Raw genomic sequence first — 142,811 nt, 5'->3', positions numbered from 1 at the left:
AGCCAGACCTGGGTCTGAATTCCGATTCTCCCATTTTTCTTAGCTGGGAAACTTGGGCAAATCATACGAGCCTTAGCTTCCTCACTTACAAATTGGGGATAGGATCCTTGCTTCGTAGGTTCCTGAGCATTTATTGAGTTCACAGGCAGCACAGGGGGTGGCACGCAATCAGTGCCCAGTAGTGGCAGATTGGAGGCAGGTTCAGTGGACATTTAGGACAAATGTTAAATCAGTATTTGGCTGAGGCTGAAGACAAATATCATTACCATAAAAGGAAATTCTCAGGGACAAGAATAAATCAGAAATTTTATTAAGGCTTTAATTATTGTTGTAAATTTAGTATTAAAAATTTTAGTAGTCAGATGTCTCAGAACTAATAATTTCTCAGCATGCTCGGCAGCTGAATTGCTCCTGTGGTCACTATGCAGCGCATTTGGGATATTAAAGAGCAGCAGCTCACTTTTATCAATTTGGATACCTTACTTTCCTCTAACACTTTCTTCTTTTCCTTATTTTCTTTATTATGCCTGGAGGGAATAGGACAATCATGGAAGTTGTGTATTTTTTCTCCTCCTGAAATTCCGAGGTGGTGAATTCAACATCCTGCTGCGAATGCCACCTCACAAGATAAGAAAAGTCTGATAGGATCCTTTTCTGCAAGACTCATGGGCTAAAGAGCTTTAAATAACATTAAGTAGCAAAGGTTAATTTGTTTGAGGTTATGAATGCTAGTTCACTAAACAGTTCTACAAAGTCCAGAATTAGGATATAACTATTATTTTGCCTTATTTTCTCTTTTAAATTTTTATAAATGTTTCATGGCCCCAAACGGCTATCATGTTTTTCCTAAAGCTTTTGAACTCAGTTATTCAATGTGGGTCCTGGGACTGACAGCATCAGCCTTGGAGCTTGTTAGAAAGGCAAATTCTTGGGTCCACCTAGAGACCTACTGAATCAAAATGTCTGGGGACTGTGGCCCCATAATTTGCATTTTAATCAGCTCTCTAATGTGATTCCAAAGTTCATTATAGCTTGAGATGTACCGATCAGGCCAGCACATTCTCCTGACATTCATGCGGTGGTCAATCTATTTTTCTACATAACCATTTTTAATTTTTAAACTCTTTATGTACATAGAATTGCCAGATTTCACATCCATCCTTAATTAGCAGAGCATTTTCTTGTAATTTTTTAATTAAACTTTTTTTAAAACATAGCAACATACAAAAATGAACATTCTTACCATATGATCATTCCATTCTTGGTATATAATCAGTAACTCACAATATTGTCACATAGTTGTATATCCATCACCATGATCATTTCTTAGAATATTTGCATCAATTCAGAAAAAGAAATAAAAAGAAAAAAAACTCATACATACCATACCCCTTATCCCTCCCTCTCCCTGATTGCTAGTATTTCCATCTACCCAATATATTTTAGCCTTTGTTTCCCCTATTTTTTTCTATACCCCTTATCACTCCCTTTCATTGATCACTAGCATTTCAATCTACTAAATTTATTTTAACATTTGTTTCCCTTATTATTTATTTATTTTTAATCCCTATGTTTTACTCATCTGTCCATACCGTAGATAAAAGGAGCATCAGACACAAGGTTTTCATAATCACACAGTCACATTGAGAAAGCTATATCATCATACAATTATCTTCAAGGAACATGGCTACTGGAAACATCTCTACCTTTTCAGGCACTTCCCTCTGGCCTCTCCATTCTACCTTAACTAAAATGATGGTATCTATATAATGGGTAAGAATAGCCTCCAGGATAATCTCTCAACTCTGAAATCTCTCAGCCATTGACACTTTATTTTGTCTCATTTTACTCTTCCCCTTTTTGTTTGAGAAGGTTTTCTCAATCCCTTGATGCTGAGTCCCAGCTTATTCTAGGATTTCTGTCCCAAATTGCCAGGGAGGTTTACACCCCTGGGAGTCATGTCCCACATAGAGAGGGGGAGGGCAGTGAGTTTGCTTTTCATGTTGGCCGAGAGAGAGGCCACATCTGAGCAACAAAAGAGGTCCTCTGGGGGTGACTCTTAGGCCTAATTTCATGTAGGCTTAGCTTATCCTTTGAGGGGCTAAGTTTCATATGAACAAACCCCAAGATTGGGGGCTTAACCTATTGCTTTGATTGTCCCCACTGCTTGTGAGAATATCAGGAATTCTCCACATGGGGAAGTTGAATTTTCCCCCTTTCTCGCCATTCCCCCAAGGGGACTTTGCAAATACTTTTTTATTCACTGTTCAAATCACTCTGGGACTTATCAGGGACATCACTCTGGACAAACCTACAAAACCTCATGCTCTACTCAAGGTTCCATGTACTTATGGTGTTCAGTTCAAGTCTCCACATAAGTTATATTAGGAGATGCACTAGTCAAATTATAAATTGTGTACCAAATAAACATTTGTTGCTTTAATCTTACACATAAATTAAAGTTTTAAAATATGAATTACCATCTATTTTCAACACCCATTAGCAGAGCATTTTAATCCCAAAACAATAATTTCAACATTTAAAGCCCACAAGGAGATTTTCAGTCCAAGTTACACACGGATTGCTTACCTACATCAAAATGGAATAGTCACACATACTGAAAGATCAGAATGACATGTCTTATTCTTATTACTGATGTTAGGCTGGTAGGATATGATGGCAAAATATGTGGTCACAGGACCACTGCTTATGTGATGCCAGAGATGACTGAAATGGACTTCTCACTATTCAATCTCCTAAAGGCCAGGGATGAAGCTGAAATGGAATAGCAGATTTTGGTGACGTGATGAATTTGGTTTAGTCTTCTTAGTTCCTCTTCTCCCCCTCAAAAGGCAGGAGTTCAGGGTTTTGCAACATTAAGTGGCACTTACATCCATTATGCTGCTCAAGCCAGAAACCTCTAATTCAACACCAAATCCTACCAGTTCCACATCTTAACTTTTTTTCAATGGTGTCCACTCTTTCCATCTCCATAGCCATCTCCCTGGTCTGAGCCATCGTTATTTCTTACTGCTTCCACTCTTACTGCCTGATGTTTTCTTTGCACAGCAGCCAAAGCAATTGCACATAAATAAACGAGATTCCATTATTCCTTTCCTTAAAGCTCTCCATTGGCTTCCTATCATTTGGAGTTTGAAATTCAAGCTCCTTACCCTGACTCTGACTGTCTTGCCAACCTCATGTAAGACTGTTTTCCCTAGGATAGCAATCCTCCTGCCAAACAGGACTCACTTTAGTGATACTCCTAGCTCTTTCCTGCTTCTGGAATTTTGTACATGCTCTTCCCCCTACCTGGACTGCTCCCCACCTGCTACTCTTCTCTTTGTTGAATTCTTTTCATCCTTCAACTCTTTGTTCAATGGCACTTAGTTAGAGATGTCTTTTCTGATTATCCAATTTAATGGACACTAGTTCCCCCACTTGTCCCTTTATGGGACTTAACACAGTGTGTATTTATATATTGGTGGGCTTATGTGCTGTAAGGAGAGAAGGAACCACTTCTTTTTTGTGCCTCACTCACTGAACCTCCAGTCCCCGGAACATAGCAGGATCCCAATAAATGCTTGTTGAATGTTGAACGAGCCCTTGTCCTGAGACTTAGGCATGTTTTGAAATTGATACAACATCCAAAAAGTCTTCTTTGGCTTTTGGAGCAACATCTGAGTCTGCTTTTGGCTCACATGTCACCTTCAAGAGGTTTTCCTGACCTCCTTTCTACTTGCCCCAGTACTCTGTTATGTTACCCTATTTATTCAAAGTCCTTACCCACAATCTGAAATTATCTTGTTTATTTATTTGTTTATCTATTTGTTGTCTTTCTCCCTTGACTGGACCGTAAGCTCCCGAAGAACAAAGATTTGGCTCAATTTTGCACTCCAAGCACCTAAAAGGCAGCAAGCACACAATAAATATCCATTTGTTAAGTTTCTGCATTGTCTAACCCTCCTGGGTTTTTCGTACATACACATAGGCCTAGGATGGACTGTTTTTTAAAATAATAAAACCAAACAAACTCTTCCATTTAAGCAAAAGAAGGATTCCAAATTGTAGATACAACACACTATCAATGTAACAAATGCATAGGAAAAAAAAAAACTGGAAGGAAATATGCCACACTGTTAACAGTGTTTGTTTTTTTCGCTCTGGTTCATGGGTTCAGGGTGGGAGGCAGATTGGGGAGCCTTAGGACGGTCCCACAGGAGGAACCCAGGCTGGGCACATTCCTGCTCTAACCCTACTGCCCAGACCTGCTGCATCTCCCCGTGAGACCTCTGCAGAGTCAGCCTAGCCATTTAGCCTTTTCCAATTGAGCATCATACCTGCAAGGGGACTTGCAGTACAGCCGGGCCAAGGGGTTATTTAACCCATCACTTGAATCACAATACATCGCCGAACTTCCCTTGATTTGGCTAATTCAAGAGATTAAGGCCCAGATGTGATGGGGGCAGGGCTGCCATAAGTGTCACAAACCCCTCATTTTGTACCAGCTGATGGGAGACCATAATTGCCCAGATGGTGGGAGAGCATGATTAGTCCTTCTTTTATGCCAAGCCACACAGGAGAGGGGAATTAATCACGGAGCCAGGGTGGGAGGGGCTCTTCTGTCTCATGGATCTCTTTCAAGCTGGCAAGAAGGTTCCCTGATGAATATGCAGTAGAGTAAGTCTTCCTGCTTAGCTTCAGACTGGGCACAGTATGGTTTCAGATTCTGGCAATCTCTTTGCTCAATATAGCTGTCCTTCCGAGTCCTCTCTCCCCTGACTGCATATTTCATTTCTCCCCTTTTCCTGTATATTTCACCTCCCAATCACTTCTTTCAATATGGCTTTATGCTCTTGACAACACTCCTGCCAAGGTCAAGAGTGGCCTCCTATTCACCAAGACTACTGGCCACTAAGATTCGTCCTCTCCTACTTGACCTTACTATAATGCTGGACGCTGTTCTCCACTTCTTCCTTCTGGAAACACTCTTCTCTTGTCTTCTGGCACTCCCTACTCCTGCTTTTCTAATCTTTTCTTCTCCATTTGCATCTTACTCGCCCACATGCTGAAAATGTTAAGTTCCCAGTTCTCTGTCCTCAGCTTTTTGCTATCTCTTTACTCCCTCAGGGAGTGGCAAATACTGTTGGTTGCCCATCCAACAATTATTCTCTTCTTGTTTGGGGAAGATGACCTCTCCCCTGTGCTGGGGGGGGGGGGGACATGAGTTTTCTAAGCAATGATGGAAATCATTTATTCCTGTGGTTTGTTTAAGGGTGGGCATGTGACAGAGTCCTGGTTAGTGGGGAATGAGTAGAAGTTTGGGAGGTGGATTTCAGGAAATTTAAATATGTGAGGAGAAGCTGCCCTTCACGCCTTTAGACAAGATTATTTGAGGATATTGAGTTTGAAGCTGCAGCATTAAGTTTAAGAGCTTGGGGAGAAGATAAACAGAATCAATCATGGTGATGCTGACCTGGAGTTTTGATGTGGTGAAGTCAATGAATGAATGAATCCTGGACTGGCCCTGCCATTTTCATTTTTAAGTTGACACTTCGGGGGCTATTAACCCCCCGTGTCTTCTATTACTTAGTCTCTTTTGATGCTTCTCAAGTTTATATGTTTAATTCAGACCTCTTGCCCACAGCATCAAAGACATCTTCATCTGAAAATCCTTCAAACTTTATATCTAAAACAAAACTCCGTCTGCATCTTCTTATTCTCAGACAAAGTCCATTTGCCTTCTGTCATCCTGCCACGCTTTGTTCATACCTCTACTAGTGAGCTTGCCCCATGGGCTGTTTGTTTGACTTTTCTGTCTTTCCCTCCAGATTTTTTTTTTCCCTCCAGTATTTAAACTCAGAGGGTTGGAACCTTATCCATCTTTAAATCCTTAGTATCAAATAGGAGCTCATTAAGTATCATTGACCAAATGAATACATGAATGTACATGAATGTTAAGGTTATCCAGAAGTGTTTAACTGTAACACAATACCTAAAAAAGAGTAGGTTAAACTGTAAAGAGATTTGATTATCTCACAAAACAAGAATTCTGGAGGTAGGTGGGTCCAGGATTAGTTGAGCAGCTCAGAAAGACCAGAGCACTGAGACAAATCTCTGTGATTCTCTTGGCCTTTTCCTCATGTCTGCAAGGTAGCTGCCACCGCTCCAATATTGCATGCTCACACAGAGACCTTCCAAGCAGGATACAAGGGGCGGGGTCTTGGTGGCAGCAAATGGGCTTCCATTTTACACACTCCTCTTTTTGGGGGTGGGGGTGGGGGTGGGGGGGCAGGGTGAGGGGAGGAACATTCTTCCGGAAAGGCTTTTCAGCTTTGTTAGCTAGGCCTGCTATTATGAGCCCCCTTGGACCAATCTCTGGCAAAAGGAATGGCAATTACCAAGATTGGCTTAAACCAATCCTGAGTTATCCCTGATACTGAACCACAGCAGGGTTTTGAATCAAGGCAAGGGAGGGATTATCTAGTGGTTACATAATCAATGCTACCTGACACTTATGTATTCTGTCCCGGGTCCAAGTTCTCCCAGAACCCTTACTGCTCTCTCTGGCCCTTCCCAGATATGTGTAGCTCTGCGATAAACTTTGACCTCTGCCCCATACCCCTGTTCAGGAACAACCCCTAAATGTGCCATATTTAGAGGTCATAAACTAAACCAAGTCTGTGTGGTCCCCAAACTTTGAGAACTTATTGCTAATTTGCCCTCTAGCAAGGCTGCTGTGCACAGCGTGAATGTTGTGTGCTGTGCCTGGGAGCCAGTCAAGGGGAGCAAAATAGGGCTGAAATCCAGCTTCTACTCTGCCTGCCAAGCCATGCACCGTGGCATGGGGTTGTGTCTACTTCGAGGAAGGAACAACTTGTTCTAATTCGTACAAAGACACCCTAAGGGCTGGGGCCACCCTTCCATTAGAAAGGCTGTACCAATTTATACACCCACCAGCAGCAGTATCTGAGAATATCCCCTCTCTATCCTCTTCATCACCACTTATATAATCTCTCATCTGGCCCCCTGGCTCCAGCTTTTCTCCCCGCACTTACTATATACTCCCAGATTTATCTTCCCCCCAAATGTTAAATTAGTCACTTCCTGGGTCAAAATCTTCTACGACTCTCTACTAGGTATAAGTTAGACCCTTACTTGGCATTCTGGGCCTCTCAAGATCTGGCCACCCCCTTCTCCCCAGCCTTATTTCTTATTATGAATCTGTCCTCTAAGCCAAATGTTTGCTTATGCTGTTCTCCACCCTCAAATTCTTTTCTCCTTTTCTGCTCCTTCTTGAAATCATGGCTCAGATCCCATCTCCTGAAGAAATATATTCCTTGGCTGCTCTAGCCTATCCTCCAATCACCTCTGAATTCCTTCAGTTCAGTGGTTCTCAGCCTTGGCTGTCTGTGGGGATCACCCAGGGAACTTTAGAAAATACCAGTGATTGGGTCCACCCACTAGATATTCCAATTTAATTGGTCTGGGTGCCAGATCAGGCAATGGGATTTTTAAAAGCTCTCCATTTGGTTCTGATGTGTAGTCAAGTGCAAAAACTACTAATTTAACTTATTTGAATTTAGTGCCTGATCTGTTAGCTCTCTCTGTAAATGATGAGGTTTTGTGTTCAATGATTTTGCGTTTCTTGCAGTACCATATGCGGGGCTTTCAAACAGGAGAATCATTTGGCAGAGCTTAAAAAATACAGATTCCTGGGCCCCACTCTTTATGGTTCTGACATCTGTACATATTTTTAAAACTCTCCAGGTGATTCTGCTATGAGGGACACTGTGCTATGCTTTTCTTCTTTCTACAGTTTCTATACGTCCATGCACAGAGTAGATACTTAATAATGTCTCATTTTTTATACATTGACTAAGGAGAGATAGAACAACAGAAGTGTTTAAAAGAGATTGGACAACTGTAATGTGCTATGAGCATATGAGATTATTATTACTATTTTAATTTTCTAAGCTTGTCCTTGCAATTTTAGAGGACCTGGATAGCAGCAGCTGGGTCTAGGGCACCTGGGTACATCCTGAGGGTAGAGTTGCAGGGAGTGTGCTTGCGAACAGTTTGTTGCATGGGTACAGGAAAGGGTTCCCTTTACAATACTGAAATGCTGGGTGGCACTTCGGTTTTCACCCTTGGCATAGTCCTAGACTGCGGCAACACTTAGAATTCTTGGTTGGGAGAACAGGCTGGGGCCTTGAATACTTTTGCTAAGTTTATCGTTTTAGTTTTGAAGCAAAATCAGTCAAAATGCTGCTTTCTTGCCCCTAAGAGGCACAAAAGCTGATGGGCCCCTGCCAAAAATAAAAGGGCTCTTCTTTCTCTTTAGAGCAGGTATTTTGAAAAACAAGGGCAAGGTTGGGGCAAGGGTGGGAGCAGGGTGGGCTGAGATGGGGAGGGAGAAGGGGGTGGAAAACAGCAGGAGGCCTTTGCTGAAGCCACACCCATGTATAATACTGTTTCCAATTTCTGTTTTGTTTTCTCTTTCCCCTTGCCAGTTACAGAAGCAATAGATGGTCAGTGCAGACAATAGAGAAAAACCATCAGAAACAGGTGTTTCTCAAATGTTAAAATAAATTGAGTAGATTGAGATACTAGTGAACAATGAAAGGGAGTAGTAAGGGGTATAGAAAAAAATAGGAGGAGCAAATGTTAAAATATATTGGGTAGATGGAAATACTAGTGGTCAATGAGAGGGAGGGGTAAGGGGTATTGTATGCACGAGTTTTTACTTTTTTCTTTTTATTTCTTTTTCTAGAGTGATGCAAATGTTCTAAAAAATGATCATGGCGATGAATATACTACTATGTGATGATATTGTGAGCCATTCACCATACACGGAATGTCTGTGTTAAGACTGTTCGTGTCTATGTTGTTTTGGTTTGATAATAAAAAATAACTTAAAAAAAAAAGAAACAGGTGTTTCTGCTATATACACCTAACCACCCATAAATTCCACCATCCAGAGAGAACTATGTTGTTTGAATTTCTTTCAGTCTTATTTTCCATGCATAACAAAAATGGTATCATGCAGTGGCTTGGTTTTTTTTTCCCCCATATGTCATAAACATTTGCCTTTGTCAGTTAATTTCTTCAATAGTAGGGGTCAGCAGCTTTTTCTATAAAGGACCAAATAGTATTTTAGGTTTGGTGGCATTTAGGGTCTGTAGCAACTACTCACCTGCCATTGTAGCATGAAAAGAGCCACAGACAAGACATAAACAAATTAGCATGACCATGTCCCAGTACCCTTGTAGGTCTACTCTCCATTATTTACTCTGATCATTTAGGTCACTTCCATTTTCTAAATATTACAATATCACTGCAAGTAATATCCTTGTCTGTGCATCTTTGGTCCCCCCTTTTACACACACATGGATAAATCCCTAGAAGTGGAATTGCTGGTTCCTGGGATTTATGCAATTTTTAAGGCTTATGAAACAAATTGCCCAACTGTCCTCCAGGAAGTGTAGTAGAAGAGAGGGCTGCTCACTTCTTGCATCCTTACCAACACTAGGTACTATATAATTCCTTTTAATCTTTCTCAATCCAATAGCCTATTTAAAAAAAAAGATCTCTTACTGTAATTTTAATCCCATGATTGCTTTAATGAATGGTTTTTGACATGTCAATACCAGTGTTTTCAGGTCATGACATAGAGATACATTGTGATTTTATTGAGTACTTTGTCCCCGGGGCTGTCCGCTTTTGATGTGCTGTGAACCTGGGATAAGGACTGTTAGAAAAATAAACGACTTGGTTCAGTGCAAAGCCTGACCTCTCAAGCTCAGTCACCCAAGTAATCAGATCTGGGCTGACCCGGTTTGCTGCTCACAGGTAAGTACGCGGAGAAGAATCAGGTCGGAAGTTCAATGCCCTCTCTCCCACCTCCAACAAAGGGAGAAATATTTTGGAAGATAATAACACTTTGTGATTTTGCCCTAGCAAACAAACCTGACTCCCCCTTTCCCAAACCCTGGGGTGGCGGTACACTCCCCCATGGTGTGCCTCCTGTCACACAGGAAGTGGTGGCTTTGTATGGGTTCCCGGGCTTGGCTGGCTCTTTGTGGGCTTAATTTGGGAAGGGGGCAAAAAAAGGCGGCTTAAGTTGCTGCCATCAATTCTGGGGATGAATGGCTAAGTGATGATGCTGATGAATAATTTGCATCTAAGAGGCGGTTTGGGAGTTTTGTGAATAGCCCATGATTGCAGATAAACGCCACCTGCCATGGCTGTCCACCGCAGCCCCCCTTCTACTTGGGAGGAAGAGTCTTCTTCTGAGCAGAGAAGCCCTTCTTTTTTTCTTCATTCTCCAAAGCTTTTATGCTGATGAAGCAGAGCTGAATGAGAAAACTGGATTTACAGGAAGTCCGGCTAGTTCCTCTGGAAAGAAGGAAGAGCCGTTTTCAATTGTCTTGTCTCCAAGTTGATTAAATTGGAAAAGTGGTTGCTTGCAGAAATCCTTTCTTAGTTCCCTCAGGGTCCCTTTTGTGTGGTCCTTGAACACATGCTTATTGGAACACAGATTCCATGTCCCTACCCCAGACCTATGGTAGGGCGGGAATCTGCATTTTTGACAAGCATCGCTAGGTGATTTTATAAACCCTAAGGCAGACGGGTCCTAAACCTAGTTGAACCTCATAATTACCTGGAGGGAACCTCATAATTACTTGGAGGATGTTAAAATCTGTAGATCCTCAGGCCCTAGCTCCTAGAGATTTTGATTCTGTAGGCTAGGATCTGGGTGCGGGAAGGCTTCTCCCAAGGGATTTTGGGAAGAAGCCAGGTCTGGGAACAAATCACTACCCTAAGGAAATACCAGAGGTGAAATACTCAAGAGACTCTCTGTTTGCTCTGCAGAACCAGGATCCCCTCTGGGGGGTTGTGCTCCTCTTTGGGCCTGGCCAGTTCTTGGAGCAAAACTCAGGTCCACTTTGAACCAGCCCTTCATTTGCTCCTGGTTAGGAACTGCATCCTGGAAGCTGATTTCAGTGCTGAGCATGTCTCAGCTGGGGGAGGCCACGAGGTGGAGTGGAAAAAGCCCTACACTAAGCAGGTTGAAAATTTAGATGTGGCCAACTCTGCAGACTTGGGCTACTTTATCTAACCCCTTGAAGTATCAGGGTTTCAATGTGTGAAATGAAGATACTTCCTGTTCTAAACAGGACAAGGAAAATTGCATGAAATCACAGAAATGCAAATTCAAGCCAACTTGAAATACCGTTTCATATATATGGAAGGATTATTTTTTACAATGAGAGCACTCAGTGCTGGTGAAGTTGTGGTGAAATTGGTACACTCACAGGCTTCCAGGAAACATTTTCAATTGGTACATACCTCTTAGATGGTGATATGCTACTGAATGCTTGGAGCCAGAAAAAGGTCCACACCCACTGACTAATAATTCCATTTCTGGGAATTATCTGAATAATTAAAACAGAAGCAGAGTTATATGCATTAATGGATGTATTGCAGCATTACTTATACAGCAAAAAACACAAAAACAAGACAACTGGAAATAAGCTAAACATTTAGCACTTGGGAGATTGTTTAATAAATTAGAGTAGATCCATGCAGTGGAGCTGTATGCCAACACCAAAATGAGCACTCATTATGAAGACCATGTAGAAACATGGAAAACATTTATAAGTGTTAAGTGAAAATGGGAGAACCCAGATGGTATGCTCCTTGACTGTAGCTTTGCATGCTGTGAATGCAAGTGTAGACAAGGAAAGAAAGGCAATATGCAAGAGTAATCCTACCTGCAGGGGATAGGATTATAGGTACTTATCTCTTTAACAAACATTTCTTTAATTTTACTGTTGCATCCTTTCATAATAAAATTCACTATTCCCTGCCTTTTCTATGGTACCAGTTTGATAGATAGCAGGACCAAATGAGAAACTGAAAACTGTATATTTCGTGAAAGATTGTTGGAGGTGAATTTACTATGCACGACTCCTATTTTCATCCCCATTATCTCAGATTGATAAGACTAGTCAACCCTCTTCATTTAAGGCCCAGGCAAGTCCTGGAAGGGAACACACAAGTGGGAACTCTGAGCCTTCGGGCTCTAGGGAAAATACACACCCATAGCTTGTGAGGTGAGTTTGTAGTTCCCTGAGTCAACTGTTCTGGGAGGAGGAAAAGAAGGCACGTGGGATATTATCCCTCAAAGGGCTCAGAAATAGAGCCTCCTTTTGGGTCTTTTTATTCCAGTTGTTCTCAGTTGAGGCTGGTTCTCTCCCAGGGGCATTTTGATTGTCACAATGACTGGGGGGTTACTACTGGCATTTAGTAGATGGGGGTTGGGATAGGTTCTGCACAACAAATTATCCGGTTCAAAATGCCCTTTGTGTCCCAGTTGAGAAACACTGATCTAGTCCATACTCCATAGTCAAGACTGCCATGTATGGCTGTGCAGGTTGCCCACTGCATAGCTCAGCTCTTGGGGCCACCATTCACAGGTGGTTAAGCATGTGGACTCTGAAATTAGGCTGCTGGAGTTCAAATGCCAACTGGAAGACCTTGGACATGTTGCTTACCTTCTGTGTATCTCAATGTCCTTATTTGTGCACTGGGAATAATAGTAACATACCTCATATTAGTAACATAGGAATAACCTCATATGCTTATACTTAGGATTGAATGAGTTAATACATGTAGAGCTCAGAACTGTGCCTGGTACATAGTAAGTGTTCATTTAGCTTTAGATGTTTATCCTTTTCAGAGATCTGACCCTCCCATCTACTGGAGTGGGTCTGCAGTTTCTCCTCCATGATCCTTACCATAATGCCCAGATGCCTGCTTTCTCTGGGGCTTGACTTTTCCTGGGCCGACCTGTAGTCTTAGCAGAAACTCCTCTTTTTGCTTATGCTTGCTTGAATCTGCTTTTGGAACTTGCAACCAGAAGTCTTGACTAAGACAAGGAGAAGAGACTACCTGTGTGAAACAACAGTGGCTAATACAAAAGGGCTTTCTGTTAAGTGTGAGATTTCTTGGCATAGAAAGATCATAAATGCCGCAGACAGTACCTAATTCTAATTTAATGAAATTTCAATTCAAACAACAAGTTATTAAGTGAATGGAATGCTGCTAGCTAGACTGTCTGTTCTCTGTTCTAAGAAAACAGACAGTCAAATAATCAGGGCCAGTCCTGGCATGTGCTGGGAAGGCAAGGGAAGGAGACCCTCTCCTTCAAAATCCTTTCCGGCTAGCCCTGAAATTCTCTATCACTAGTGACTCATGCCTTTGTTTATCAAGTGATCCTCTTTGAAAGTATGAATGTCCCTGAAAAGTGAAATGCAGAAAGTTTGCTAGACCTTACTGGGATCTGCAAAAGAACATTTTGGTCCAGATGATGTGGCTTCCTCCTTCTCCTTCACTTCTCCAACCCCAGCTGCAATTGCTGGCAATGCAAGAGCTGGGGGAGGATGGAAGGGACAGAAGAATGCAGAGTGGATCTTCCTTCAGAATTGCTGATGGTCTCATCAGCCATGTGTTTCAGAGAGCAGTGGCCCTTAAGAACTGGAGAGAAGGCTCTGATTTGCTTCCGTCTGGAATGGAATGAGTGTAGTTTTTCTCTTTGCCACAGACAAATCTGATCTGGCTGCTCTGGGGTGAAAGTGAGGGGTAGGGGTGAAGTTTAGTTCCTAGGAATGATTGTTCATTGATGGTTTTGCTAAGCCAGTGGTTCCTAAATTTTGCTGCACATGAGAATCACTTAGAAAACTAAAAATCCTAGTACCTAGATTGGACCCCAGACCATTAGAATATCTGGGACTGGTTTCCAGGCATCAGAATGTTTTAAGACCTGCAGGTGGTTCCAATGTGCAGCCAACTTTGGGAACCATTATCCTAAAGCATTTAGTGTGTCAGGCACCTTACAAAAGGGGCAGACCTGGTTCCTGCCATCCAGACACCATACATTTAAAAAAAATTCTCGTACAATAAAGTTGATTTTTTCTTTTGGAATACAGTTATTATGAATGTATTATATTATGAATGTATTATCTTGAGATATAGCTCACATACCACAAAATTCACCCTTTTATACTGTATGATTCAGTGGTTTTTAGTATATTTACAGGATTGTGCAACCATCACCACCAATTCCAGAACATTTTCATGACCCTGAAAAGAAACCCTGTACCCATTAGCAGTTATTCCCCACTGTTCCCTATCCCTTCCCATCTGGCAGACACTAATCTATTTTCTGTTTCTATGGACATATCTATTCTGGACATTTCATATAAATAGGATCATATAATATACGGTCTTTTATGTCTGGCTTCTTTCACTAAGCATAATGTTTTCAAGGTTCATCCCTGTAGTAGCATGTATCAGTACTTCATTCTTTTTTATGACAATAATATTCCATTTTATGGATGTACGACATTTTGTTCCATTCATTAGTTGATAGACATTTGGGTTGTTTCCACTTCTTTGCTATTGTGAATAACATTGCTATGAATATACATGTACACGTTTTTATAAGGACACATGTTTTCATTTCTCTCGGATGTTGTTACAGTTTGCTAAAGCTGCCAGAATGCAATTCACTAGAAAATTGGTTGACTTTTACAATGGGGATTTATTAGCTTACAAATTACAGTTCGAAGGCCATGATAAGGTCCAAATTAAGGCATCAACCAGATGATACTTTCTGTGAAGAAAGACCACCAGCACCTGGGACCCCTGTGTCACGTGGGAAGGCACATGGCTGGCATCTGCTGACCCTCTTCTTGGTTTCATTGCTTTCAACTTCTGGCTTCAGCGGCTTCCTCTCTCAGGTCCTGAGGGGGCTTTTTCCTCTAAAAGCTTCTCTGAATTTCATATCTCTTAAAAGACTCCAATAAAAGGATCAAGCGCCACCTTGAATGGGAGGGGTTACATCTCAATTAAAATAACCTAACCAAAAGTTCCCACCTGCAACAGGTCTGCACCCACAGGAATGGCTTAAAAAGAACGTGGTCTTTTCTGGGGTACATAACAGCTTCAAACTGTGGAATTATTGGGTAATTTGGTAACTCAATTTTAACTTTTTGAGGAACTGCCAAAATGTTTTCCAGAGTGGTTATATCATTTTGCTTTCTTATTGACAATGTAGAAGAATTCCAGTTGTTTCACATAATTGCCAGAACTTGGTATTGTCACTATTTTTAAATTTAGTAATTCTAATATTTGCATTTCCCTAATGACTACAATGTTGAACATCTTTTCATGGACTAATTTGTCATCCTCATGTCCTCTTTGGTGAAGTATTTGTTCATGTTTTTTGTTCATTAAAATTTTTTTTTTAATTGTTCGGTTTTGAGAGTTCTTCATCTATTCTGGGTACAAATCCTTTGTTGGGTTTGTAATTTGCAAATATTTTCTTCCTGTCTGTAGCCTAGACACAGTACTTTTGGTATGTGTGTGATGAGAAAGGAATGAATTAATACTTAGTTGAGCACCTAGTATGTGCTGGACATTGCGGCAGGTTGTTTGGGATATAGGGATATGAATTAGACAGAGTCCCTGTACTCAAGAGAGCTTGTCTGGGGGTGGGCTGGAGGTGAAGCTTGAGCATTACTCTCCGTATGACAAGCAGAAATGTCTAAGACACTGAGGGCATGCAGTGAGGCAGAAGAGAGAAGAGGTGGAACTGAGTGGTTAAAAATGAGGGCCCTAGAGTCAGGCTGTTGTGTACCACCTGCACCATCTATCACCTGTGTGACCTTGAGCGGGTTACCAATTTCTCTGCACTTCAATTTCTTTGTTTGCAAAATTGGGGCAATACCTCCCACCTCAAAGGTTTGGGGGGATTAAATGAAACGATGCAGGTGGCACATGGTAAACATTCCATGAATGTCAGCTATTATTTCTTTCTGTAGCAACATTGTTCTGTGGCAATCAGGGAAAGCTACGTGGAGGAGGTGGCCTTCGAGCTGGCACTTGAGGATCGGAAGGACTTTCAGAAGTTGAAATGGGGTGGTGAAGAGGTGGAAGCAGCTCGTTGGAACTATATATTTTACCCCAAACCTTGCATTTCTGCTCTCTTCCTCATCACTTCTCCTTCCCTCTTGATCCTGCATTCTCTTCTCACTCAAAGTCTCTTTCTTTCCTTCTTCTGCCTCCCCCTTTTCCTTCTTACCCATTAGAAGCCTCCTTGGGCCTCTCTGGTGCCCTTGGCCTAAGGTCACTGACTCCTTGGTTATTAGCCACTGTTCTGAGTCTGCAGGGCCACTTTTGGCGACTCACTGGGGCCTTTGGACCTTGCTCCAAAAGAAAGCAGGACACTATCGTGGATTCTTTCCCTAAAGCCTGATGCAACCATTCAGTGAGACATTGACTTAGCTCTGGGTCACATCCAGTCCTGCTCAAATTATTGAGCAGTTTTCTATGTGATGTCAGGCCCTGGGACAGAAGCTCGACCAGCTCGAACTTGTTTGGTTAATAATTTACTGATAGGGGAATGGGAGTTAAATGAGTCAGGAGGCACATTTTGTATGAACTTTGGGGTCCCTCTGATAGCAATTTGTGTAATTTGTCCAGGCAAATACTAAAGCTGTCTATGCTTTAGTATTCTAATGTCCTGTCTGCCCTACTGACCCTTTGGATTATTTTATTAACACAGTTGACTTTGATTTATGTTCATTTTATTGCTTTGTTTTTTTCCTCTGAGCTCACAACCAGAGCGGTGGAAGTTGGTTCTGTGAGGGATTAAGTAGCTCTGCAGCTATTCTTTTGAAATTCTTAATAATTTATGAATAAGGGGACACTCATTTTGTACCAGAACCTGAAAACTGATAGCTACGCCCCCGGTCCTAGCTATTGAGCTCAGGTGAACTTTTGAGGTCATTCTGTCCTTTCCTCTGTGTCTGGGACCCTCCTGCCATCTTGACTGTTGAAGACCCTCAGGGAGCTGATTGACAGCCCTCTGGGGCAGTCCTGTCCAAAAGTCTCACAGTCCTACCAGCCAAGATATCTTAAAATGCACACACAAACAATTTACTTTAAAGTAAGTAATGTATGGCCATGTTCAAAAATTCAAAAGTACAGAAGGGTGTATATCAGGGTGTTTGTTATCCCCCCGTTCTCTTGTTCTGCTTCTGCAGAAGCATCTGGTGTTACCCACCTCCGGGCAACTCCCAGAGAAAGCCATGTTTCAATGAACATGTATATGATAGCTCCATACTTATTTTTCTTTACAAGATGGAGGCATAACTTGTACCTCCATTTTGAACCTCCCTCTTTCCACCTAACTATACATCTTGGATATAATTCCAAATCATCATATAGATTTACATCATTATTTATTTACTTTTTTTGGAAACAATTTTTCGTGGTTTGAATGCACCATAATTTACTTAACAAAGCCCCCACTGATGGATGTGCAGGTTGTTTCCAAACTTTTGACCCTAAAAGCCGTGCTCCTAGAATCGAGTTGCCAGGTTTAGTAACTTAAAATACAGGTGCTGGATTTCAGAAAAAGAATTCTAAGAGCAGAAGGAACTCTTGATGCAGAGCCCCCCTCCTCAGCATCATTTGCAGGTCCAAGGACCCAGATATGAACCAATTGCCATACTAGCTAGTTTTGTATCCTCCAGGCAGCATTACTGATAACACGCTCCCCAACCAGGGTCTCACCCTGCCTGATACATGCATCTGCACATCAAAGGAGAATACCTCAACAATCTATCATACCCTAAGTCTATAAGCCCCCATCCCATCAAGGGACAACACACCACCTATTGGGCAACCCCCTCCCCGGCATCACAGTCTCTTTAAGACACAGCTCTCAGGACAAAGAACAGGAGCCACTTTCTTTTTCTTCCTGCTGGCTCCCCAGGTGGGAGTCAATTTCAGGTTCCTACCTGCTTTCTCCTTTTCACTCTCCCACCTGCTTCCTCCCTGCTTTATTTCTTCAATAAATCTGTTGATCTTTGACGCACTGTCTCCTGTGGAATCCTTAAGGACCCCAAGCCTAACACAGGAAGTCCGATTAAGTTTGAATTTCAGATAAACAAGGAAAAATTTTTTCATATAAGTATGTTCCATTCTTATGTCCCAAGGGAGGGTAGAGCAGGACACTTGGAACATGCTTATACTAAAACATATTGTTGTTTATCTGAATTTCAAATTTATCTGGGCATCCTATTTTTTTTTTTTTTTTTTTTTTAAAGAGAGAGGGAGGAAGGGAAGGAAAGACAGAGAAGGAAGGAAGGATGGAAGGAAGGAAGGGAGGAAGAAAGGGAAACATTTTTAAACATTTTCTTGTTTTATTATATTTTGTTTGTTTGTTTGTTTTTTACATGGGCTGGGGCCGGGAATTGAACCGGGGTCCTCCGGCACGGCAGGCAAGCACTCTTGCCCGCTGAGCCACCGCGGCCCGCCCCTGGGCATCCTATATTTTATCAGGCAATCTTATCCTAGAGCACTGCCTGGCATTTCGTGGGGGCTGAAAAAAGATTTATTGAATGAAGGAATAAATGTTTCCTTTCTAAAATAAGAGCTCATGAGGTGCTTCGTCGTACCCTCTGCTTGTGATCTTCAGTGCCCCGAATTGTGTCTGGCACATAGCAAATGCTTACTAGATAAATGTCCAACACATGGGCAAATGCCAGAATGAATGTCTTTGTGAATGCTTCATTTGGCCCATGAGAGAATGTATTTGTAGGATAAATTCATTCATTTAAAAGTCAGATAGATTCTGCCAAATTGTTGTCTAATTGTATTCTTGCTCATCACCTCAAGTCATTTCACCTCAGGGGGCTTCCCCTAGAGGCTGCCCTAAATAGGGGTCAGAAAGGAACTGAAAGTTGCCAACCCCATTATGCCAAGCCTTTCTGCCCCATCCATCAATCCATGCCAGTAAATGAGGACTTTTAGATGCAAATGAAGGTAGATAACATCTGGCTCATCAGGACCTCGACTGAATTGTCTCAAGAGGCCGTGGAGGAGCCTAGGAGGAGCTCAGGGGCCTGCCAGGCTCCCCATGATGGATGGCTCACATTGGCTGGGCTGTCCCAGAGGCTCTCTGGGGTTCATTGTCCACCTGCCTCACAATCTTCCAATCTGTCACCAGCACAGGATGATTTAATCATCATAACGAGGCTGTCACAGAGAGCATGCACGGTCACGTCCGGTGGGAAAGTCAGTTCCAAGTCTTACCCTGGCCAGCCTAAGCCCATGTGTTCACCATTTGCCAACCTCGGAGATCTGGGTAGAGGACAGAAGACAGAGGCAGTTACATGAAGCGCGGGGGACATAAGGTTAAGCTTTTTAGATTGGGAATCAGTACGCTTGGATTTGGGTCCCAGTTTCACCACTTCTTATACTAGCTGGGTGATTTTGAGCAAATTTCTTAAACTCTCTAGGCATCAGTTTCTTCTGCTAATAACTGGGGCTAATAAAATAGGGCTAATAACTCCTAACTATTAACTCACAGGTTTCTCATGAAATTCAAATAAATATTGTATGGGGAAGGCTTGTGTAAATTGTGAAGAGTTCCATAAATACAAAGTATTTTAGAGTTGAGAGTGTGGATGGCAGAGGGTCTCGAATGGTTTTTGTTTTTACTAGAGTGGCCTCAAAATTTCTATCCCGAAGGGCTTAAAGAGAGACAACATGGAAGACTGGGGTGCCTTGCCCTTTTTAAAAGATGAGAAGCCGTCAACATTAATCTTTAGATCCCATCAAAGGGGGCAGCACTTGCTGATTACAGGGGTCAGCTGAGTCCCCGAAGCCACCCCTTGGAGTCCCCCATGGTCTCTTCTCAGGACCCTGGATCTGCCATTTCTCGGGGTAGAAGCCTCTCACAAGGCCCTCCTTCAGGACACTGGATTGACTCCACGGGCTCCGAGAAACCTCCCATTTGCAAGGAGTCAGCTGTGCAATTTAAGCCTAATTTAAGATCAGGCTGCCTTCAAAGGCTCACCTCGGCACCTGGTAATCTCTGGGGGATGGGCGTTCTCACAAATGAAGAAACAAAGCCAATTTCTCAGCCCTCTTGGGGAAGGAGAGCCTTCCCAGAAGTGACCGTGAAGCAGAGGAAGTGCTCAGCCCTGGGGCGAGAGGGGCTGGCTCAGTGTTACTCCACTGTGAGTGTCAAAGGGACGACCCATCCTGCCTGTTCCTGCAGGCTGGCGCTGGGTGTGTGGCTCTGAACTCCCTTTGTTGTAAAGGAAAAGTGGCAAATCACTGTGTGTGTGTGTGTGTGTGTGTGTGTGTGTGTGAGAGAGAGAGAGAGAGAGAGAGATTTAGTGAGAGAAAACGAGGGGTACATTCTGGACTTGGCTTAGAAGAGTCCAATGCTGTGAGGACCTGAGGTTTTTTTTTGTTTTGTTTAATAACCTTTTAATTGTATAGTATAACATATATACAAAGCAAAGAAATAAAAAAGCAATCGTTTGGGTTCAATTCCCGGTGCCTGCCCAAGTTAAAAAAAAAAAAAAGTAAAAAAGCAATAGTTTTCAAAGCACTCTTCAACAAGTCTTACACTACAGATCCCAGAGTCTGTCATGGGCTACCATACGATGCTCTCCGAGTTTTCCTTCTGGGTGCTCCAGAATACAAGAGGCTAGAAGGCGTAAATATTTTTTTATCATCACAATCGACTGTTGTTGTTTTTTTTTAACAAAGGAAGGTTTTTTGTTTTGTTTTTTTGGCATGCACAGACTCTGGGAATTGAACCTGGGTCTCACATGTCAGGAGAGAGTTCTACCACTGAGCTACCCTTGCACTGCCCTGGGAGTTTCGTCTTTGTGTGAAATGCCAGTGGACTGCAAATTAAGAGTAACTCTTCAACATCTACTTCCAGTGTAAATTACTCCTAAAAGCATCATGTTGCTACACCTTTACTGAGAGGCTGCCAGCTGCCCTTAGAGAGATGCCTTTGCTAGTTGTCAGGTCTAACAGCCTCACACCCGGAGGTGGGAAATACACAGAAGGAAAGCGGGGTTGTCTGAGACTGTTTGGAGGAGGGTACTGTGCGGGGTGCAGAGAAAACAAACAGACCTAACCAAAACAAATCAAATTCCAGTTTATCTCTACCTTATTCCACACTTAGGGGTAAAAATAAGTCCAGTTAGGGAGGAGATGATACACTGGGCAAAGAAGCCTGTAGGGCTTGGAGGAGTGTGGCAGTCTCCCCACCTGCTTGATGGCATTCTCACTTTACCTCCTAGGCAGTCTCACTTCCCTGGGAGATTCGGATTGGGTGTGAGTCTTTCAGGGTTCTGTCCCAGGAACAGGAAATGTGAGTGGAAGGAGGTGATAGCATTCCCCACCCCACCCCAGGCCCTGTGCCCTAGCACGCCCATCCCCTGTCCAACTACAGTTCAGGGGTTTGAGAACATGTGGATTTTTCGATGAAGTGTTGGTGTCAGTTTTCTGAGAACTGGGCTTTGTTTCTGCTGTTGACCTCCTTTCTGTTCTGGGAAGATGCCTTCCTGCCTCAGGGCCTTTGCATCAGCTGTTCTCCCTACCAGGCTCTTGGAGAGACTGGCCCCTTCAGCTCAAAAGTCCCTTTCTCAAAGAGGTGTTCCCTGACCACCACTTCTAAAATAGGGACTCCAACCCTGCACCATCTATCACCTCTGGGAGCTGCAACATAAGGTGCAGTGGGCAGACATCTCTGTGGGTTTTGCTCACTGACATATCTCCAGCACCTTGCACAGGGTCCAGCCCATTGTAGGTGTTCACCTTGTTTGAATGCACATTGAATGAGCAAATCTCCTGCTTTATATTCCCATAGCTATCATCTCTATCAAACATCATCCTGCTTATTTGCTTATTATTTGCTTGTTTATTGTGTGATTTCCCAACCGATTGGCAGCTCCACGAGGGCAAAGACTTTCTGTCTTGTTCTCCAATATCTATCACCAGTGCCTACAATAGTGTCTGTAAGATTCTCAGTAAGGCTTTGTTGAATGAATGAATAGGAGACTGTGCTTGTCATAGACAAATCTGTCCAGGTTAGGGAGCCTATCCTCTAAAAAGGAAAATTCTGATGCACAGATAGATTGGGGTTATGTAGGGCTATTTCCACTCATCCAGAATTCCACTCATGAAGAATGGATTGCAGAATTTCTTTGAATGCTTTTTTTCTTCAATTAGCTTAAGTATCTATTAGCACGTATTGTGTGCCAAACACTACTAGGAATAGAAGCTTTCACATATGCTGTGTCTCATGAGAGAAGTTCTATCCAATAGATTAATAGCACTTAAACTTTTGCATCTTTCTCTTTCTTTAAAAAGGAAAATGCAGAAACAAACAAAAGAATATGCCTCCATTTTATTGAGGGCTCCAGGTAGCTGGGTTCTGGTTTACCTGTACATTGTTTGCTTTCCATTCAGTGCGCTGGAGGATTTCCTCCCAATTTACCTTCCCAAGCCTCTGATCCACCACTTCCCTTCCTGGGGTACCCCATGCCACAGGAAATTCAACTGCTCACGGTTCCCATATATTCCATCCTGTTTCATATACCCGCCTGTCTGATTCCTGCTTCTGGATTGTCCTTTCCTTGTTCACAGCTCTTATTATTTAAGGTTCACCTTCTCCAGGAATCCTATCCTGATACCGCCTTGGATTTTTGGTAGGGCATGCCTTACCTCCCTTCCTGGGGGAGGCAGCTCTGTGTTTGGCTCCTCCCATTAAGACCCCCTTCTCCTGCTCCTTCTCTTCCCCCCGCCCAGTGCCCAGCAAGTGGGATTCTGGACATCATAGATCATATTATGAAGATAAACTACTTGGAACGTGGTAGGTACTAAAAGATTTTATTCACTCTCTTTCATCTTAGTGGTATGGATCCATCACTAGGACTGGCTTCTCCAGTATAGGAACACCTCGATAAACACAGTATTTGGTAACAGAGGATGTTCTGAATAATGGAGTTTTCTGATAAACGGAGAAACCCCTTTTTAGTTGAATTCTTATTGAAGACTCTTTCTATAATGCCCCAGTCTGTGATTCTAGAATAATATAGTAAATGTGATTGGATGTTTCTTGTTTCAGGAGCAAGGCACTTGCTTGGAAGTGGTTATGATCAGCCTCAGAAATGACTTACATGGCAGTGAATGTATGTAGGTGATTTGAGTTAGAATCACAGTGTTAGCTCCAGGACTAAATCCAAACTTTACATTTGGGGGAAACAAAATATTGGCTGGTTCTCCTGCTTTCTTATATCTTTCATTTAAAAGTAAAGAGCTGAGGGCGGGCCACGGTGGCTCAGCAGGTAAGAATGCTTGCCTGCCAGGCCCGAGGACCCGGGTTCAATTTCCGGTGCCTGCCCATGTAAAAAAAAAAAATAAATAAATAAAAATAAATAAATAAATAAAAGTAAAGAGCTGAAACAAACAAAATTCAGATCCAGATTGGATGGTATCTAGTCAACAGAGATTTTATTTTACATTTGGATGATGTTATGATTAATTTTGACAAAAATCTGAATCAGTGATAGTGAGTATATATATCATGCACCTACAATGTGCTAGATACTATACCGAGCCATTTAAACTCATTCACTCGTTTAATCCTCAGGAGAACACTGTGTACTTATTTTTATCATCTCTATTTCACAGATGAGGCCCAGAGAGGTCGTGGCTCACCTAAGGTTGCACAGCTAGGAAGTGGAGAAGTCAAAATTTGAATCCAGGCTCCAGGGCTTATAGCAGGCTGTCCTGCCCAGGGTGACCAAACTGTCCTGATTTGCTTGGGACTCTCCCGGTTTTAGCACTGAAAATCTCATGTCCTAGTAACCCCCTCGGTTCCAGGTCAACCAGGATGGTTGGTCACTTTGCTTCTGCCTCTCACAAACAGCTTTCAAGGCCAGCTATTTCGTAAACAAAGCCATAATTGCCTCTAACCTATGTCACGTCCAGTTTGCTGATGACAAACAAGATAGGGGGTTGTGAAGAAAATGACCTTGCCAGGCTCTTGCTATTAAAGTAAACTAGGTAATATGTGAAAAAAACCTGTGTAGAGAACAAAAACAGGAGCTAAGGAAAATATTTCCAGATCAACAAGCAGTAATGCCTGAGAGAGAATGGGAGTGGCAAAGAACTGATTTTGACGAAGGCAAGGACACAGATGGGAAATACATGAACTAATGAGAGTTGTGGCGGTGGGGTTGCTAATGCTGGGTGAGTGCCATTGCCAGACTGTTCGAGTCACTATAATGCATTAGCTCATATAATCCTCACGACAGCCATGTGAGGTGGGCACTACTATTAGCCCCACTTCACAGATAAGGACATTGAGACCCAGAGAAGTTAAGAGAGTCCTTGTAGCAGCAAAGGAAGAAGCCTACCTCAGGAGGGGATTGCTTGAGAAACGCCTGGGAAAGGCTGATGTAGACTGTATTAGTCAGGATTCTCCAGGGAAACAGAACCAATTTATTGAGATTGATTATAGGAATTGGACCTAGTGACTTTGGGGATTGGCATGTTCGAATTCTGTAGAGCAGGCCACAAGCTGAGAACTCTGGTTTCAATGAATTCCCCAGGAGAAGCTGGCTGGCTAGGTAGAAATGGAAATTCTTCTTTCTGACTGCTGAAATCATTAGTTCTCTCTTTAAGGCCTTCGATTGATTGGATGACATTTCTCTCATTGTTGAGGGCCATCTCCTTTGTTGATTGTAGATGTCATTAGCTACAATCAACTCATTAATGATTTAAATCCCTGAAATAACCTCACACTAACAATCAGGCTAGTGCTAGCTTGACCAATCAGCAGGACAAACCAGAAGTTGACACATGAACTTAATCATCACACAGACCTAGGCTTGTTCTTGGCTCAAGAATTTTTTTTTTTTTATGTTTAATTTACTATTGGAATCCAGAGCTACTGAGAACAGAAGCACTTTTCTAGGTCTGAAGTCCTCCCAGCTTCAAACTGGAAATCAGGACAAGGGCTATGTGCCATCTATCCCCTCTACACACCAAACATTATTTTCCTGCAATGAGTGAGTTTCTTTTATGTGCAGAACTCACCACACTTCCTAGGATTTCCTGAATTGGCAAGAATCAGGCATCTTCTGTGACTTGGCCAGACAACTGGTTATTAATGTACGACTGGCAAGAAAACATGGAAACCTTGGCCCAGTTAGATGGTCTGATGCTACAGGAGGAACTATCTGAATACCTGGTGCAGGCCTCTCTGGAAGGGTCACTGTTTTGCTTTATGCACCTTGGTGCATAAAGGTTTGCAATTAATTTTCATTCTCCTTGGACCTTTACAAGAGGGTTTCAAATGGCTCCCTTTCTGGTACATAAAAATTCTTTCCTTTTTAAGTAATATTCTGGAATAGGTCGAAAAGAGAGCCAAGTAAACATATGAAGATATGAAGGATTTTTGTTTTTTTCTGAGGAGGGAATAAGTCTGATTTGCCCAAATTCCCATGGCCGTCCTTGATTCTGCTTTCAAATAGAACACATTAAAAAAAGAGGGGTTGCTTATGTCAAGGTTCATAGTAGGACTATTCACAATAGTTAAAAGGTGGAAACAACCCAAGTGTCCATCAAAGATGAGCGGAAAAGAAATTGTCATATATACATACAATGGAGTATTATTCATCCATAAAAAGGAATGAAGTGCTGATAAGTGCTACAAGGTGGAGGAATCTCAAAAACATTATAAGTAAAAGGAGTCAGACACAAAAAGGCACATGTTGTATGATTTCATTTATATGAAGTATCTGAATAAGTAAATCCATAGATACAGACCGCAGATTAGTGGTTGCTAGGCGCTGTGGGGGAGGGTAGAATGGAGAGCAACTTCCTAATGGGTACAGAGTTTTATTTTGGGGTGATGACAATGTTTTGGAACTAGATAAAGGTGGCGGTGCACAGTGTTGTGAATGTACAAAATGCCACTGAATTGCTTACTTTAAAATGGTTAGTTTGCTGTTATGTGAATTAAAAAAAAAGAGAGGGGTAGCTTTGTTTTTGTTTTATGTTGCTGTTACCATTTCCTTTTTGTTTTGTTTTGTTTTCATGGTATGTTTCAGGTTGGTCAGAAAAAGCATTAAAAATGCAAATGTCTCCCTAAATGACCCAGCTCTCTACTCATCACTTTCCTAGGAAGAAATGATTTCACACCCAAACAAATCATCGGTCTATAACAGGATCAAATGATTGCCCCTTCCCTTTTACAACTGTGAGCAGAGAAGTGGCCTTGGGGTCACCATTCTCTGAGGCCCATCAAGTTCCCCAGCACATCACTGGGCAATAATGGGCCAGAAAATATCAGGTGGGACAGATGCTGGGCTAGTATCATTCAGAAGAGAGACTGGAGGACAGAATTTTTTTACATAGTTTTAAAAATATTTAAAAATAATAGATGCTTCATTGTAAAAATTTTAAGCTTTATAACAAAAGGGTATAAAGAGAAAAATAAAGGTCCCTCCTTCATTCCCTCTCACCAGTTGCTTGTGCCTCCTTCCAGATTCTATAAAAGCATGGGTTTCCAAGTACGTTTATATGTATCTGTATTTCATTTATCATCTAAAACACAGTAACAATGGTATCTTACCATCCTTATCACTCTGTCCCTTCATAGCCACTAATGTTCATTATATGGATGTACCGTGATTTATTTAACCATTTCCTTAGTAATAGACACATGGGTTGCTTCTAGTTTTTCACTGTATTACAAACAATGTAGCAATGTACAGCTTTGTGCATGGATACCTGTGGCTTTGTCTACTTGTGTGCATTTATCTATAGGATAAAGTCCCTAGAAATAAGGTTCAAAATTTGGATGGATATTACCAAATACTGAAGGACCACATTTTAAGAAAACTGCTGATTTCCTGCTTGCTCATTGTCTTAAAAATGAGCCTATACTTTGGCTGCCATGTTGGCCTGTTTATTTCCTCTGGTGATATTATTTGATGGCCACGGCAATGAATTACTACTGTTTCTGTTGGCAAGAGAACGGCATTTAAGAAAGTGAGTATTTCTTGGTGGTGTTCAATTGGGAGAAAACTTCACTCTTTCTACACTGTTGTGTGAACATTCCAGGACTAGGAAAGCATTGCCTTTTCTCTTTTCTTACCTAGTTCTAGAGCTCAGGTGAGGCCAATTAGTTTTGCTTTTTGAGCTAAAGTTCCTGGGGACAGGGCTTTGGCTTATTAAATTGGGAGCTCTCATTGCTTAAGAGAATGAAGGAATTCCCCTACGACTTAAACTTCATTAAGTGAATTCATTAAATTAAACTTCCGGTGGGGAAGTTTAATGTCTTATAGCTTTTTGTTTGTTTTAGTTTTCTTTTTTAAAAGGGACTTTGCAAATATATACTTTTTAAAATCTTTTACAAACTTTTTTTGTTTAAAATACTCTGGATTTTTTTTCTTTTTTTTTTTTGGTCTCACACAGAAGTTTTAGAAGTTTTAGAATATAGACAATATTATATTTATCTTGGTCTTAACTAGATTGGCACCATTTTCATGTTGTTGTGGGGAGTAATGCTGACTTTCAGAAGTGGAGGTTTTGGGAGTTACATAGATATTTAGAGTATTAGGGAACTACTAGTTATACAACGAGTAAAGCATTTTAGAATTTAGAAATACCTGTTGAGTTTAGGAATAAGTGTGATTGCTGTAGGAGCTTACACTTTGGGCTTTAATTTTTTTTATAAGCATTTTAAAATGAATTTACTTTCAGAAATAAAAACACTTGACAGTTAAAAAAAAAAAAGAAAGAAAAAAGTGAGCCTAAAGGCTGAAAAGATCCCCACCCAGTAAGTTAGTTGGGTCACCCGACTTATGAAAGTACCATGTGTTCCTGGCACCTGAGTCATTTCAGACTGGAGTACTCCTGGCTCTGGGAAGGTTTGCCCTCATTTTAAATGGTCACCTTGGTCTTCTGATTTCTATGTCATTCTCTTGATGAATTTGACAAGCAGCAATAAATTTTCCAGAGATTGCTCACCAGCCTAGGGGGGACCAATACAAAAATTTACAGTTTAATTTCTTCACTTGAAAGTTTGAGGTACTTGATCAAAGGTTAGCTGTCCTAAGAGGCCCTGCTTTGAAAGAACTTTCCATCACTTTTTCCATCTTTCCCTGTACCTGTCCTTGGCGTGTGTTTTAAGAATATTTGTTGAATGAATTAATAACTGTAATATGATTTATCTCTCCTATGGATTATAAACTCCTCAATGGCAGGGACTGTTTTACCCTCTTTGACTCTCCCATGGTGCTTAGCACACACTGGGTGCTTGATTGCTTCCTTATGACCAGATAGATGTCTGGAGTCACTGAAATCCAGCATAAGCCTGAAATCTTATTTTTCCCAAATCCAAGGGTTCCCAGGTTGGTCTGGGCTCAGCAGGAGGAGTCTGCCCAAAGGAGCAAATCACCTCCCCATGGAGGTTATTCTCTTTATTTCCTCAGGATTGGGTCTGGTTGGAATCTAGCTAGAAACTCAGATTGTCCATGATAGCTTTGAGCTACAGATCGGTACCCAACTGACTCTGCCCGCCCAAGGAACCAAAGCATCTGCCAGGTGCTGGGGAATCAGTGACAGATGCCTCCCAGAGGGTCTGGGAAAAGCTTTTGTAATTTTAGCTAGGAGAAATTCCCCAAGTGACAGCAACACCTCCGCCCCCACTTTCATTTTGATCTAATTTCTGTGTGTGATTTCTGAAATTATATTCTTCTGGTGACAGGGGGGTAAAACAGTGACAGGCCTGAATTATCCTCACGTGCTCAGCAGGGAGAAATCATGTTTTCTACTCCTGGACTGCCTACTAATAGAAGGGCAGAATTCTCCCCTCCATGGGATTTAGGCAATGGAATGTCCTGCTGCCTCCTCAAATTAGCTTCAGATGCCATTGATAGCAGCAAGAGGCGACTGCAGCTGCATGTCTGATCTATAAATCATTTGCTAGCTCCTGGGGAACTCGTTCTTTTTTTTCTTGAGCACTTTTGTGCTTGAGTCATAGATTTCTGAAACAGCTTGCCTGGGAAGCAAGACCTTTCAATGCTGGAAGATTTAATGATTTCTGGGGCCAGCAAGCATTTATTTGAAGAACTTTCTGCAGAGCTGGCAGTCATGAGAAATGCCTCCTTCATGCAGTGGGGAATTGATATCTACAGATCTGAGCTAAGAATACACGAATCCATGAAGGGACTAGATATATTCACAGTTTGGGACAGAGCATGGTGTAGTGTAGCATAGAGTGAGAGTAAGTGCCTTTTTTGCCCCTTATCAGCTGTGTCACATTGAACAAGTCACTTCATTCCTATGGGCCACATTATTCATTCATCAAACAGTCACCAAGAATTGGTAGCAGATGCAATGAATGCATGAGTTCATTGAGCACCTCCTATGTTCCTGGAACTGCAGTAGATATCTTTTTACCATTTGTTTTCCTCATAAAATGTTGGTAATACTTTACCTGCTTTCTCTCCTTCCAGGGTTGCTTTGGGATTCAAAATAAGAGAACACATGGGAAAGTACTTTGGAAAATAGCAAAGCATATAGCCATGTAGAGGCCTGTTGCCTCTCCCTCTAAATCCACATCCCTTGTTTTCTCCTCCCATCTTTCCAAGTCTATACGAGTTTGCCTGGGTGTGGCTTCGTGGGACTGATTATTCACCATGCCACCCAAGTCCAGTACAGACACCTAGCTGGGAGTATAGCATTTCTTTGTGAACCTATGCCCCTAGGTGCACGTGTCATCTTGAAGGTACAACATCAACGGGAACATCAGCTTCCCACATGCTGTAGGACAGTGAGGCTGAATATGTGACTCACGTGAAGTTTGAAGGGCTGGGATTGGTAATTTTGTGCTGGTCATTCCCACGTCTTCAGAGACAAGATCTGAGTGACCAGTTGAAGTTTGTCTCCTGCCGTGAAAACAGCCTGGGCTCTAGGAGTCAGACCCTCCAATCCAGGCCCCTCTGCTAGTTAGCAGTTATGTAAGACAACTTGACCCAGCTTAGGCAAAAGGAGGGATCTTGTGGAAGTGTACTTCAGCATCTAGAATTGGTGATAACTGGAATCAGGGACTTAAATGTCACAAAGACACACGCTCCTTTCTTCCTCTCTGTCCCTGCACCCCCCCACCCCCCACCCCCCATGTGTTGGCTTTATTTTTTCAGTTCAGGTAGCTCCTGTATCTCATGAACCATAGCTTTGCCATCAGAGAAGGCCTGGTTCTCCTCCCTCAACTCCAGTTTCATAAATCCTGGAGAAGAACTCCGACTAGGCTGGGCTGGTCAGGTGCTTAGTGGCGAGGTGGGGAGTAGGGTGGATCATGCGGCAGAAAGGAAACTCCTGGGCACCATTCCTGAGGGGGAAAAACAACCGTGAGCCTGTAAGGGAGTTCAAAGGGATACTATTCTGGAGGCTACTGTTCTGCAAGCTTTCGCTAGATATTGATAATTTCAAACCCCAACCAACGTCATTCCCGTTAATCCTAAAGAATACCTAAGGCTCTATCTGAGATCCTACAAAAGTTGCACACGCTAAGTTTACTTTTCAGAAACCTAAAACCTTCAGATGATGCCAGTCTCTCCAAGAATATCAACCAGTTCCATGCCCCTATCCCATATTGTTGATGTCCCTTTTCAACATGAAAAAAGTTGGAATGTGCAGAACCCAAATATCCCTAAAGATAGAGGGAAGGATCAAAGGAGTAGGAGGAGTTATAACTAAACTAACTATTGAATCATTATATTGATATTTCTTTTTAGTCTCCAGTGTCTTGGAGCAGTTAGAAGGAAAAACCTGAAATTGTGGAACTGTAACTCATATCAACCTTTGAAATCTGTTCTATCACTACTTGTTAAAATGTACTTTGAAATTTATCACTTTTTTGTATCTATGTTTATTCCACACACACAAAAAAAGTAAAAATAAAGTTTAGCCTGGCTGGCAGGTAAACTACCTACACAATTACTTCTCTCTGAGCCTCAGTGTCCTCACATGTAAACTGGGACTAATATTACTGTTCAGCACCACAATGAGGAATACAACTCTCACATCTTGACATCTTTACCCTGGATTTGCTAGTATTGGGGCCTGAAATTTAATAAGACAAATCAGAAAACCTCTAATTTATTAACAAAAACAAATTTGGTGTGACATACAAATCTACTTTCACTTTCATACCAAAACTGTGTGAGGCAATTTCTTTCAAAACTAAACTATTTCCTAGGCAAAACCTAAACTCTGAGATTCAGTGTCTAATTGTATCAGTTTCCTGGCCGCTAAAAAAAATACCATATGATGGGTTCGCTTAAACAAGGAGAATTTTAAAATTTCCTTTGGCTCATAATTTCAGAGGCTAGAAGGCTTGCTTCTTCCCGGGGTTAGCATCTCCTGGCTGGCCAGCAGCCTCTGGGGTTCCTAGCTTTTCTGTAACGTGCAATGTACGTGACTGTGCCTTTTCCTTTCTCTTCCAGGTTCCACTGACTTCTGGCTTCTGGCTGCTTTCCGTGGCTTCTCCTTCCATGTCCAGTTTCCTTTGCTGATAAGGACTGCAGTCATATATTAAGGCTACCCTTATTCACTTTGGACACAACTTTAATAACATCTGTAAAGGTGCTATTTACAAGCTGGCTCACATCTACAAGACCAGGGTTTGGGAACTGAACATGCCTTTTGTGGTAGAGACGATTCAATCACCAATAATAAACAATGTGTCTAAAAATGGAGAATGAAACTGGGTAAATATTAAAAAAATGCAAACTTCTGAAGAGTATATTACAGAACTGATGAAAAAACATTAGCATAGATATAAAAGAACATAACTGAACATGAAATCTTTCTGTTTTATGTAAACCAGTTTTGAAAGTGATAAAGGGAAAGGTAAAATGTAGAAAATTATAAAGGGTAGTTTTTTTATTTTTAATAAAGCAGACTACAAATGAAGAAATCTTAAGGTATATTAAAAATACATTAAATATATATCAGTTATATATGAATTTAATATACAATAGCGTGTACAATTAGTCTTTCTTTTAGATTTACAGAAATATCTGGATGACACTCGAAGCACATGCTTCCCTGTACTCTGGGGGGAAAAAGGTCTCTCTGTGAGCAGGAGTGGTAATAATTTGAGCACCATTTCTTAAATGGCAAAGGGAACAGTTTCTCTCTGTTTTTTTTTTACATGGGCAGGGACCGGGAATTGAACCCGGGTCCTCTGGCATGGCAGGCAAGCATTCTTGCCTGCTGAGCCACCATGGCCCACCCAGGGGATAGTTTCTTGATCACAAACATAATCCACATTTATAGGATGCTGTGAATAACCAGTCCAGGCCTTGGCAATTGGGGACAATATGGCTCTTAGAAATTCTTGTAGGAATTAGCTCATGGCTTAAACCAACCATGCCCAAATTTGTCTCTGAAAAACCATCAAAATTGGAGGTCCCATCATGTGAAGTCTGGCCAAATGGCCCTGCTGCCTGTCTCCCCACCTTCCTGTATCTTCTTGTAGTTCCTACCTAACTCCTAGGATCACAGTGATAATGATTAAAGTATCTAAGGCATGTGCCTAAGTGGGTGCTCAATAAATAATGATACGTTTTCTTTTTCCTATGATTCAAAAATCTCAAAAATAATCATGGGCACACACATAAAGTTAGCCACAGGCATTCAATTTTAAGAGCCTGCTACACAGCTCAAATATTGACCATGATGTCCTCCGATTTGTTTAAAATTGGCCCTGAGGATCCCAAGAAGATTCTCAATTTGGCCTGAGCGAGCTCAATTTGAAAAATGCTTTCCTGGCCCATAATGAATCAGGCAGGCAGGAGCATGTTTGAATAAAGATTCACATCTAGTCCAGCAAAATACATAAAATGCTTATATTCGCTATCTTGTATAACACAGACACATGAATGTAATTATAGTTTATGGAATGCCAAAGGCTCAAAATAGCAGAACAGCTATTTAAATTGTAGTTTAGAATTTCTCAGATTGCAACCTTTTCCTAAGAAGTCCACATCCTCATGGTTTTGTCAGCTTTTAAAAAAAAAGAAGGACATCTAGTTTGTCCTCTGAATGTGCAGTCTCCAACATATAGCAGGACATCTGTAATAGCCACGTGACTGGGCAAACCACTTGATCTCTTCAATTTGAACAGCATTTGTATGCTTTGGGATGGACTTCTGAGGGATGACTAAGACATGCCTTTGAGGAGAAGGGCATGCTGGGTAGGGACTTTCAGTAAAGGCAAGCACAGATTTTGCAATAGTTCTGGGAACATAAGGCATATTTGGGAGCGGGGACTAGCAAGTGGTTTGGTTTGGTTGAAGCTTATGGAACATGTAGAGGAGACGGGGAGAGTTAAGGTTTTGGGTTTTGGAGCTATTAATTGGATGTAGGAGTCATAAGGGAGGGAGACATCACAGATTTGGAGCCTATGTGCCTTGTAAGCAGCATCCAGAAAAACAGCAAGAAGAGCTGATGTGGGGAAAGGATGATGACTTTACTTTGGTTTTAAATATGCTGTTTGAGATCCTAGCTGACATCCAGTTGGAGCTTCCAACATATAGTTGGAAATGTGGGACTGGAGCTTGGCAGAGTTGCTGGAGCTGGAGATAAAGATCCGAGAGTTGCCAGAAATGATAGTTGAACCTGATTGGGTCTGGACTGATTAATATATAGGTTCAGCTGATATAGTAGTGTAGCTTAACCCAGAAAGAGGTGTATTTCTTTCTCTCTCACGCAATAATTCAGGAGGAAGCAGTCCAGGGCTGGCTGTTATGGTGGTTCTGCGAAGTCAGAGCCTCAGGTTTCATCTATTCTTTGCGCCACCAACCTCAGGGTCATTGGAAGGAGGGATTCCTTAGCATAGCGGAACAAATTTCAAAACAACTGAACATGAGGTCTAGACCAGGAGGAAATGCTGGTAAAATTAAAAGAGTGATGATGGATTAGGAGAGAAGGGATATGAAAGGATTAAAAATCATGAAATGTAAGGGGTAGGGAGATAGAAGAATAAATTGGTGAGACAGAGAGGATTACAGACATTGACAGCAGGGGAGTAGAACCATTTCAACTAATGATGGAATCTAATGTGTGGGTTTGATTATATTATCGTTAAAAAAAACTTTTAATTTTAAAGTAATTTCAACCTTACAGGAAAGTTGCAAAAGTAATACGGAGCTATATTTAGAACTTCAATGTACCACCACCCAGATTATATCATCTTTTAAATCCCTTCCAACTCTAAAACCTTATGAGAAATATGACTGGTTGAATACTGCATTTAAATTCGAATTTCCAAGTAGCTGACAGTGTGATCCCAATTAATCCTTGTGACATTCTAAGGCCCATGAGACCCAAGTCCATGGGGACAGGATGGAATGGGGATTTGTGCACGTGCTCAATGGTGAGAACGATTAATCAATAGTGGACTACATGTCTTTCAAAAATTTTGGACAAATTCTACTCACACCTTATTTGGCTCTGGATTGTGGGGAAGATCAGCTTTTTTCCAGGTTGGGCAAAAGTAAATATATGACTAAGAAGAAAAAATATCTTTGCCCCACACATACTCATGTGATACGGGTTTCTCCTCACTTCCCCCTTCTCCCTGCTTCAGCTAATTTGAAATAAAAGATGGGAAAATGGCGATGTCACGGAACAAATTACTTTGTTTAAAAGGCTAAACTACAGGTTGGGGTTTATAGGAAGACTCGGACTCTGCACACTATGGTGAGGCAAAGGGAATGGTTGTTTGGGACTCTTGATAATTACTGAACAGGCAGGGGACCTAAGCCCCTGAACTCTGCCCCTGTCTACTGTGCTCTGAAAGCAGGAGCCACGCTCCCTAATTGCCCCATATGTTGGTTTTATTTGGTGGCTCAGCTGGGTGGAGTGAACTCTGGGAGGAGAGGCATTCATTTTTAGTTACTACACCAGATTGCTAATTTTCACTCTGGAAGCATAAATCACCATAATTACTGTAATCCCAAGACCGAGAACGGCAGCTTTTCTGGCAGAAGGGCAGCAGCTATTTCTTCCACCAAAGCTGTTCTACCTGAGGGTCAGGGCTTAGGGAGCTGAGAATGGAGTCTGATGTGGCTCACTCTGCTGCGACACTCACATTTGCAGGGATGGCTTTCCAGAAACTCACTCTCCTTTACTCAGGGAAGGAATGGAGATCCTGGAGAAGCAGTTGTGTCTGTGTTAGTGGCAAGAGCCTGCAGTTGAAGGCAGATCTTCAGTCCCTGGCTGACTGGACAGCAGCTTATATCCTTGGCTGCACACAGAACATCAGCTCCTCTTTTTTCTCATCTCTTCCCATCAACACGGTACTTGGTTTTTGCATCTCTCCTGAAGAAGGCCCTAAAAGCTCCAAAAGAACTACCTCAAGCAGAAACCAGAAGCTGCTAAAATACCCAGCCCCCAGAAGTAGGAGCTAAAGGTCATTAGAGAGGGGGGAAAAATATAAAAAGCCCTAACTTGTCCCTCTGTCACCTGTGTTTGTAATATTGATTAACTTTTTTTCTTTAAGAAAAGCAACCTAGACTAAGTTTAAGAAATGCCAACTAGACTCTTAAGTAGGATCATTTAAAGGATGAATAACTCATAAATAAATATGTGAAAATTCCTTCCCATTAGCACAGAAGGCGAGGAGGTGGCGATGGGGGAATATTTTCTTAACAAGTTCATGTCATAAGAGCGTCTAGTTGTCTGACATTTTAAAGACAGCCCTGAAATGAGAGAGAATGAGGAAAGTCGACTGTGGCAAAAAAGAAAAAGCATGTTGTCTAATACTATGAAGCCCTGGAGGATTTAGGGAGGTCCAGAGCTTCCATTATTACTGATGGCAGGTTGACAGCCTAGGAAGAGAGGGGATTTTAAGTTAGGGACATTTTGTGCAAAATCAAGGCTGTGCTTGGACATTAAACGATAGGGCAGAAACATAATGGATTGCCACAAGACAGGTAAGCTGCCCCCTGACATATGCCTTGGCCTGGGTCTGGCTCCTCTATGCCCCTGCAGCTGCCCTCAGATGACAGGGAGCAGACTTGCTTTGGTTTTTTGTCTTCCAATCACCTGCCCTCACGTTTAGGCAACAGAGAACCAGTTATAAATACAAGGCTGCCAGGAGCTCCCTCCGAAGAGTGTGGTATTTAGAGAGTATTCTTGTTCTTCCTTGACGTTTGCCACTACCTCTCAGACTCTGCATAATGATCCTTTCAAGAACCTACCACAATGTCTGGGCCCAAGATGGACATTCAAAATATGTTTGCTGAATTGATTCAGATTTGGAGAATAGCTTGCAGAAAAGTCAGAGAGAAAAACGAGCAGCCTTTCACTGCTTCACTTTCTCTGGGGCCCTATCCCCAGGAGCCACAGATAAAGGGTTCAGGCCATTTTCATCAATATATGGTCGGGTCAGGGCTGTAGTGGAGTAGTGAAGAAGGGGCCATTTTTTTTCTGAAGTCTTCCTACATTAGGAATAGTGACATTTGGGTAGCAGTAACACCCATAGAACCAAATCATTCTGCTCTTGTCTTTTGGAGCAGAGGTATTTTTCTTAAGATCACAGCTTTCCCCCAGTAGAAAAGCTAGGGCTGTCTTGATTGCAGTAACACCTTTTGTTTTGCTAACAGAAAGTCCCATTATTTTTCTCATCAGCTTCCCTAAGGATGCCACCTTTTAGCTAGATACACTTGGGTTATTTCTATCCTACCCACCCAATCCAGGGCTGCCAAGAGGCTGAGCACCGTCTTCTTCACCTGCCTTCTCTCTCCCTAACCTGTAAGTTCTTACTCAAGCATCAGAATCAGGGACTAGTCTCCTGGGCAGTTCTGAAATAATACAGGCATCAGGGGTAGGGTTGAGCACATAAATCAATCTAGAAACAGGCATTAAAACAATGCCCTTGTTCCTACAAGGATGACAATGGGAAATCATTTTTTGTCCATCATGGATAGTGGCATGGGCAGTGTTTTAGTTTGCTAGCTGCTGGAATGCAATATACTAGAAATGGAATGGCTGTAAAAAGGGGAATTTAATAAGTTTCTAATTTACAGTTTTGAGGCTGAGAAAATGTCCCAATTAAAATAAGTCTATAGATATGTCCAATCAAAGGCATCCAGGGAAAGATACCTTGGTTCAAGAAGGCCGATGAAGTTCAGGGTTTCTCACTCAAGTGAGAAGGCACAGGGTGAACACAGTCACGGGTTCTTCCTCGGCTGGAAGGACACATGGCAACCACAGTGTCATCTGCTAGCTTTCTCTCCTGGCTTCCTGTTTCATGAAGCTCCCGGGAGGCGTTTTCCTTCTTCATCTCCAAAGGCCGCCGGCTGGTAGACTCTCTGCTTCTTGTGGCTATGACGTTCTGCTCTCTCAGAATCTCTCTCAAGTGGAAGGGCACGTGGTGAACACAGAGTTTCTCTCTCATCTGGAAAGGCACATAGTGAACACGGTCAGGTTTTCTCTTTCATCTGGAAAGGCACGTGGTGAACATGGCATCAGCTGCTAGCTTTCTCTCCTGGCTTCCTTTCATGAAGCTCCCCAGGAGGTGTTTCCTTCTTCATCTTCAAAGGTCACTGCTGGTGGTCTCTGCTTCTTGTGGCTATGTCATTCTGCTTTTTCAGAATCTCTAGCTTTCTGCAAAATGTTTCCTCTTTTATAGGATTCACATAAACGAATCAAGACCCAACTAAATGGGTGGAGACATCTTGTCACCTAATCCAGTTTAACAACCACTCTTGATTAAATTACACCTCCAGGGAGATGATCTAATTGCAGTTTCAAATATACAATGCTGAATAGGGATTAGAAGAAGCAGCTGCCTTTACAAAATGGGATTAGGATTAAAACATGGCTTTTCTAGGGTACATACATCATTTCAAACCAGCACAGGCAGTGACTGAGCATAGGCTATTTGTTTTAGTGGGGTTTTTTGTTTGCTTGTTTGTTTTTTGGTGTGTGTGAAGGTAAATGATTTGCTTTGAACTATCAAAGGCTGTGCTCAAAGGGCCAGGGGGACGCTGCCCAAGGAAAGCCACACAATAATAAAGGGCAATTAATTATACATGATTTGATATAAAAGATAGACTCTATCCAAAGGATAGTTCCAAAGCATTCACTTTTTTGGGGGGGGGGGGTAGAATTGGGAGGGGGTGCATGGGCCAGGAATTGAACCCAGGCCTTCTATATCATAGGTGAACAATTCTACCACTGAACCACCAGTGCACCCAATCCTACAGGACTTTTGAGACAAAACAAACTCTATGTCTGTTCTCCTTTCCAGTTAATTTTGGAGAGAGGCAGTATATAAACATGATTTTTAAAAAAAGGCAGCAAAGCACAGAGAATGGAAGTCAAGAGGACTAAGCTGCTAAAATCCTAACTCAAATTAAGCACGTGAAATTAGGTGCAGGATTTCCCAATCCATTCTTGGAGAGAAGGAGAAAGAGAAAGGAGAGGAATGGGAGGAGCTCAGAAAGCACTGTACTGATTTCTTAGGAACTTGGAAACCTGGAACCTCTGGAGGCTGTAAGAAATGCTCAGGATTTTCTGTCTGCCATTCTTTAGTTCCAGGTGAGATGGTGGAGGAGTTAAGTCTAAATGTGCACCAGGGTAATGTAGCCAAAGGCAAAAAGCAGCCAAAGGTTCTGATTTCCTACCTTTTGATTGATTGGGGGGAGCCACTCACTTTGCAGTGCCTCCATATCCTTATGGGCTATAGAGTAGGGTGGTTCGGGAAAATCTGCACCTCACGTTAGGACTGTCACGAGAAAAAAGTCAACCCCTGAAGTAGAAGTTGGGAAACCAGGGCTCCGTTTCCATCTCTTATGACCTTGGGTTCCAAGCAGCTGAAATTTGGAGGAACAAGTTCTCAGAGGACTGAGGGTATTGGCATAAGGAAATTTGGGGGTTGAGAAGTGGTTTTCACAAAGGAGGAGGTGGGCGGTCCTCTGGGGACAGGAGATGTGTGCTTGAGAGGCTAAAATAAGAGGGAGTTGTGTGGTACAAAGGAAAGAACTTTCTATTGCAGTTGAGAGCGGCTAGCACTAGCTGCCATTTGTAGTGTGCTTACTGTGTCAGGGTCCTTGAATAGTTAGTTACCTCATTTAGTCCTGAATTCATTTAGTCCCAGTTAGAACAACATTATCCCAGTTTACAGATGAGAAATCTAAGACCCCAGAGATTAATTTGTCCAAGGTCACCCAGTGAGATACTAGAAGTGCCAGTTTCCTCATTTGTAAAATGACAGGAATTAATGCCAGAACTAGAATACATCGTCTGCTCGTTTGTTGTAGAGTCGCCTGAGATCGTACATAATTAGCCCAAAGAGGCGAGGCCTGAGGAATATGCGTGTCCAATTGTAAAGCGAATTTTGCCTTTCTCAGATTACGTTCGTTTTCTTTAACAAGGCTTCAAAGGCGCAGGGGCCGGCGGTTCGCGGTCTTTCTGCCGCGCTCACCCGCCCGGGGTCCTTCCACTCTCACAGGGCCCTCCGAGCCTCCTCGCTCAGGCCGCGGTCGCCCCCTGCCGACGATGCAAGAAGAAACCGCGCCCGGAACGAACGCTGCGGGACTTGGCTCGCTGGCCAATAGAGGGCGTCAGCCAGCGTGAGTGTAAAACCAGTCCCGCTGGCCCTTCCTTAAGCACGTCCTAACTGATCTCTATGATCCATCCGATTGCATCATTAGAAGTTCCTAGAGTTTTCAATTTACAGTAAACAAAAATAAGTTGTGCGCCGACCCGGAAGTGAAAGTCGCTTCCGGGTCGGAGTAGCTCCTAGGACGGGCAGTGAGGAGGTTGAGAGGGAACTGTAACCATGGCTGTGGCTGTTGTGGGATCTATAACCGGAGCGGAGCTAGGCCCCGCGGAAGAACTTGCCAAACTCGAGTATCTGTCTTTGGTGTCGAAGGTTTGCACTGAACTGGACAATCATTTAGGGATAAATGACAAGGATCTGGGTGAGTCTGGAGAGGGCCCGAACTGTGGGCCTAGGGCAAGGGGAAGCGGAAGAATGGTGGTTGATGGGCCGAATGTGTGTTCGTCTCTCCCCTTTCCTCTCTCTCTTTACCCACCACCCCCACCACTCAGAGATCTGGGCCCCGGAACCTGCGGCCGTGGCCTTTTCTTGAGAGCCCGCCAGGCCTAGCTATTAGAAATTCATTTCCCAGAGCTGTCACTGTAACGCTGGACTGCTATTGCCGCTTGCTTTTTATTCAGTCCCAGATAATGAAAACAGTGATAACGGCGTCATCCACAATGATGATAATGACGCTAATGGCTGACGTTTATTGGGTGCGCACTATGTGCCAGACATTATGCTCAGTGTTTTATTTGCATTAACCTATTTGATCGTCACATCACTCTGTGAGATAGTGTTATTATCTCTGTTCCTAGATTAAGTAAACAAATCTGAGTAGTTAAGATTTAATGAAGCCTAGTTTGGAATCCATGTCTTTTTTAAGTCAGTGTCTATGCTGTAAGTATGCTCTTGACTGTTTGTGCCATATTGCCTCCAAAACACCAGTCAGTAGAGGTTTGGTGGCAAACTATACACTTGGGGGACCAAAACTGAGGAATCAGAAAAGATCAGGGTCCTAGAGAAAGTCCATAGAAAGGGTGAAGTCCTTATGAGGGTGAGAGGAGATAGAGAGGATTGACCTTTGAGAGGAACAAGAATGCTTCATCCATTGTAACAGGAGAGAGGACCAAGAATATGGTTCCCGATTCAGATGGGTTTAGAGATTGGTGATGGAAAGACAAGGGAAGGCATGCCATCTGATTGTGCTGTTTTGTAAATTCGGATGAGGTGAAGTCATCAGTTGGAGGGATGGAAGGGAAGGAGCCTGTGACAAGAGGGGTCAGGGAGGTTAGACGTTTGACCTTAGTTTCTCTGAAGTAGTTTTCTCATCTGTAAAATAAAGATGATACTATCTTCTTTACAAGGTTGTGATATAGTACCTCGGATAATGTCGTGCACCCGGTAAATTTTAGTCCACATTTCTCTTGCCGTCTGGTCAAGATGTGCCTGTCCTGTGCATTTTCCTTCAGTCTCCTCTTTTTCTAGTTGATGATGAGATGATAGTATTGTCACTATGCTGTCTGGGTAATTTCCTTCATTCAGCAAAGATTTATTGAGCTAGGGATCTTGGAATATAGCAGAGAACAAGACATTTCTCCTGTCTCTTTGTTTTTGTTTTGCCTACTAATTCCTTGGTCTCTTTTAAAGGAAACAAAAACTTATTGAGACCTTCCAGGGTTAATTTGAATTGTTTTGATGTTTATATAATTATGTATGAAAATAAAGCTAAGTATAAACTCTGTGTTTGTACCGTTTTTATGTAACTAAAAACCCCAAATTTGCAGATAAACTGAAGTATGCCTTTATTGTTAAGCACCAGATTTCAATCCGATAACATTAAAAGTGATAACATTGACTTAATGTGACATTGTTTTGTTGAAACTAAATTATCGAGTTGGGTTTAATAACAAAAAGATATATTTTTTCTTCTTTTATATTTTATTTGTTTGACTAGAGTGTTTTGATTTTGACCGTGATAGATAATAATTTAAATTTGTACTTTTAATTTCCTGTTTTTGACACTGTGGTTTTTTTTTTTTTTTTGCATTATATTTTCCTGGATTTTATTTGCCAATATTTTGATAAATATTTTTGTGTTAATGTTTGTAAGGGATATTAGTCTGTAATTTCCTTTTTCTTACAATGTCTTTGTTAGTTTTTTAATGAAATTTTATTGAGATATATTATGTATTCACATACCACACAATCATCCAAATGCAGTCATGTCTCATATTGTTAGGGAGATTCACACTACTGGGAGTCATGTCCCGTGAAGGGGAGGGCAGCTAGTTCACCTGAAGAGTTGGCTTTAAGAGACAGATCACATCTGAGCACCAAAAGTGTCTCTCTGGAGGTGACTGTCAAGTTTAATCATAAGTAGGCTTAGTTTCTCCTTTGCAGGAATAAGTTTCAAGGGCAAACCCCAAGACCGAGGGCCTGGCCCATCAAGTTGGCAGTCCCCAATGCTTGTGAGAATATCAGGTCTTCCTTAGGTAGGAAAGCCTAATATTTCCACCTTTTTTTCCCAGCCCCTCAAGGGGACTTTGCAAATACTTTTTAATCTTCTGCCCAGATTACTTTGGGATGTACTGGGACATCACACCAACCTATACAAACCAAAAGAATCTTGCTACATATTCAAGATCCCAGGAAGTTACGGTGTTCAAATAAGCTGACCATACACATTAAATTAGATAGTATGCTACTGAAAATACACATTTTGTACCAAATAAACATCTCTTCCTGTGGTCTCACATAGAAGTTGAAGTTTAAAAATACAGTTAGTCTCTAAAAAAATAAAAATACCATTAGTCCTTATCCGGATCAGCTTCATTCATATCTCTAATTGAAGTCTGATCACTTTTTCAGTGTTTTTAACAGTTGCTGTATGGGGTAATGCTGACCTTCATAGCTGTAGAATTCTAACTCTGAATGGACTCATTTTGAACTACTAATCTTGGTTTGATAGCCCAATTTATTTAATGGTGGTCACAATAATTCAGAATATTAAAAAAAATAATACTTATCATTGACTACAGGTAGTGTGGAAAGTAAATAAGCTGCTGACTGCTTATGGTTGGCTTATTTGAGCATGGCATATGTTGAGCATCATGTGTCTCATTTCTCCCTCCTCTTTTCTCTGAAGTCAGTTTGCCTGGGTCACAATCCTGTCTAGACCAATTATTTATTTTATTTTATTTATTAAGCATACTAACATATAAACACATTCTTACCATATGATCATTCCATTCTGCATATATAGTCAGTAACTCACAATATCATCACATAGTTGTATAATCATCATCATGATCATTTCTTAGAACATTTGCATCAATTCAGAAAAAGAAATAAAAAGAAAACAGAAAAAAATTCATACATACCATACTCTAGACCAATTATTAATGGGTAGGTCAGCTTCTCAAAGTCTTGGCCTTATCTATAAAAAAGGGACAGTAGTGGTACCTACCTATGAGGGTTGTTAGAAGATCATGGCAATAATCCATGTAAAGCGCTTAGCCTTGTGACTGCCATGTGGTACCTGTTCAAAAAGTACTAACCATTGGCATTGCTATCACTAAATTGTTATTATGGATAATCTTTGTTCATGTAGCCTGATGACATTTGGCTTTCACTCAATGTCGTCAAAAAAGTAAAGGCAAATTCTGTCATGAAGATGTTATAGTAGATCATCCAGATTGTCCATGTTATATATTTTAAAGTTTACCATCCAAATGAAATCATAAAATTAAAAAAAATTCTTGTGGAAATCACGGTGTGAGGATTATTTTGTCAGTCGATAGTAAAATGCATTTTTCTCCTGAAAGTTTCTTAATTAATAAATAACTTTAATGCTAGACATTTCAAGAATGAGGCAGATTTGTGGAGAAAAATTTGGAGGGCAAATAAATCTTTCATTAGCAGGTTGTACCAGCAGCTGCTTTGCTTAAGCATCCTATTGCATATGTCTTTGTGTCTGTGTGTATGAACATGGACTCATGCTTTTGGATATTGTCACCTCTAGGGTGTGTGGCAGTTTGCCCGTCTAGTGGTTTTGTGAGAAGAGGGTACGATATGTAGGATAAATAGCAGCTCTTGCAAGTATATATGCACCCAAGTACCTGGTAAAAACAGTTTATAGTAATACCTTCTATTCATTTATAAATACTCACTAGAACATACATAGAAAAATCTTGGCAGTCTATAGCCTCTCTATTTTTTCATTAATGGATGGCGGTCTTTGGTTTTTATGGCTGTTGAGTTAGCCTAATTAGTTGCTTTTTAGCATGCTTGAGCCCAATTTCTTGCTTGAGTCACTGTTTCTTGTTTTAATTTATTTTCTTGTTTACAGCTGAATTTGTGATCAGTCTTGCTGAGAAAAATACCACCTTCGATACTTTTAAGGCTTCTCTAGTCAAAAATGGTGCAGAATTCACGGTATGTGTATTTGGAGACTCCTGTTTTGTTTTATGGTCACAATTGAATTTTTAAAAAATTATTTATTTTTTATTGATATATATTATATATTCACATACCATGTAATCATCCAAAGTGTACAGTCAGTGGTTCACAATATCATTATATAATTGTGCATTTATCATCACAATTGACTTTTTTCTTTTTTGTGAAAGATAGCATATATACAAAAAGCAATAAATTTCAAAGCATATCGCAACAATTAGTTATAGAACAGATTTCAGAGTTTGGTGTGGGTTACAATTCCACAATTTAAATTGTTTACTTCTAGCTATTCTAAGATACTGGTGACTAAAAGAAATATCAGTCTAATGATTCAGCAATCAAACATCATTTTCATTTGTTAAACCTTACCTTCTTTGTATAACTACACCATCAACTATGATCTAGCTATTAAATTAAAAAGATTTTTTTTTAGTGATTATACTGATTTTATTAATTTTGCTAAGCCATTTTATCTTCCTTACATTCAATGCTGAGAAATAAAACTTAAACAAAGAAAAATATGTCCCCATTATTATTCACAGTAAAAAGGGTCTGTTACTCTGAAGGCCTGGAAGTATTATACAATAGGGAGCACTTAATAGTTCAAGTGAATCAATGTACCATTTTGATTCTGATTCACTGAAGAGAGCCTTTTATTTGGTGGCTGAACTAACTCCGTGGGAGCTGAGATAGACTGAATCATTATTGCCATGTCCCCAGATCTCACTAAATAAGAAAAGATCCTACCCAAGGAAATAAAACAATCTGTCCAGAAATTATATCTATGTGCTCTTTCTTAGTATAAGACAGAAAGGGGGCCCTTTCTTCAGTATATGGATACAAGTATTATTGTGGTCTAAAGATTACTGCATTGATATTGTGTCTGGTATAATGAAGATAAGGTACAAATTGAATCCAGTTCAGATTGAGAAACTTCCACAACTTGTCTTAGTTCTTCAAATAATCGAGCAAGTTCCTTTCTAGACTGGCAATTAGTCCTGTGTTGGCTTTGCTGCTGACTATGAAACTCACCACCAAAGGTAAATGATTAAATTGAACCATATGGTAGATGTTATAGTAACAGATGATACTTTTTTTGAAAGCCCGAGTTTGCTGCCTTAGTCTTTTGCAAGGGCAAAAGTAGATAAGAAACTAAGTCTCAAAGTATGCTCTGCTTTAATAGCAGGTACTCCATCTCTATCTGACACAATAGCATGGAGCCCTTCAACACTTGGTAATTTTTTATGCAGGAACCATCTGCCGTGATGAACCCCCTTTGCCCTCAGGGTCAATCTCCATGCTAGATTTCTGTTCCAGGTGCTGCCCAGATTCTCCCTGGTGTCACTTCAGGAACAGCTTCAAAGACAAAATAGGATCTGATGTAGGAAGGAGACAAAAACTTGTATATAGCAATCAAATAAGCCATTAAGGATGTAAAGTTTTCATGCTACTAAGCAGTGGGGAATGTAATTGGATTTCCTGTGGCACCTTTCTAATGGGGCAGGATTTCTGTCATTAAGTCTTTGTGGGTATTTACATTCTTGTGCTGTCAGTGCAGGAAGTCAGAAACTAGAGTCCATGTTTGGAGGGAGTTCTAAACTATAGAAAATAAAATGGTTAAAGAGCGCTAAATAACTTTTCCCTCAAGAAGTCCTAAATAGCAGTTTTCTCTGAAGTGCTATACCTGTCTGTGAAATCAGGTTGACCTTCTGTGCAACATTTGTTCCAAATAGTTAAATGCATGTGCATAACCACTTTTCTCCAAAGAACACCTTTTGTCTTTTCTTTTTTCTGAGTGTAAGCACTGATCCAGGGGCTGGTAATTTTTGTTCTATGTTTCTTTTCAAAGGATTCTCTTGTTAGTAACTTGCTGCGTCTCATACAAACCATGCGACCTCCAGCAAAGCCTTCCACTAGCAAAGGTGAGCAAAGCTTCCACCTGAGCTTAGCCTCTGGGATGGTTTAGATAGTGAGCATCTATAAATTATATTTGTTTTCCTCTCAGTAGCTGCTGAACAAGCAAATGCTCTAGTAGAAGTTTTCAATTACTTAAGACAAATTGAAATTGTAAGACAGAACCAAATGAACTGTGCTGTACCTCACTCCCTTCCTCATGCCCAGTACTCTGTTGAGGGCTTTGATGTCAGTGTTTTTAGAAAATTAAATTATGTTTATAGTAATGTGTATGACTAATGTGTAGAAAAATGCCATACTCTGTTTTGGTTTGATGTCAATCTAATGTTTATGTTGTTTTGTTTAACTATTGAGAACAATAAATATGTATTTTTGTTTTTAATCCCTTCATGCTCTTTAATGAAACAAGATCCAGTTATTAAACCCAAAACTGAGAAAGAAAAGCTGAAGGAACTCTTCCCAGTTCTTTGCCAACCAGACAATCCTTCTGTTCGGGTACTGATAACCATTTTAAGACCACCTACTATAATTGCATGTTTCCTCCATCCTCTTTTTCCCTTGTTATTTATTTTATTAATTTAAAATTAGTCTTCATCATTGCATTCTTTTTTTTCCAAAATGAAATCATTTGATTTACAGAGCACTCCTAGACTACCTGTAATGTATAGGATGCCAAATGTCTTCAAGAATGATATTCAAGGGAAGTGAGATTGGAAACTTTTGGGAAGTGGAGATTAGAGATATGGAATAGGTATCAATAGGTTCTGGGACAGATTCCTAGTGTGTGAAATTAGATTTTTTTTAAACTTTTTTTATTAATTAAAAAAAATTAACAAGTAAAACATTAAGATATCATTCCATTCTACATATACAATCAGTAATTCTTAATATCATCACATAGTTGCATATTCATCATTTCTTAGAACATTTGCATCGATTTAGAAAAAGAAATAAAAAATAACAGAGAAAAAAAAGATTATACATATCGTACCCCTTACCCCTCGCTTTCATTTACCACTAGCATTTCAAACTAAATTTATTTTAACATTTGTTTCCCCTATTATTTATTTTTATTCCATATGTTCTACTCTTCTGTTAAAAGGAGCATCAGACACAAGGTTTTCACATTCACAGAGTCTCATTGTGAAAGCTATATCATTGTTCAATCATCATCAAGAAACATGGCTACTGGAACATAGCTCTACATTTTCAGGCAGTTCCCTCCAGCCTCTCCACTACATCTTGAAGAACAAGGTGATACCTACTTAATGCGTAAGAATAACCTCCAGGATAACCTTTCAACTCTGGAATCTCTCAGCCATTGACACTTAGTCTCATTTCACTCTCCCCCCTTTGATCGAGAAGGTTCTCTCAATCCCTTGATGTTAATTCTCAGCTCATTCTAGGGTTTTTCTCAGTCCCTTGATGCTGAGTCTCAGCTCATTCCAGGATCTCTGTCCCACGTTGCCAGGAAGGTCCACATCCCTGGGAGTCATGTCCCACGCAGAGAGGGGGAGGGTGGTGAGACTGCTTGTCATGTTGGCTGGAGAGAGAGGCCACATCTGAGCAACAAAAGAGGCTCTCTTGGGGGTGACTCTTAGGCCTTAATTTTAAGTAGACTTGACCTATCCTTTGTGGGGTTAAGTTTCATATGAACAAGCCCCAGGACTGGGGGCTCAGCCTATAGCTTTGGTTGTCCACACTGCTTGTAAGAATATCAGGAATTCAACTTGGGGAAGTTGAATGTCTCCCCACTCTCACCATTCCCCGAAGGGGGCTTGCAAATACTTTTCCAGTCACTGATCAAATCACTCTGGGATTCATCAGGGCATCACTCTGGACAAACCAACAAAATCTCATGTCCTACATGAGATTCCAAGTACTTATGACATTCAATCAAACTATCTACATGAGTTATATTAGGAAATGCTCTAGTCAAAATATAAATTTTGTAACAAATTAACATTTTTTGCTTTAGTCTCACACATAAGGTGACATTTTAAAGTATTAATTATCATCTGTTTTCAGCACCCTGCAATAATGATATTTCTTTGTTCTTCCTCATGCAAAAACATTTTTAAAATTTGTACATTGTACATTTTACTATTATTATACACTCTAGGCATTCCTAGATTATACCATCTTGATCTTTACCGTCTGTCTTTCTTTCTGATTTCATTTATGTCCCCAGCCCTCCTCTATCATTCTCACATGCAGTTTCATTCAGTGTTTTAACATAATTACATTACAGTTAGGTAGTATTGTGCTGTCCATTTCTGAGTTTTTGTATTCAGTCCTGTTGCACAATCTGTATCCCTTCAGATCCAATTACCCAATATCTCACCCTAGTGAAATTAGATTTTTTACTCCATTGCATGTTAGAAGGTATAATTTTTTGAAGTGATTAGATTTTTAAAATTTAATTTTAGCAAATATTTATTGAGTGCCTATTATGTGGCAAGCACTGTTCTAAGTACCAGGGATACAGCAGTGAACAAAACAGACAAGAGTTTCTGCCATCTTGATTACATCCTAACGTTGGGGCAGGGGCAGGTGGAAAGGGTAGAAAATAGACATGTAAACAATCTAGTGGGGAGGAGATAGGCAGTAAACAAGCAAATATGCAAGTATATAATGTAGCTGGTAGTGATAATGACCATGAAACAAAATAAAATAGGGGAAAGGAGTGCAGAGGGAAGGTTGCTTTTTTTTTGCACTTTTGTGGGACCCAAGAGGGTTGCTTTTTAAAAATTTTAACGTGTGTCCTTTTTGTAATCACTTGCGCGTTTTCCTGGGAGGGGTGGTTGATATGTAATTGCCTTTTGTTGGCCTATATTAAAGGCAGAGGGAATTTGCCAAATGTGAAAGTGCTCATTACGTCTGCCTCTATCTGAAATTGTGTTGGAAATCTCCACCCCTCTTCTTTCTGCTTTCTTCACATAAATCTATAATGTGGGGTTGTCAAATTTGTAGATGCATCGGAAGTATAGATTATTGAGTAATTTTTTTTCCCTCTCTTGTTAACTTTGCTGGTCTCTGCTCCTGAAGACCATGCTGGATGAGGATGATGTAAAAGTCGCTGTGGATGTCCTGAAAGAACTGGAAGCCTTAATGCCCAGTGCAGCTGGCCAGGAGAAGCAGAGAGATGCTGAGCACCGGTTTGTCTTTAGGATACTTTGGGAGTTTAGAATACTGTGTTAGTTGAATTTTGTGGACCAGTCAAGCAAAATTTGGGGCAAATTTACAGAATCTGGGCTGGCTAAGTACCATATTAACTTGGATCTATTTTCATTGCTTCTACTAACACTGTGTGCAACAAATGCTAAGCTATTCAGAAGGTAGACACCTGAGTTGAAAAGGGCTGAATATGTTCATGGTCTGATTCTTTATTACCCTCCAGGGATGTCATAGTTATTGAAATTCAACTCTGTTCAATTCAGTCCTTAGTGAGCACCTCTTCTCTGCATAGGGATGCAAAGATGAAATAGAGCTGGTTTCTTTTTCAAACAGGTGCTTCTTGATTTGTTAGGGACAGGACAAAGAAGAAGAAGCGGAGCCGGAGTCGAGACCGAGTCAGAGATCGAGATCGAGACAGAGACCACAAACGGAGACGTCGGTCCCGCTCTCGATCACATTCCAGGACCCGAGAGAGGAATAAAGGAAAATCTAGATATTGGTCAAGGAGCAGAAGTCAGAGTCCCCCCAAAGACCGGAAGGACCGGGACAAGTTTGGGGATAGGAATCTGGACAGGTGGCGGGATAAGCATGTGGACCGCCCTCCCCCTGAAGAACCTGCTATTGGGGACATTTACAATGGCAAAGTTACCAGCATCATGCAGTTCGGGTGCTTTGTGCAGCTAGAGGGATTAAGGTAGTGGTTGGTGTTTTCTTTCATACAGGTCTTGGGCAGAATTTCTTTTATCACTGGGGATTTTCACATTTTAGAGTTATGATTAATGACACTTTAATCAAAACAGCCATACCAGGTTTATTTGAAATGTTATAGAGCCATTTATTTCCTCTGCTTTCAGGAGAGCTGCCCTTTTGCCTGTTGAGACAAATGAAAATGTGTCCCCAAACCCCATGTCTTTTCTTGGGAGGGTAGAAACACTGTTTTATTGTTCAGCTACCTTCTTGGTACTTTCCTCTTGAGTTTAAGGATGTTTACTTTTGTTCAGTTCTAACAAGGGTGGAAATCAGTTGGGGAAGTCATTTTTAGGTATGCTGCAGATGTGTTATCTGACTTGGTCCCTCAGGAAGCGGTGGGAAGGCTTGGTGCACATCTCTGAGCTCCGGCGAGAAGGCCGTGTGGCCAATGTGGCTGATGTAGTGAGCAAAGGCCAGAGGGTCAAGGTCAAAGTGCTGTCCTTCACTGGGACCAAGACCAGTCTGAGCATGAAGGTAGGTAAGCTGCCCAGCCTTTTTCCATATCTAATGGCAAGGAAACATAAGAGGACAAGTGAGCAGCTATTGATCCCATGTTTTTGTGCCTTAGGATGTAGATCAAGAGACTGGAGAAGATCTGAACCCAAATCGACGCAGAAATCTAGTTGGGGAGACCAATGAGGAGACCTCGATGCGGAATCCTGACAGACCCACTCACCTGTCCCTTGTCAGTGCCCCTGAAGTGGAGGATGACTCGCTGGAGCGCAAGCGCCTCACCCGCATCTCTGACCCAGAGAAATGGGAAATCAAACAGGTTGGGACCATCAGCTTTTATGGCCACATAGTCATTCAGCACGTAACATAGTTGTTAGGTGTGTGGGCCAGGGAATGCAGCCAGCCTAGGGTGACTATGTGATCCTGAGCCAAGTTGCTCTACTTCTTTGTGCCTCAGTCTCCTTATCTGTAAAATGGGGATAATGGTGTTGTGGGGATGAAATGAGTCAATAGAAATGAAGCGCATGGTCAGGGTCTGGCATATGGTAAGTACTCTGCAAGTGTTCCTTCTTGTTTGAGAACCACAGTATGCCAGGCACCATGCTAGGTACTGGGGCTACAAAGATGAATGTATCATGCTTCCTACCCTTGAAGAACTCAAAGTCCGGTGGAGGAGACAGATCTTAACAAATAATTGTGAGGGGATATACAGTAAGAAATGTGCAGAGTGCTATGGAAACTAGAAGGAGCAGAAAATTCTTCCTGGCTCCCCAGCAGTGAGATATGTGATGTTGGAAGCCCCACCCCTCTGGGCAGAAGAGAAAAACCTACCTGAAACCTCTGTTTTAACTCTTTTACAAAAGAAGAGTTTTAATTCTTGCAGGTTGCAAATGCTGTTTTCTGTCTTTTCACTAGATGATTGCTGCCAATGTCCTTTCCAAGGAAGAGTTCCCAGACTTTGATGAAGAGACTGGCATTCTCCCTAAAGTGGATGATGAAGAAGGTAACTAACCCCTTGGATTGGGCAGGATATGACTCTGGAGGATAGTTGGCAAATGAGCCATTGAATTGGGCTGTTTATTTGTAGCTTGACCTGATGGTTAATAATTATTTGTTTCTTGAGTCTCAACAGTCATCTGTCAAAGAACAAGGGTCCTTTCACAATGAAAGCATGATAGAAAAGGTCTACTTTTTCTCACATTTGTATATTTACAGGAATCTTATGGTTGTATTTATTGCTTAAAAGACTTAAGGATATAAGAAGTTATATTTGTATTTTGGGGAATAAGTTGATCTCATATGCTCAGTATTTGTTCTGGAAATCCTAGACCCACTTAGATTACCATTGAGTTGCCCTGGAAAAAACTTTTAACTTAGTTCATTAACAATTGAAAAAAATTGTGAAATGAATCCTATAAGAGAACATAAATAGTTTATATAATAATAATAAATGAGCAGCTGCATACCCGCTATCTGGCTCAGAATTAAAACTTTACTAGCCCTTTTGAAGCCCCTACATGCTCCCCTCTGATGAGATCTTCCTCTCTCTTTGAGGTAACCACTATCCTCAATTTTGTGTTAAGCACCCCTTGCTTTTTTTTTAAAAATTTGATTATTGATATATCATTTAGTTGGTCTGCTTTTGAACTTCAGATACATAAAATCATACTCTGTATTTTTTAATTTAACTATTATGCTTCTGATATTTATTGATGTTGATTTTTTATAGCTATATTTCATTCATTGCACTGCTGTAAAGTGTTAACAGTATATGAATTTACTGTAATTTTTCCATTTTACTTGTGATAGACATAGTTGTTTCTGTTCTTTGAGGTTTAGTTTTTTTTAACCTGATATGTGATATTATTATGAAACTTTTATATTTATCTCTTCGTGTATATGTGCAGGACCTGCTCTCCCATAAACATTTAGGAAAGAATTACTGGGCAGTAGGAAATATACGTGTTCAGCTTTACCAGTCAGTTGCAAATTGTTTTCCAAAATTCTTTTAACAATTGCACTTTTTCCAGAAGTATAAGAGAATTGCTTTTGTTTGCCAGCTTGATATCTTTGCCAGTGTATGATATTGTCCAACTTTTTTTTTTTTCTTGCCAATATGTTATACATTAAGAATTATTCCATAATGAAGTTGGATGACAAATGTTTTACCATTTAGAATGTCAGAACAGCATTTTCCACAGGGTCTGATCAGTTCTTGGGCTGGAGTACAAATGTCTTAGAAATAGGGAGGAGAACAATCATCTAGATTAGAGCTTCATGTTGCATTGCTGCCCTTTGACACTGAGAATTAACTTGGGTGAAGATTTCTGGTGCCCCTGGATATTAATTGTTTTGGTGAAAATGCTTGTTCATTTTCTCTTTTGTTTTGGCTAATTCTTTTTTGGGGGGTGCTTTTAGATGAGGACCTTGAGATTGAACTGGTTGAGGAAGAGCCTCCATTCCTGAGAGGGCACACCAAGCAAAGCATGGACATGAGCCCCATCAAAATTGTTAAGGTGAGAAATCCTGGGATTCTAACCTGGAAATATCAGGGGGTCTTCTTTTCTTAAAGTAGCAGTTCAGTTTTTCAGAGCAGATAATTAGATCTGTGTAAGCAGAACACAGGTCACAGGAGGTAGAGTTGGTGCTTAGCCAGGGTCTAGAATGTTTTTGTTTTAAAGGGAGGCTAGAGTTGGCTTTGTCACTTTTTCTTTTTTAATTCTTTTACTCTCATCGTCATAGTGTTTTGGGAGGAAGAAGGGACAAATCTGAGTGCCCGATCTGTGTTCATGCCATTGCCCAGGTTCCTTAGGGCTTGAATCATTACTTTGCAGATTCAGAGGCAATTTTGAAGGATTCACTTGACTAACCAGGGCTGGTCCACAATAGAAATCTGTAGCATTGGGTGGTTGAGGCAGAACTGTGGGGTGAATTCAAGCAAGAATTCATAGAAATGTTATAAATTTTAGGTATAGAAAAGGGCACCTTAAAAGTCTCCCAGCCCAGCCACCTGGCAATGCTTGTGTCCTTCTGCAGTGTTCCTCCCTGTGGTCGTCTCACATCTGCTTGATACTGATGGTGATAGGGAATTCACCAGCCCTTAGGAAATTCTTTCCAACTTTAAATGGATCTAATTGTTAGTTCTTCCTTAGGTGGAGCTGAAATCTGTCTCACTGAGGTGTCAGCATTGGTCTTTTTATTTCTTGGGGTCATACAAGAATTCTTATCTTTGTCTTATATGTCCTTCATAAATTTAATGATAGCATTATTCATATCTCTTTTGGGGGTCTCATCTTCAGACTAAACATCTTCAGTTCACTCAATGATTTATTATTGTCCTCATTCATTTTATCTGAACATGGTACTGTTTATCCATTTCTTTCTTGTCATCTGGTACCTTGTATGAACTTTCCTTTCAGGTGTGTCTCATTTTTTCAGATTAGAGTGGCTTAACATACATATTTTTTTTACTGGACATTTAATGCATGCAAAGATCCTATTCTCACGTTGCTTTTTGCTCTGTTCTACTAGAACCCGGATGGCTCCCTCTCCCAAGCAGCTATGATGCAGAGTGCCTTGGCTAAAGAAAGGCGGGAACTCAAGCAGGCCCAGCGGGAAGCGGAAATGGATTCCATTCCCATGGGACTCAACAAACATTGGGTTGATCCTCTGCCTGATGGTAGGACCCTGGGAAGAAAGTGTGAACTTTAAAAAAAACCTGAGCCTTCATGTTCACAGGGAGGGAGGCACTACCAGCACACACTGAAAATTTAGCCTTGGCTTTGATGTTTTGGTGTTTTTCTTCAATTAAAGCATGTCTCTTTTTTTGAACATATGATTAAAACCAAAATGTTTTAGTAACCCTTGTCAAACCATAGACTGGCTGAGTTTTCTTCTGGATAACTTAAAATTTTAATTTAAAGATGATAAAGCTTTTTTTTTAATTATCACATAGTTGTATATTCATCACCACGATCATTTCTTAGAGCATTTGCATCAATTCAGAAAAAGAAATAAAAAGAAAAAAGAAAAAAACTCATACATTCCATACCCCTTACCCCTCCCTCTCATTGATTGCTAGTATTTCCGTCTACCCCAACATATTTTAGCCTTTGTTTCCCCTATTTTTTCTATACCCCTTACCATTCGCTTTCATTGATCACTAGCATTTCAATCTACCAAATGTATTTTAACATTTGTTCCTCCTATTACTTATTTATTTTTAATACCTATGTTTTACTCATCTGTCCATACCATAGATAAAAGGAGCAGCAGCCATAAGGTTTTCACAATCACAATTGTGTCCTTCTGCACACAATTGTGTAATGGAGAATTTCAGCTCCATTTAAGTCACATTGCGCAAGCTATATCATTGTGCAATCATCTTCAAGAAACATGGCTGTTGGAACACAGCTTTACATTTTCAGGCACTTCCCTCCAGCCTCTCCAATATACCTTAACTAAAAAGGTGATATCTATGTAAGAATAACCTCCAGGAGAGCCTCTCGACTCTGTTTGAAATCTCTCAGCCATTGACATTTTATTTTGTCTCATTTCTCTCTTCCCTCTTTTGGTCTAGAAGGTTTTCTCATTTCCTTGATGGCAAGTCCCAGCTCATTCTAGGATTTCTGTCCCACGTTGCCTGGAAGGTTTATACCCCTGGGAGTCATGTTCCACATAGAGAGGGGGAGGGCAGTGAGTTTGCTTGGTGTATTGACTGAGAGAAAGAGGCCACATCTGAGCAACAAAAGAGATTCTCTTGGGGGTGACTCTTAGGCCTGATTTTAAGTAAGCTTAGCCTATCCTTTGCAGGGATAAGTTTCATAGGAACAAACCCCAAGATTGAGGGCTCAGCCTACTGCTTTGGTTGTCCCCACTGCTTGTGAGAATATCAGGAATTCTCCACATAGGGAAGTTGAATTTTCCCCCTTTCTTACCATTCCTCCAAGGGGACTTTGCAAATACTTTTTTATTCACTGTTCAAATCACTCTGAAATTTATCGGGGGCATCGCTCTGGACAAAACCTACAAAATCTCATGCCCTACTCAAGGTTCATGTACTTACGGTATTCAGTTAAACTGTCCACATAAGTTATATTAGGAAATGCACTAGTTGAATTATAAATTTTGTGCCAAATAAACATTTTTTGCTTTAGTCTTACACATAAGTTAAAGTTTTAAAATATGAATGACCATCTGTTTTCAGTGCCCTGCGATATTGACACTCCTTTGTTCTTCCTCATGCAAAAACATTTTTTAATTTGTACATTTAGTCACTAGCATTGTATATTCTAGGCATTCCTAGATTATACCATTTCAGTCTTTATCATCTATCTTTCCTTCTGATTTCATTTGTACCCCCAGCCCTCCTCCCTCTATCATTCTCACATTCAGATTCATTCAGTGTGCTAACATTATCGTATTACAGTTAGGTAGTATTGTGCTATCCATTTCTGAATTTTTACAGCCAGTCCTATTGCATAATCTGTATCCCTTCAGCTCCGATTACCCAATATCTACCCTATTTCTATCTTCTGATGGTCTCTGTCCTTAGCTGAAATTCTTCAAATTCATTTACTAATGTTAGTTCATATCAGTGAGACCATACAGTGTTTGTACTTTTGTTTCTGGCTAATCTCACTCAGCATAATGTCTTCAGTGTCCATCCATGTTGTTAGAAACTTCATAACTTTATTCTGCCTTACAGCTGCATAATATTCCAAGGATGCTAAAGCTTTGAAACTTCCTATTTGATAAAACTCTTTAGGAGGAGATAGGTATTTATCAAATAATTTCTCCTTTTAATGAAAGACTCCTATGATCCTTCTTTGGCATCTGCAAGTCTCGCTTATTTATTTTGTAGGCTTAAGTATGTTTTCATAGTTGCCTTTTGCTATCAAATTTGTGAAATAGTTGTATATTCTAGAGAGCCACTAAAATTCTGCTGATTCTTTTGCTCCTCACCCACAGCCATAAATCCTAGGGTTTACTTGAAAATACTCTGCTTAAGTGAAAGAAGTCAGGCACAGAGAGCCTTATATTATATGATTCCCTTTGTATGAAATGTCTAGAATAGGCAGATCCATAGAGATAGAAAGTAGATTAGTGTTTGTTATGAGATGAGGAGGGGGAGAGAATGGGGAGTGACCACTAATGGGTATGGAGTTTCTTTTAGGGGCAATGAAAGTGTTCTAGAATTAGAGGCTATGGTTGTAGAACTCACTCTCTGAATATACTAAAAACCACTGAATTGTCTCTTTAAAATGGTGAATTTATTTTTTTTATTGGTTTCAATTTTACCTTTAATTTTTTATTCATTTACACCATATCTGGGTATATGTTGTTTTATTCAAGATGGTAACTACTTACCCATGGATCACTCTTTTTTTGTATGTTTTACTCATCTTTTGATAAGATAGAAAGGAGCATCAGACACAAGGTTTTCACAATCACACAGTCACATTACAAAAGCTAAAATGGTGAATTTTGTGTTATGGAAATTTTATCTCAATTACAAAAAAGGAATCCTTGGGTTTACACAAAGTCAAATGAGTAGGTCTTTTCTTCCCTGAGTTGCCCTTCCTATTTTCTGTCAAGAGACATGACACATGGAGCACTGCTTGCTACAGTCTCTCCCTCTCTTTCTTCGCTAGTCTTTTATTCATATTAATTTCTTCCTTCGAGTACCAATAGGTTAGGGCTCAGACTTAACTGAGATTTCACTGGTACCCATCTGCCATTTTGTTATTTTCCCCTATTGCCACTTGAAGTAGCTTGAGGGAAATACTGAGTTGCCTGTTTTTCTTCCAGCGGAAGGCAGACAGATTGCTGCCAACATGAGAGGCATTGGGATGATGCCCAATGATATTCCTGAGTGGAAGAAGCATGCCTTTGGGGGAAACAAAGCTTCTTATGGAAAAAAGACCCAGATGTCAATCATTGAGCAGAGGGAGAGCCTACCCATCTACAAACTGAAGGAACAGCTGGTTCAGGTGTGGAGTCCTTTTATGATGGAATGGTGGTGGTGGTGGGAGCGTTTTCTAAAAGAGGGGAATGTCATTTTTAAATTGAAATGAGCTGGACAGGTGTGTGCATATTTGAAGTGGTTTTTCCAAAAGGGACAGGGAGAATAAAATTTTGATGTAATCTGTACATCTTTTTTTTTCGTACAAGAGGGTAAATCTGTTTGAACCAGGGAATTGTGAAGCAGTTTCAGTGGGCAAAATATTGCGTTAAATGGACCAGCAGCTCTAGTCAATAAGAAAGAATGGGGATACTCAGCCAGTGAATCCATGTAGGCAAAGAATTTGCTTCAGATAGTATTTCCATATTGTGAAGATCGATTTTAAGACCACCAAACCTTCCCTGAGGAAGGTTTACTAGTTTACAGTGAATCCTTTCAGTGATAGCTTATGTGTATATAAAAGCAAGTACAAATATATACATCCATGTACATATAGACATGTATACGTATATGCTTATACATACGTGTATATTTATGGGTGGTAGCATATTATATACCTTGTCTGCATCTTGTTCTTTCCAGTTAATGATATGAGATTGTTTGCATCCTTATTTTTTTTTTTTATTTTTTTTTTTATTAACAGAAAGAAAAAAAAAAGAAATTAACACAACATTTAGAAATCATACCATTCTACATATGCACTCAGTAATTCTTAACATCATCACATAGATGCATGATCATTGTTTCTTAGTACATTTGCATCGGTTTAGAGGAACTAGCAAGACAACAGAAAAAAATATAAAATGTTAATATAAAGAAAAGAAATAAAAATAGTAGTAATAGTAAAAAACAACAACAACAAACAAACCAACAAGCAAACAAAAACAAAAAAAACCCTATAGCTCAGATGCAGCTTCATTCAGTATTTTAACATGATTACTTTACAATTAGGTATTATTGTGCTGTCCATTTTTGAGTTTTTGTATCTAGTCCTGTTGGACAGTCTGTATCCCTTCAGCTTCAATTACCCATTGTCTTACCCTGTTTCTAACTCCTGCTGAACTCTGTTACCAATGACATATTTCAAGTTTATTCTCGAATGTCCGTTCACATCAGTGGGACCATACAGTATTTGTCCTTTAGTTTTTGGCTGGATTCACTCAGCATAATATTCTCTAGGTCCATCCATGTTATTACATGGTTCATAAGTTTATCTTGTCTTAAAGCTGCATAATATTCCATCGTATGTATATACCACAGTTTGTTTAGCCACTCTTCTGTTGATGGAGATTTTGGCTGTTTCCATCTCTTTGTAATTGTAAATAACGCTGCTATAAACATTGGTGTGCAAATGTCCGTTTGTGTCTTTGCCCTTAAGTCCTTTGAGTAGATACCTAGCAATGGTATTGCTGGGTCGTATGGCAATTCTATATTCAGCTTTTTGAGGAACCGCCAAACTGCCTTCCACAGTGGTTGCACCCTTTGACATTCCCACCAACAGTGGATAAGTGTGCCTCTTTCTCCGCATCCTCTCCAGCACTTGTCATTTTCTGTTTTGTTGATAATGGCCATTCTGGTGGGTGTGAGATGATATCTCATTGTGGTTTTGATTTGCATTTCTCTAATGGCCAGGGACATTGAGCATCTCTTCATGTGCCTCTTGGCCATCCGTATTTCTTCTTCTGGTAGGTGTCTGTTTAAGTCTTTTTCCCATTTTGTAATTGGGTTGGCTGTCTTTTTGTTGTTGAGTTGAATAATCTCTTTATAAATTCTGGATACTAGACCTTTATCTGATATGTCGTTTCCAAATATTGTCTCCCATTGTGTAGGCTGTCTTTCTACTTTCTTGATGAAGTTCTCTGATGCACAAAAGTGTTTAATTTTGAGGAGCTCCCATTTATTTATTTCCTTCTTCAGTGTTCTTGCTTTAGGTTTAAGGTCCATAAAACCACCTCCAGTTGTAAGATCCATAAGATATCTCCCAACATTTTCCTCTAACTGTTTTATGGTCTTAGACCTAATGTTTAGATCTTTGATCCATTTTGAGTTAATTTTTGTATAGGGTGTGAGAGATGGGTCTTCTTTCATTCTTTTGCATATGGATATCCAGTTCTCTAGGCACCATTTATTGAAGAGACTGTTCTGTCCCAGGTGAGTTGGCTTGACTGCCTTATCAAAGATCAGATGTCCATAGATGAGAGGGTCTATATCTGAGCACTCTATTCGATTCCATTGGTCGATATATCTATCTTTATGCCAATACCATGCTGTTTTGACCACTGTGGCTTCATAATATGCCTTAAAGTCAGGCAGCGCGAGACCTCCAGCTTCGTTTTTTTTCCTCAAGTGCATCCTTATTTTTTATGTGTCTTTTAAATGCTTCATTATGTGAATGTGCTCTGATTTAACTAGTCCCATATTAATATATGTACATATGTATATATTTTTTGCATGGGCAGGCCCTGGGAATCGAACTGGGGTGTCTGGCATAGCAGGCAAGAACTCTGCCACTGAGCCACCATGGCCCACCCGTCCCATATTAATAAACATGCAGATTTGATTTTAGTCCTTTTCTGCTAGAAACAGTGCAGGTATAAAATAGGAAATTAGAAGTGAGCTGACCTTTGTGGGGAAAGTACTGGGAATTTGGCAGTATTGATGGGAAGGAACCCTTTTTATTTACCATTGAATTCTTTAACCATATGCGTACAATAACTAAAAAACCTTTATCATCAGGGATATTTTGGTGGTGACTTATGCTTTTAGCATCTTCTTTATTTTTATGAGTCAAGATAATCATGAAAAATACAAATTTGTGTCATTAAGAAAAGAATATTTTCCAGAGACTCGAGTTTGATTCCCAGTGCCTGCCCATGTAAACAGACAAACAAAAGAATACCAATAAAATTTAAAGCTTTTAATTAAAGTTAAACCTGCAATTAAAGAAAATTATGTAAAGTCACATTGCTCATAGAAAATCACCATTAATGTTAATTTTTTTCCTAAGTTTTTCTACATATTATTAAAAAGATTTTAAATCTTAATTGTGACCTTACCATATGTACTATGTCTTCTTTTTCTCATTTAGTGCTAGAACGTAAACATGATTTCTTTTATTCCAGAGTAATTTACAGCAGATTTTAATTACTCTATTTACATCCTTTTGTTTTCAGGCTGTCCATGACAATCAAATCCTGATTGTTATTGGAGAGACAGGATCTGGGAAGACAACGCAGATCACACAGTACTTGGCGGAGGCAGGTTACACTTCTAGGGGCAAGATTGGATGTACCCAGCCCAGAAGGGTGGCAGCCATGTCAGTAGCCAAAAGAGTGTCGGAGGAGTTTGGTTGTTGCTTAGGCCAAGAGGTGAGTGGTTAATTAAGCTGCTATGGAAATGCTGGGAGAAAAGCATCAGGGCCCAGATCTCTTTATAAAATGGAAATAGTACTGCCCTGTTTTCAGGTTTCTCCTGAGGCTGAAAGTGTTCTTGATAAGTGTCTAGTGATGCTGTCATTCTTATCATCTTCAGCCTTTTTAGGGTCAAGTCCAAGGCAGACTTTACTATGAGGAAATCACTACACATCCTGTTCAGTCTTATCTCTTAAGAGTATAGGCATCAGTGTGAGTGGGCAGAAATCTTTCTTGGAGACCCTCGTGATTGCAGAAGGAAGAAGTTTGTGTCTGAGGTTTTTACTTGCTGTGCTTTAGGTGGGGTACACCATTCGATTTGAGGACTGCACCAGCCCTGAAACGGTCATCAAGTACATGACAGACGGGATGTTGCTTAGAGAGTGCCTGATTGACCCTGACCTCACTCAGTATGCGATCATCATGTTGGATGAGGCACACGAGAGAACAATTCACACTGATGTGCTCTTTGGATTGTTGAAAAAGGTAACTGGGTGCTCTTTAGTGATCCTTCTATTGGAACTGAATTCTATACCTCTTTGAATAGTCCTGTTTCATAAACCATGTTGCATTTCCCTTTAGACAGTTCAGAAACGGCAGGACATGAAGCTGATTGTCACTTCAGCCACCTTAGATGCAGTGAAGTTTTCTCAGTACTTCTATGAAGCCCCCATTTTTACCATCCCAGGTCGAACATATCCAGTGGAAATATTGTACACGAAGGAACCTGAGACAGATTATCTGGATGCCAGCCTGATCACTGTCATGCAGATCCATCTAACAGAACCACCAGGTGAGGGGAAAGAACATTTTTTTCTTTTTAAGCTAAAAATCCTAGTGTGGGGATCTTTGTTGCTAATCTTTTAAAAGTTATTTTTAAACGTTGGTCTGTCTATAAGTCTCCAGCTTGCATGTTTGAAATGGTGGTGGTGAAAATATAAATAGTAGTGTGCAGGGTTTAAATGCACCTGTTTAAATGTGAACAGATGAAAACTTCTTGGGATTGTGAATATGTGCTTTCTGTTATTTAGAGTTTTACCATAACCTTTGTATAGGACACACAGACACACAATTGGAAAGTAAACTGATGCCCCTCTTCTTTTTGTAGGTGATATCCTGGTTTTCCTGACTGGTCAGGAAGAGATTGACACTGCTTGTGAGATCCTGTATGAACGAATGAAATCCCTGGGACCTGATGTCCCAGAGTTAATTATCCTCCCAGTGTACTCTGCTCTTCCTAGTGAGATGCAAACCCGGATCTTTGACCCGGCTCCACCTGGCAGCAGAAAGGTAATATTGGGCAGAGATGAAGTTCCGTCATCCTCTGAAACCATGGCCATAATGAGAATTGTTTAAGGTGTATGCAAGTCTTGTTTTTATGTTTTAGAAAATAGTCCATTCAGTTTGTTGAGAAATGAGAATCTTGTATGTAGCCCCTGCTCCTCTTCCTCTCTTTCCCTTCACCAGCCAGTATTTTTTGATGTATCTGTTAGGTTTTGGACTAGCCACTGCGGCTGCAGTATGAGGACAGGTATCAGTCTGCTGTGGGTCATATACCCGTAGAGGCAGGCTTTTAACATGGAGTATGAAAGGGCTGCTGGTGCTATGGCCGCCCAGAGGGAAGGGGAGCAGCTAATCCAGTCTTCGTAGAGGAAGTACAGATCTGAGCTAAACTGGTCCTGAAGAGCATGTGGATGTTCTTGTAGGCACGAAAGGCAGGAGGACATATATTCTGATTAGACTAAGCAGTCTGTGACAGGCTGGAGGCAAGAGAATATGGCCAGTTTGGGGTTACTCTGTGGTTCTGGTGGTTGGAATTGAGTGTGTGAGTGTTTATATGAGACAACAGGAAAGGAGACAGATGGATTTTTTTTTGTGACAATTTTATTGAAATGTAACTCACATACCATACAGTTCCCCCTTTTAAAGTATATAGGTCAGTGGTTTTTAGTTTGTTTACTAAATAAACTAAATTTGGTGATTTTGCAACCATCACCAAAATCAATTTTACAACATTTTTATTGTCCCTAAAAGAAACCCCATTCATATCTTTTAGCAGACACCTCCCCAACCCCCCTTCCTCCAGCCCTAAGCAACCACTGATCTACTTTCTGTCTCATGGATTTGCCAGTTCTGGACATTTCATTTCATCTTCATATATTTATCAGTTGTTGGATATTTGACTTGTTTCCAGCTTTTGGCTATTATGAATCATGTTGCTGTGAGCATTTGTGAACAAGTGTGTCGACATGAGATTTTATTTCTCATGAGTATATTCCTAGGAGTGAAAGACAGATGAATTTGGATAACATTAAAGAGTTAGAATGGAGGACATGGTGGATACTTGGAGGTGGAAAAGAGAAGGGAAGGAGAAGTCAAGAATGACTCCCAGGACTCCTACTCACATGTTTGAGACACCAAGGATCTCTTTCAACATGGCCCAGAAAGACTCTGCAAACGAGACCATCTCTACATGTCAAAGGCGCAGTTGCACCAAATTCACACCAGATCAGCTGAAAATCCTCATAGACACTTTCAACCAAAAACCTTACCCAGGTTATGCTACCAAACAAAAACTTGCTTTAGAAATTAACACTGAAGAGTCTAGAATCCAGATTTGGTTTCAGAATCGAAAAGCTAGACACTCCTTCCAGAGGACAGAACCTGAGCAGGCCTTGGAATCAAGCCAAACTCACAGACCAGATGCCCCTGCAGTGACTCAAGTTAGAGAAGCCAGGCGGTGCCGGACCACCTATACATCTTCCCAATCATGCGCTCTCATCAAGGCTTTCAAGAAAAACCCTTACCCTGGGATTGATTCCAGAGAAAGACTCGCTAAAGAAATTGGGGTTTCAGAGGCAAGAGTCCAAATTTGGTTTCAAAACCGAAGATCTCGATTCTATGACCAAAGAAAAAGAGAACCTGCTGAGATCCGAGGAAAAATAAGAGACAAGGCACAAGGTCTCTGAGAAGAGAGAGTTCAAGAATGAAGGGTCATAGAAACAAGTTCAGTGTATCAGATGTCATCATCCTGAGACCCAAATCTATCTCACTCTTCCTGAAAATGCACTCTTCCTCTGAAATTGCAAGTTGAGCATTCTGGAAATGGTAAGCAAGACTTCAGAAGGCAGAAACAAGTCCAAGAGGCATGTCACAGTACTCCTCACCCAGCTTGGATCTGGAGTTCAGCAGAGTTTGAGGACAGTGAAAATAAAACTAGCACATTTTTAATCATCACAGTAAGAATTGGTTCAGACAAAAATCATCAGTGGATGCAAAACTCTTGAAATGAATGTTTTTTGAAAAACAAGATATACATTGTCTCAGAGAATCTTACCCATGGATTCCTTATTAATTACAAAAGGAAATTTGTATCGGAGAAAACTGACAGACTCTACCTTAACCAAGTGCTTGAAATTTGCTTTATCAGCAATAACACGGACTGAGGTGAGGTGCCTCCTGATATGAAGCATCTAAGAAAGACAAAACATCCTTTCTGTGTTATTACTGCCAAAAGTGCACATGCTTAATTTAATCACGAGGAAACACCAGACAAGCAAAACTAAGTGACATCCTACACAGTAATAGACTTGTACTTTTCGACAATGGATTGAATAATTGCAATAAAGATGGAGAGATAGTATGCCAAAAAAAAAAAAAAAAAAGAATGACTCCCAGGTTTCTGGCGTGGCCAGTTGGGTGGAAGACAGTGCTAAGGAGGGAAACATGGGAGGAGGAGCAGGCATGGGGAGAAAGACAGTGAATTCCTCTTCTGTTCTTTTCCTAATGGTTGGGCTTATCTTTAAGAAAGGTTCCTACAGCTCTGTGACAGGTAGAAGATTTTTAGAGCTGGTAACTGGTAAGGTACTGGCATGGTGTGGGATGTTCTGGTACTGCCTAGCAATGTTTTTTCCAAGCTATTGTGTTTTATTAGTTAAACCTCTGGGTAAAAGAACAGTGGTGGTGCCAAGTTGAGACTCGAAGTCTTCTAGATCATATATACTGCTGCACACATACAGCCTGTGAAATTCCTGTGCTGCCTCGTGGTTCATTTTATAATCAGAAAATAAAAGAATCTCCCCCTTGTTCCACATACACGAATAGCCCATTTTGCAGTCCAGATGTCCCAGAGGGGAAACAAAAATCTCATGTTGTACTGGCACATGTGATGCCAGGAAATCTGTTTCCCTAGGGTGCTAGAAAATTAATAATTGTGGTAATCAACATTGGATCTAGAAAATGAGATCTATAGCCATTTGCACCAAATGCAACTGCCTTTGATTGGCTTTAGGTTTTTCCATTTCCACTTGTCCTCTCAGGTACCCCATGTCTAACCTAATCCTTCATTTCCCCTCATTTGAGGTAGAGCTGGAATTAAATATCTTTTTTTCATCTAGAGAGGGAGATAGCTGCACTATTTCACACCTCATGGCTGTGCCCCTCTTGCTTATAGGTTGTGATTGCCACCAACATCGCAGAGACATCGCTGACTATTGATGGCATCTACTATGTGGTAGACCCTGGATTCGTGAAACAGAAAGTTTACAATTCCAAGACGGGGATTGACCAGCTTGTGGTGACGCCTATTTCTCAGGTATGGTAAAAGCTATATCAGGTATACCAAAGCTTTCCTGAAAATCCTCTTAGGGTCTTTCTGAAATTTAAGGAGGTTCTGTTTTTTTTTTAAGAGAAGTTGCAGATTACAGAACAATCGCACAAAATGCAGGATTCCTATATACCACCCTATTGTTAACTCCTTGCATTGGTGTGGAACATTTGTTACAATTGGTGAAAGAACATTTCTATGATTGTACTATTAACTATAGTCCATGGTTTAACTTAGGGATCAATGTTTGTGTTATATAGTCCATGGATTGTTTTTTTTTTATTTACTCTAATACCATATATATATAACCTGAAATTCCCCTTTTATCCACACTGAAATGTGTAATTTAGTATTGTTAATTATGTTCACAGTGTTGTACTGCCATCACCGCCATCCATTACCAGACTTTTCCATTGTCCCAAATAGGAACTTTTTACAATTTAAGCCTTAACTCCGTATTTACCCTGACCCCATCCCCTGGTAACCTATATTCTAAATTCTGACTCTATGAATTTGCTTATTCTAATTATTTCATTTCAGTGAGATTATACAGTATTTGTCCTTTGTTTCTGGCTTATTTCACTGAACATGATGTCTTCAATCTTTTCATGGCTGAATAATATTCTATTGTGTTTATATACAATTTGTTTATCTGTTCATCAGTTAATGGACACTGGGTTACTTCCATCTTTTGGTAGTTTTGTATTTTGAACCTTATGGTTTTCAGAGATGCACTTTTAAGATAGGGTGCTTTAATGAGGTAAGAAAAGGTTTTGTGTTGTTTGTTTTTAATCTTTAGAGTAGTGTTTCAACATTGAAATGCCCATAGAACTTGACTTTAAAAAAAATTTGAATCCCTAATGCCCTAGATTATCCAATTTAGGTGGTAAGAGCATATTTTTTAAAATACTTAGCCACAGATGTCTGAGATAATAATTCATGAGATGATTATGTATTTCTTTTGTTGTTGTTGTATAGTTTCCTGCATAAATTTATTAAAAATTAATTACTTGCTCATTTTTTTTAAGGGCAGTTTGGCAACAGTATATCAAAAATTTTAAAGTTCATACTTTTTAACTTAACAGTTCCACTTCTGGGAATAGATCTGAAAGAAATAATTGAACATATACCCAAAGATAATGGAAAAGGTTGTTCATTGAAGCATTGTTGATATTAAGGAAAACTGGAAAAATTCTAAATGAGCTCCAAAAGGGAAGTAGTTTAATAAAATATGGAGTATCCATGCCATGGAATGTGGCCATTAATGTGGTGTTGTAGATTTATATTTAATGATATAAGCATATAATTGTGATATATTATTTGGAAAAAAGGGTGGTACAAAAGAACATGAATGGTGTAATCCAATTTTTTGTTTAAAAATAGATTGTGTGTGACTATGCCCAGTGTATGTGAGATATGTTCATGAAGCTGCAAGGATGTAGTCCAAATGTTAGCTGAGGTTATTTCTGGGTGGCCATGCTGGTGAATGTGGTCTGGGTGATGTGGACTTTTTTTATTAAACTCTGATAATATGTTTTACTATTTTACAGAAGGATGCATTACTTATGTAATCTGAAAAAAAACAATAAATAATCTTCATTTTGGGAAACTTAACGACAATAGCCTATACCTAAAGGGTGCTTACTAAGTTCCAAGCACTCTCCTAGAGAATTTTACATGTTTTAACTCATTATAGTGTCACATTGACCTCTGTGGTAGGTATAATTCTTATCTTCGTTTCACAGATTAGGGGGATGAGAGAGAGAGAGGTTAAGTGAGTCACCTAAAAACACGCAGCTGGTAGAGCTGGAATTTGAATCTGAGTAACCTGGCTCCAGCCTGTGTGTTCTATGCCATGTCTCCTGGCACAGTTCTCCTGTGTATGATACTCATAGTGACCAAGGAATTAGTTACATATGCCCTCCCTGATTTGGAATGAGGAATCTGGCCACGATCTGTGATTGCTGCCTGTATTTTTGTGATTAGCTGTCCTTGGATACTCCATCCTTTTGTTTGGACCTGGCATAGTAATTTGTGAATCCTGTCACTATGTGTAAGAATGACTGTTTTGTCGGAAAATATCCCTCTTACAGATTGCTATTTGCTGCTTCCTTGCAGCTTATGGTTAAATTATGTTTTTTGTTTTGCTTTGTTTTTCCATTTTAAAAATTGGCACTACTACCTCCCAATTACAGAAGTAATATCATGTTACTTTTGGAAAACAGAAAAAAGAATTAACTACCAGTACTACTGGTAACCACTGGTAACCCCTGTCATCATTTTGGTGTTTTTCCTGTTTGTTTCTTTCGTGGTTGCAAGTCTAGTAGTCTAGTAAGTTTACAATTTTATATGTTTAATTTTCCTGATTATTAAAATAATACATGTTCATGTAGAATATTTGGTAAAATCTAAAGAAAAATGAAACTCATTTGCAAGACTACCATCAGCGTTAACCACTGTTAACATTTTCTTTTTTTTTTTTTTTTCTAACATGGGCAGGCGAATCCAGGTCTCCGGCATGGCCGGCGAGAACTCTGCCACTGAGCCACCATTGCCTGCCCACCACTGTTAACATTTTAGGGTGTTTTTTTCCTAAGTCATTTCCTTCTGGTATTTATGTATATATTGTATAAAGTTTTACAAAATTAGTATTATACTGTTTTGTAACTTCCTTTTTTTCACTTAATATAAATGAGCATTCCCTCCTGTCATCAGTCTCATCCTCATCTTTAAAATGGCTGCATCATTACCCTTTGTATGATTACATAATTTTAATTCACTTACATTTTTGGTCTTAACTGTGGGGATGGTGTTTTGTCATTTTATTTTATGCTTTCCCTTTTATATTCTGCCACAGTATTTTGAAGGTATATATTTCTCCCATTCACCCTGCTATTATGTGCCTCACTCGAACAAACTTTCCTGTACTCCTGAGTATTTTAGGATGATAAGAGCATTGGTAGTCCTGGAAATGGTTCTAAAGGAAGTGAAATAAACCATCTCCATTTCCGATTTTGCCAGTAGCTAAGTACCTCCTTTTCACAGATTTCCTGGGTAAAGCTGTTAAGCGGATATTTAACCAGATATGTTCCTTTTATATGTCCAACCCTCTAGGCTCAGGCAAAGCAACGAGCTGGCAGAGCTGGGAGAACAGGCCCAGGAAAATGTTACAGGCTGTACACGGAACGTGCCTACCGAGATGAAATGCTGACCACCAATGTGCCAGAGATCCAGAGAACCAATTTAGCCAGCACAGTGCTCTCTCTCAAGGTAGAAATTACTGTCTTGTTACATGGGTTGGTGAAACAGGCCAATCCTGTGGCCTTAGTAAATGAATCTCCGTTTTATGAACCTTATTAAATACTTTAGTAACCTCATGGAACCAGTCCCTTTGAGTGAAATGCAAATGGCTGTGATGACAGCCTCACCACTGGTGGGTCTGGGGCTAAATTGGCTTGTCTGCTGTGAGCGCACAGTTTTTCTTACGATAAAAACCAGCAGGATATTTTGTTGTAAAGCTTTAGTTAGGAGCATTTTCTAAGAGGAAGTTAGAAAAATATAATCAGTGCTGAACAACAGACAAACCCCACTTCCCTTAACCTCTTTAGCTTTCATATACAATTCTGTTCTTTTAGGACTAGAGAAAATCTCCCTATCCAAAAACTTTGCAAAGGAATTATCAGTACAGATTTCAGACTGACCCTCTGGGGGCTTGGTTTTCATTCCGAATCATTGTTCTTCCTCTCTCAGTGCCCCGGGAGGACCTTCATTCTCTTTTGGCAGGGGCTGCCGCACTAGTAATTTCCCAGATGATGGCGTTTTCCCCCCCGACACTGATGTTGCTGTGGAGCCCTGGCACTTTACTGATGTTGAGTGTTCTGTCATAATTTATTATTCATTCCCTGTAAGAGAGACTAAACAGCTTCAGAAAAAACCTACTTGGCCCAAGAGTGGGAACAGAGAGGTCTCCAGTGGCTCAAACTTCTGCTCCCCTTCGGCAAGCTTATCTTCTCTCTCTGACCTCTGTTCTTTGTTCTCATCTCAAAAAGAGGGCTGTTTATAGTATGTTGTGAAGATAAATGAGATAATGCAGGTGAAGGCACTAAGCACAGTGTTTAATGATTGCTAACATAATTCCTCCTAGTTGTTATTCATACAGTAAGCATTTATTGAACACCTGCTGTGTTATGGCCATGATCATTTTATGGGAAAAAAATAGAAAGCATGGGTCCTACCACATCCTCCTTTATGTGCATTGAATAGTGCATCAATTTTGTTTCTTGTATTCATCAAACTGTCTACCAAATATATTGAATGCCTACTATGTGCCAGGCATATAGGTGGCACTATGTCATGCTTTCGTGATGTTGTTCTCATCCATTGTGAATTCTCTGAGAGCAGGGACCATATCTTAGTAATCTTTATGTTCCTACTACCTAATGTGGTACAAACCACTTAATAGTTGCACAAGAGAAACAGTGTATGTGAGAGACAGGACAAGCCAGTGTACTGTCATTTTGAGGGAGTGTTTTTTTTTTTTAGTACAATTATGCTTACTTTTTTTAAAAACATTTTTAATTGTAAAATATATATACAAAAAACCAATACATTTCAAAGTACATTTTAACAAGTAATTATACGACAGATTTCAATGTTTGATATCGGGTACAGTTCCACTTTTTCAGTTTTTTCCTTCTGGCTGCTCCAAAACACTAGAGACTAAAAAGAAATATCAGTATAATGATTTAGTAGTTGAGGGAGTATTATTTAAAGTTTCTTGAGAAAGTACATATTTCCAGTAATCTAAGCTTTGTATGGCCCTGGCCCTACCCATCCTTTGATTTTTTCCCCCTTCTTTGCTAGGCCATGGGTATCAACGACCTGCTGTCCTTTGACTTCATGGATGCCCCACCAATGGAAACCTTGATCACAGCCATGGAGCAGCTATACACACTGGGGGCCCTGGACGATGAGGGCCTTCTCACTCGCCTAGGCCGCAGGGTAAGGGACAGACTTGGGCTTCTGGTGCTTTGAGGAATATACCCTGGCCATTTGATCTGTACAAAATCAAGCTCTGAGACTGGGTATGCTTTGAGTAGAATTCTAGGGAGCTATTTTTTAACCTGAATTTTTCCACTGTTACTTCAACTTGTTTCATTTTTGTTGGAAAAAGGAATTCTATTTACAATCACTTTTACCTCAGGATACATTATATGGTATAGTATCATTTAAAAAGGTGTGTGCAAAATTCCTATCTACCAAAAGTAATTATGATCATGGACACATACATTCCATTGGGGTTTACTTGGGAAAGGAAAAATAAAACCCACAATATTCTTCTTATAGAGGCAGGTATCCCACATCATCATGAAAGGTGTGTTTTTGGGAAATCTCTTCTAGTCCATTACCCAGGATCATGGCTCACACTGTCCTGTTTGGATGTGTCTTCCATAGGGAAACGTAGTTTCTTCTTCTCCCTCTAGATGGCAGAATTCCCTCTGGAGCCGATGCTGTGCAAAATGCTGATCATGTCTGTACATCTGGGATGCAGTGAGGAAATGCTGACCATTGTGTCCATGCTGTCTGTTCAGAACGTCTTCTATAGGCCAAAGGTAGGAAGCTCAGACCCCCATTCAGATCAGGACGAATGCGTTTGGGTGAAGTCGGCCTTTTGCCCCTGGGATACTGAGTGTGGACATTTTTGTCAAGGCCTTGTAGGACTCTGTTGTGTGTTCAGATAGTAGCTAGTAGCTGTTGGGTGGAAAGCGAACTCCTGTCCTACTGATTGGCAGGATAAACAAGCCCTCGCGGATCAGAAGAAGGCCAAATTCCACCAGACTGAGGGGGACCACCTCACCTTGCTGGCTGTGTACAACTCCTGGAAGAACAACAAGTTCTCTAACCCATGGTGCTATGAGAACTTTATCCAGGCTCGTTCCCTGCGTCGGGCCCAGGACATTCGTAAACAAATGTTAGGCATAATGGACAGGTGAGCTGGTATCTGCATGACCCTTCCTGGTTTGGGTCGAACCTCCTTGGTCTTGTATCTCTGTCTCTGAATGCCTCTACCTAGAAAGCTGTAGGCATCTGTACTCTTGCTCCTCACATCAGCCTTTTCCTCCAGTTTCTCCATCTTTGTTCTACTCCCTTTCTCAGGCAAGGATGTGGCAGAGGATCACTTAAGAAAGTTTCTAAGAGGAAAATAATTTATTAGCCATTGAGAAGTTTTCTTTGTTTATAAGCCTGTGGCATGTTGATAGTCTGGAATACTTGCCTAAGCAAAGTGTCTAGCTCTTATTGCCCCCATCCTGCCCACTGCATAGAGCTGCCCTTGTAGTACACGTAGAGCTGGAAGAGAATCCTGGTGGCTTCTCTGGGGACCCTAAGATGGGGGCATTGAGCTTCACCATTCTGGAATATAGAACATCTGAAAGCAGACTAGTCTCACATCTTTGGTCTCTCTTGATTTATTCTTATGATAGACACAAACTGGATGTGGTCTCCTGTGGCAAGTCTACAGTTCGAGTGCAAAAAGCCATTTGCAGTGGATTCTTCCGAAATGCTGCCAAAAAAGACCCACAGGAGGGTTACCGGACACTTATTGACCAGCAGGTGGTCTACATCCATCCTTCCAGCGCACTCTTCAACAGACAGCCAGAATGGTAGGTGGGCAGGTCCTGGGTCCTAGGGATTCTTAATGGGCAGAGAGAACCTGATGGTGACCCAAGCGATGGGCCTGCTTTCGCTAGGGACTCTCAGTTACCTCAGGTGTCCACAGCTAATCTCATGAAGCTTCAGGGCCTTCTAGAGAAGGTTGTTTTTCAGTCTACTGGTACTGTGTATTGTGTGTTAGCCCACATCTAGCACTTCCTATTCTGATGTTACATTTCTTTCTAGAGCATCAGAAGCCTGAATTAGGTTCAGTATCAGGCCCTGTTGAAAGAAATAAAACCGTAGGGGTTAGACCTAAGAGGACCTTAGAGATTATCTAGTGAGGTGGTTTTCAAACTACTTTTAAAAGCTCTCATGCTACCGTACCTGACAAGGGGATGGAGATACAGAGCCTTGCCTGCTTGGCCTTCCTCATCCTCTTGTGGCAGCCTCTGAGGGCTCTCTTCAGGACTCTTAGAGTGCTGTGGAGACAGTCTAAAAAAACCACCCTCCGTTTTATAGAATAGGGAGCTGAGGACTAGAGAAGGGATGTGTTTGGCTCTATGTCACTTAACTAGTTAGAGGCAGCACAATAAAACATCCTGTCTTGACAGCTTTCTTAAGGCTAGAGGCGTGTGGGTGCCTCAGAATTGGGCATGGCTGTCATAAACAGAGACTGCAGTCCTTTGAGGAGTCAGGCAGAAAGGGAAGAATGTGAAGTGCAAGCTCAGCTGAGGTCTGCTGGGCACTAGATTGACTGTGGAGTGGGGCCTGCATCAGAGACTTGAATCCTGTCTGTCTCCTCTCAGGGTGGTGTACCACGAGCTGGTGCTGACCACAAAGGAGTACATGCGTGAGGTCACCACCATCGATCCCCGGTGGCTGGTGGAATTTGCCCCGGCCTTCTTCAAGGTCTCTGACCCCACCAAGCTAAGCAAGCAGAAGAAGCAGCAGCGTCTTGAGCCCTTGTATAACCGCTATGAGGAGCCCAATGCATGGAGAATATCCCGGGCCTTCCGGCGACGCTGAAAGGCAAGACTTATTTGTCTCTCCTGCAGTCGTGGTCCAGGGCTTGAACTTACTGATAAAAAGCTGGCCCTGGGAATACAGCTGTCTGTGACTGAATACCACACCTGGGCGTTTTCTACACTTGACTCTCACTTTTTCCCTGGTGGTAAAATAGAAACAGGGTTATAAGCCTGGCTGTGGCCAGAGCCTCCAGCATCCAACCACCCGAAGTCACTGGGGCCTGCTGGGGGCTGACAGCCAATATAGGGAGATATGCATCATTTCCAAGAAAGGGGTAACTTCTGTAAATCTGGGATGAGAAAAGGGAGTCACCAAGTGTCTGGCACAGGGACAGAGTGAAGGTGTTGATACTCCAGCTGGTGTTCCCTGGAGGAGGGAGCCGCAGAGTTCATCTGAAGTGTTGGCCCTGCTTCCTGCCTCTGTGCTTTGACTTAATCTTCTGGAAGTATATATTTATTTTCTTAAGGAAAAAAGATGGCTTTCTGTGGCTGTTTCTTTTAGTTGAAAAGTTAGGATATTGGCAGGGGTTCATATTGAGGGAGATTTAGTGGCTGTGGCTCAGGTGCACCTGGTGGAGAATCCCCTGAAACCAGAGCCCTGGCGTCTCTGGGCTTGGACCTGAGGCTCAGCCCAGGCCTCCCGTCTTATCTTTCAGCACCAGTGTTAGCTCAGTACACCGAGGCTCGTGCACAGTCTGGGTACCTGAGCACCACGTCCTCTCCACAGGGCTCTGCAGTCTGGGTGCCTGAGTGGTTACAGATGTTGCGTGTTAAATACAGAAGGTTGTCCCTTGTTTCTTTTCCTTCTCTCTCCCATTAACTCACGGTGTACAGTGTGTCCTTTTGAAACATACTAAGCAAAAGCGTAGCTTTTATTTTTTTTATTTTCCCTGAAGTTCTGGATGGATTTTAAAGGGCTTTTTTATGGCCAGAGCTTTCCTCCCCCACCCCACCCCCCAAACACAAAACCAGCATGACACCTCTCAGAACTAGTTTGTGCTGCTCAGCATTTATGTTCCTCACGTCCTTCATGTTTTTTTCCCTCATACTTTACTTTCTGGGAGTGGTCAGAGAATGGCTACCTCCTGATGTTCCTCCAAAAGCTCCTTTCTGAGGAGACTCTTCACTTGAAGAAACACCAGATAGGTGTACTGCCAGGCCAGGTTGAGAAGTTTCTGGAAAGCTGGTCTGCACCTGGAGCCTGTAGAGGAGCCCCTTGGGGATCAGGTACATCCTATCTATATTATGGGGTAGCTCACATGCCTCTCCCTCATATAAGTAAGTTCTGAAATTATGTAAATGTAGGAAATACTAGTGAATTGTTCACCAGGCACAGAAAGAGATTAGATGATGTTCTGGGATATAAAATAATGTAGACTATCACTGGGCAGCAAGTAAACTACCTTAAAGACACAATCCAATGGGGAGGAATATAGGCCAGTGATTATCTGCTGACTACATATCCCTGCTCCTGCCTTAAGCTGAGTGAGCTCCTCCTGATTCCGCGGAGTGTGCTCCTTAGTTAGCCCAAGCCAGCAAATAAAGGGGCAGGATTGTTGGGTGTTAACTTTTAAGATGCTGGGGGCAGAGACTGTGCATTAATATTGGCCTTACTGAGGTAGTTGCCCCAGGTGGGAGGGTTTGGAGTTTAAAATTGAGGTTGAGAAGGGAATGTTTTTAACAGATCAAGGGTGAGGGACTGGGGTGGTCATCTTCCTGGATTAGATAAGCAGAAAGGTCCCCAAATCTGTGGGTGTTCCTTAAACATCTCTCCCCAAGGGTCGGGGTCACTTCTCTGCTATGAAAACGTGGCTGGGGCCTGACCTTTTGACTGTCCATCTGGAAACAGCAGTATAGGCAGCAGAGCCAAGTCTGCTTGGAGGAAGAAGGGGCAAGATTCTCTTGCTGCTCTAACACAATGGAGTCCTTGTTTCTCTTGCTTGAACCAATATTTCCAGGGCTTGACAGCTCAGAGGATGTGAGTCTCATGCCGGGAGCTGGAATCTTCTTGGCCATTCAAGTATATTGTTCACCCCAACCCGGCAGGAGCCCAAGCGCAGGAGTTTCCTGCTCCTGCACGTGTGCTGAGTCTGTGTTGTGTTTGTGTAAGGTGTGGGGGACTGGTCCCCGTGGGGCACGTGTGCACTGTATTGCTGGGTCCCCGTGGTCCAGGGTTTTAACTTCATCTGCCTGGAGCATGATTTTGGTTTGGCTCTCCTGTCTACAACCCAAAGAATTTCTTCCCGGTGGGCTGCTGGAGCCCATAACTATCTCCCACATGGTATGCCTCAAAGTTTCAGGATTTGAACAAAGAGCAGCAAGAAGTGGCTTGTTAATGAACAGTTTAGAGAGAAGTGCTGAATTTGCTTCACTAAACTGTATCAGCCTGTGGAGACTTTTGCCTTGTGCTGCTTCTCGTCTAAATCCCAGTCTCCTAGTGCATTTTCTCGGGACCTCGGGGTTTCCATCTGATTTTTACGCCTCCCTCCAACCTTGGTAGCCTGGCTTTAATGTGGAATTAAATTATATATTTTTTATAAACTTGCATTTTAAAATTTACTTTATCATGTTCCTTGCTCTAAATTGGTGTTGTGTGTTTCTAGGAAAAAGTCATGTTGCTTTTCATTTGTGGAGAGCCCTTGAGACATCCTTCACATGAGTTGGCAGAGCTGTCCCATGGTTCTGGCCTTAACAAGAGGCGGGCTGACCTAGTCTCTTTTTACCTAAGTTTGCTTCTTGGGAAGCTGTTTACAGAGGGGCTGTGTCTTGAACCGCTTATTCTGCCCTCCCATCTTCTCAGCTCTCCTGCTCTCATATCTGTTCAGACTCCCTCTCCAGGTATCACTACTCTCCTAGCCCTGCCCTTTCCCACCCATACTCAAGAAAGTTCAGCCACAGGCCTCTGGTCTCTCCCACGCTTGGACAAGGAGAAACTATACTATTTTCCACTCATCCTTTCCCTGAAGATGGTCTCCTTTTCCTTCACTGGTCAAAACCCAGGGCTTGCTCTAGTCTTTCCCTGCCTTTTTCCTTTAGCTCATTCTAGTCCAAATCCATTAAAAAAAAAATCCTTTCCATACCAGCAGTTGTCCCCCACATAAGCAAAAATAGCAACCTGGAGCTGGGCCAGGAAGGGGGCACACAGTTGGGGTGTACATAGGTATCATAGTTGGGAGCAACCCTGATCACAGAAATCTCAGGCCAAGATCCTCCCTGGGGGAGCCCTGTTGTGGGAGCCCATTCACGTGTGCCTTGTGGCTCAGCCACCCCCACCTGCCCCTCTTCCCCCGGTACCGAGGCTACCACAGGGCCCAGCATCACACATACTCATTGTCTGTTGTTTCTGGGTCCTCACACTAATTCTAGGAGGGGGAAGAGCAGGGATCACTGGGCCCGTTTTTCAGAGGGAAGACAAAGTCAGAGGTGAACTGCCTTTTTCCAAAGCCATCCAGGAGTTTCAGGGCAGGTCTCAAACTCCGGGCATCTGCCCCAGGTGGAGTCTTCCTCCAGGTCCCTCTTCCATGGCAGCAGAAATGATAGATGAAAATTAACAGGAGAAGCAGGGGCCTTTATTAGGGTCTGATAGTTGTGGAGGTGGAGGTTGAACCCCAGGCCTATGCCCAGGAAAAGGCTGAGGAGAGGCAAAGTTCTCATTGGAGCCCCACCCCTCCCTGCCTCCATGCAGTTCTAATCCCATTCACCCCTACCCTCCAGGTTCCTCTCCAGCCTCCCCCTGCCTCTGGGAACACAGCACCAAGAACTGACAGCCGGGGCCCTGAACCCTCCAGGGCCACAGTTGGCACTTTGGGTGGCCAGTGCCTCCACTTGGTTCTCAAAGCCGCTTACTGGCTCCAGGGGAAGAAAGCCAAGGTGGGGCTTAGGGGGAGTACAGGGTCCAGGCTTGTTTCCCCACAGGGAGATCTGGGGAGCTCCACACACCTTCCCCCATACCCCAAGATATAGTGGAGAAACTCTTCAGTCCCCCAGAATAGAATGAGCTCTTGTTCTGTGGTGGGAGAAAGGGAGCAGGAGCAGGGCTCTGGCCTCTAAACAGACCCATGATGAGGCTGAGCTGGGCTCCTCCAATATAGAGGTAAAACCACCAGGAGTGTTCCCACCTTTAGACTTGCCATTTCTCCACACTTTTCCCTTCTGTTGACTCTGGTGAGTAGCCGAGAGTCTGGGCCAGACGACTGATGGACTTTTGGGGATCTGCCCCAGAAGCCTCCTAACACCACATTCATCTCTATGTACACAGGGCAGCACCCCCCGTGGCAGGGGAGTGGCTGTTGGGGGCTAGTAGGAGTAGCCACCCTTGGGGCCGAAGGGCTGGGCAGGGCCAGCCAGCTCTGGGAGGTAGACAGGGCTCTCATCCAGGTGGGACAAAGGGACTGTGTCCTCCTCACTGACCGGCCGGTCAAACTCTGCCTTGAGAGCTGGTCGCTGATTGTCCGGAAAGGCCAGAGAGAATAGGGCCTCAGGCTCACACACAAACTTGTACACATAGCGCTCACCAGCCACCTAGGAGAAGATGGGGTGGGATTAGCCCTTCCCCCAGTCCAAGCAGATGTGGGGCACATTTCTCCCCCCTAGTAGTTCTGTTAAGAAGGGGACACCCTTCACAGCGGGGAGTTGTGGTTCAACTCAAATCTTAATCTCCTCGTTTTTGGTTCTTTCATTTACTGTTCAGCACTTTTTGGGAGAGGGGAACCTTGGAACTGTTCATAATTTCTCATCCCCTATGAATGGTTCATTATCATCTCTTATAAACCTGCTGAGGAACTTTCTCCTACCCCTCTACCCTACCCCATACCATCATCTTCCCACAACTGCTGTTTCCCACCCTCTTGTCCTGGACCCTTGGACCCTGACCTTCTGCATGATGCCTTTTTCATAATAATATCGGAGTGAGCGGCTCAGCTTGTCATAATTCATGGCGGGCCTGTTCTTCTGGATGCCCCAGAGCCTGGCAACCTGAAGACAGAAGAAATGGTGTTTTTAGCAGGAGATAATAAGCTCAGCAGAGGGAAAATCGGGAGCAGTTCAGAAAAAGAACCCGAGATTCGATTCTTGGTGCAAAATGTTAAGCTAGACCTGCAGCAAAGTACCAGCCCACAGTCCCAGGGTCAGAAAGAATTCAGGTTAGGTAAGGCAAGTATGATGGTAAGTTCACTCTTTTTTTGGGAGAGTGGTGGTGGTGGTGATGCATGGGCCTGGCAGGTGAGAATTCTACCACTGACCTACCCACGCACCCGCTCCCAGGTTATCTTATCTCCAGATCCCAAAGCTGTCAGCAGGCATATCTGAGAGGCCCACCTCCTCAGGCTCAATTAGTTTGAACTCCATCCCCCGGCCAGTCCAGGCAATGAAGTGGGCATTTGTTGGATCATCCAGCAAGGCCACCAGAAACTGCCATAGCTGCAAGGCCCCCCGGCGTTGGTAAGGTGGCCCCTCTCGGAATGCTCCAGCCCCTTCCTGCTTGATGTCTCCTGGAAACACAAGAAATAGGAAGTGTGAGGGTTGCTCTTTCTGGTCCCCAAACAATTCCTTCCCCTCTCCTCAGGGGTTCCTAAAGGTGCTTTCCTATGGGTCCCTCCCTCTCCTAACAGTGAAATGTAATGTTATGGCAGGGGGGTGGGGGTGGAGAACGACGTAGAGGGCACGAATAAGACCCTGACCCATACGTGAACAGAGAACACCTCTCTGACCTTCAAATTTCTCAGGCACGACGCAGACGTCATCTGGAAATGGTCGCAGAGATTTTTCATAGCCATAGCCTTGTGGAGGAAGTCAGGGGTCACTCAGATCAGGTGATTCACTGATCTGAGCCCCTAGGGAGTACAGGGGGACAACTGGCCAGGAATACCCTCCCTGACAATGGGGCCCCGTTCTCCAATTTGAAGGGCTTGGCAGGAGAAGGTGGTGGCTGCCTTACCCATGGCCCCATCACGTGGAGCTGGAGAGGGCCCAGAGAAACCCTCTGTGTGAAGGTACATTGAGGCACACCCAGGGACATCTACGGGGAAAGAAAGGGAAAGGGTGATGGTTTAAATGGCTGGGGCAGCAGGCTGGGGGGGGATGCCCCCCTCATATTCACAAAGTTCTGTTCTGCCTGCATTCCCATTACTGTTCTTTTCCCCGCTGACTGCCCACCATCAAATCCCAGGGGAAGTTCACCCATAGGGAGTGTGAGATTTGAACCCCTCAACTTGAAGTTTTGGGCAGAGACGTGGATGGCAGCAGCTGGGGCTGGGCAAACTGTTCTACAAGCCCCAAGATTCCAGGGAGCAGCTGTTTCCTGTGAGTTTGGAGGGAGGGGGGAGGGATGAACCTCCGGTGAAAGGGTTTGGTGTCCGTGCCTAAGACTCCCTCGGAATGGGCAGATGTCCGGCCAGCAGGTCAGGTTCCCAGCATGGGCATTGGGCTGTGTTTTCCAGGTCTGATAGCCTATTCCATTCCATAGGATTCCCACTCCGCCTCAGAGTCGGTTGTGAGAAGCCACCCACTAATGCTCCAACCCCTTCTTGCCCTCCCTCCTCCATTCCCACCTATGAATGAGATGGTGAAACCCGACACCTCCATGGAGGAGGCCGGAGGGTGGGCTCATTCATGCCTCCATTTTGTGAATGGAATTCCTGACTCCATTCAGAGGAAGCCAAGGGGAGAGGAACAGGAGTTCAAGGGCATGTAACACGATCCCCTCCGGTCTACAGCCTTTGAAGGTCAGTGGCAAGAACGTCTCCCACCCCCTCCCTCCATCGCACTGCCAAGCGTGGTTCAGACTTATGCCCTAGGTTTGAAGAGAGGAGTACGCTTCCGGCTCTTGTTGGGGCAGCCCTGGGCTTTATGGTACACCCCCTCCCCCTCCCCCTCCCCTGAAAGCATATGGGTGCCAGGAGAAGGGAGAGTGTAAAGATCTAGCCAACTCTGAGCTAACTGTAATCTCTGAAATTACTTTTTCTAAGGCAGGCTTGCAGATAAGTTCAGGTTTGGGGCTGGTAACACTGTAAAAGAAAAAAAGCCAGGAGGAAAGAAGACAGGAGTTTAGGAGCCCCTCCTAAATGTGAATGCCTTCTGCTCTTGGGGCTTTGAACTCCAGCTACAGAGGAGCACATCTGAGTGCTTCTCCCTCCTGTCAACACCCAGGTGCAACCAGAATTTAAAGCAGTCTGTCCATCCAGCCTGACATCCGGTACCTAGCTCTGGCCAGGAGGTGGGGCATCATCAATAGGGAGGCTGGGACAGGATGTGGAAACCACATATTAACCCTGCGTTCCTACTGGGAACTTTAAGCCTGGCTAGTTAGTTTCATGTTCGTGTTTCTCTTTAAGCTTCTGTGGGGACAGAGACCAATGACACATCCCACTCATCCCTGTAGCCTCCAACTCCTGCACACCCAGGCTCCTGGCGCAATACTTTGCTCTTAGTCAGTAAACACCTGTTAAAGAAAATAACTGCCTTAACTTTCCTTCGAGTCATAAGCTACCTGCAGGCAAAGATCTACACCCCAATTATCTTTTTTATTTTTATCTGAATAAAAGTTTGCTGATTGGAAAATGATCATTCTTTTGAACCTACTGGGGGAAAAAAGTGAGTGAATGGGTTGGTACGTTGGCTGAATGAACTGGTAAAAGGATGTAAAGGTAAAAATCTGTGGGGAAATAGTCTGGGTTTAACTGAACTGTTCACTGGCTCACATACACCCCCAACCCCCCACCCCCCGTAATCCCTCAAAACCACCTCTGCCCCCTCCCCAGCAGTCTCTTACCTGAGTCATAGGCGAAGTCTGTCTGCTCCTGTTTGATCACCACCCCTGACCCTGGGTACCTGTGCCCACTGACCCCACCTTGGCCCACGGCAGGCTGGCCCGCCTGCTCATACAGGGGGTCGTGGTATTCCTGCTTGAAGCTCTGCTGGGGGTAGGGCAGGCAGGGCTCCGACAGCTGGTGTTGGTAGGGGACTGGGAGGGCTTCCCGGCCCCCTCCCTGAGAGGATGTGAAGGAGTGGCATATATCCGGGGGCTGCTGGAAGATGGAGCTGGAGGTGGTTAGATGGAGAGGGAAGAGAAAAGAATGTTAAATTAACCCCTCCTCTTGCCTGTTGTTCACAGAGCTTGCAGAATGAGCTCTGGAGTGGTGGGGGGGGGTAGTAAGCCTTCCCACCTCCCTCCCCCCTCTCCAGGTCTCTGTGGTGTGGGCAGGTGGAGAGCACTCAGGGACTGAGGACCAAGTGGGGAAACTCCTGGGCCCACAGGTGTGGTGGGTCTCCCTGTCTCCTTACCTGTGCTCCCCCAGGTACCCATGGCCAGGATGGGGCTGGGAGGTACCAGAGGATCTCAGGAAACTCCGTTGTTCTGCCCGGGGAAAAGGCTGCAGGGGTGATTGGCCGGGGCCACCAGGGGCAGGGGACTTGATGGCGATTTGTCTGGGGGGGTCATAGGCACTGGAGTCGGGGGTGAGGGGGGGATGACAAAGGACGAGGGGGCAGAGAAGCCAGGTGAGCAACTTTGAACACTCCATCCCCTGGGGAAGTGAGGTCACAGGGATTATGAGGGAAGAAAGCATAGAGGGGGCTGGGAATGGAGGGCTTGAGCCGAGCACCCCATTCCAAAATGAGTTAGTCCTGAAACTGGATCTTATCCTAAAGAATATCTCTCTCCAGTCTAGAGCAACATGGGGTAGGACAGCAGGCCTCCGATGGAGACGGATTCTGTCCTGGTCTTAACCCATATCCCTCGGTCCCCATGCTGTGCCGGCTACCCTGACTGCTCAGAGGAACTCCTTAGCGGCACGGCACCCTCTCACAGGGGCTGGGGAATCCTCTCTGTCGTCTAACTTGCATTTCATTGCTGCTGCCGCCCATGGGTGCCTCTGTGCCTCCTGTCCCCAGCCAGTTACAGTGCCTCCCTCTTCCTGACACCCTCAGCCCACTCACCAGGGCTGGACTGGGGCTCACCTGGAATAAAGGCACTGCTCGCCATGATGGTAGGGGAGTGGTGGCTTCCTGCTGCAGGACAGGGCCGGGTCTGTGCGGGGACTCTGGGGCTCCTTCTTGATCCTGGTGGTGGGGCTGTGGAAAGCTACTGTGGGGAGGTGGGGGGCGGGGAGGGTGTGGCAGGACAAGGCCAGAGAGAGAGGGTCATGGAAGAGGCAGGCAGGACTCCCGACACCTTTTGCTCTTTGAAGGCCATCTGGGTGGCTGGTATGCCTTGTCCCCTCTCTGGGTCTGTTTTCTGAAGTCTGTAGTCAGATACTTTGAGAACAGTTTGGCTTTTTACATCCACTCTAGTTTTATACATCAGGCCGATGAACAATATTAACCAAAGAGACTAAAGTTCAACACATAATACAACCCCAAACCCCAGAAAAGAAAACACCTTCGTAGGACTGAGCACCTCCAATCTAAGGCCTGTGGGTTTTCCTTCATGCCCTGGAAAATTCCAAGGGAGGGAAATGTTTCCGTATTTGGGGCTATAAAGAATCTTTCTTCTGGTTAAGGTTGGATATTAGCCCACTTGAATGTCAGCTGAATAGCATGATACACATGCTCCTAATTATTTGTGAAGAACATTAGCCTTTCCTGTGGCCCCTGCTGGGTCCTCAGACTTCAGCCATCAGGCTGAGTGGCAAAGAGTTGATTCCAAGCTGGCAGAGTGTGGGTAAGATTCTTTCTTGCTGCAGCCAACTCAAATGCCTTGATATCGACTGTCCTGTTATCTGTGGTTTTTGAGTATTTGTGCCCAGTTTTATTTCATTGGTAAAGACAATCGTGGGCAAAGTATCTTTCATTAAAGCCGATTTCTCAACAGTGGCAGTATTGACATTTGGACCAGGTGCTTTTTTTGTTTTGGAGGGCTGTCCTGAGCATTATAGGATGATTTTAGCAGCATCTCTGGATTCTACCCACTAGATGCCAATAGAACCTCTGCCCTGAGTTATGACAACCAAAAATATCTATGGACATTGCCAAATGTCTCTCAGTGTCCAAAATCATGAAAGCAGCTTAGAACACTGGAACTGGACCCTGCTGAACTGGTCCAAGTCCCTCATTTAAGATAAGGAAATGGAGGGTCAGAGGGAAGAAGTGTCTGCTCCAAATTCCTGAGGACAGGCAACCCCAGATTTGAACCAAGATCTTCATCTGCCAGTTACTACCTTGGTCTTTGAGTTCAAACTCAAGAGTAGGGAGCCCTGCCCTTCACCCTTTTCTTTAAGAGGGAACAAGTTGACCTCTTGTGGTTCTCTATCCTATGACTCATTTCCTACCCCCCACCCCCCACATTCCCTCTATCCAGGGCCCTCTACTCACAGTTTTCTGAATGGAAATCAGGAACAAACTGCTCATCACTGTCTGGTACCTGAGCTGCAGAGAGAGGTCAGAGGTGAGTCTGGGGTGGGGGCCCTGGATGGCAGCCTCTGGGGACACCATTATTGCAGCTCTGCAGATTAGCACAAACCCAGAAGGGACAACAGTCTCCACCTGACAATAGCAACTAGGTCCTACCCCAGGCAATCCCAGGTTCTAATTCCCTCCATTTCTAGGCCTCACTAAGACCCTGGAGGAAAGGCACACAGAGCTTGCATGTTCCCAGAACCTGTCTGAGCAGATTCCAGGGTCTTCACCTAGATGCTTTGTCTTTATTCCCTCCATTTTTCTGGAGTAGACAGCCCCGCCCCTCAGAGCTTACAAGCTCCCTCAGCTCACAGCAGAATCACATCTTGGATGGGCAGGAGTTACAAGGACTGAGAGTTTATGGACTTAGAATCACAAGGGCCTGGCCCAGGATTCTTAAACAATCTACCCAAGTGATTTTGAGATGCGCTGGAGTGCCAGAGCCTGGAGGAAATGGAAGGGAGGAAAGAGTGAGGCTCCAGAGAGATGAAAAGAAGAGGACAATAGGAGAGGAGGAGGACGGGAACTGGGGAGCCCTGAAGGTCAGGATGCTTCATCCCTGAGGGGAGGGGAGGGCTACCCAAGTTTAGAGTTCTCACGAGCACTCCCAGGGTACCAGGGTGAGTGGAGTTGGGTTTGCAGATTAGGCAGGAAGACTGAAAGAGAACATCAGCTCAACCATGGCCTTGAACCCAGGCATCCTAATTCTGATTTCTGATTCTTAAACCTGGACTTCCAAGAGGTAGGCTTCTCAGGTGGATATCTAGCTGAGTATCTCCCCTGAACCCAGTGGCCCTGTCCACTTTTGCCCCTCTCTCAAGAGTAGATTGCAGCAGGGAGGGGAAGGGTAGACACCAAGAACTTTCCTGATGATACTCCAGGATGAGAGTGGCCCTGGTGAGGCAACAGAACTTATAACCCAAGAAGAGTGGGCCTTCATTCCCAGGAGATTGCTTTTAGATTCAACAATGGGGGAACTGATGGGTAAAATGACCAGAGAGTTCAGAATGGCTGGTGAGGATAAGGAGGATGAGTAGCTGGCTGGAGAATACCTCCACACCCCCCAGCCTATATAAATACGCACCCCAACTCTACTGCTTCCACCCTAGGCCAAGCCACCAGACTTGGATTTCAGCCACAGCTTCTTATCATAACTCCCCATTTCTACCTCACCTCCTACAGTCTGTTCTCCATATAGCTCTCAGAGTGAGTTCTTTAAAACAGAAATCAAGTCATGTCTCTCCCTTAAAGCCTTCCAATGGCCACTGGCTGCATCTAGAATGAAATCCAAATTCTTTCGCCTGGTCTCCGAGGCCTCACATGATCTGGCCTGCTTACCTCTCTGACCTCCTCCCCTGCCTCCTTACCTCTCCAGCACCCTTGGTATCCTTTCTACTCCTCAGACATGTGGAGCTTGTTCCCTCTGCTGTCCCATCTTCCCTAGACTGCTGCCTGTCTGTTTTTTTCTGGCCATGGAGGTCTTAGCTCACTCATCATTTCCTCAGAGGCCCCCCTCTGACCTCCCAAACCAAACTGTTCCCTCCTGGCTTTCTATCATGTCACTAGTTTATTTTTTCCATAGCCTGTATCTCCACCTGAACTTGTTAAATTTATTTTTATGTGTTTATTGTCGATTTCCCTCACAAGAAAGTAAGCTCCTCGAGGGCAAGGGTTTGACCTATTTTGTTGCTCTCTGAATTCCCAGCCCCCAGAACAGGGTCTGGCTTGGAGTGGACATTGCATGCATTACTTGTTGACTGTGAGTAAACCCACAATGATAAGCATAAACATGCCAGCCTTGTTCTCAGGCCGATGGCAGCCAGCACTGCAGGCCTGCAAGCAAGGACGGAAGAGATCTTCACCAACACAACCCTGCCCTCATCCTGAGGGTCCCCCTTCCCATGCACCAGGAAAAATTAGAGGCAAGTCCTCTCTGGGGAAAGCATCCCTCCTTATGACACATCTTTCAGGCTGTGATAAGTGCTTGGTGGGAGGATTCTTCACAACTTGCTTTAAATATCAATTGCTTTTAAATTTAGGTTTATAGAAGTTGACTTCTTGTCAGAGCAATTGGGGTGAAGGGGTTTAAGAATCAGGATCCATCTGATTGTGGGTTCTAAAGAAGAACCCACAAAATATCAGCAGAAAACAATTCTAAAATGATCTACCAAATGAACAGGGCTGAAGCCCTCACAACAAAAACTAACAAAAAACCACACAGCCAGCAGACATCTTTTCAGGAGCCCAACTTGTGGCACAAAGGCAGCAATTCCCAAGCTGGTCTGATTAAAGAATCATTTGGGCATTGTTTAAAATACAGATTCTCAGATCCCTCCCTGGAGACTCTCATTCCATAGGCCCAGGGTGGGCCCCAGGCATGTGCATTTTTAATAAGAGCTGGTGGCCCTGAACGATAGGCACATTTAGGAAACAGTAGCAGAGATTTAGGAGAGAGTAGTAGAGAGAAGGATGCAAGGCTCAAACTTATCCCTGCTGTGGCCCCTGGCTTGTCAAGCAGGTGACAACCCCCAAAGGTTGCAGGGATGGGGGTGATGGAAGTTGGACGATCAGAACTTCCCTCCCTGCTACCTAGGCAAGGAGGGTCCCAAGGGCAGAGGAGGCTCAGAACTTGGGGGAGGCTGACGCACTCTAGGCCCCCTCCTGGGGCCTCATTAACTGCCAGTTTCCACTGAGGTAATGGGCTGGGGGTAGCTCCTGCTGGCGTCACTGGCCAGTTCACATGACACCCCAAACCAAGAGCAAAGAGTCCCAGAGGTCATCTTATGTCTCTTCCCACCTTAGGCCTGGAGGCTTGACAAGACACCCCTACCCCCACCACAAAGTCCCTAGAGGAGGCCACCCCCAGCACACAGATCACACCCCAAAAGAGGTGGCACCATTTTCTTCCGAGAGCCAAGGAGCAAACAGCTGAGGCAAAACAGCGCTGTACTGTGAGCCCTGGTTCTTCCCCAAAACACTGGCCATATCCCAAAGGGGCAGGACAGGGCCCTCAGTCACCCAGAGACTGTCAACAAGGATAGAAATAGGAACAGTAGCACCCAGCCTCGCATTCCTGGAGAGCAGGAGAATTTTTAATTACCATGTTTGGTCTTGAGTGTACACCACTCTATTTATTTGTTGCCTTGGCTGAGTTCTGGCTGCTCAGCCAGTGTGCCAGGAGTCTGCCCCCAATTCCCTCCTGGCACTAAGGTGGAGTGTATCTGCCTGAGGAGATGGAAGATGATTAACAAGGGGGTGGAAAAAGTGCCAAGCCAACCTAATGCCCAGACAGAGTTTCAGAGAACATCCCTCAAACGGGGGAGTCAGTAGAAGAAGAAGGGTTCAGGGGCTTCCCAAGCTGGGCTCCAGAAGAAGTGGGATGTGAAAACAGACAAGTAGCTAAGCCTACCATGGTTTAGCCTAATCCACAACACATGTCCCATCACTTCCTCCCCTTTCCTAAAGGCCAGTCGCCGGGGGAAGGGGCTTCTCAGGGAGTCCCTGGGTGGGGGTTCTCGGGAAATATTGTGTCACTACCGGCCTTGTCTCTCACCCTTACCCCCACCTCCACTCTGGCAGCCTCTGTACTGGAAGGAACCAGTTCTCTATCTATGGAGGGGGACATTTGTCCCTCGGAGCCTTCTGGAAGGGGAGGAGACAGAAGGATGTAGAAGGAGGCATTGTAGCTAAGAAATACTGGGGGAGGGGATTAACCCCATCTCTCCCCACAGACATGCTGGGGCACACGGATTCACACACGCCACGATGCACACACGCCCTTATTCCTTTTATTCCACTCGCGGCAACACAGCAACACGCAGGTGAAATGCATCCTCCAGGCACACCCTTCACATACAGTGTCTCTTTTTGGACACACAAATATGACGAAAGTGGAAAGCCAAGGGGCAAGGGGATTGGTGTCCTCCTCTGAGGGTTTGAGAGCAGTGATCCCTACTCTTTGGAGGAGCATAGACCCATCTCTGATAAAAGCTATGGATCATTTTCTCCTTAGAAAAATGCATATGCCTTTGTGCATGCTGCACCCCCAACAATCTTACACAAACATCAGAGGCTCAAGGACCCCTGCAGCCTATCCACAGAGCCTCTCGGAATCCACAGACCCCAGGTTATGAACCCCAGCCCCACATGAAGGACATACATCATTCAGAGTCGATTTTCCTTGCTACCAAATAGACCACACTGTCATCATCCCCGAGGGTTCCCAAGGGCTCCCCAGAAGCATGGAAAGGAACCTGGGGCCAGAAGCAGCACATCGTTTACCACAAGCAGAAGCATCTTTGGGCTCAGCCTGCCTGAACCTGGGTTTCCCTGCAGTAGCCTGATTCTTCCTCCGGCATCTCAGTTACCCCGAAATCAGGCACGTCCTCCAAGCCTTATTTTATCTCCCTCTGTCTAGAAAAACCTGAGCCCCAAAGACATCTGAGCTGCTTCTGTGAAGCCCCACTCACACTCACCCCCAGCAACTGGGCATCAGCCTCTGAACCCATGATTGCATCTGCATCTCTCTACACCAGCGCTTGCTCCAGACTGAGCACCCCCAGATTCTTCACGGCATCACCCACACAAGGACTCATGGCTTCTCTACAAATTGGGGCGAACCAGCTTCTCGGGGCGTTTAGAAGAAACCAAGCTGAGGGAGGGAGGCTGGGCCCCCATTCCGCCTGCCATGCCCCCACTGCTGGCAGGATTCCAAGGGAGCTAGTCCCTCCCTGCCACCCCGAAGCTCCCCCAGGCTGTGGGGGGGTCACTGACCTGGTGGGAAGAGGCAGGAGAGGAGGCTGGGGTGGTGCTGGGACGGTGCAGGGGGACAGGGCCCTGGCAGCTGCATCTGTCTCCGCAGAGAGAGTGAGAAGGAGCGAACGGCCTCAGCATGCCCCCCTCAGGCCTGGCCATCCATCGCCAGCTGGGGACCTGAGCCGCTCCCTCAGAAGGAAGGAGAGGGAACCAAGGAGATCCCAGCCCCCTCACCACCACCACCTCCTCCTCCGCTTGGCGATCCCCACCCCCACCTCCCCACCCACTGGCTTTAAATGTACAGGGGCTCCCAGGGCAGTGGCGTGTTACACACACACACACACACACACACACACACACACACACACGTGTGCGTGCGCGCGCACACACACACACACACACACACGACACACTGTCACACCAACACATACAGACACATGTACACTCTCTAGACCCTAACAGCCATGGGTGGGGCTTCCAGGGTTGAGAGGAGATGAGAACATTTTCCTCTCCATCCCAACCCAAATCCAGGCACAAATGGATCAGGTGCTGCCAAAACATCAGCCTCCAAGCGGAACGCACTCCCCACTTGCAACAGACCCCCCCCCCCCACCCCAAGTTGTCCACTGTAGGAAGTGCAGGAACCCTCAGCTGACACCAGGAGCCGGGGGAGCTAAACTGCAAGCAGGCAGATGGGAAAAGAAGTATTTGGGAGAACAGGGAAACTGACACCTCTGTGCTCTTCAGCTCCAGCCTAGCTCCAGCACCCCGCAGGAGGGTGGGCAGAGTGGGCAGAGCTGCCCCGGACTGTGAGCCGGACTGTGAGTGGGCTGCAGGGTTGGCAGACTTGGGGAACAGCCCCACAATACCCCCAATCTCTTCCAGCCGTTCAGCTATTAATTCTGTAAAATGTCGAGTACTTCCCTATGGTAAATACTTATCCTTTCAACACATATTTTTTGGATAATACAGTGTCCAAGACAGACCTAGTCTTACCCCAAAGATCATAGTTAAGGGACTTTTCCTTCTACCCTAAATCCATAAAGGGTTTGAGGAGTTGGGTTTGAGATTTAAAAAAAGAAAAGAAAAATCCATTAAAGAAAAATACCGAAGTGAAGGGATGGGGAGAACCCAAGGAAAAGAAAAGCCTCCAAAGTTGGGGTTCCTACTGTTTTGGTTTCTTGGTTTTCTGAGTGTTGAAATAAAGGGAACCTGAGAAGGGACTATTAACCCTTCCCTCTCAGATATTGTTCTAACCCACTATTGTGCCTCCACCTGCAGCGCCACAAATGACACCCTAAGGCCCCACGAAAAAACCAACAAATCTAACCAGGAGACTCCCAAAACACACTTGGCCACCCAGACAAGGCCCAGTCACTAACACCACCCTAACCAGCTCGGAGCTAACCACCCCCCCCACCCCCACCCCCAGCACACAGGAAAGGGTATTTGCCTGGGGGCGGGAGGTATTCAGGAGGGATGGAGGAGAGAGGGCAGTTGCCATTAGAATTGCAATCGCAATCAAGCTATTTGGGGAAGAGGTCCTGGGCCCTCTTTGCCAAAGTGCAGCAGAAAAGAATTATTTAAACTTTTGTTGTTCTTTTGGCTCAGATAGTAAATTGCTCGGTGCTGAGGGTTGAAAAGAAGGGAAATCAAGGGGGGTGAGAATTCATGTGTTGGCAACTCCTGAAGATGGGCAGCAAATTAATTGTTCCTTCTCCCCATCCTACTGTCCTCCCCTCCCCCCAACACCCCAGCACCCCAACACACACCTCTGCCTGCCTGGTAACTGCTGCCAAACAGACTTTACGAATGAAAATTTCAACCAGGGAAACGGGCCTGGGGCCAAGTTCCATTCAAATAAGCAAATACCCCACACAATGGTCTGATTCATCCCCAGGCCTAGTTACACAAGCCTGGCTCAGGGCAGAGAAAATAAATATCAATACAAGTGTCCACACTGGGCGCTGGGAGAGCTGAGAGGCAAGGGATAGGGGGAGAGGGTCTTCGGGAGCCACTTGAGACTGGGAAGGGGAGAGAGGAAGTGGCCAGAAAGCCCCCCACACCCAAATATAGAAAAGGTCACAAAACTACTCACCTTCAGCGAGCCAGGTCTCCTGGAAGTGACTTAGATCCTGGAAGAGATCTGAGGGGTGAAAAACGGAATTGAAGAAGGTGAGGTGGAGGGGAGCGTGAAAGAGGAGCTCCAAGGAGCCCGGTGAGTCCCTTGGAGGAAGTGTAGAGAAGAACAACCAGAGTCCCTTGGAGGGCGAGTTCCCTTTGGGAAACCGCCTGGGGCTCCAGGATCAGCTTCGGGAGTGTGTGCGTCTGGGAGCGGGTCGCGGGGTGTCTCACTGTTTTTTTTTTTTTTTTTTTTTTTTTACCTTCGGAGTCGGGGGGCGGCAGGGAGCCGGGGTCCATGAGCTTTCCCTGCGGGACCATCAGCGATTCGCGCAAGCTCCCATTTCCAGGCGATTTCTAGGAGAAGGGGGAGAATGCCACGAGTCACCCCGGTCAAACTCGAGGGTGGAGGTCCCTCGGTCCCGGGAGCGGGGCTGGGGTCCCGGGGTGACCCAGAGGCCGGTAGCCCCGGACCCCGCTAGGGCCGCGGGGAGGGGGTCGGGGGGCAGGCAGGGGCGGGGTGCGGGGCGGGGGCGGGCGTGGAGGCGGGCGCGGCGCTCACGCTGCAGAAGGTGTAGGGCACTTGCTGGTCCAAGTATCCGCCTTTCATCCTCCGCTCCATCCGGCCGCTCCCTCCCGCGGCAAGGCCGGGGCCCCGCGCGGGGGCCGAGACCTGGGAGTGGGGGAGGGGGCTGCGTTCGCACACTGTCCCGGGAGGGCTGCGGGGGGTGGGTCAGGGGAGTGGGGGCGGCGGGGGCGGGGAAGGGGCAGTCCAGGGGTTCTGGATCCGACGGCGAAACTTCTCCGACTCACTCCGGCCAAAGGGAGGTTTCCGCCCGCGGGGCGGTGCGCCGCCGCCACTCCCCTCCCGCCAAAGACTATCCCACCTGCTCCCGGGAACCCGGCTCCCGTTTCTGCTGCTTTCTGCAACCCTGCTCTGCCCCAGCTCGGTTACATAAGACGTTTGTGTGTGTGTGTGTGTGTGTGTGTGTGTGTGTGTGCGCGCGCGCGCGCGCGCGCGAGGAGGAGCGGGCAAAGCGCGCACCATTCGCACGCGCACAACTCCCGCGCCCCCTCCAACCCCGAGTGCCAGTGCCTCCCACTCCCCCTGGAATCCGCAGAGGCGGGTGGGTGAGAGAGAATGCGGTGTGTGTTGTCGGCGAGGCGGGGAATCAGATGCTCTCCCTCCTTTCCCTCCCGCAGCCTCACCTGAGGCAGGGGTGTCGGTGCTGGAGCGGCGGGAGGGTCGCCAGCATGCCCCTAGGCCCGCAGAGAGGGCCGCGGGGTTGGGCCCAAGTGAGACCGCCCGGGTCCCCCGACCCCCGCGCACCCGCTTGTTTTCCGGGCGTCGCAAACAGTTGTGAGCCCGGGGGAGCAGCCAATTGGTGCATTTCCTTTGCCTCTGCCTCGGCACCACCCCCACTCCCCCACCTCCGATCCCTTTGTTTCATTGACTTTTGTGAATGAAACCCCAGGGCCGGGCACGCTCGCCAATCAGAAGCCTCGCCCGGCCGATTCGGGAGGCGGAGTTTCCAAGCCCAGGGACCAATCGGGATGCAGGGGCTGGCTCTCGGCTTCATTCACGGCTCGGGCTCCCATTCATAAAAAAATAAACTCGCGGTCGGAGTTCATTCATAACGAGCTGCGAGGAAGAGAGGAAAGCCGAGGACCCTGCCGAGAAACTCCGCGGCGGTCCCTGGCTCTGAGATGCCGCGAGTGCCTCTGGCTGGCGTCTGCACACGTCTCTTTGCATCCGGGTGTACGTGGGAGTGTGAACATGTCTCTGTGTGTGCCCTACAGGGAGGCTTGTGTGTCCAGAGAAACAATAATAACTCGCATTTATGATGAGCTCGGCTTCCACGTACTCATTCGTTCCCAAAACAGGGTGAAGTGGGTCTATTGTTTCCATTTTCCAGAAATTGAAAATGAAGGCTTAGGGAGGTGCGGTGACTTGCCTCAGTTCACTCAGCTAGCTAGAAAGCACTGCTGGGATTTACGGCCCCCAAACTCGCCGCACCCCACCCCCACCCCGTCCTACTGTACTGTACAGACCTTTGAAGCCACCATTAAATGAGTTAAGTCATGTTGCAACATTTGATACACAGTAGGCACTCAATAAATGTAAGTTGGCATGAAATCTAGGCTTTTTCTCAAGGGTCTGTGCTCTGCAGGAGTGTTTGTGACCCAGTTTCTATTGATTGCAGCAGGAAACCAGAGGTCACAGAATGGTAGACTTCTGAAAGCGCTGCTCTTGGCAATCTTTCCTCTCATCTTGAGAGCAAGCATGGGGTATTTAGTGAGCAAAACCCCAAGGGGTCTGATGTTCTGGGGGCAGGACTGGGTATGGTTTTGGCCAAAAATTTGGTCACAGCCTGTGACATCTCATTCATTCACCACTTTATTCAATAAACATTTATTATGCCAGACACAGTGTTGAGTAGTACGCAAGCAGCTGCGACCAAGACAGATAGATGTCTGATAGGACTGAGATTCTTGGACAGCAGCTGTGGGGTAAAAGGCCTAGTACCCCAGGCCTTTTATCTTACAAAATGCACTGGTATTCTTTGAGGTGAGGCCGATTTTGCTTCTTGTCTGTGTGCAACAAACACAGGAGACTGGCCAAACCCTGAGCCAGTAGGAGCTGCTTTCAAAACTTCATCTAATCTAATCCCCCCACTTTGCAGACGAGGTAGTGGAGATTCAGAGGAGGGAGTGACCCATACAAGGTCTTTCACTTGGTCACTGTCAGAACTGAGGTTAGAACTTCAAACCTCTGGCACCTTTCAGGGCTCATTCGAACACCAGCTCATCTTGAGCAAATAAAGATAACCTTCCCTCTCTTTGCTAAAATGTTCTTTAAAGGCTCATCTCTATTGCTCCTCTCCTCTAGGAAGCCTTACAGCACAGCCTCAATCAGATCTCTAAGGCTGTCACAGCATCCTTGTCTATATCTCTGGCAAGAATGTCCTTCATTCTGCTTCATCGTACAGTCATCCTTATGTATGGCAAGCTCTCCAGGGCCCAGAGAGGTCTTGTTCACCTCTGTAGTTTGTACACCACTACCCCTAACCTGCTTCCTGCTAATGAGGGTCCTATGAAATGCCTGTTCAGTGAATACATACAATAAACAGCAAATTAATCCAATTCAGTAAGAACCCTGCCCAAGGAAGGGAAGACAAGTCCAAGCAAATGCCAGCTTTGAATTGGGTGGAACCAGTTTAAGGAGGAGCATGTGTCCTGGGGCCAAGAGAGGTGGAGTAGGACAGAGGGTTCTTCTGCAAAGGCAGCGCTGACATTGTGTCTATGCCAACAAAGATTCATCTGGAGTGTCCTTGAGCAAGCCCTCTAGCTGGGGCACTCTAACGAATGCTCCTCTGGTTCTGAGTTGTGGCATTTCCTGGGAGGGCCTCTGGCTCTGTGGTGTTGCCCCTCCCCTCTCCCTATCCTCCTCAGGCTATGCAGAGGCTGAGGGACTTCCCAGGCTCCAGCTCAGCATGCTCATACCCGCTGAGTGACAGATACTGCTGCACTGCCCCTACTGCTGTTGCCGTCACTTTGCCCCTGATTCAACACCCAGGCCTGGTGCAGTGACATCTTCAAAGGGGAGCATTCAAACCTCTTCCGGGGTAGTAGGGAATGAAAAGAATGTGATAGGTTGGAGATTTCCTTTGGGAATCATATCAACATTTACTGAGCACTTACTGTATGCCATGCCTTGTTGTAAGCGTTCAATCTGTTTCAGCTGTGGCAACCTTCACAGCAGTCCTGTGAGGTAAGCGCCATGAAGATCACCCACATTTTGGAGTTGAGGAAATAGAGGTCTCACAAACACACATCTACTCCAAGGACCCCCACAACAGACTGAGGACACACGCAACCGACTCAACAGACACACGGCAGGCCAGGGGAAGCACATGCCTGAGCCAGAGAGAGCACACCAGATTCAGGGTGCTGGGAGGCCCCTCCCGGACACACAGCTCCGTGGAGGACACATACAGCATACTTCCTGACACCCTCCAACACACCTTAGGTAGAGGCTGCACAGGTAGGGAGGAAATGTATCCTTTCTGCTAGTATATTGGGGGCTGGACCCTGATCTGTTTCCCAGGAGTCTAAGTTATAAAATGTAAATGTGGGTGTTAGATATGCAAGCCTATGGCTTGCTTTGAGAGCTGGAAGATCAGCACCCAGGGATGAGAAAGGAGAGGAAGGATTTTGAGGCATCTGGATCAGACAACAGGTGGCTTAGGGGCCTTTGGGAAGAGCAGGCTCTCTCCAGGACAGGTTTCAGTGAAGGTGGTGGCAGAGGGTTGGATTTGGACATTCTGTGGGTGACCTGTCCTGCCTAACTGTGAGGAGAGGATGGAAAGGTCCCTGTGGGCATGGTTTCCTTAGCACTTGGGATAGTTAAGAGTCACAGAAGTTTAAAGAGTGAAGTTCAGAGGGTTGCCCTGGGAGACAGCTCAGAAAATCCTGATGGGTGGCATCAACAAGGTCAAGTGGTGCCCTGTGTCCCTGTAGTGTCTCCCAGGCTAGAGCTGTCACTGGGTATGAATCAGAGAGCAGGGTCAGGTAGTGGGGTGGGGGACGCTGGGGGTCTTCCTCATGGGCTACTGGGTCAGGGCCAAGCAATACAAGAGTTGCTCTTGAACTTCCTTCTGACATTGTCACCATCCCACTTTCACATCAATCCCTCTGAACTGCAGGGGTTCCGATACCTGGGTCCGTTGATGTGAAGCCCCTGTACTAACCGCCTGCACCTGTGTATGTGCGTATGCAGATGCGCGTGCATTTTTCTGAGAAGAAGTTCCATAGCTTCCATCAGGGTCTTACAGAACAGGTCTGTAACCCAGTCCAACCTTAGGGAACCCTACACTAATGTCTTTTTTTTCAACAAACTTTATTTCTAGGTTTACATTTTAGATTTACAAAAAAAAAAAAAGGCAAGAAGTAGAGGGTTCCCATATACTCACCTCCACTCCCACCTCACCCCCTACTCTTGTTTTCCCTATTATTCACATCTTGCATTACTGTAGTTCAATCAATGAACCAATATCAAGGTGTTATTATTATCTAAAGTCCACAGTTTACTTTGGGTTGTACAGTTCTATGGGTTTCATGAATGCATAATGTCACACATCCACTATACAGTATCATACAGAAAAGTTCCACTGCCCTAAACATCCACTGTGCCCCACCTGGTCATCCTCCCCGCGTCCCTCCTCCTCCTGGCAACCACTGCTTTTTCTCCTGCCTTTTCCAAAATGTCATATAGCTAGAATCAGACCCGTGACATACCCCCACCCCACTGCCCCCAGAGGTAAGTAGCACTGCCCTAAAGTCTTGCATCATAGGCTTCTTGACAAATATTGTGTCAGTATATTACCTTGAAGATGGTTGGAAAGGTACCACTTTTGGACAACATGCCTTGGCATGGCATGAGCCAACTGCTTCCCTTGTTTTTCTCCACCTTCCATTTAGCCTAAGCCCTCTCTCAAGACCTACAGAAAAGGTCTTCAGCTTTCCCTTCGGCAAGCTGGCTAGGAGCATACTGGGCTAAAGAAGGAAGATACATGGAAAGCTGATATGTTACTCAATTCCAGAGGCACCTGGTAGAGGAAAGAGGTCTCAGGAGAAAAGTCCTAAAGATGAGACCTGGGGTGAGAGTGGGCCTCCCTTCCCCTTGGATGGTATAGGGCAGGGTGTCATCCCATCTTGACTTCTGAGGGATCTCTAAGGGAGACTGGGCTGACAGTCAGAAATCTGAGTAGGAGGTTCTCGTTCCCCTGAGAGACCCCATCTATGTGTGGCAGTCACAATCTTCTCTGGAACCAAGGGATGGACACAGCAATCACTGCAGGGCCCAGCCAGTCCCTGGAAGGGGTTGATTTTAGGATTCCTCTTGGAGATCACCTTTGTGGGGCCGTGTAATAGAAACTTGTCATACACCCAGTCCAGGATGCCAAAGAGACACCAAGGGTTCCACAAGGAAATCAATTTTTACTTTTAGAAGGTGCTGATGACTTCAGCTTTTCCTATTTGCTGACTCCCCCAAAAGGCAAAGCTTTCATTGTACTGTTCCGTCCCTTCCCCTATTAGTTTAGATTTCAGTCCCCTCTGCTTTAGACAAAGGTCACTAGCTTAAGGACAGACCCTCTTTGAAAGCTGCAGGATATAAGATTTTCTTTTTCCTTTTGCTTTTTCCCCCCCATTCTGTCCAAGAAAGACAAACGGACAAATGTCAACTGGCTGAAGGATTAGAATGGAACTGGTCCAGTTGGGTAGAGTCCAAGATGCTCCCCTTTTTAATTAAGTGTGGACTTGAGTTATGAGGGGCCCCAGCTCCTTCTGGGCAGGGTTCTGCGAGGGAAGGCAGTTTCTCTCTTTAAAGATTAAACGCTCTTTTATTCTACTTAGTCTTCTCTTCCCCCCGCCCCCAACAATCAGAGAGTGTCTATATTTGCTCTTGTCATGAATGATAAGCAACCGAGTGGATGTCCCAGCTCATGAAGGCGGGGACAGAGAGCCCCAGAGCTGGCAGAGGCCCGGGGACTTCACTCCCCTTGCGCTCTTTTTTGGCAGAATGCTGTTAGGACTTGGTGAGATTCCTGATTTTATTTGAGTCTTTTTTTCCCCCACTAACAGAAACTCATTCACTTGACTTCCCTCTTCTGCCACCCCCAGTCCCTGACTGTCCCTAAGTGGCTAGGGTTTCCCTTCTGTAGATTTATTTCTCCTGTTGATTCTCATCTCTCCTGCTGGGCCACCCCAGCCTGGATTGTCTGGTAATTTACAGCTGTGGTTATTAATTTACAATCTGGGGACATGGAGCCCAGAGCCCAGGAAAGAATGCTTCTCCTGAGTAGGGGCTGCTCTTTCTTCTCTCTCCGTGGGCACTGAGGGTGGCAGAAAAGAAGAGCTTTAGGGGGACGTGTTCTGAGAGGCCGAAATGCCTAACCAGATGGCGAGCAGACATGCTGGATTGTCCAGGAAAGCTGGTTTCTTACTTGTCAGACCACATATCCCAATTTGAGTTTCCAAAATCTGGTGTCTGCAAGTATGCTTTATACTTTATGGTTTTCTGAGCCTTTTCAGATATGTTATCTATTAAGTTTTCCAGCATTCCTCAAAGGAAGTATTTTTAGTTCCATTTTATAGTTGAGCACTTTTAAGTTCAGAGAGCAATTTGCCTATGTCACATGGGGGTCAGCGGGGGGGGGGGGGGGAGAGAGGGGACTGAACTCTCATTTCCTGACTCCCCAATCTATGGCTCTACCCAGCTCTAGGACCAGTGGCTTTTGAGAGATGAATAGAGACAAAAGCAAGTTGTACTAATGAAATTGAAAAAAAAAAATCCACAAAAGAAAACAACAACAACAAAACCATGCAAGAAAAACATTTTAAAAGCAAGTTGTCTTTACCGGTGTGATCTCCAATCACCGATAAGTTGACCCCACCTGGCCCTCACTTTGCTGACATTTCATTTTTATGTTCTTTTTTCTCCCCCTACAAATCCTGCTTTCCTCTTAAGAAATACCTGTTAGGATCTTGTTAATTGTGCATCTTCTTAGGGGGTGGTTTGCATTTTCTTAAATTGCCCATCAGACATGAATATCTCCCACAAAGGGAAAACTGATGGGGTGGGGAGCATTTTGCTCCCTAGAAATTGAGAATGTAAAGTATATTTAATTAAAATGATAAATCTGATTTTCAGTTTTGTTTTTACTACGGCTAAAACCAATCTATTTTATGCACGTTTGCAGAAGGCTGCAGCCATCCAATCAGAGAATATTAGAGCCATGAGGCACCTCGAAGATCTTTCTCGGCCAAATCTTTCATTTTATAGACAAAGAAACTGAGTCTCGGAGAGGGGAAAGGACTCCTGGAAGTTTCAGGGATGTATGAGTGGCAGGGATGGAAATGGCACGGGTGCTTGTCACCTCTACCTTCTCTCTCCCACTTCAATTTACTGGGGCACCACAGGGGCAGGAATCCCCAGGCTCTGTTCCTGTCCCTTTAAATACACCCCGCCCCCCCTCCCCCAACACCTGCTAAAAGGGGGCTTGGCCTCTGTAGCCCCTTCCCCTCTGTCTGCTCCACCCTTCACCTCTGTCTCTGGCTTCCCTTGCTTCTTTGACCCTTGTTGTTTTCCCTTGTCAGGCTCGATTCTTATTTGGTGCGATCATTTGGTGAGACTTTAAACTGTATTTGGTTCTCTGTGTTTTACCCTCTGCCCTATTCCAAGGTTGTAACCAGCACTTTGTACTTTCTGGTCCCAGCTGTGTCTGCAGAGGAGAAAACAGAAGCCGTTGAATTCACATTTTTATGTTGCTTCTGCTTAAAATGAGGTTTGCCTGCACAGTGGGGTTCTGTAGTACTTGTAAAACATTTATTTATTCATTCAGCTAGGTAAGAAGTGACACAAAATTCAAAAGCCATATAATGCTCTCCAGTGGAATTTTATAATCCCTCCCATCCCTCTCCTGACAACCCATTTTGCTTTCCTAAAGGCAACCAAGTTTTGCTTCTTGTGCATCCTTCCTGGGACAGTTGATGCCTCCACAGGCAAGTATAGACCTCAAACACACATACATAAATCCCCTCCTCCTAGTTTATACGCATGTCAATACTGGCATGAATATATTAAGAGCCAAAGAAACTTCATGTAAAAGCCTAGAGGCCTGACAGAGAAAAAATAGTTTTTTCTAAAAAAAGAAGCAATTCCTGTGGGGACTGTTCTAAACTTTAGATGTTCTGTATAGCGTTAAACTGATCATGTCCTGCCCCATCCCCTAAAATTAAAATATAATCTATAGAAGAAATTAGAGGAACTCCAGGCAAGATTTGATTTTTTTCCCATCGTGACCCTCTAAGCAATTCTATATTATTTTGAAGAAAAACAAATTGGCACCTCTGCGTTGCTGGAACCCTAAACATAATCTAAGCCTGACTTTCAGGTAACCTGGCATGAATTTTAGAGACAGACACACCTGGGTCCAAATCCTGCTTGTGCCTCTGACTGGCTTTGGGATCTGGGCGAGTACGTTAATCTCTCTGAGCCTCAGTTTCCTCCTCTGTACAATGGGGATGTTCATATCTACCTTGGGGGAGTGGGGGCACTAGAGATAATGTGAAGCAAATGCCAGGTCAGTCTCTCTGTACCCGTGTGTGCAAGGTCTCTGCGGCAGCTCTGCCTCCTTCCCCTGACACATTCTCTCTGCACTTGTGGGGGGGGCTAATGTTTGGGTGGGGTGTCAGGTCTTCTGGGAAGTTCTAGGTTATCTCCTGGGTCACATTCACAGGTGGGCTGATATAGGAGGGGTGGGGGTGGGGGCGAAACTGAGCCCCAGTAACCTGAGAACTCTTCCCAAGGAGATCAGCTGGGCTTGAACGCCAGGGGAAGAGGGAATGAAGGAGAAAGCAGGTGGCTAGGGTTGGGGGAGGATGGGGTGGGTGGGGGTGGAAGGCTCCTTTCACCCCTCCCCCACTCCTGCTTGCTGCTCTGTTTGGGGAGAATCAGCACCTGCCTAGGCTGATTCTGGCACCAGCTTAGAGGCTTAGAGGCAGGGACCTCTCTGATTTACTGAGGGTTGGTGGCCTGGCTTATGTGGATTCTGTGGAGAGGTGGTTCTGGAGACCCAGTGCCCAGCTACAGAGGCTATTGCCATGTCTGAGCTTCTGGGGCCCAAGGGCCTCGTCTCCCCGAGCAGAGAAGCCGAGGTTCCAGCTGAGAGGCATTAGGTGGCTGGCTGAAGATTGTGGGTCCTTTTGTGTTTGTGTGTGTGTGTGTGCCTGCCCACGGCCTCTAACAGTCACTGGCTGTCTGAGGATAGTGGGCCATGAATGTCTGTGTGTGTGAGCCTGCACAAGGCTTCTAACAGTTACTTCCTCACTTTTGATTTCCAAGATGCCAGAATTCTGCCGGAGGGAGCCCCGGGGGGCCTCAGAGAAGTTGAGACCTCGACCAGGGGCTGATGGCGTGAAGGTTCCTGACTCTGCCGCAGGAAAGAATCTGAGAACTGGCCCGTGTGTACAGTCAGGTTTTATGCGTAGCCAAAGTACACGCGCAAAGGTGGTGAACCGGGGAGCTCTCCAAAGCAGGAGAAGCGCCCTGAGGTCGGGACCCTTGCATTATAAGGACTTGGAGGGGCCCTCCCCGCTCTGGTTATGCTAATTAGGGACTGAGGAAGTGCCCTTTTCATTGGTTCTTTTTGGGGCGCTGACCTAAGTGAGGCTGGGTGTGCAGGGGCCAGGTGTGTGCGCGCCAAAAGGAACTTCTTGTTATGGGTCTTGGGGTCACTCCCCCCTCCCTCCTTTCCTGTTTAACTGCTTCGGGAAGACTGTGCCGATTCCTCCAGAATGAGGAGCCCTGTAAGGGACTTGAAGACTGTGCTCAAGTCAGTGGACAGATCCTTTAGGAGTTGTCTTTCTGGAGTCGGGGGAACTGGACAGAATGGTAATTGAGAAATTAGGACTTAAGGGATGATTTTGAGTACTGAATCGTTGCATAGATATTCCTTTTTTGCTTTCTGGTATTTAGGAGTAGTCAGAGGGAAGTACCTGAAATCTCTGAATTGTAATCCAGCTGCCTTGATCTCTGATAACGATTGTACAGCCCGTATCTTCTGCCCCTGTGATTGTAAAAGCTTGTGACTAACCTTCATTTGTACCCATTCATCCAGTTTTTCAACTCTAGAGTGCTGTAATCACTTAAGACAGCCCCTAATGCTTATGAATGAAGGATCTTGGGTCAGTCCAGAACTAACCCACCCCAAGTCCCAAGTTATCTTGATAACCCAGACTGGATCTAACCAAAGTGGGCCCACCTGACATGTGTAGTAGCTTTTATTTTAACTTACAAGTCACCTGTAGCACATTATAATACTAAAATTCATGCCCATCATCATTTTAAGGCTGTCATTTTCTTACATATATTCTGTGAGTATGCATGTAATCAATCTGCACATGCTCAATAATTAGATTACCTCTAATTATATCACCTGGGGCCACTGTGTTCATTATCCTAAAACTTGTCGTTTTTTTTCCCCCTTTTTTTTTTTTTTTTGCATGGGCAGGAACCAGGAAGCGAACCCGGGTCCCCAGCATGGCAGGTGAGAATTCTGCTACTGAGCCACTGTCTCACTGCCCTCATCTTTTGATTCTTTTTATAAAACTGTCAGAATTACTGCAGTTTGGGGAGACAGATTTTGGGCCGATAGGCCATCTAATCTCCTGCTACGCACCTAGCAAAAAACTTTTTCTCTCTTTGAAACGCCGGTGTCCAAGGAATTGTTCATTTGAGCGCATCGGGCAAAACAATTGACTGCCTTTGTCCTGTAACAACAACTCAACCTATTTGGCCCAATTTCTGTCTGAAATCTTCTCTGTCATCCTCTCCCCAATCTCAACTTTGATTCAATCCCAGCAAGCTCTTACTGGAATATATTTTCTGTGAAAAGCAGGTGCTCTGGGCTCAGAGATTCAGAAATGAGTGAGATCCCTGCCCGTTTTCCAAAGAGCCCACTATCTGGAGTTGGCCTTGTGGGTGTGTGGGTGGGGTAGGGTGTAGAGAGAAATTCTGGATGTTTTTAAAATCCCCAAACCAGAGGGCTTCCTTTCATTGGAGGAAGAAGGGCTAAGGGTGAAAACTTCAACCCTGGAGTTGTTATTCCTTCAAGTCCTTCTTAAATGCCATTTCCTCAATGAAGTCTTTCCTGGAGCATCCACTTTTCTTGGGAGCAAGTTGCTGTCTTTTAACTTTCTCAATGCAAGTTGTAAACAAATTTTTTATTCATTGAAATTGCTGATCTTTCCAGCGTTGCATTAGAATTGTCCATGGACTCGTCTTGGATCCCCTCAGTGGACCTAATCCAGTAGATTAGAACCTCCTCCTCGAGGGCAGGCTGGGTGCCTCAGTCCTCTCTGTTCCCCTCCCACCCTGCCTTCTATGGCACCCAGCCCAGCCAGCCCTGGAATAGGCAGGGTTTGGCTTTGCAGATTGCCTGCTAAGACTGAACTGAAGGCAGTTGCTTTGTGCAGCCTCCGGAGCTGAGTTTGCGGCCTGGGAAGCTGTCGGGAGGAGACATGGAAAGACTGGAGCCTCCAAAGTAGGGGTCTGCAATCTCTGGCCCACTAGCCAGATCTGGCCCAATGCTTGTTTCTGTGCACCCCACAAGCTAAAAAATGGCTCTTACATTTTCAAATGGTTGGAAAGAATCAAAAGAAGAATATTTTATGGCACGTGAAAAATGATAAGAAATTCAAGTTCTTGTGTTTTATTGGAACCCAGCCACACTCATCTGTTTACATACTGTTATGGCTATTTCACACTACAACTGTGGAACTGAGTAGTTGTGAGAGAGATGAGAAGCTGTGTGGCCTCTGGTCCTTTATAGAAAACGTTTGCCCAGTCCTGCTCTAAGGCACAGTCAGAGGACCCTAGTTCATAGATAAAGGGAGTCCATTGAAGGCTCGGCAAGGGCAGCCCAAGTCTATTCTTCCTGCAGGAGCCCCACTCAGGTGGCCTGACCAAAGATGACCTTTCCTCCAGGCTAGGAGAGTGGAGGCAGGTGGGGATGGGAAGTTTCCTGGGAAGAATAAGTAGGGCCTGTGGGGTTTAGTCCTGCTGCCTGATCATCTGGCTCCAGTCTGTGCTTCCCAGAGCCCTCTAGGGGTTGGGGGTTAAGACAGGACCTGCATGGGGGAAGAAGGGTCTGCAAATACACCAGGTTCTTACCTTCTTGAAGCCTACCAGATTCCAGAATAGGATGGAGAAGGAGATTGGAGCATCCCAATCCAATCTATCTTCTATCACCCCAGGTGATAGAAATAAGCCCTTCCCATCCCCGTGGCTCCTGGATCCTAAGTCCACGGCATAAGAAGAAAAAGCTCTTTCCACGTTAGGGCTCAGCCACCATAACAAAGAGCGCTGGTTTTGGGGTTGACTCTGTCCTGCACTCTGTCACCTACGGAGAAGGTGTCCAAAGAGTGTGCTTGCCTCCCTCTCCTTCCTTCCTGCACCCACACGGAGGCCAGGAAGCCGAGACGCTGGGAAACTTTCCTTGAAGAGCAGCCAAGAATCAGAGAGGTGAACCAAAGACCTTGTGCCTGGGTGGGCACCTCTCCAGGGCCAAGCAGGGAGGGTCACAGTCAAGGTCAATCCCAGGAGACCATCTTGAACTGACTGCTTACACCTGGCCTCATCCCTTCTCACTTGTTCATTCATTCAATAAACATTCATGGGGCTCTTTCTGTGGGTTGAGCTGATCCTCTGCTAGGGAAGATCTGCTAGAGGAAAGTGTTAAAATGAAATAGAGATAGCAAACATGTATTGAGGGCTTACTAGGTGCCAGGCACTACTCTAAAGCTTAGACATGTATTAAATTATTTTATCCTCTCAAAAAACACTCTGGAGGAGAGGGCTACTGTCCTTGCCTCCTTATTACAGACAAGAACTCACAGGCCCAGTGAGAAGAGGGAACTTTCCCGAGGTCACTCTGCTGGGAAGAGGTGGAGCCAGCCTAGAACCCTGGCTTGTCTGATTTCACAACTCAGAGCCCCAGCCCCAGCTGCAGAGGAAGGCCTGAAAGTGGAAGTTCATAGGAGCACAGGATCCTCCTTACCTGGAGGACCCAAGAAGACTTCTTGGAGGAGGTGGCAACGCAAACGGCATTGAGGTGGGGAGGATCTGGGGATGTGGCTGGTGGCAGGGTATTCCAGGCTCGGGGCATAGCAGGGCCAAAGGCTGCCATGTGGGAAGCACAAGGTTAGATTAGGGGAAGGTGAAGCTCCAGGGTGGCGTAGAAGGGAGTTGTGGAAAGTGAGGAGCCAGTCCCCAAAAACCTGCAGTTTCCTTTGGAATTTTCTCTTTGAAATCTTGGCTCTGTGTACCCAGCCCTGATGTCTACTATGGGTTTCCACAAAGCTGAGTGAGCAATTCCTGGTGGTATAAGAGAAAGAGGCTCTGGTCAGCACTGACCTTGCCCAGCCCTGTGCTTATCATTGAGCTTGAATGTGAGCTCAGGCTTGGTCTGGGTGGCAAGGTTTGCCCTGACTGGAGCCTGTGCTGGCTCCTCGGCTGAGATTCCAGGTCCTGCCTATGAATTTTCCAGGGCCCATCACACCCCGAGTCCTTTGGGAAGGAAGAAGAGGGATGTGGTTTTCCTTTGCGAGCCTGTGGCACACAGCTTGTGGTCCTAGCTGGACCTGCTGCCTCTTTTCTGGAAAAGAGTGGGAGGGGCGGTATGTGGGGGGCAGTTCCACCTTTGGGAACCCAGAAGACCAAAGACAGGGGCTCAATGTGGGAATTTAGAAGCCAATTCCCCTAAAGAATGAGCCTCAGGCATCCAACCCAGGTCCCTGGTGGCTACAGCAGTGCCTGACATACACTAAGTGCTCAATAAATATGTGTGAATGAGGGAATAAGCGAATGGGTGCTGGGGAAAGGGTTTGTACAGACATATAAAATAGGCTGCTGTCTTCCAGGCGCTTCCCATCTAGGGGTGGGGAGAGGCTGTATAATGTTATGATAATATTTTTCATAACTCAAAAGTTTGAAGAATCCCTGGGGGAGACATATGTCAACACGGGGGTGAAGGGACCCTCTTCTGGAGAGAGGGGTGTTTGGGTACTGGGTTCCCACTCCAGCACAAAGAGACTCTGAGCTCCCTCTGCTTAGCAGTGGCTGTTCCTGGAGGTCCTTGCACGCCAGGCCCCTCACACCCACAGCTTCGGGGTGCCGGCCCTCACTAGGTCCCCGCTGCTCCCTGCCGAGGATGAAGACTACTGGGTTGAATATGTCCTTCAAAAAGTCATGTCCATGTGGAACTGGGAATGTGACCTTATTTGGAAGCAGGGTCTTTACAGATGTCATCAGGTTAAGAGGAGGCCATGCCGGATGAGTGCGGGGCCTGAATCCAATGACTGGTGTCCTTATAAACAGAAGCTTGGCGATATGCATGGATAGACAGGGAGCAAGTCTGTGTGAAGATGGAGGCAGGAGTTGGAGTGATGCTTCTACAAATCCAGGAATGCTAAGGATTGCCTGGAGCCACCAGAAGCCGGAAGGCGAGAAAGCATGTCCTCCCGCCGACACCTCGATTTCGGACTTCCAACCTCCAGAGCTTGGAGGGAATAGTTCTCTGTTGAGTCGCTCCATCTGTGGTCATTTGTTAAGGCAGCCCCAGGAAGCGAACAGACCTCAGACTCTTGGCCTCTGTGCAGAGGGGCCCCTGTTGGGCGTGTCCCACTGGCTCTAAGAGCCTCCTAAGCTCTGCTTAGGGGTGGTGGAAGGAGGAGGCTTTGGTGACTCTGGCCCACTCCGGGGGAGTGGCAAAATCTGTTTTCTCTGCTTAGGCCATGTTGGGGGAGCTAGTTCTGCTTTTTACCGACACTCAGTTTCAGCAGCGTTGTGTATAGGGGAAGCTTGGTCGCCCCTGGGCTGCATTTGTCCCCTGGCCCCTCCTGCTAGGAGGGTGTCTGCCCACGCCCTCCAAGTCCCCTGCTTTTCCATGGCCAGGGTGAGGGTGCAGGCTCTGTAGACCACCCCTCTCCCCTGCTCCCCTCATGATCCCAAATGCTGGAGACCCCGAGGTTATGACCCGGCCCCACTCTCTCCCCCACGACAGGCCGGCAGCTGCGGCAGGGAAGGGAGCTCACCAGAAGGGTCTCTGAGGCTTTACATTGTTGAGTGTCACCCAACTCTACATTATCATACCACCACAATCTGGGGGCTCAACAAGCTTAAGTGACTTGCCCAAGGTCCAGCTAGGAACTGCATTTGGAAACCAACCCTTCTGACACTCCGCCTGGCACTCTTTTCATTATAGCAGTGGACTCAGTGGGCTAAAACAGAAGATCTGAGATCTGTCCCAGATCGTTCCCTGTCCAGAAGAGGCAGGGCAAGGGGACAGGGGACGGCAAATCCCAAACGAGGACTCCTGGTTCTGGATAGTAGTGATGGCAAATAGAGCCAGAGAAAGGAAAGTGGAAAAGGAAGGGAACTGCTGACCTGAGCAAGTTCTGTGCCTGGTGGGCTGGTGAAAGATGGGTAGGTGGGAATGTGAATGGAGATACGAATTTACGCAGAACCCTTGGGACCGTGCCTTCTAGAGGAAATGGAAACAGCAGATAGAGGTGACATTTGGGGCCCCAACTTGGACAAATAGTAGTATTTTTTGGGCTGGGCTGGAGGAGGACGTAGGGAGAACATTAATTAATGAGTTACCTATTTTATCCATTTTATTCTTTTACTGAGCAACTGCTACTTCTAGGGCACTTTGTTAGGAGGTGGGAATACATGGTCAACGATAGCCCAAAACAACAGCTGATCTTTCTTTGCGTGCTCACCCTTTGCCAGGCCAAAGGTTTTACATGTATTTGCCCATGTAAATTCATGTACATGAGCCTCAGCATTCCCACGTGGGGCTCAGAGAGGTTAAATAACTTTCCCAAAGTCACAGAGCTAGTGAGGAGCAAAGTGAGACAGATAAGTAAGCTCACGCTCAAAGTATGACAGACCAGTCTCCTGGAGATGTGTGCTCTGCTCTGATTGTCTTGGGAGCCGTGGAAGGGGTCTGCTTGGTGGGGTGGGAAGTACATCTGAACAGGGCCCTGCAGGGTGAGGCTTCATCTGTTGGAGGAGGAAAGAGGTTCCAGGTTGAAGAAGCAGCATTTGCAAAGATGCAGAAGCTCAAAAGGAAATAGTGTCCATGGGTGGTCACGAGTTTTGGGTGCTAAGGGTGGGGCTGGGGAGGGTGAGGATTTTGGAGACTTCCCTAGGCCCTTGGGTGCTCTTCATGGGCAGCGGGGAGTTGTTGGGAGGTTTAGAGCAGGTCTGACTCAATCAGACCTTGGGTGGGAAGGAAGGCGTTGCCTTGGAACCTTCAAGACTTGTCTGTCCCTAATCCTGTCCCCTGAGGCCTTTGCCTCCTCTGTCTTGCCATGAATGACATGATACCATCTTTCAACCCTGACAGATGAAGTTGGCATTACTACCTGGCAGCCAAAAGCATGAGCTCTGGAGGCTGACTTCCCAGATTTAAAATCTCACTCTGCCACCAGCAAGCTCTGGGGACTTGAGCAAGCTAAGCTCTCTTTGCCTCAGTTTCCTCATCTGTAAAATAGCGATATGATAGTAATGGTACCTGACTCAGTGTTGAGTGTGACGATACAGTGAGATGCTGTATGGGAGCAGTATCAGGCTCTGAGGAGGGATTCAGTCAATACCAGTTCTTATTGTCACATGTCACCTCCCCATTCTGCTCCTTCAGAGTCCTAAATGTTAGAAATGTCCCTCTGAATCTGATCTAAATCCCTCCTGCTGCAGACAGAGCCCAGTTTCCCAGACAGCCTTTCGGGCCAGGCCTGTCCGTGTTCAGTGCTCCCTGTCCCAGCCCCATCTCTAATGTCAGTTCCTTCCCCTTGTCCCCTCTCCTGTGATTACCATAAGCCCTCGGAGCTGGGCAGGCTCAGTGGCCCCCATGCCCCTTTGAAGTCCCAAGCCAGGTTTCCAGCCCCACACACTGACTTCTGAGAAAGCTGCTTCCCATCAAATCCTGCCGCCAAAAAGACTCTCCTCTTAGGTATTCCTGCCAACTCCGTTTTATAATCTCCGCGCTGGGGAGGGAGGACAGTGCAGGCACTTTGTCTGCAGGAAGGAAGCAATTAAATTATTAGCACTTTGAGAAATTAAACGACATAACTTATGGCGGAATAAGTTTAGCAAAAAAAAAAAAACCTTGTAATGTGAGAAAACAATTAAAAAGAATTATATAAGGTTGGGCTCACTCCTTTATTGCAATAGAGTTAGCAGTTCATTGATTATCGTCTTGTTATAATGCAGCAGGATGGTGCGGGCTGCAGAGGCAGCGACATTCAGGAAACGCTTAGCTGGGTCCTACAAGAGAATGAGGAGGAGCTGAAAGGTTTTCCTGGAGGGGAAGAGGGCGGGCAGGCTGGGATCAGGGCTGGATGGCCAGAGAAGCTCTTCTCTCTGTCTGCTCTGGTAAAGGTGGAAAAGAGTTGGTCGGTTTCAGTTGGCCCATTCCCTATGCCTCAGTAAATCCGCTCTTGGGGATTCATCCCAGTGAACTGTCTCCCCGGGGCTGTAAGGGGACATGGATAAAGGTGACCCTGTAGCATCACAGGAGGAGCCCTGGGTGACCTCTCTGGAGAGTGAAAAGGCCAAAGGGGAGGATGCTCCAAGGAGCGATGAGAAAGGACAGACAAGATGGACACAAGGCAACAGGGCTAGATCGTTTTTGTTTTTGTTTTTAATTTGTCTCATGGTAACATAAATACAACATTCCATTTCTCATTTTAACTTTGAAGCCTACAGTTCTGTGGTGTTGATTACATAATTGCATTTCCAATGTACTGCTACCATCACCGCCATGATGTGGGCAGATCTTAAAACCTTAGTGCTACACAGCAATTAAAAAACACAAGAAACTCAAAAAGCAAATTGCTGCTACCTTAACCACAGGGATGAATCTTCCAGACCTACTGAGCGAAAGAAGCAGGACACAAAAGAAGACCAACTGCATGATTCCATTAAAAGTTTTTTTTTTTTTGTGGACAGGCACCGGGAATCGAACCTGGGCCTCCGGCGCGGCAGGTGAAAACTTCTTGCTGAACTGCCGTGGCCCACCTTGTGATTCTATTTAGATGAGGTTCAAGAACAAGTTAAACTAATGACTGGCCACAGAAGCTGGACTCATGGTTCCCTCTGTCGGGGCTGGGGAGGCGGTTCATTGACTGGGAAGGGGCAGGAGGGACCCCTTCTGAGGCTATGTTTATTATATTAATCTGGCTGCTGATTTCACAGGTACATAGAAGTAAAGACTTTTCGAGTTGTGCTCTTAAGACCAGCACACGTTACACATTTTACATATGCCCGTTATACCTCTGTGAGAGGATAAAGAGCAAAAGCATGTTACTGCAGGGGGTGGGGGGGCAGGGAGTGGAGTAGGAAACAAGAAGATATATGACACAATAGTATTTATGTAAATAAAAACCACAATCGTACAAAACAACATCAAACATTCTGCCAGAACTCAGCAATAGAAAAACATATGGAAATAAGGTCTGGGGATAAAAGAGAATGAATGAACATATGAATGAATGAATGAATGAGAAAGAATGAAACCAAGTGCAGGGCCCTGCAAAGACCAATTACGGTAAGGGCCCTTCAACGGAGAGTGTCATTAACTCAGCCTTCTGCTTCTGAGGTGGAAGTTTCTAGAAAATTGCTAATTGCATCAGCTGGTCTTTGGGCTGGGTATGATGTGTACGGATGTTGGGATATTTTGATCTGAGGGGTAAGTGTACGCTCAGTCCTTGAGGCCTGCCAGGAGGTGAGGATGGCAATCCTCACGTTTATAACCTCTGCTGTTTGCAAAGCAATGCCATACCCACGGCCTTAGAAAGCGCTCACAGAGAGTGGGCAGACCCTGGCATATGCGTTGGGTTTCTTTGCCCTTGAAACTTAGACCGCGCCCTGCTGGGACCCCTGGCAGGTAGTTGAACCTCTCTGCCCCTCAGCTTCCTCACCTGTTACCCAGGGATGATGAAAAGAGTGCAAAAGGTGAGCATGGGTTGGCAAATTATCTCAGTAAAATGCAAGATTTTAGCTTTGCAGGCCACGAGGCCTTTATCCCAGCTACTCCAGAAGCATCTGTAGACAATACGTAAGTGGTTGGGTGTGGCTGTGTTCCAATAAAACTTTACTTAAGGATACCGGAATTTGAATTTCATATAATTTTTCAAAGTGTCTCAAAATATCATTCCTTTGATTTTTTTTTCCAAACCATTTAAAAATGTAAGACTGATTTGTAGCCTGCAGGTCAGAGACCAACAGGTGGCGGCCCGATTTGTTCCCGAGGGCTACTGCTCACCAACCTCTGGTCTAGAGAGTTAAGTGAGTTGGAGGGGTGCTTGGCACAGAGCAGGTGTGAGAAAGCTCGGTCAGTGTCACCCTCACCCCACTGTATGGCTGAGAAAACAGAGAGAGAGGCGGCATAACTTACCCAGGGCCATCAGGGAGTTAGTGGCAGAGCTGGGACAGCGACTCAGACCTCCTGAGCCTGGGTTCAGTTTTCACCCACTTATATGAAAATGGTGATGGAGGGAAGAGTCTGGTTGCACGTCATGTCCCTTTTCCCAGGCCTCATGTCTTGCTGCAAGAAGTCTGGCTTCCCCTGGGTGGCAAGTTTCACCTGATGGACCAGAGATCTCCTTGCATCAGTAGAGTGGCTTTTTACTTTTCAAAGCCCTTTCTCATCCTTTATCTCTATAGCGTGACAAACATATACTCCATATTGCTGTACTCTAGTCTCTAGTCTTCTTGTGTCCCATGGCATCAGCGGGATGAATTTTCACATGAATGTCACTATAGGACATCAAAAGTGAACATCTGATTCCAGAAACTCAAAGACAAAGCTAATCTACGGGGTTAGAAATCAGGAGAGTGGTCACCCTTGGAAGGAGGTGCATGGGGCTTCTGGAATTTGGGAAATGTTCTGCTTCTTGATCTGAGTGGGATTTCTGTGAACAGATTCCGAGCTGTACACCTGGGGTTTGGGCACGTCTCTGGGTGGATGTTAAATGCCAGTGAACTTTACATAAAACAGTAGCTCCCAACCCATTTGGAGAATTTCTGATATTCTTGCAAGCTGTGGGGAAACCAAATCAATAGGCCGAGCCCTTGGTCTTGTGGTTCTCCCTATGAAACTTATTCCTGGAAAGGATAGGCTGAACCTACTTAAAATTAGGCCTAAGAGTCACCCCCAGAAAACTTCTTCTGTTGTTCAGATGTGGCCTCTCTCTCTAAGACAACTCTGCAGGTGAACTCACTGCCCTCCCCATTATGTGGGACATGACTCCCAGGGGTGTAAATCTCCCTGGCAACATGGGACAGAAATCCCGGGATGAGCCGGGACCCAACATCAAGGGACTGAGAAAGTCTTCTTGACCAAAAGGGGAAAGAGAAAAATGAGACAAAATAAAGTTTCAGTAGCTGAGATATTTCAGACAGAGTCAAGAGGTTATCCTGGAGGTTATTCTTATGCATTATATAGATATCTGTTTTTTAGCTTATGGTATATTGGAGTGGCTGGAGGGAAGTACCTGAAGCTGTTGAGCCATGTTCCAGTAGGATTGAATCTTTCTTTTTTTTTTTTTTTTAAATAAATAAAGCAGATTAGGACATTTTATTTTAGCACAAAAATAATAAGCTTCAATCATAGGAAATGCATACAATTGAGATTTTAAAAAGAGAATAATATTTCCTTAGTTTTGCCACTTGGAAATAATCACTTTTAGCATTTTGTTGATGCTTTTACATTTAATTTTTATTTTTATTAACAAAATTGTGTCATTCTAAAAAAACTGCCCTGCAGTCTTTTATCTTAACAATATTGTTCTTTTTTTTTAAAAAAAAAAGTTTTTAAACATAACAACATACAAACATGAACATTCTTATATGATCATTCCATTCTTGGTATATAATCAATAACTCACAATACCGTCACATAGCTGTATATTCATCACCATAATCATTTCTTAAAACATTTGCATCAATTTGGAAAAAGAAATAAAAAGAAGAAAAAAAAAGCCTCATGCATACCATCCCCCTTACCCCTCCCTCTCATTGACTGCTAGTATTTCCATCTACCCAATATGTTTTAGCCTTTGTTTCCCCTATTTTTTTCTGTACCCTTTACCATTCCCTTTCATTGATAACTAGCATTTCAATCTACAAAATTTATTTTAACATTTGTTCCCCCCATTATTTATTTATTTTTAATCCATACGTTTTACTCATCTGTCCATACCGTAGATAAAAGGAGCATCAGACACAAGGTTTTCACAATCGCACAGTCACATTGTGAAAGCTTTATCATTATACAATCATCTTCAAGAAACCTGGCCAGTAGCCTTGATTCTTGAAGACGATTGTATAATGATATAGCTTGTACAGTGTGACTGTGTAGTTGTGAAAACCTTGTGTCTGATGCTCCTTTTTTGTCTAGGGTATGGACAGATGAGTAAAAAAAAAAATGGATAAAAAAAAATAAATAATAGGCGGAATAAAGGGTAAAATAAATTGGGTAGAAGGAAATACTTTTGATTGATGAGAGGGAGGGGTAAGGTGTATAGTATGTATGAGTTTTTTTCTTTTTATTTCTTTTCTCTGGAGTGATGCAAATGTTCTGAAAAAATGATCTTGCTGATGAATATACAACTATGTGATGACATTGTGAGCCATTGATTGTATATCATGTATGGAATATATGTGTATGAAGATGTGTCAATAAAAAATTAATTAAAAAAAAGTAGCTCCAAAGTCACCTTGTGAAAAATAGTGGACTTTTGATGAGGCTGGTTGCAGAAACAGTGCTGACATCACCTAAGCCCTATTACTCTTTGGGGCAGCAAAGGATAGCACTGAAAGAAGCCTTGCAGATAAGACGAAAAGTTCACTAGCCCACTTATACCTTTCACCTTAACATGTAAGGTGCTGATTTTGCTCTCCTGAAGCACAGAAAATGTGTGAGTGTATTGTGTGTGTATGAGTGTATATGTGTAATGTGTGTGAGAGGAGGAGTGTGCACTTGTGACTATATGTCTGGTGTGTATGAGATTCGTGTGGATGTGTGAGTGGTTGTAAATGTGTTTGTGAGTGTTATATGTGTGTCTATGTGAATGTGTGTGAGAGTGTGTGTGCTTGCGCATGGGGATGATTGTGTTTGTGTGTATCTGTGTGATGTGTGAGCTATGTGGGAGTGTGTATGTACATATGAGTGAGTGTGAGTATATTTATGAGTGTGCTTGAGATATTGTGAGTGAGTGTGTCTGGGTTGTGTGTGTGTGTGTGTGTGTGTGTGCATGAGTATGTGAGCACCACCTTAAAACAGGGTCCAGGAGCTTGCTTATCCCTTTGGAGCTTGGATTTGGGGACTTGTGGGACTTGTGGGACAGGGACAGCACGTGTCGCTTGTGCTGTAGGTGAAGGCGTTGGGGGTCAGCTCTCTGGCACGAGTGCCTGGCAAACCTTTGCTGCTGCTCCTCTGATGAATAGCCTTTATATGTTTTTGTACAGCATGTCCCTCGGTTGCTGCAGATTTATGCAGAGAAAATGGGTTCTGGTAACGGGCCGACCCTTTTAGCCATTGCTCATTTGGGTGGCTCTCAGACCCTCTGCTTCTGGAGGGTTTGCTGGAAGTCCCTCTGAAATGTGCCAAGCTTCCTGTCTAAGAGAAGTCATTTATTTAATTTATTTAATTCAGATGATTGAAATCTCTCATTCAGAGGGAGCAAAACACAGATTTTGCATTATGGGGGTCTGAAGGTGAGAGGGAGGGGGAGAGAGGGATGAAGAAGGTTGAAAGTACGGTGCTTTCAGCTAGAGCTGGGAGAGAATTTCTCTCCACGGGAACACACTTCACACTTGGACCTTGAGTTATGGTGGCCAAAAGGAGAAGGGCTGGTCTTTGGAGGCTTTCTGAGAAAAAAAAAAAGCTGGGTCTTCTTGGCCAGATTTGAGAAAGAACATTCCTTTCCTTCTACTCACCTGAGCTGGCTTGGACCGGCTGCTGTCTATGCCTCTCCCGTCGGGCCTTTCCCAGCAGACCAGGCTCACTGTGATGGGCTCCCGCCTGCCTCTGTGGGCTCCTCTCTCTCCCTCCCTTGAACTTGACTGTTCTGGTTCCAAGAACACACCACGCCTCTGCATGTGTCTCTCTACTGCCTGGAACATCCTCCTTCACCCTTGGCCCACTAGCTGGACTCTTATTTGTCCTTAGCTCAAGATGATATATTTCATGAGCTGCTCTCCTGGCCCCCTCTTGCTGATAAGTGTCTTGACTGTGGCCCTTACCATACGTAACGGGCTGTAATTCTTTGAGTATGTGTTTTTCTCCCCCATTTGGCCACGAGTTTCTCTTGGTTTAGGGCCTGTGCGTTGTTCATCTCTGAATCACCAGGACCCAGAGCAACTTGGGTAAAGGAGATGCTGGGGGAATAGACACTTGTTAAGTGAATGAATGGGCACAGAAGTGGCGAAAGGGACAGGATGAATTCCACAGGCTTCACACACACACAGACACGCAGACACACGTACTCTCTCACAACCCCACCCCTCACGCGTATAGTCACAGTACAGATATTCACCCATGCAAACACTCTCCTCACTCCTAACTCGTGGCTGCTGACCTGAGTTCCAGCAGTTGGTTCTTTTTCTGCACACTTGGGCACTTTGCTTTCCGAAGGGCTCTGGGGAGGAACAGCTGTCCTTTCAGCCGAGGTCTGCCTGAGCCCAAGACCACCTGAGCTATGAGGGTAAAGCTGGGACTGGAGGGGCGAGCATTTCAACGTGGGATGACGACCAGTGCGGAAACTTGTGCTTTGGGTCCTGGCCTGAGATCCGCTGCTCTGCATACGGTAGGGGCTGGGAGGGCTTGGGGGAAAGGTTAGATCAGTGACCCAGAATAGAGAAGGATCAAAGGCTGCCTGGTCAGATGCTATCTCTATCTGGATGAGTTTCCCACAAGGACGGGCTATTCCTTCGCACTTGAATACTGGTTCTCACCAAAAAAGAGCCAGTGAGAACACATCCTGTCAGTGAGTACCTGGTAGAGAGGAGGCATTCATTCATTCATTCATTGTTGGATGAATGAATGAATGTGCGAATGATGTGTGATCTGGGGCACATTAACATTTTATATCTTTGGGACTCTGCTTTCTTACCTGTAAATTGAAGTAGGGGGCGGGCCACGATGGCTCAGCAGGCAGGAATGCTTGCCTGTGATGCCAGAGGACCCGGGTTCGATTCCCGGTGCCTGCCCATGTAAAAAAAAAAAAAAAATTGAAGTAGGGGTGGGGCTAGGTGCCTCTCGGGTCCTTTCCAGTCCTGTCCAGCTCCTCTGCGCCTCTGTCTGTCAGTGGCACACACGCTGCACACACATCGATAGTTGTATACTTACATTAAATATTAATTTTGCCTTATACTTCTTTGTATCCTCTTGAGCTCTCAGTATGGGAGGTTAGAGACTTTGGAGTCAGACAACCCTAGGTTTAGATTTTTTAGTTTGTCTCTTGCTAATTTTGTGCTCTGGGTCAGGTTTCTTCTCTTAGCTTCTGTTCCCTCACCTGTAAAGTGGATTGGGGGACAATAATTGTCCTATTTATTCCTCGGAATTGTGAGCATCAAATGGGATAATTCTTCAAAAGAGTTTTTCACCTTACACACGGTTATAAGGTGTTATTTATGATGATCCCATCTAAGAATTGCCCAGTAAATGTTTACTAAATGGATGGTTGACTTTCTGGTTTTGCTTCCATCTTGCCTCAAATTCTCTTACCATTACTTCCTCTAGATTTTTTTTTTTTAATGGCCTTTACCCTTAAAGCTGCAGAGGACTTGAAGCAAAGAAGCCAGAAGTTCCCCCAACACTCCATAAAGTCCGCCACAGAAGTATTCCAACTTTGTTCCTCTCTTAAGTCAACAGAGTGGGTGGGGGCTGGGAGGGGGAAACAAAGGAGCTGTTAGCAGGTACGAGCAAGTCTGCCCATCCCTATGCAAGGCACCACCAATAAAACCCAATCAATGCAATCCCTTTTAAGTTGGTTGGATCAGTGACCCAGAAAATAGCTCCCCTGCAGAAAAGGAAATGATAGTCAATAAACCGAGCCGTCAATGGGAAAAATCTATTAAAGAGAGTGAGATATCAGGAGACCTCGGGTGTTAACGGAGACCCTTTGGAACGCAGCCATGGAGCCGAGAGGGGGTTTTTAACCCCCTCGAGGCCTGGAGTCGCCTCTGCCCCAGCGCTAACGGCTGGCCGTGGAGTCTGCAGCGTCTGCAGCGGAGCTGGGTCCCTGGGTCTCCCCGAATGGTACTGAAGAGCCCGTGCTGGGTGGATTTCTTTGGGCTGCCTGTCTCCCCTTCAAGCCTGTTCTTTGGAGGGAGTGTGTCTTCCACCAGATGGGGTGGGCTAGAGATGACACCCCACTGGCCCATTGGGAAAGGAGCCGGGTGTCGCTGCTGCCTCTGTTGTAACAGCTGTCCCAGCTTGGGTGTTGGACTCCCTGGGGCAATGCCTCGGAAAGGCCCCTTGGCCAGGCCTGCTGACGCCACCTCGTCAATTAGGGGGCTTCTTCCTTCAGAATTTACAAGGACACAGAAGTTGCCCTGAACGATACTGTTTGCTGAAAAGGTACAGAGTGACAGGGTTCTCTTGGAGTGCCCCAGACTGCTTTGGAGTCTCTTCAAGCTCCTGAGGTTCCTTGATATCAGATTTCTCACCCTCGTGATCAAGTGGGGTGGGGGTGAGGGACACTGTGGTGTCCTGACGGCTTTGAGGGTGAGGCTATGTTAAGCCCAAGGGGAGCTCTCACAACGTGGGTGCTGGTTCTCAGAGTGCTGCACCCCACCCGCCTACACAATGCCCACTGCACCCCTGGCTTCCGATGGTGCATAGGCGTCTCAGTGTGCGGAGCCGCCAGGCGTGTCTTGGAGCTGAGGGCTGTTCTTAAAGAACATCATCATCTTATCACGCTCAACAGACAGTGACAACTTCTTAAGTAAAGCCCATTTGAACTTGCTGATGCATTGTGAATGAATGTGAAAGTATTGGAGTAAGCTTATAAGGGGGCATGTTTATATGGAATTGGGGTGAACTATCCAGGCACCAGCTTGGGAAAAGAGGGTTGCAGCAGCGAGGCTGTGACTGGCCTCATCCGCCTTCCTTTTACCTTTAGACAGAGGCTTTTGCATGGCTAGCCCCTTGTCCAGTGACTGCATGTGTTCTTTATGCATTGTTGTTATTACGGCTGTCATTTAATCTTTGGGCTTGGCAGTCTCCTTTCGGCAGGGGTAGGTACAGCCATAGAGCCACCGCGTTCATGCTGTCCTGGACTGTAGGGGAGATATTGGCAGCATCCTGGTGCGTCTGGGGGCATTTCCAGGGCCCATGAGTGGGTGTTTATGCTCAAGAAGACCCAAACCCCACAGGAATAGGATCCAATTACAGGGAGAGATAACCACAGCCTAAAATCTCCAGACTCAGGGTAAAAGTCATGCTGTGGTTCTCTCCTTCCTCCTCTCCCGTGGCCTCTGGGGTGCCAGCTGTGTCCTGGGGGCAGATAAAATCTGTGAGGATTAGGAGAGACATTCTAATGCGTTAGTGGAGATACCCTATAAGCAACTTTATGAACAAATGTATTTTGGAGCTGGGCTTGTTCTGTTCCCATGACACAGGAATGCACCAAGAGGATCAACCTTCTCCTGAGAGTCTGAGAACCAGACGGGTCTCTGCTTTCATTTGCTGCCCCAGGTTGGTCATGGCCTCTGTGAGGTGGCAGTGGTGGGTTCCCAATAGTGGTAACAGAATAAACGGACAAATATGCCACAGACATGAGTCGACATTCTGGTTTTTCTGAGTCATCGGTTTGGGCCTTCTTTGGGATCTGGAGGCTTTTCTTCAGTATTTCAGGGAAATGCTCAGAAAACTTCTGATTGCCCCAAGTCTGTCGGGTGAGGTTCCAGCCATTTCCATCCCAGGAGCAGGGCAGAGGGTCCCTTAGAGGCCTCTCTCTCATACTCTAATCTCAGCCACACCCTACTTGCCCCAACTTCAGGGGCCTTTGCAGACAGAGTCTGAAGTGTCTGAGAAAAATGAACCGCTGACTCCTCGGGAGGCAGCCTGAGCTTTGGAGTTAGATGGCTCTTCCTTTGAGTTCCAAGTTTATCTTTTTTCCAGCGGTGTGACTTTGGGCAAGTTGCTTTACCTCTCTGAGCCCCAGTTTCCTCATCTGTAAAATGAGGGTTAATAAGATCTCCCTTGAAGCGTTGTCTTCAGAATCAAATGAGGCAATGGATATATAACACATTTATCATGGTAAATGGCACATGGCAGGGGGTAGGAAACAGTGGGTAGTTTCTTTTCCCTTCCAAGCAGGGGCCATCTTTCTAAAAATGAGTGTCCGACATCATAAGCTGAAAGAGTGTGATTTTTCACAACAGAGCCTCCCTGTTCATAGGAATGTGTCTCTGCTCAGGAATGGGGGTGATGGAGGGAGTGCGTGGCTTTTCAGGGCGCTGGCTGCTTTGACCTTCCCCAACACTCTGGACTGTGTCAAGTCCAGACTCAGCTGGGAGTTGCTCATTGTAGCCACAAGGTGGCAGTGTTGGCAAACACACTACCTGCTGCCCTGCACTGCGGGCCAAGTCAGAAGAATTTTGCATCCAGTTTACATTGTTTTGAGAATGGGAATGCTTTTAGCGATCACCTACTTTCACGATCCTATACCTGGGAAATGGAGACCCAGAGAGGGGAAGAGCTTTGCCCAAGGTCACAGAGAGAGTCAGTGGCAGAGCTGGGTCTATGATCCCGATTTCCTTCCTTCCTTCAACGTGTATTTATCATCCTGGCCTTTCTCATCACATCCTTCTACTTGGGGTGGGGCCAGGGGGGTTCCACCGGGGCTGAGAGCCCTTGGTTCAGTCTTAGCATCTCCATTTTCAGGGGAGCCAGCTGCAGCCTGGAAACGTTTGCCTAATCACCAGAAGTAAATTGTGGGACCCCAAAGTCCCTACGGTCTTAATTATATCCTGCACCTCACTACCATTTATTAGTATCCGAGTGACAGAGGCAATGAGAAAACCAGGATTTTCTCCCCATTACCCCCAGCACTAGTCTGGTATTTTCTTAAATTCAGAGTGAATGGGTGGGCTGGTGCTGGTTTCCTGTTCTTTCACAGGATTAGAAGGACCTACCCCCCCCACCCACCCACCCAGCAATCTGGCCAAATGTGTTAAGGGGGCTTGGACTACAATTGACTTGGCTTCTGTTCCATGTGAGGCTCTAGGTAAGTGCTAATTCCCGGCCCTCTGAGGGTGTTGGAGGAGCTGAGGCTCAGAGAGGGAAAGTAACTCAGTCAAGGGCACCCAGGATTTCCTGACTCTGAGCCTCTGCTCTTTCTGGGCTGTTCCGGAGTTGGCCTGCCTTTATGATTTGTGTCCTCAGCCCAGGATCTTTGTCCTACCACTAAAAGTCTCTCTGAACAGAACATTCTTTGCACAGACTCCTCTCCCCCTCACTTTGCCCCCTCCCCACTGCAGCTTCCCACGAGTTCCTTTCCAGAGCAGTCACTTGCTGTTGAGGTTGCTAGTGGAAATGTGGTTTTCAAATTTGGGAAATCTCCATTAAGTCCTTTTATTTAAGAAGGATGTCATTATTGAACCTCCCTGAGGACTATTAGGGGTCTATTAGGCAAGGCCGCAGACTTCCTAGGTACTGTCTGGGGTCTGATTCCTGGGCAGGAAAATGCAAGACAGGAAGAGGGGGGAGAAGAGAGAATGCGGGGAGGAGGGGAGGCATGGGCTGGGGAGGAGAAGAAAGAAAGGAGGAGAAAAATGAAAGAATGCAGGAGGGAAAGAGGACAGAGTGAGGAAGCGAGGGAGGCCGAGGGTGCACCCTTTGGCTCTTGGCGGAGCAGAGCGGGGAGGGCAGAGAGGTGGAGGCATGGGGCAGCCTGGGCACCTGCCTCCTGAGAGTTTACGGTTATCCTGGACTTGAGCTGCATGCACCGCCCTCCTGCTGCCACCTTTCCGATAGAGAGGCCAGCGGGAAGTCGGGACATGCAGGCCTCTGGGTCCCTTGCTGTCCTACCCTGCATAGGCCTCTGGGTTCAGATTCAGGGGTGGCCTTTGTAGGGGCTGGGAGAGAGAAGGACCCCCACGGAGTGCAGTCCTGGCAGTGGTCTGGGCTGAGGGCGTCGGCCTTCCCAACCGCTTCCAGGGAACATATTGTTTTCCCATTCTCCGCTGCCCTCTCTCGGAAAGTACATTCCAGAAAAGCGGGAAATTCTCTCTGTCCTTTGCTGTATCCTGGGCACCAAGGACAGGGCCAGGCATGTACAGGTGCCCAATAAATGCGTGGGGAGTGAGAAATAAACGTCCCCCTGTCTCCCCACCCTGTCCCTCATCATATTCAGAACAAAGTCTTCCAGTTTGAATGGATCTTCTCTCTGTTCTCTGCAAAGGCCAGTGACCCTAATGCCTTCAGAAGGTCATCCTTCTCTCCCTCCTCCTTCTTCCCCTCCTCCCCCTCCTCTTGCTCCTCCCGTCCTCCTCTTCCAACACACACACACACACACACACACACACACGCACACACACACACACAGGGCAGGGTTTAGGGAGGTTCAGGAACCGCATGGCAAGCAGCTGACACTGGCTTGACTACATGAGAAAAAATATATATGCGAGCTCTCCTGGGACCTGCCTGCTAGGGGGTTACCAGCAGCTGCCGGGAAGGGTTCTAACCTCTGGGCAGGAAGGCGGCTGCCCTTCGGACAAACATCCTGGCTGGGAAATCCCCTGGCCTGGAGGTCCCCCAGGCCTGGGCCGCCTCCCTCCATGCCATCTTACTCTCATTGCGTTTCCCCTGGCTCCTGGGCCTGGAGCCAGGCCCTCTCACCCCACCCCCATGATCCCCGTGAGAGCCAGCCCAGTGCCCCTGGGATGCCCCCTCCCTCGGAGCTCCTGTGCCGAAGTGATTAATGAGGCGGGACCAAAGCCTTTCTTCCCCAGCTGTGTCAACACTCCCTTGCCTGCCTCCAAGTGGCCCTGCTGGCTGCAGGGTTGGGGAAGCAGCCCCAGGCTGCCCTGGGCAATTGCCTCCTCCATGCAGTGCATTGCTCTCCAGGCCTCCCACTGGGCCATCAGGGTCTGATGGTGATGATGATGGTGGTGATGATGATTTTATGATGCCTACAGCACTTGACATTTGCAGAGAGTATGAAACCTCCTTTTTCTAGGCTATTCCGGCAGCCTGAGCAGGAGGATCTTTGGGTCACGTGGAGCAGCGACTGAGCTACAGCTGCTGGAGTTAACATCACCTCTTCTAGGAAGCCTTCCCTGATCACCCCTGCAGGCTTCATGCACTTTCCTGTTTCCCAGTCGAGGCCAGGTATTGTCACTGTGTGGGGAGCACCTGTGTTTCCCTCACTGCTTCTTTAAGGGAGGAGACTGTGATCTTACTCATCATTGTACATAGTAACCCATTCCCCCACATTCCCATTTTCTCTTCCCGGCATTTGACATTGAGTGAATGAATGAATGATCTGGAATGATCTGGAATTCTAAGACTTTAGTCTGTGCTGTCAGTCGGTCCTCTGGGCAGTTACCTTGTGTTTGAGCTTGCTCAGATTCGCCCATGACTGCACCTGTGCCTCTGGCCCCACTCACCCTTTTGCGGGGATCACCCCAGGAACCCCTATGGGTAAGATCACAAACCTGTACTCTGGAGAGTGAGGGTGGGGGCCCAGGAACCCAGAAACAACCTTGGGAAGGCCCACATGATTTTATTCTTAAATAAACTTTGCATTTTAGAGTAATTTTAGACTTACAGAAAAGTTGCAAAGATAGTACAGAGCTCCTGTATACCCATTACCTGGTTTCCCCTCAGCGTAAATAGCTTACATAACCACAGCACATTTGTCAAAACTGAGAAATTAACAGTGGTAGTATTACCAGTAATAATTATCACTAATAGTAATACTACTAGGAATTATTACTAGTCTTTATTGGGATAGTACCATTTTTTCCATTAATGTCCTTTTTTTGTTCCAGGGTCTACTCCAGAAGATCACACACTGCATTTATCTCCCATAACTTCAAAGATTGTGTTTTATTTAAAAAATCATGCACACACTGCTTTCTACGTCACAGCCTAGCCTGTCTTTCTTTCTTTTTTTTTTTTTTTCAAGAATAAAGGCTCTCCCTGCCAAATATTCTGGTAAAATATTCTCACCAGGTTTCTTTCTTGTGACTTCGCAGACTCTCCTGGAGACTACTGCATCCCTGGGGGTGGCGAAGGGGCACCGTTGTGAGAAGCTGGTTTCAGGGCAAATTCTGTAGCTACCACATTAACGTCTGCTGCCTGAAGGTCTGATCTGAGCCAGAAACAGGGGTGCTGCTCCAGCAGTGGGGCCGGGAACAGCGGTGGGGCTAGTGGCCAAATGCGTGTGAGTGTGTTTGAGGAATATCTGGGGGGAAGAGGATCCCTGGGTAGTGAGCTGAGGGTGCTGAGGGAAGAGGCCACGGGAAGACAGAGACAAAGATTGGGAAGAGGCATCCACAAGCCCAGGGGTGCCAAGGATCATGGGAGCCCCCAAAAGCTAGGAGAGAGGCAGGGAATGGATTCTTCTTCAGAGACTTCAGATGGAATCAACCCTGTCGAGCCCTTGATTTGACTAGCTACCTGAACTGTGAGAGAATGCATTTCGGGTGTTTTAAGCCACACAATTTATGGCATTTTGTTATGGAAGCCCTAGGAAATTCATACAGGTTTTTGTTGGAGCTGTTGATTGGAATAAAAGTCCGGTTTGCCTGGTTCATCAGTCCTCAGCTTTTGCTCTCTCTATTTGCTCATCTATCTTTTCATGTGTGTGTCTATTTGCAGCATCACAGCTGGTCTTTGTTTTGCTTGCATTCCTGGTAAACTGGAATAATTAGAGTTAAATTCTCAATTAAAATGATACCGGATGTTCTGTTAATAGCAGAGGCGAACATTCCATCCCACTTTAAGGAAGACAGCCTCTTCCTGTGGAGCTAAGACTTTGGAGGCCAAACGGGCTGGGAGGAGAAAGAAACCGGGATTGCAGGTGGGGCTACGGGTCAGTTAAGGTCCCTGCTCTTTGGCCTCCTCCACGGACAGGCTCGCCTTCTGGTTGGCAGGTCTCTGAACAATGTTCACTGATGTCATTTTCCTTCCTTGCTGCTGTCTAACTTTCTTTGCTCCAAGAGGTGGGCAGGCTGATGGGGTTATGGGATGTGGGAGGGAAAGCTCTTGGGATTTGGTTTTGGAATTTGAAAGGATACCCAGGGACTTCTGGAAGAGTCCTCTGAGGACTGCCTGTTTTGGTGAAAGGCTGGGTGGAGGCTGGAGGAGGAGGAGATAGAGAAGCCTATGTGATCTTCACACCCTGCTGGGGACAGGACACCCCTAGTGGGTGGGCCTGAGGCCAGAGGTCTAGAACACACCCTCAGGCTCCCACCCCAGGTCTCCCAAGGCCTTATACTCATTGGAAGGAAGAGGTCTGCTGAAGAGCCGGTCACCAGAGTGGCCCTGAGCCCCTTAAGGGGGCAACTCCTCTCACTTCCGGGTGGGAAGGTGTGACATGGTGTGTGTAGTGAAGGAAGTCACCGCCATCTCCCTCGTAATTCTCTGCTACAACTTCCCTTCCTGGGCTCTCCATCATAAAGTTAAAGGTCCAGAGTAGGTGGTCACTGCCTCAAGAACTTCTGAACGGTGGGTGGGTTGATACCTTGTCAATTCCCACTCCCAGCCACGCCCCCAGTTGAGATCAGAATCATTGGACAGCCGGTTTAGAAAGGAAAGCAGCTGTGTCTGATGACACCTCCCTACCCAAATCCCACCCCCACTTCTGCAGGAAGTGCCAGGCTTAAATAGCTGTGCCAGGACCCCCAGGTCTCCACTCGCTGTCACCGACAATTGGATCAGGGGGCCAAGCAGGACCAAAGACAGCCAATTACCAACTGGCTGGTGACCGAAGGCCCACCCAGGAACCAGGAGCTGGACCAATCAGATCCCTGCCTTGAATCTCAGCTGGAAACCAGAGGCTGAACTCGGTGGCACCTGGGATAGCACGTGAAGGGGATTCCATGACGTTGAGAATGAAAAGCCTACACCTCTGTAAACCTCACTTACAAGGGAAATGAAAAAAACAAACAAATTATGAGGAAGGCTGGTTGGCAGAAAGAGAAGAATAATGGAGTAAGGGCGTGAGAGGGGCAGAGGAGCCACAGGGTGGGGGGACATGACACTGTAGCCCTTCTCAGGAGCGCCCCTGCTAGCCTGGTGGTTCTGGGCCCCGCCTGCACGTATCCTTGCACAAACTCCCCTTTCTTTGAGGTGACGTAAGTGGGTCTCTGTTCCTTACAGCTAAACGACCCTGCTCACACCTGGGAGCCCAGTTCCTCCCTTCCAGCATCCCAAAGATGGCGAGATTTGTTGCAGAGCTCTGAGCTGGAACAAGGATTGCTTTCTCATGCATAATTTGCATATTTTGCTTCTGGTGGCTTATGGGAGAAATAGGTTTTGGGGGTCTGGTTGGGGAGCCTGAAGCACCATGTGGGAAAATGAGTGTTGAATTTGAAACAACCAAGGACCTTTGTGAGTTGGATCTGTGGGCATGGCACGGCTTCCCTCTTCCTTCTTCCCTCTCCGTTGCCTCTTTCCTCTTGATCTTAAAACCCTACTCAGGTCACTTTTATCCAGTAAAACCTACTCATTCTCTCAGTTTCCCTGGACCAGGCCTCTGCCACATGATTTCACCTCTCTCTCCTTCCCCAGGATTTCTTAAAGGAGCTGCCCACACTCACTGCTGCACTTCCTCACCTCCCGCATTCCATGGGAGCCATGTGGTAGCCCATGGGTCTAACGGAGAGGCGGACTTTGGTTGACTTTGGAGCTGCTCTTGCTAAAGTCACTAATGACCTTCTTATCTTTCAACTAGGACTTGGTTCTCGTTTTCATCCCCCTTACCGCTGCATGCAACCCCTTCTCCTCCTTCAGTTTATTAGTTCTCCTGGTTTCCTGAACCCACTCTTTCCTGCGCTTTCTCCTCCCGGTCTCCATTGCTGGCCCCTGAACTCCCTCATCTCTTCCCACCTTCCTCTGCTGGCCTCTCATCCTCAGCTTTCTCCTCTGCTAATTCTGTTTTCTGGATCAGCTCATCCCCGGCTCTTGCCCTTAGCTCCCACAGCTGTGTCTCCAGCCCCAACTCTGCCCCGAGCCCACATCTCATCCGATCGGTGCCCACACATGTCTTCCAGGCACCTCAGAGGGAACAAGATCACAGCCAGGCACATCCCCTGCTCCCCAAACTCGCTCTCTCCTTCCACATTTCCCTATTTCATCACCATCTTCTGCCCAAACCAGAAACCTGGAAATCAACTTCAACTCCTCCCTCGGACTCATATCTACTTATTCACCAAGCTGTGCAGCTTCTTATCAGGAACATCTTTGCGATCCATCTTCGCTCTCTATCCCCATCATGTCTGTCTTGCTTTGGGCTTTTATCATTTCTGCATTGGATTTATTGCAGATCATCCCAACCGACTTTCCTATCTCCAGACATTTCCAGCTTTGGTCCCTCCTTTCCTTGGCTTGGAATAAAACCCAGATTTTTAATTTTAGCATCCGGGGCCTTTCATCCTATCCCATTTTATCTCCAACCCTGTGTGTCCCCAGCGCTCCTTGTGCATGCATTGCTGGGTTCTCCACCTCTCCCCCACTGCAGTCGTGCCTTCTTTTCCCCTTCTGTTCCAGCATGTGCAGGCCTTTGTCCAAAAAGCTCTAGTCTGTCTGGCACAATTCTACTTTACTGGATTCAAGGCCTTGCTCTGCTAAACCAGCCCCACTATCAGCTAATTAGTTATCCTCTCCACATCCCCACATTACTTTGTCTCGCATGCATTTGACTGTCTTGCATTTAGTTTTCATGTCTGTCTCCTCTGTAGATTGTAAGTTTCTTGAGGCTGAGAATCTGTCTGGTTCAACCAGTGCGGTATGGACTCAGCTGGCGGGTTGAAAGAACAAAAGGTCCTGGGCCTTTTGTGGGTGGACTCAGACGCTTTCAGAATGAAAAGCATCAAATAAACATTCCTCTCCCCATTTCATAGATGAAGGAACCGAACTTAGAAAGCTCATTCCGAGGCGCATCAGATATTCCAAGCCATGTGACGTTGGGTTCTGTGGGTTTCCTGCTGGGTTTCCAGCCTGGGGTTTCTGACCAGCCTGGAGCCATCAGCACACGTGGAATCGCTGTCTCCAGTTGTGTTCCCCTGGGCATGCTGTTCTCTGCAGGCTTTAGTTCTCCTCGCTGGGGCTTTTCTTTCAGAAAGGGGCCCTCTTTGATAGGTGCAGGTCTGCCACCTCAGGCCCAGAATCAAAGGGGGCACCCCAAACCCCAGCAATCAGGATAACTAATCCTTTAATACAATATTTTAAAACATCAATAGGACATAGTCTACTGTATTCCAGCCATCTGTTTTTTTTTTTTTTTTTAAATGTGGGCAGGCACCGGAATCGAACCCGGGTCCTCTGGCATGGCAGGCAAGCATTCAAGCATTCTCGCCTGCTGAGTCACTGTGGCCCGCCCCTAACCATCTGTTTTTGTAAATAAAATTCTATTGGTGCTGGAGCTGGGATTAGGGTGAGAGGGTGTGTGACGGGATATGGAGTGCAGGGTTGAATCTTGTCTCTATTTAACATTTTGAAATTGTGTTCATCATGCATTTCTTGTGTTAATTTTGATTTTAAAAAAAAATTGCATTAAAATGTCTATTTTATATCTTCTTAAGCAGAGGGGACAACCAAGTCAATAAGCTGAGACCTCGATTTTCTGGTTTGCCCAATGAAACTTATTCTTGCAAAGGATGGGCTAAGCCTACTTATAATTATGCTCGAGTCACCCCCAGAGAACCTCTTTTGTTGCTCAGATGTGGCCTCTCTCTCTCTCTAAGCCAACTTGACAGGTGAACTCATGGCCCTCCCTCCTACATGGGACATGACTCCCAGGGGTGAAAATCTCCCTGGCAACATGGGACAGAAATCCTGGGACCTGGCATCAAGGGATTGAGAAGACTTCTTTTTTTTTAAACTTTTTTTTATTAATTAAAAAAAATTAACAAACCAAACATTTAGATACCGTTCCATTCTACATATAAAATCAGTAATTCTTAATATCATCACACAGTTGCATATTCATCATTTCTTAGTACATTTGCATCGATTTAGAAAAAGAAATAAAAAGACAACAGAAAAAGAAATAAAATGATAATAGAGAAAAAAGACTATACATACCATACCCCTTACCCCTCGCTTTCATTTACCACTATTTCAAACTGAATTTATTTTAACATTTGTTCCCCCTATTATTTATTTTTATTCCATATGTTCCACTCTTCTGTTGATAGAGTAGCTAAAGGGAGCATCAGACATAAGGTTTTCACATTCACAGAGTCTCATTGTGAAAGCTTTATCATTGTCCAATCATCATTAAGAAACATGGCTACTGGCACACAGCACTACATTCTCAGGCAATTCCCTCCAGCCTCTCCACTACATCTTGAACAACAAGGTGATATCTACTTAATGCGTAAGAATAACCTCCAGGATAACCTCTCGACTCTGTTTGGAATCTCTCAGCCATTGACACTTTGTCTCATTTTACTCTTCCCCCTTTTGTGAGAAGACTTTTTAACCAAAAGGGGGAAGAGAGAAATGACACAAAATAAAGTTTCAATGGCTGAGAGATTTCAAACAGAGTTGAGAGGTTATCCTGGAGGTTATTCTTATGCATTATATAGATATTCCTTTACAGTTTATGGTATGTTGGAGTGGCTGGAGCGAAGTACCTGAAACTGTTGAGCTTTGTTCCAGTAGCCTTGATTCTTGAAGACGACTGTGTAACGATATAGCTTTTACAGTGTAACTGTGTGATTGTGAAAATCTTGTGTCTGAGGCTCCTTTTATCTAGGGTATGGACAGATGAGTAAAAAAATATGGATTAAAAATAAATAAATAACGGGGGATAAGGGGTAAAATAAATTGGGTAGATGGAAATACTAATCATCAATGAAAGGGAGGGGTAAGGTGTATGGGATGTGTAAGTTTTTTCCCTTTTCTGGAGTTTTGCAAATGTTCTAAAAATGATCATGGTGATGAATACACAACTATGTGGTGATATTACGAGCAATTGATTATATACCATGTATGGACTGTATGTGTGTGAATATTTGTCAATAAAAATATATTTTAAAAAACATCTATCTTGATTACTGCGGTTTAGATGTCCCCTTAAATGTTGTGCCTGATGAAGTGTCTCAGGGATCTCTCCAGACTTCCCCACAGTGTATCCGGAAACCTGGGTCCCAGGATGGGCAGTTGTAGGTCAGAGGCGGGCACTGGGGCTCACCCCCCCTGCCTCTCTGGCTGACCACATCTCCAAGCGGCCTGTAAAAGGCAGCTGAGGTACTGGGCACTTGTTGTCCTTTGGAGATTGTGTCCTGAGGTTTGGGTTCTTTAGGAATTTAGGTGTTCCCTCACCACTGGTGCTGACTGCACAGCTGCCATCAGCCAGTCCCCTGGGGTACCAGCATTGGGGTTCCCAGTGTCTTCTAAACCCTGCCCTTCTTGTCTCCACCCAACCTGGTCCTTGCCTCTGCCCCTGTTCTTTCTTCTGACTGCTTCCTGCCTCCAGTCTCACCCCTTCCCACTCCAGCTTCCATGGAGCTGCCACGGCCACCTTTGACCTCGCCCTCAGCATAAAGTGCAAACACTCAGAAAAGAGCCGTCTTGCTGAGCCGGCCCTGCCCTCAGATGCCATGCTCCAGGCACACCACATGCCTCGTGGCGTGGTGTGTGGGCACATCCCCATTCTTTCCTGCTTCTCTGTCTTTGCATGCTCAGTCCCTGTCATCCGCCCTCCGAGCTGCCCAAGGGCGCCTCTGCTCATCTGTGTGATGTTACTCCTTCTGCTCTGTAGGTATTTACGGGTCTGTGCCCCTTCTCTCCCCACAACTGGGCAGGCCATACCCATTTTGTCTCTCCTCTCCACCCCATACCTACACCCCCAGTACAGGGCCTGGAACGAAACAGGCACCGAATGACCGCCAGGTGAAGGAATGGATAAATGGAAAGGACACCATCCTGCCAGCCCCTTTAGGATTTGCCATGCAGCAAGATTTTGAACAGAGTCCTAATCCCTGGCTCCATCCTAAGCACTCATGGCATTTGGAGGTGAGGGGTCCTGGGGTCCCAGTACTGGGGAGGGGGCGGTGAAAAGGCTGCCTTGGGAGAGCTGGGTCTTTCCATGGGAGGAAATTAAAATGGAATTGAATCAATTAGTTTTCATATTGAACCCTGCTTCTTGAGTGTGCTGAACGTCTCTGATTAAACAAACAACAAAAAAGAATCACTTTGCAGTCTCTCTTTTTTTTTTTTGGTAAGAGAATAGAGAAACAATAAAGATGTTAATTTAAGATAGGGCCTGGGGCTAAGGGGTGGGGGTGGGGCCCTGGGGAGGCTCCTTGCTGTGCGGGGTCAGAGGTCGCAGGAGCAGCCCCTGCCTGGGGATCAAGCTCAAGGTTTCAAGGTTCTGGAGTGATGGAAAAACCTGGCCTGACGCTTTTCCTCAGCGGCCCCTTAACGCGCTAACAGGAGCCAGCTGAGCGAGCACAAACAGAGGCGCTGCAACCGGCACCGATCCCGGCTTCCTCTGAAATTTCCAGGCCTCTTTTTTCCTGTCGGATTCCAGACAGATGAAATTTTCCTGGCCCCAGCCCGTTCCTGGCAGCATCTCCCCTCTGAATCACCATAAATCAGGGCTGGGGGTGAGCAGGGGGATTTTCCTGATTGACAAGCCACTGCCCTGGTGAAATGGAGACTCCGGTTCCTGTACTAAAAATAGCTCTGGGGTGCTGGCTTGAGCGCCGTACCCCACTCCCTCCCCTCCCCATCCTGGGGCCCTGCATGTATGTGCTTTATGCTTTAAATACTCATATCTGTCTATTATTATTATTACACGGAGAAGCGCTGTGGATGTGCAGATGTGAGCTACTGGGGGCCTCGGTGGTCCGTGGTCGGAAGCAACCCCATTGCTCACCGTATCACATCGCCGGACCCCTGAATTCCTCAAAGCCTCCATCATCCGTGGAGCCCCCAATTAATTTCAAGACACACACCGGATTTGGCTTCCCTGGCGCCTCTGCAGCCATAACACATGAGGTCACGCGGTTCTGGTTAACCCAAGGAGTTGGTGGTGTGTGGGTGGGAGGTGTGGCTTGTGGTTCTAGGCCCCTGGGATGCTGGAGTATCTGTTCTGCAGGGCTCAGGGTGGACTGTTCTCTGCAGGGCTCAGGATGGGCTGTTTTCTGCGGTGGGGTCCACTGCACACCCGTACTCTTTCTCCCTTTCCTTCTTCAGAAACTCTAACATTTTCTTTCTTCAGTCTCTTTCTTTCCCATCCTCTCTTTCCCATTCACTCGCCCGCCAACCCACCGTCCCTGTACTTCTCTGGAAACCCCCATAGCCCCCATCAGTCTCTCTGCTCTTGCACACAATCCGCCTTGGATAGCTTTTTGCTCTTTTCTTCATCTGGCTTCTTCTACAAGATTCACTGTGGGAGTTTCTTCCTTCAGGAAGCCTTCTCTGATTGTTCCTCTCAGCACTACATACTTTTCTCTCCTTTGTGTTCCCATAGCCCACTGGTTCTCAAACATAAGGCTGCATCAAATCACCTGGAGGGTTTATTAAAGTTTCTGAATCAGCAGGTCTGGGGTGGGGCCCGCAGATTGCTTTTTTAACAAGCTCCTAGGAGATGCCGCTCTAGCCCCCAGTGATCACCTCCATCCATAGAACTGAGCCTACTGGGTCGCAATGACCTGTTTGTCCTTTTCTCCCACCGGATTGTAAACCCGGGCAGAGCTGGGACCATCTTTTTCATCCCAGCGCTTAGCAAGGTGCATGGCACAGTGAAGCTGCTCTTTGGAGATTTGTTGATTGAATGAATTCTGGCTGCAGAGCTCAGCTGAGGGAGAGCCTGCCCCCTCTAAGGAGCTGGCTGCTGCCTGGCCTTCCAGAGTGGAGCTGCTTGGCCTCTAGAGAGGGTCGTGAGTGAAGTTCACCCCAATCAAGGTGGAGTGAAATCACCCCTTTCTGTGGCTCCCCCAGAAAGCCTGCAATGGGACAGCCATGAATTCAACTGCCAGCCAGAGATGACCAAAAGAGGAATGAGGAAACAGGATTTCAGCTTCACTTTCTCCCTCTGAGATCTGAGAATGCCAACTAATGAAAGGATACCCGGGGACCCTGCCCCTTCCCTTTAGATGGGTCTGAATCTGAGTCCCGGTTCCTGTCCCCTATGCTTCAGCCACATGGCTGAACAAGATTTCGTCCCCTGCCCCAAATTACGAATTCCTTAAGGATACATCCATCTGAATCACCTTTGCAGCCCCTCCCACCTTCCTTTTCCAACTTAGAATAGTGGTTTGTGTAGCCCCTAACTGCTCCATTTCTTTCTTTCCTCCACGTCTTTGCTTATGTTGTCTTCCTTGCTTGGCGCTCTCCCGGCTCCTTCTTTGCTAGTCAACACCAGTTCATCCCTGCAAAGCCCAGCCCAAATGTGGCCACCTCTGTGCAGGAGCCAAAGTGGAACTTTGCTTGCCCTTCCGGACTCTCCAACAGTAGCAGTGTCATGGCCTGTTCTGTTAGTTACAGATGGGTTTGCACCAGATGGGGCATCTCATTCATTCCTTTACCTGTGTTCTTTGGCTCCCAGCACTCTGCCTGGTTCCTAGCTGGTGGGTATTTTGAACTGCATCAAGCCTGCTCATCTTTCTCGGAGAATGTTTGGGAGGGGAAGCTGGTCAGGGTATTAACTGCCAGGGCTGCCTGGCTGAGCAAGGGTCTCCTCCCCTCACTTCCTATTCCAGGGGTGTCCCTGGCTAGCTGCATCCTCAGCTGAAAAGGGAACAGGCTGGGGTGGAGGTGGGTAGAGCCAGGCAGCTGGTGTGGTTTAGAGTCTCAGAGTGCTGGACTCCAGGGTCCAGAGGGAGGAGGTTTGAAACCTAGTTCTATTTCTTACCACTCGGGTCAATTTGAGCAAGTTATTTGTTGTTATGGAACCTCAGTTTCTTCTTCTGTAAAATGGGCATAATAAGCCTCGCTTCCAAGGCTGCAGTAAGGAATGAAGAAGCAACATATGCCAGGCCTCCGGGCACAGGCTGCCTCCCCCTTCACCAGAGCCTGAGTCCCAAACGCTTCACAACAGGGATTTTATGCTTCATCTTTGTAAGTCCTAGAAAAGGGTCAACTCCCCACACTTTCCCTCCTTGATTTTCTTACAGTGACAGAGGACAGCAGTTTGAGAGGGCAGCCCCTTGGGGCTGGAAGCAAGCTGCTTCACTCAGGCCGACTTCAGCTGGAAAACCAGGCCTCAGACAGGAGGGAGGAAAAATTATTAAGGGATTAAATCCTGAATAATCCTATAAGCCCCAGGAGGCTCAGAAAGCAATAAGCCACAGACTTAAAATCTGACCTGTGGAGGCACGGGGGCGGAATCAGCCTCACAAGGCAGGGAATGGGTTTCAAGTATCCAGTGTGGTCAGATCTTTTCTGAAAAATGGCCTCATTTTGGCCTCTTGGACAGAGTTTTGTTTTGTTTTGTTTTCCCCTCCTCTTGTCATGGTTTTTAATAACAATGGGCAGGCTGCGGGAGTGGGGAAAATTTTGCTAAAATTCCATAAGAATAAGAATTTAATTAAAACGCACAAGTTGTGAAATTCCATCCTTGTAAAGTGAGCCATCTTGGGCCTCCGCCCCAAGCAGAGCTGGCTCCCTGGGGCCCTGGGTTCAGGCTAGCTCCTCCGGGGGCCCTGAGAGCAAAGACGCAGCCTCCTCCTGCATTGCAGCTGAGCCACGGGGTCTCCCAGCTCCTCCTCCACTGCTCCTCTCATCCTGTGAAGAAGCTCCCCGCCACCTGCCCTTAAGGTGGCCCACCGCCCACCCCCACCCCGTGCTATTGGGGATGAAAGCATGAGGTTCACGTTTCCCCAGGCAGAGAGAAGAGAGGACTGACCCGGCCCTTGAAGGCTGGGAGTCTTGCATTCTAGTCCTGATGACATCACACCTATATGGGCAATTCACTTCTTTGTGGGTCTCAGTTTCCCCATCTGAACAGTGGGTTGATTAGGCTAGATCTGGGATTTCCCCTGGCATGCACAGGAGAGTCTTAAATGACTTGGCAAAGCCCTCCCCAGGCCCTCCCCAGGGCCTCAGGGTCCAGGCTTCCCCTTTCCCTGGAGTATTCGCCCAGAGTGACCTCCTTTGGTCTGTTTCACAGATTGGGCTGTCCAGGAAGATTTTGTTTGAACAAAGGGTGCTGAAGCTGAAAATGTTTGAAAGCCTCTGGGAACTCTTCTGGCTGGAACAGCCTGTGATCTGCCCTTTAGCGCCTGACTCCAGCTCTGACGTGTGCTTCCCGGCCCTCCCTCTCCTGCTGCGCCCAAAACCTCTCCCCCACCCCACGCCCTTCAATTTCTCTTTCTTTTTCCTATCTCGTTCTGTGAGTCATGGAACTCTGGGGATCTGATGAAAGCTACCAATCTTTTATATTATATAGAAAACTATATATATATATACAATGAAAACATAACTATTTTAGCATCAGAATTCGTTTGGGGAAAGAAACTGTTTTTGTTTGGGGAAAATTTCTTGATGGGCTATTCAGAGCTAAATACGTGGTCAGGGTATGGAAGGAGAGAGCGGAACAACTGCTAAGACTAAATTTCTCTGTTTGAGAACATGGTTCAGTTCATGGATGCCCCATGTCACCTGTGGGTGACTCTGCAGAGGTTCTCTGTTTGAGAACATGGTTCAGTTCATGGATGCCCCATGTCACCTGTGGGTGACTCTGCAGAGGTTCAGCCCTTGTTCTTCCCTGGGTTGACCCAGATGTGAAAACCAGCCCCTCTCCATAACTCCAGCACCACAAAAAAATGTGTTACAGACTTAATTAAAAGACATAATATTCTCGCAAGCATTGGGGACTCCCAATTTGATGGGCCAGGCCCTTGGTCTTGGGATTTGCTCTTATGAAACTTATTCCTGCAAAGGAGAACCTAAGCCTACTTATGATTACGCCTGACAGTCACCTCCGGAGAACCTCTTTTGTTGCTCAGATGTGGCCTATCTCTCTAAGTCAACTCTGCAGGTGACCTGCTGCCCTGACCCATTATGTGGGGCATGACTCCCAGGGGTGTACATCTCCCTGGCAGCGAGGGATATGACTCCCAGGGATGAGCCTGGTCCTGGCAATGTGGGAGTGAGAGAGCCTTCTTGAACAAAAAGGGGAAGAGAAATGAAAGCAAAATAAAGTTTCAGTGGCTGAGAGATCTCAAGTAGAGTGAAGGGGTCATTCTGGAAGTTATTCTTATGCACTATATAGATACCCTTTTTCAATTTTTGGTGTATTGGAGTAGCTAGAGGGAAATGCTTGAAACTGTTGAACTATAGTTCAATAGCCTTGATTCTTGAAGATGACTGAATAAATAGAAAGCTTTTAATGTCTGTCCATGTGATTGTGAAAACCTTGTGACTGACAATCCTTTTATTCAGTGTAAGGACAGATGAGTAAGAAAACAAAACAAAAAAACCCAACCAAACAAACCCAAACCAATTAGGGGGTGTGGGGATTTTTGGGGTGTTCTTTTCATTCTTATTTTTATTTTCTTTTACAAAAATGTACAGAGCTCCTATTTGGAATGATGGAAATGTTTTGTAGTGGATGGCAGTGACGGTAGCACAAAATTGTGAGCATAACTAATAGCATTGAAATATATACTTGGATGTGGTTAAAAGGGGAAATGTTAAATTGCATATATGGTAATAGGATAAAATTTTAAAAAATCTCTGAAACTGTACTATATGAACAGTGAATGCTATGTTAAACCACGGACTATATTTAATAGTACAATAATAAAAATATGCTTTTACCAGTGATAACAAATGTACTACACCAGCATAAAGTGTTAATAACAGGGTGGTATATGGGAATCCCATATTTTATGCCTGATTTTTCCATAAACCCACACATTTTGGGCCCTTACATTTTACCCCACACAACTCATCCACAGACTTCCTATCATGGCAGCTGATTCCAAGACTGGGGCCCCCACACCTAACACTCATGTGCCCCTTCTAACTCCACTCTGACATGCGATACACATTCCCATGGGAATTTACTGGACTATTCTCAAAAGATTACTGGGCAAGCCTGGCATTCTGCATCGGGACCAGCTCTCCTCCCCCTGACGATGCGCTAGCAATCCCAAGAGCCTAAAAATATCTCCTGTTCTACCCTTCCCGTCCCAACTGTGGAGGACCTGTCCTTTCTGATGATGTCATCTTTGGCACACAGGCCTCAGCTAGAACGAGTAGCTGCGGGTCACCCACTGCAGGCTGCTGGTAGCCGGGGAGCCACCACCACATGGCCCTGGGCCTCAGCTGCCGCAGGATTTACTGCTACCTGCTTTTCTTGGATCTGACAACTGCAGAGAGGGCTGGAGAAAGGATTTTGAGTTTGTCCCAAGGAAATAATTCAAAAGAGGAAAAACTCGACAGGCAAGGTGCCCATGGCTACGGCAGTGACAACCACTGGCAACAACCTTGAAGTCCAGTAATGAGAACAACGAACATTTGCCCATCTCTCCCTCAGCGTATGAGCTAGGTAGGAGCTTCGTCCAGTGTACACAATGAGCAAGAGGCAGAGCTGGACTTGAAGCCCAAGCTCCTTCCACCACACTGCCCTCTGCCTGATTTTACCATTTGCCTCACACCAGGTAGGTTAGTTAAGGGTGTCTTCTCTTGATTGCTGGCTTGCTACTTGGAAGGACTGCTCTCCTCAAGCCTTCCTCCCAAGTCTGAGAGATGGATATTATTTTAAAGATGAGGAAACTGAGGGTCAGAGTGGGTAAAGTATTTACATAGAGTTGCAGCTGTACTTTTCAGTTATACGATGGGTTGAACTGTGGCCTCTCAAAAGGTATGTCCATATTCTAATCTCTAGAATCTAATCCCTAGAATCTCTGAATGTTATTTGGGGAAAAGGTCTTTGCAGTTAAGTATCTCAAGATGAGATCATCCTAGATGATTCAGGTGGGCCCTAAATCCAATGACAAGTGTCCTCATAAGAGACATGCAGAGGAGGGACACACAGAGGAGATGGCTATGTGAACAGACTGACGCTCAAGACAACAGCCACCAGTAGCTGGAAGAGGCAAGGAACAGAATCTCTTCTAGAGCCTCCAGTGGGTAAAGCCCAGCTGCTACCTAGATTTTAGGGTTTTGGCTTTCAGAACTGTGGGAGAACAAATTTCCATTAGTAGGAAATGGGCAGTGAATACTGGATGTTTGAACCTGCCCAGATTCCTAGCACAGAGGGGAAAAACCCCTGCTGAATCTGAACTCTCACCTCCAAGCTGGTAAGGATGGGAGTGGCTGGCTGTCCTGTGAACTTGGAAAGAGATGGTTCTAAACTGCCTATAGAAAGGTGACACTGAGAAGCTGCTAACTCTGGGGGAGGGCATGGCAAAAGGAACTGATGTCCCAGCAACTGCATAAGTAAGTAGTCTTAGAATTTTAGAGAAGCTCTAAGAGAGGCTTAGAATCAAGCCAGCCCATTAGCACATTTCACAGGTGAAGAATTCAAAGCTCAAGGATGTGAAATGATTTGCTCACATCACACATCTGGTAAGGGCCAAATTGGAACTTCAACCTGATTAACTAGGTATTAAGATGAGCACACCTGGGGCAAGGCAGGTTCTCTGGGCCACTCCTGTGTGCGCAGTGGGGTCCTAAGTTGGGTGGTTCATACACTTGGGTTGTAGAATAGCAGGTGAGTAGTCAATATTTGGGCCTGTGGATTTTTGTACTTGACTTTCAGCATCAGGCTGTCCCCTCAGTCTGGGTGGGGTGTCCCTTTTGTTGGCAACCCCTTGTGCTTGCCCTTTCTGGCAGCATTACTCACCCTGGACTCACCTCTAAGCTCAACCATGACCCCTGCTAGACCATCAACTCCTCTCCAGTAGGGACAGTACCTTGTTCTCTAGCCTCAGTTCTCAGCACATAGCAGGTGTTCCTAAAATGTTGACTGGAGACAGTAGGCGAGGGCCCTGGGGTTCATTTTATGTGCACACCACACTCCTCGCCATGTAAATCAATCATTCCTTGCAAAGAGTTTGGCTGGCTTGAACTTGTCGTCACTTTGGCCCGTTGGTCATCTTCCCTGGCTTTCTCACTTCTCATTGTTCAGTTAGCCGTAAAACTGGCCTTCTGGGCTTATTAATTTCATTTTGAATCCTAGACACTTGTCTTTGGCTGGAAAGAAATCCTAGGGAAAGTGGGTTGACGTGTCCGTCTTTCTCACTAACTTGAGCTCTGGGAGAGCACAGTAGCTTTCCTGATGTAGGGTTCCTCATTTCCCCCACTTTGTAAAGAAACAGAGATGTGGACAAGATAACTTGCTCACAGTCATAAGACTAGTTAGTGGCAAAGCTAGGATTTGAACCCAGGCAGATGGCTCGAGAACCCTTATTAAGGAGGCAACAGGGATAAGTGAAGGGCCAGCCCGGCAAATAGGTGCCAAGATCAGTTTGTGGAATGAATACATGAACGAATGCGTTTGTACCTTCCCGAGGTCTTTGCCCACTTTATCTCATTAGGCCTCAGGATGCGGGGGCATAGGTGTCACCAGCTCCTGTGCTAGAGTGTGTGTTTGGATGCCCTTATAATAGAGACCTATAAGGATGATTTTTCCACCCATGTAACAGTCCAAGTGTTAAGTTGGGATTAGTATGGTGACTCCAGAGTGACGGGGGCCCAGTCTCTTTCTCTCTTGTTGCTCAGCCATCCTTACAGCATGGCTCCACTCTGCCTGGCTCACCACTCTGCATGGCTCACTATCACCTCTGTGCTCCCAACAGAGGTGTCATAAAGAGGCTCAGTCCATTTTTTGAAGTTTGACTGCTGACAGCTTTTTTTTTTAATTTAAAATTTTATTGCGGATATATATACACATATATCACAAAATATCCCAATTACTGATAGCCTTTTTATTTTATTTTTATTATTTTTTTTAACTGATAGCTTTTAAGTTCCACTTCTCTCTTCTTCCTTTGGTGCCAGCAGGAGGTTCAAACCCTCATCCCAGTCCCAACCCCCTAGCTACCATAAAACCCCCAAGCCAGTCTCCTTTCCTTGCTCTCCCCAGAAAGCTTCCTTATGAGTAATAAATCATTTCATACCCTTTTGGTGTGTATGACATCATTGTCTCCATGTCCAAACAAGATTTTGGGTGGGGTTCATCCTGCTCCTGTAGATGGCCACAAAACAAAATGGGGTGGGACTCTAACATCCCAGATGTGGGAGCCACTTCTGCTTACGTCCCATTGGCCACAACAAAGTCACATGGCCATACCTTATTCACATGGCCACAGCTTGCTGCAAGGGAGGCTGGGAAATGTAGTCTCTACTGGGCAGCCATGGGCTCAAATGAAATTCTAGTATCTGTTATTAAATGAAGAAGGGGAGACTGAATATTGGGGACCCCATTACCCTTTTACATATGCAGAAACTGAGAATCAGGAAGGCTAAATAAATTACCCAAGGCCCCAGGGTCAGAACTTCACCCTCATCAGCTCTGGTGCCTTTGCAAAAGAGAAGGACCACTTCTCTGCTTGATGTCATCCCCATGAGACTCTGATCTTCTTGAGGGCAGGGGATGTACCTTTCCTATCTGGCACCTAGTAAGTGCCCAACAAATATTGATTGTTATTGTGGAAAAACAGTAACTGTCTGTAATTTGCAGCTGCTTCCATAGCACTTCTTGGAGTCTAGAACTCATTCAGGACCAGGCCTCAGGTTTCTAACTGGGTAGGAGAGCCGTAAATGGGGGCTGGGAGCTAAAAAAGCTGAGGAAAGCTAGTCCTATTCTCCTGTTCTGCACAGCCCTATCACCCGACACCTTACACAGACCTCAATTTAGCCTTTGCATGTTATAGTGTCATTATTTATTTATTTATGCATCTCTCTGCCCCCCAAGACCGGAAGCACTTTTAGGGAGGGACCACGCTGCACTGGTTTCTGTAGCCCCAGCGTCTGAACCGATGCCTGGCACATAGGAGGTTTCTTAGAAAGTATCATTGACTAAATAAATGCACTAATGAACTGAAGAAGTAGGGAATAGGAGGAGGGAGGGGGCCAGGATCAGGGATTAGAAGAGTGCCATACCCTCTGTCGTAGTCAGTTTTGCTGAAATAATACATAACAAGCCACCCCAGAACTCAATGGCTTCTAACAACCAGTCTTCATGTGTTTTCCCCACTCACCACTCTGTAGGTCGACTGGTTCTGCTGGGGCTCAGCTGCACTTGGCTCCAGGCTTGTGTCCAGGTGTGTTCCATGTGTTCCTTCATTTTCCTTTCTCTTCAGCCAGCAGCTATTTGGGACATGCACCCTTCTCATGGTGAATGGCAGGGGCGGAAGTGTAGGGTCCCCCTCCAGGGTTTGGCTTGGAACTGGGACATAATCACTTCTGCTCACATCCCATTGGTCCAAACTGGTCACATGGCAGGCCCACATTACTAGGGTAGGGAAACATACTCCGCCCCTTCTCCTGCCCAAGGTCATAAGACAGGTGAGTACAAAGAGGCAAAGAACAATCACAGCCTCCCCTAAAATAAAGCTTAGAACCTCCTTTTTCCTCCAGGGAGAAGCTGTAGAAGAGTGGTCTCTGGTCTCACAGTTTCACTTATGGCCCTGGTGTCACTTTCCTCTTGGGTTTATGCCAGAAAGTGACAATTGTCTTTATTATCTGTTGTCTTTTTCTTCTTTTTGTAATAGAACACCCCAAGTTGTAGCTGGGCACATGGCACCCCCTGAAGAACACATGGGGTACTGTAGATAAAAGGAGCATCAGACACAAGGTTTTCACAATCACACAGTCACATTATGAAAGCAATATCATTATACAATCATCTTCAAGAAACATGGCTACTGGAACACAGCTCTACAGTTTCAGGCATTTCTTCTCTAATACACCTTAAACTAAAAAGGTGATATCTATATAATGTGTAAGAATAACCTCCAGGATAACCTCTGGACTCTGTTTGAAATCTTTCAGCCACTGACACTTAATTTTGTCTCATTTCTCTCTTCCCCCTTTCGGTCGAGAAGTTTTTTGCAATCCCTTGATACTGAGTCCCAGCTCATTCTAGGATTTCTGTCCCACGTTGCCAGGAAGGTTTACAGCCCTGTGAGTCATGTTCCACATGGAGAGGGAGTGGGCAGTGAGTTTGCTTGCCATATTGGCTGAGAGAGATAGGCCACATCTGAGCAACAAAAGAGGTTCTCTGGGGGTCACTCTCAGGTCTAATTTTAAGTAGGCTTAACCTATCTTTTGTGGGGATAAGTTTCATATGAACAAACCCAAGAGTGAGGGCTCGGCCTATTGCTTTGGTTGTTCCCAGTGCTTGTGAGAATATCAAGAATTCTCCACTTGAGGAAGTTGAATTTTCCCCTTTTCTCACTATTCCCCCAAGGGGACTTTGCAAATACTTTTTTATTCACTGTTCAAATCACCCTGGGATTTATCAGGGCATCACATTGGAAAAACCTACAAAATCTCATGCCCTGTTCAAGGTTCCATGTACTTAGGCATTCAATTAACCTGTCCATATAAGCTATATTAAGAAATGGACTAGTCGAAATATTAATTTTTTGTACCAAATAAACACTTTTTGCTTTAGTCTCACACAGAAGTTAAAGTTTTAAAATCTGAATGACCATACAGTATTTGTCCTTATGTTTCTGGCTAATCTCACTCAGCATAAGGTCCATCCATGTTGTTACATACTTCATAACTTTATTCTGTCTTACAGCTGCATAATATTCCATTGTATGTATATACACAGCTTATTTAGCCACTCATCTGTTGATGGACAGTTAGGCTGTTTCTGTCTCTTGGCAACTGTAAATAATGCTGCTATAAACATTGGTGTGCAAATGTCCGTTTGTGTCTTTGCCCTCCTGTCCTCTGAGTAGATACCTAGCAATGGTATTGCCGGGTCATATGGCAATTCTATACTTAGCTTCCTGAGGAACTATCAAACTGCCTTCCACAGTATTGTACCATTTTACATTCCCAACAACAGTGGATAAGTGTGCCTCTTTCTCCACATCCTCTCCAGCACTTGTTGTTTTCTCTTTATTGATAATGGCCATTCTGGTGGGTGTGAGATGAAATCTCATTGTGGTTTTGATTTGCATTTCCCTAATAGCCGGGGAAGTTGAGCATCTTTTCATGTGCCTTTTGGCCATTCGTATTTCCTCTTCTGAGAAGTGTCTGTTCATCTCCTTTGCCCATTTTGTAACTGGGTTGTTTGTCTTTTCGTTGTTGAGTTGTGCAATCTCTTTATATATTCTGGATACTAGACCTTTATCTGTTATGCCGTTTCCAAATATTGTCTCCCATTATGTAGTCTGTCTTTTTACTTTCTTGACAAAAATCTTTGATGCACAAAAATGTTTAATTTTGAAGAGTTCCCATTTCTTTCTTTCTTCAATGCTCATGCTTTGGGTGTAAGATCTAGGAAACCGCCTCCTATTACAAGATTTATAAGATATTTCCCTACATTTTCTTCTGAAAGTTTTGTGGTCTTAGATCTAATGTTTAGGTCTTTGATCCATTTTGAGTTAATTTTTGTATAGGGTGTGAGATACGGGTCCTCTTTCATTCTTTTGCATGCGGATATCCAGTTCTCCAAGCACTATTTATTGAAGAGACTGGAACCCTATTCTTAATTCTGGTGGAGTTCAGAGTGGTTTTCGGCCATTTCTAAGCCATTATCAGGAGTCTGGTACTGAGTACAACAAATAAACCGTGACACTTTCTTTCTCAAAGTCCTGTAAGAATTTGACATTTATAAATTCTGAAGTCACACAATACCTTAATTTGACAAGATCCTTTGCTTCCACATGAAGGCATGGAGGAAGGAAATATTAAATGAATGTCTATTATGTACCAGGTATTTTCCCATTTGCTCTCTCATCTAGCTGTGATATAATATGACACAGAAGAGATGGCAGAGGACCAGAGAGGTGAAGGCCCTTGTCCAACATCACACAGCCAGTAAGTGGTGGGGCTGGGATTTGAACCGTGGGCTCTCGGACTCCAAGGCTTGGGCTCTTCCTTTCACACGGCCTCCAAACAGGAACACACACGCAGATTCTCAAGGGTGTTGAAGAGGAGTGTTTGGTCAGAGATTCAAGAAGTTAGAGGGATCAAATAGGAGTGGGCTTAGATAATGAAGGGGCGGGCTGAAGGGAAAGGTGGGTGACAGGTGGACTAGCTGACAGAGGAGAGAGGTGATGGGAGGGTCAGAGGGTTCTGCTTCGACAAGAACTTTGGGACTCCAAGCATGGGGCTTTGTTTCCACATTGTGCCTGGCTGGAAACACCTTGTAGCCCACATGTGATGAGCTCACCCCTCTGCTGGCACCGATTCACCTCTCATCTTGGCTCAGGCTGGGACACACCAACATTTCTGCAGGAGGAATAAAGCAATAACAAGAATCTCATTTTTCTCCCCAAAATAATACCTCTCTGTTCTGCCAGCAAGCAGGGAGCTGCTCCTGCCAGCAGTCCTGTTCCCAATCTGGCAGGATTAGTCTGATGCTGGCTTCCCAGGAGCCCCAGTAGGTAAGCCAGCCCTCAGCTGACCTTAAGCTCCTGGCTACAGATCCCCGATGTCTTTCGCAGACCCCAAAGGGTCACTCCTCCGTGTCCCCGTCCCAGACTCTCTAGGGCAAAGGGATGCTGCTCTCACCAGGGTGGACCCCAGGCTCTCTTAGCTGGTGGTTCCTTTGGCATCTCTCTGGGGCCCGAACAATTTCCTACAAGGAAAGGATCATTGGAAAATCCATTTTGAACAGGAAGAATTTAATTTTTTTTGCAAAG

The 142,811-nt window shown here is 44.9% G+C and overlaps 3 protein-coding genes, 1 long non-coding RNA gene and 1 pseudogene across 7 annotated transcripts; 3 read left to right on the top strand and 2 right to left on the bottom strand.

Moving 5' to 3' along the window:
• The first annotated feature begins 39,618 nt into the window (after positions 1–39,618).
• On the top strand, positions 39,619–75,482 carry DHX8 (DEAH-box helicase 8). 2 transcript variants are annotated; one of them, XR_013177494.1, is made up of 24 exons: positions 39,619–39,905; positions 43,875–43,960; positions 45,834–45,906; positions 46,308–46,393; positions 48,947–49,056; positions 49,428–49,769; positions 50,155–50,299; positions 50,394–50,597; positions 51,194–51,281; positions 52,697–52,794; positions 53,810–53,957; positions 57,089–57,270; positions 60,416–60,610; positions 60,953–61,138; positions 61,235–61,445; positions 61,761–61,942; positions 65,106–65,246; positions 68,373–68,528; positions 70,122–70,259; positions 70,742–70,870; positions 71,051–71,247; positions 71,741–71,920; positions 72,719–74,164; positions 74,896–75,482. XR_013177494.1 is itself a non-coding variant. In XM_077164247.1 (23 exons), exons 1-23 carry the CDS (start codon positions 39,764–39,766, stop codon positions 72,936–72,938), a joined length of 3,639 nt encoding a protein of 1,212 aa, XP_077020362.1. In that variant the 5' UTR covers positions 39,619–39,763; the 3' UTR covers positions 72,939–75,482. The 2 variants fall into 2 exon arrangements, 1 of the variants encoding a protein (XP_077020362.1); XM_077164247.1 differs by having other exon boundaries at positions 72,719–75,482.
• On the bottom strand, positions 44,841–45,727 carry LOC143685610 (ragulator complex protein LAMTOR3 pseudogene; annotated as a pseudogene).
• On the top strand, positions 61,949–65,080 carry LOC143687337 (double homeobox protein A-like). The gene has a single exon (XM_077164250.1). It carries the CDS (start codon positions 62,977–62,979, stop codon positions 63,619–63,621), a length of 645 nt encoding a protein of 214 aa, XP_077020365.1. The 5' UTR covers positions 61,949–62,976; the 3' UTR covers positions 63,622–65,080.
• A 1,002-nt stretch (positions 75,483–76,484) lies between the features above and the next one.
• ETV4 (ETS variant transcription factor 4) lies at positions 76,485–91,143 on the bottom strand. Of its 2 annotated transcripts, none has more exons than XM_077164248.1 (13): positions 91,093–91,143; positions 90,768–90,878; positions 90,469–90,562; positions 90,183–90,230; positions 83,246–83,299; positions 81,893–82,019; positions 81,218–81,379; positions 80,706–80,974; positions 78,873–78,953; positions 78,646–78,714; positions 78,254–78,426; positions 77,810–77,911; positions 76,485–77,458 (listed from the first exon to the last, which is right to left on the bottom strand). In XM_077164248.1, the coding sequence occupies exons 2-13, from the start codon at positions 90,825–90,827 to the stop codon at positions 77,234–77,236; spliced, it is 1,464 nt and encodes a 487-aa protein (XP_077020363.1). In that variant the 5' UTR covers positions 90,828–90,878; positions 91,093–91,143; the 3' UTR covers positions 76,485–77,233. The 2 variants fall into 2 exon arrangements, with proteins under 2 accessions (XP_077020363.1, XP_077020364.1); XM_077164249.1 differs by having other exon boundaries at positions 81,893–82,016.
• A 12,611-nt stretch (positions 91,144–103,754) lies between these two features.
• Positions 103,755–121,952, top strand: LOC143687338 (uncharacterized). 2 transcript variants are annotated; one of them, XR_013177496.1, is made up of 3 exons: positions 103,755–103,881; positions 121,028–121,179; positions 121,842–121,952. It is a non-coding gene; the product is annotated as an uncharacterized LOC143687338 (long non-coding RNA). The 2 variants fall into 2 exon arrangements; XR_013177497.1 differs by lacking the exon at positions 103,755–103,881 and adding an exon at positions 119,026–119,074.
• Positions 121,953–142,811: the final 20,859 nt, after the last annotated feature.

The sequence above is a fragment of the Tamandua tetradactyla genome, chromosome 6 (genome assembly GCF_023851605.1).
Source record: "Tamandua tetradactyla isolate mTamTet1 chromosome 6, mTamTet1.pri, whole genome shotgun sequence".
Classification (NCBI taxonomy): domain Eukaryota; kingdom Metazoa; phylum Chordata; class Mammalia; order Pilosa; family Myrmecophagidae; genus Tamandua; species Tamandua tetradactyla.
The sequence above is the reverse complement of the archived record's forward strand: the minus strand, read 5'-3'. Positions and strand labels throughout refer to the sequence as shown.

What these genes read in the sequence shown, in the direction of transcription:
- DHX8 (XM_077164247.1), top strand. Translation starts at nt 39,764, where the DNA reads ATGGCTGTGGCTGTTGTGGGATCTATAACCGGAGCGGAGCTAGGCCCC. An exon ending in ACGTCTTCTATAGGCCAAAG is followed by an intron (nt 70,871 to 71,050) that starts GTAGGAAGCTCA and finishes ACTGATTGGCAG; the next exon opens with GATAAACAAGCCCTCGCGGA. An exon ending in TTCAACAGACAGCCAGAATG is followed by an intron (nt 71,921 to 72,718) that starts GTAGGTGGGCAG and finishes GTCTCCTCTCAG; the next exon opens with GGTGGTGTACCACGAGCTGG.
- LOC143687337 (XM_077164250.1), top strand. Translation starts at nt 62,977, where the DNA reads ATGGAGGACATGGTGGATACTTGGAGGTGGAAAAGAGAAGGGAAGGAG.
- ETV4 (XM_077164248.1), bottom strand. Translation starts at nt 90,827, where the DNA reads ATGGAGCGGAGGATGAAAGGCGGATACTTGGACCAGCAAGTGCCCTAC. An exon ending in GCCGCCCCCCGACTCCGAAG is followed by an intron (nt 90,231 to 90,468) that starts GTAAAAAAAAAA and finishes TTCACCCCTCAG; the next exon opens with ATCTCTTCCAGGATCTAAGT. An exon ending in TCCACGTGATGGGGCCATGG is followed by an intron (nt 78,715 to 78,872) that starts GTAAGGCAGCCA and finishes TTCCTCCACAAG; the next exon opens with GCTATGGCTATGAAAAATCT.